Raw genomic sequence first — 144,179 nt, 5'->3', positions numbered from 1 at the left:
ACTCCTTTGCCCTAGGGAGAAGTTTCAGGAAGTGTATTGTGGCCTATACAAGATGGAGGACAGGAGTTCGGGTACCCACAACCCCCGTATAGCCGGATGCAGTAATTATGTCTGTAATCCTGGCATGTCTACAGAGCAGTGAGAGGCAGAAATGGGGGAATATCTAGAAGCTCATGGGACTGTTAGCCTGGTGCGCTCAGTGACTAACCACAAGACCTACTACTTCCAACAAGTTAGAAGAAAGAGTTGAAGCCCGAGGTTGTCCCCTGAATCTACATGTGAGTTGTGTGTTCATTCCCACCAACTCTGAATGACAGAGATGTCAGTCACATGGGATGCTGCCCAATGAAATTGGTGTAGGAAGTTGTATCCTCCCTGCTTCTGAAAGCCTTGAGTTCGAATCATGACCTCCTCATTATGGGAGCATAGCAAAGTTGCTGGGGTTGGGGGGTGTTGTTTGTTTCTAATTAACAGCTACCATCTACAGAGTGCTTAAAATATGAAGTGTGCTCTGTTTTAAATAGCCGACTATCTCTGAATAGAGAGATGGCTCAACAGTTAAGAGCAATTACTGTTCTTGGAGAGGGTTTGATTCCTGGCACCAAGATCAGATGGCTTACACCTGCCAGTAACTCCAGTTTCTGGAAATCTGATGGTCTCTGGCCTCCCAAGGCACCTGCACATGTGATACATATGAATTGATGAAAACACCACGCACATACATGCACACGCACTGCAATCCAACTAACCACAAAAGTCAGGTACTACTAAGGGGCCAGAGAGGATCTCCCAAGGGATAACAGAATACGGTATATTATGGACAGATGAAGGGGAAACTAGAATAGGAACATTAAATAGGAGGGAGAAGGAGAAAAGGGTAAAAGAGAGAACTGGGTAGGGACAACTAACACTAAAGGCCAGTTAACCTACTATTGTAGAAACTTCCTAACATAAACGAAATGAATCCAAATGGCGTCACCAAATAATAGTGGAGACAATGCCCCAACTAGATATCTCAAACCACCAAGTAAAGTCTACAGTGCCAGGAATGAGTTATATCTTGTTGAGCCATTGGCCAAAAGGACCCTATGGAACTGCCCAAACACCATAGGCTATTGTCAAAGCTATTGGCTTCTTTCTACAGCCTGGCAGTAAGACCCCATTGCTGAAAACACTTATGTGCTTCCGAGGTAAAAAAGAGAGAGAGAGAGAGAGAGAGAGAGAGAGAGAGAGAGAGAGAGAGAGAGTTCAGGTGGTGCCCTGCTAGAAGCTTCATCTACTGACTAGCAGTCCTGGAACTAGAAGGCACTCTGCATGTTCCCCGAGGAGAATCAATCATCAATGTCACCCTGCAACTGAAAGCTTGTAAGATACACTGGTGTGACAGCGGCACAAATGTTACAGGGGCTGCCAACCACTTTCTGCTGGGATTTAAGGCCCAGTCCATGAAACAGATCCCATACTTGATACTGCTGAATAATCAAGAACCAGAGACTAGCTAGGCCATGGGTCTAGTGGAAAACCTACTACTCTTATTCTACTAAAGGAACATAGCACTAAAATAACTCCCAGTGACAAGCATAGTGCTTCACCCACAGATCATTGCCTCACTCAGCCCTGAAGAAGCTTCTTGCTTCTTGGTAATTAACATAGAAATCCACAACCAGATACCATGTGAGCCAGATTGAGCACTCAGTCTTAAATGGGATGCTTTAATCACACCTCTTCCCTCAAGGCTGAGGAATCAATGTGGAAGGGAAGGTTGAACTAGAGTAACAGCCAGAGAAGGTGGATAACTCCAAAGAAATAGTGTCTGAACCAAAGAAACAGTGTCTGAACCAACGGAACAGTTTCTGAGACACAAGTCAGGTGCTTGTATAACCTCACAAAGTCTCTAGAAGCATGTGTGAGACTTGCACAGGTTCAAAACACGTGGGTCCCTGGACACAGATGAGAACCCAGAGTCCCACCCCTCACTGAGAAGCTATCTGCAATTGATACAGGTAAAGGAAAAGGAACTCTTTCCAATGGAGTCTCTTTGATATATAACCACACTTCAGGGTAAGCCCGATGCTCTGGCGTGGTCAGCCAACACAGAAGGAACTCAGTGGTACTTTTTTTGTGAATGTTTTGTTTCATTTTGCTTTGTTGATTTTTCAAAATATCTTTGTCTTTTCCTTGTTGTAATTTTTGTTTTTGTGCTTTTGTATGTGTGTTGGGGAGAGAGGGTGTTTCTTTTGGTGGTTATTGTTTTGTTCCTTTATTTATTTATTGGAAAAAGAGAAAAAGAACATACATTTGGGAGAGTAGAGATCATGGGAGAATCGTGGAGTAATTGGGGAAGAGAGAAACATGGCCAAAAGATTTTGTATGGAAAATGTTTTCAACAAATGTATCTATAGCCCAAGCACTGGCTACACACAGACAGACTTGGAGCTCATTGTCCCAGTCTAACCAGACTGGGGATCTCCGGGTTTTGTGAGAAACCCTGTTTTTAAAAGTAGAGAGTAATTGAGGAATAGCTAGTGTTAGCTTTTCCCTTTAAAAATACATAAATGCATGTGAACCTGCATGTTCAGACATGAACATACCTCTCTCTAAAAGAGGGAGAGAGAGACAGACTGAGGGAGAGAGAAGACTGACTGCATAGCTGATAAATAGTAAAGCTAGAATTTGAGTACAAATCTTTCAATTAAGTGGTTATGTCAAGAAAGCAAATGTCTGCATACTTATTTGTGAAGATGTTCTCTCTAGTAAGTAGTAGATAATTTATCCTAAACTGTATGGTCTCGCGTCAAGAACACAGAATGACATTCATTACAATTACAACTCCAGCTTTTGTATCTTAGGTAAGAACAATAAGCAAACTGAGTCTTAGGGTAGATATCACACCACCCGGAACCCTGTTCTAGCTAGTTTGTAATCTGTCTCCCTTCCTCTCCATCCCCGAGTAGCATCACACCCACCGAACAAGGTGCTGCTTCTCCTCCTGACTCACATGCTCTCCTTCAATGCGGGTTGCCCCGGTGTTTTTAATATCCCTTTATCACCAACCCAAGTTCACTTTCCAATCACTGTAGCTCCTCAGCAGTAGACGGAGTACTTTAGAACAAAACCCTAGTCCAAATTCTTCCCTCTGGCTGCTGACATTTATGTTTAAAACACTGGCTACTAACTATTGTTACAATTTTGTAACTATTAGGTCAGATAAGAGCAATAAGGGGAGGCAGGAGAGACCCTGCAGTTAAGAATAAATGTAACGTTTCCCAAGGGCCTGAGTTCGGTTCCCAGTACCCAGGTCAGTCAGGCAGCTTACAACTACCTGCAACTCCAGCACCTTGGGACGAGATTCTCACTTCCAGTCTCCATGCCCACATACATGTGTGATTTGCTTACACACACACACACACACACACACACGTAAATAAAATAATTGTTTCTAAAAAGTAAGAGTGTATCTCATCTCCTTCTTTACTTTCCTCTGAACTTCTGACCCATATCATCCTTGCTTTCTGGAGAACTTTTTAATGGCATTTACTAGGCATGACTATTGATGTTTTGTAGCAATCGCCTATCTTGCCGTCAAGGAAGACGCACCACAACAGGATCCTTCTACAGGCGTTTATTGCGGGTTTGATTGCAGTGGCGAGAGACCCCGAGCCCAGAAACCAGCCCTCCTTATATATGCTTAGGAGGACTGTGTCGCCACCTGATTGGTGCATTCTGTGCGCCCTAATTAACATACTCGGAGTCAGCAAAACAGGCATGTATGCATGCGCACTTAGGTTGTTTATCTCAAAAAACTGGCCACCCTCCCTTCGGGCTGGGCACCATCTTGTAATGGCGAATGCGGTAGCTTCCCACAATGTTTTGTTTTGTTTTTTTACAAAGTCTTTATTTCTCTATTTTTTTTCTTTAAACAAGGTCACAAGTAGCTCAGACTTGCCTTGAACCTCATGACTGAGGCTGAGCTTGAACTCTTGACTCTCCTGCCTCAACTCCTTTCACTCTCTGTTTTGCTTGGTCTTTGTTGTTCATGTATCCCAAGTTGGTCCTCAAACTCACTGTGTAACTGAGGACGACCTTTAGCTTGCACTCTGTCTGCTTGTACTGCCTAAGTGTTGGGCCTATGAGCATGTACCTCCACACCTGTGTGTGGGAAGCCACCGCATTCGCCATTACAAGATGGCGCTCAGCCCGAAGGGAGGTTGGCCAGTTTTGAGATAAACAACCTAAGTGCGCATGCACATATGCCTGTTTTGCTGACTCATGCTGACTTGTTCTCTAGGCCCGAGTATGCTAATTAGGGCGCACAGAATGCACCAATCAAGTAGCGACACATTCCTCCTAAGCATATATGAGGAGAGTTGATTTCTGGGCTCGGGTCTTTCGCAGCTGCAATCAAACCCGCAATAAACGCCTGTAGAAGGATCCTGTTGTGGCGAGTCTTCCTTGCTGGCGAGATAGGCGATCGCTACACCGGGAATTAGAGCTTCCTGCGTGCTGGGCTAGCTCTCTCCATCTGGCTACCTGTCCAGCCTACCTCTGTCCACTTTAGAAGGATACTTTCACAAAGTACAGAATTTCGGGTTCATGGTTTTTTCCTCTCCACACTTTAAGGACTTGGCTCTGCTTTCTGCTTGCTTAGTTTCTGAGTTGGCTGCAGTTTTTTTCTTTGCTCTTCTGTGGGTGAGATGCTTTCGTCTACACCTTTCTTTCAAGATTTCTTGTTCATTACTTTTGGATGATAGTTCAATATGGCTGCTTTGGCTCCCTTCCTTCTAGAAGTCCCAAGGGATTTTTCCGATGTAGGCACCATGAAAACCCGATAACATTCCTGGAAATAAAATTCATAGTCATGGTGACTGGGTCTCCATGACTGGGTCCCTCCTGGAGTTGTTACTGTTGGGATTCTGTAAACCCCACCCCTCAGATACCTAGCAACAGCCAGGTATACCCCATCCCTCAATTACCCAGCAGTAGCCAGGTATGCTCCGCCCCAGTGACCTGACACTATAAAAGGGGCTGCTTGCCCCCTCCTCTCTCTCTTGGCCTCTCTTGCTCTTGTGCTCTTGCAGCCTTGCTCTCCCACTCCTACCCCTCCACTTCCCTTTCCCTTCCTCCTCTCTCCCATGTGCTCATGGCCAGCCTCTACTCCCCCCCCCCCCCCGCCTCTACCACCCTCTTAACTCTCCCATGACCTGAATAAACTCTATTCCGTACTATACCGTTGTGTGGCTGGTCCCTCAGGGAAGGGATTCCCAACATGGACTCCCCCCCCCCAGAGGCATCTCCCTTGCCCCCAGGCCTCGCCGCACCTCCATGGGCCATATGCCCCCCACTCTCTTCATCCTTCCCCTAACATTGGTGCCGTGACTCGGATCGTCATCCTTTCACAACATTGGTGCCCTGTGACTTTTCCTTTCAGTGACTTTTCCTTTCACTGGTGCCCCGTCATCTTTTCCTTACAGTTACCTCTCAGATGTGTCCACACAATCTCAGCAATTCCTCAATTATACCTCATGTTTTTCATGTCAAAAACCATTTCCCTCAAAGGTGGTCTTTTGTCTTGCTTTTGATTGTTTGTTTAGTTTGAGACCGGGTCTCCTGTATCCCACGTTGGCCTGGAATTCCTGATTCTCCTGCTTCAACCCCAGGAAGTGTTAGCATGACCCAGAGGGGCACTGCCTGTTAAAAGTCAAGGTGAGCAGGGGGGTAAGAGAGTCAGGGAGGTGGGGATGGTGGAAGGGGGAGGAGACAGAGTCACAATAAGGTACCCCAAATGTTCAGGATATGTAAAAAGAACTATCCAAGAATCAGGAAAACAATGTTTAAAAAAGATAAACCAACATATGTTAAGTTGTGAGGTGAAATGAATGTTAAATTACCTAAAAGAGATACTAAAATATGTATCATGAAAGGCTTCAGCAATAATTTGAAAATCCTTAATCCAAGGTTTAAAATTTATCAGAGGGTTGATGGATGGCTTAGTGGATAATGCCTTCCACATGCTCACATTCTTCCTTCACACACACATACAAATAAATAGATAATAAATAAATAAATAGTAGACACATAAATTGTTAAGCCTCAGTAAAGAAGCAGAAACTACCAAATGAACTAACTGAAGGTAATAGACCTAAAAAGCAGAGGAGGAACACATAGAAACGTGCTGTACAGACTCAGTAATGAGTGGCAAGGCTGGATTAGTGACGGACCTGGGGAACACACTCAGTCTGAACAGAGGACAGCAGAGTCCCAGAGATCCACGAGACACTCGACATATTCAGGAAGGCAACCTAAAATGTTTCCTCATTTTGGCAAAAGATGTGAACCTACAAATTAAAGATGCTGAACTGAATAAGTCGAATCCGTGCCATGACACACATTCACTGCTGAAAGCTCTAGCTGAAGAAGGGAGGCAGAAATAAATGCGACTTATAGGAAATGAGCGGTGAGCCACAGCAGGTTTGTTTGCTTTTGTTTGTTTCGTTTTGTTTGTTTGTATTTTTTTTCTCTCTGAAACTTTGGGGATAGAGGAAGTAGTGTACATTTTTCCCCCAGAGAAGGTCTAACACTGACCCGACATAGCCTCAGACGAGGCAGTCCTCTTACCTCAGCCACCAGATCATTGGGATTACAGACAGGCTTTACCATGTCCAGCTCCCATAACATTTTTAAGTACTTAGACACACACACACACACACACACACAGAGAGAGAGAGAGAGAGAGAGAGAGAGAGAGAGAGAGAGAGAGAATCACCATACTAGAATCCGATGTCCAAATAAAGTTTTTTTTCCCCCCAGTGATGAAACAGAAATCAAACCATCTCAGCTAAGAGAAATCAGCCTCCAAAAAACTGTCCAGAAAGTGACTAAACAAGAGCCCGAGGCGGAGAGGAAATGAGAAAGGGTGGAACTTTGAGACAGTAGGAAGGAAAGCCCTGCTGGGAAGAACCGCAGCAGACTACAGCGCCAGGGGTGTGGCTTGGTTGGTAGATCACTTGCCTAAATGCACCAAGCCCTGGATTCAATCCCAAGCACTGAGTGAGCCTGGAGTGTGGTTGTACAATGGAGATAGAAGGACCAGACGTTCAAGGTTGTCTTTGGCTTCATTAAGGTTTCAAAGCCAGTCTGGGATACATGAGCGCATTCCAAGAGGTTTTAAAACAATCAACCAAAGGTCATCAAAATAGAACCAAAGATTTATTATAGGTGCTAGGACAGAGATAAAGTATTGATTGGGTTTATCTATACAGAACTTCACTAATAACTTAGTTACGGTTTTCAACCTTCAGTGAACCTGTGGAGCTGGGACTGGTGATGGATGTTTAGCCAGATAATTACTCCTAATGGATATGCATGTAAACATTCTCTGTTGTAAACTTCCATTTCCGTTTATGGTTTGATTCTGTGCATGAAGTTGTGATGAACTTTTTACCATGTGATCGTGTATTCTGAAAGATTGTAAAAGCACAGGGGACAAAGAGCAATCAGGGGAACTGAGCTGAGGAGGAGTTTTTAGACAGACTTGAACTCAAGAAGAACTTAGAAGTAGAGGCACAGCATTGGGAGGAAAGGCACTGAGAGTAAGAGCATTGTTGCAACATCAGAACATGAGGAGAGAGCAGGGTTAGAAGGACAATGTAGACTGGAATAAGTTAGAAACTATAGGTAACATTCAAAAAAAACTAAGAGAAATGTGCAGAACACAGAGGAAAAAGAAGAAGCTGCAGAGAGAGAGAGAGAGAGAGAGAGAGAGAGAGAGAGAGAGAGAGAGAGAGAGCAGAAGAACCAGGCAAGCTTCTTACCATAGGACAGAACAGGTCTTTCCTTTTGTTTTCTTCTCTTTTCTTTTCTTTTTATTGGATATTTTCTTTAATTACATTTCAAACGTTATCCCTTTTCTTTGTTTTCCCTCCAGAACCTCCTGATCCCATCTTCCCTCTCCCTGCTTCTATGAATGTGCTCCCACACCTACCCACCCACTCCCCCCCTCCTCCCCGCCCTGACAGTCCCCTACACTGGGACATCAAGCCTTCACAGAACCAAGGGCCTCTCCTCCCATTGATGCCTGAGAAGGCCATCCTCTGCTTCATATGTGGCTAGAGTCATGGGTTGCTCTATGTCTACTTGTTGGTTGGTGTTTTAATCCCTGGGAGCTCTAGGTTGTCTGGTTAGTTGATGTTGTTGTTCTTCCTTGGGGTTGCAAACCCATTCAGCCCCTTCAGCCCTTTCTCTAACTCCTCCATTGGAGACCCCATTCTCAGTCCAATGGTTGGCTGTGAGCATCTGCCTCTGTATTTGTCAGGCTCTTGCAGACCCTTTCAGGAGAAGCTATATCAGGCTCCTCTCAGCATGCACTTCTTGGCATCAGCAATAGTGTCTGGGTTTGGTGACTGTATATATGATGGATTCCCAGGTGGGACAGCCTCTGGATGGCCTTTCCTTCAATCTTTACTCTATACTTTGTCTCCGTATTTCATCCTGGGAGTGTTTTGCTCCCCATTCTAATAAGGATCAAAGCACCCACACTTTGGCCTTCCTTCTTCTTGAACTTCATGTTGTCTGAAAATTGTATCTTGGGTAATTCCAAGCTTTTGGACTAATATCCACTTATCAGTGAACATACCATGTGTGTCCTTTTGTAATTGGGTTACCTTACTCAGGATATTTTCTTATTCCCGGCAGGCTAGTTTTATTAAAGGAACAAAGCTTTCTTCTTACAAACTTGGGTTTAATTCATTTAGCACTAAAAGGGTAGAAGCTTTTTCTTTCTCTATGCAATAAAGATTGGAGCTCATTTTTTCATCCAGAAAGAGTGAGTTCTTTCTGCACTGGTTGCTTGGTCTTTTGCTCTATATGCACATGTAAGTATGGAAGTGTGTGTGTGTGTGTGTGTGTGTGTGTGTGTGTATGTGAATGTATGCATGTGTGTTTGTGAATATGTAATTGTAAGCCCAACTAGTTTGAATGGAAACGTATGAATGTGCATGCATGACTCTGTATATGAATTTATGTCAGTTTATGCATATTTACTTACGTAAAAGTTTTTCTTTCTGTCAGCATTATTCTCTTCTCTTGGTTCAGTAGAAGTTTTTTGCTCCAAACTTCCCCCTAGCCCTTCTGGACAAAAGGGAAAAGGCTCTAGCAATTAATTCTTTACTTTATCTCCTGCTGCTTTAGAATGAGGTGCTAAGTGCCAGAGACAGCAGTTTCTGGCCTCAGAGGAACACAGAAGGCAGGTCAGCTACAGTCGCATAGCAGCTTAGACTTAGATAAGTGAACTTTTTATTATTATACAGCAACCCACTACTGAAAGCCCTTCCCACTTCACTGCTTCAAGAAGAACTGACAAGAAAGAAGACACCCGCTTGGGGCTGCCCTGTTCTGTTTTGTTTAATTTTCTCTAGACAGGCTCTCTCTGTGAAGCCCTGACTGTCTTGGAACTCACTTAGTAGACCAGGCTAGCCTGGAACTCAGAGATCCATCTGCCTCTGCTCTCTGAGTGCCAGGATAAGGTGCATGCATCACCATACTCAGCTCTTTTTGAGTCTTTTAAGTTTGTCAAATGTTAATTATTTTAACATTGATGTCATTCTGGGCTGTGTAGTAGTGATAAAAACAGTTATGTTGTAAACAGAATGAACCATAATTCAGTGAGGTGTATTAGATAATTTTGACTGCCAACTTGATTGCCTGTGTGTGTTGGTGTCCCCAGAGGCCAAAAGGCGGTGTCAGATTCTCCTGGAGCTAGAATTACAGGCAATTGTGAGCCATCCAACGTGGATACTGGCAACCAAACTTCAGTCCTCTGCATAAGCTGTAAGTGATCTTAACCACTGAACCATTTTTTCCAGTCCCAAACACTTTCCCTTTAACTTGCTTCTTATTAGGTGTTTAGTTGTACAAACAAGAAAAACAATTAGTACAGAAGGAGGTTTCTAATTTTGTCTTGAACTAGTAAAATGATGACATCGGTGGACCATGATAGAATCACATAATGTGAACCTAGCAACCCCAGTTAACAATAACAAGACCGCAAAGAGATACTTTAATAATTACTGCTGAAGGGGAAGGAGAAGGTTATTTTTAATGGGTACAAAGTTGCTATTTGGCTGACATAAAGATTCTAGAAATAGATCCTAGTTACAGTTGCATAAGTAACTCACAAGGATGGTACAAAAAAGAAACGAAATGACAAAAATATAGAACACAGAAAACAAAACAAAAAATGTCATATTTAAGCTGAATGCATTAAGAATTACATTAAATATAAATGTTCATTATAAATAGTGCAATTCGAAAATTAAACTGGCAAAATGAATTTAAAATTGCAACCCACCTACATGAGGGACTACATGCTTATTGTATACATGGTAAGGGCATATTAAATGTAAAAGCATGTAAAAGGCTGTCATGCAAACATTGGTTGATACAACATGAAGAAACTTCAGAGCCAAGAAAAATACTAGAGACATAGGTGGGCTCTTAATTAGGAAAAGATCAAGCAACTGAGAAGCACAGGAATTTAAACAGTTAAGTGCTGGAGAGATGGCTCAGTGGTTAAGAGCACTGACTGATCTTCCAGAGGTCCTGAGTTCAATTCCCAGCAACCACATGGTGGCTCACAACCATCTGTAACAGGGTTGGATGCCCTCTTCTGGTGTGTCTGGAGACAACTACAATGTACTTATATATAACAAATAAACCTTAAAAAATAATAAAACAGACAAGTACTAGATGTAAGCATAAAATGAAAACACTACACACTACTAGAACTAAGAAGAAAGATCAATTACATTTAGAATTTTCAATCGGTCAGTAATTTATAGAACAACTAGATAGAAACTCATAGAGGTCAAAATCATGGGCAAGGAGATGGTAGGAAACATGCCTGTCACCTAAGCACACAATCCAAGTTTGCATCCTCAGGACCCAGGTAAAAAGCAAGGGGTGACAATACGTTACTCTGACTCCAGCCCTGAGGGAAGGGATGGAGCAGGGCACCCTGGAAAACCACTGAGCTTCAGGTTCATTGAAAGATCATGTCTCAAAAAAAAAAAAAAAAAAAAAAAAGAGCAATCGGTGAAGTACTGGAAAGATAACTCAGTGCTTAAGAGCATATGTTGCCACATATAAGAACCTAGGTTCAATTCCCAGCACCCACATCTTAACTCATAACCATCCATTAGTCCAGTTCCAGAGGATCTAATGCCTTCTTCTGACTTCTGGCATGCATGCAGCACACAGACATACATTCAGGCCAAACACTTTTACATATAAAATAGAAATAAATAAATCGAAAATAAATAATCAAATGTGGAGAGCAATTGAGGAAGGACACTCAACACTGGCTTCTATGCCTCTACACACATGTCGACAAAACACGTGTGCACCCCACATGTGCACCCCACATGTGCATGCATTTATAATAACGATCTCCAAAATGCATGAAAGCGGGGCTGCAAAGATGGCTCAGTGGGCCTGTCTCTGAGCTTGATGTTCAGTCCCTCAACCCACAGGTAAAAGGGAAATTTACCCAAAAGGCAAATGGGGTTCCTCAAGTTGTTCTACAACCTCCACATGTATACATTCCTCAAATTAATGCACAAAAATATGCCAATATTTTAAACCAGTTTTCAGTTTAATTTTATTTTAAATTGAGTGTGTGTGTGTGTGTGTGTGTGTGTGTGTGTGTGTGTGTGTGTAGGTTTGTGTACCTGAGTGTAGGTGTCCCCAAAAGCCAGACGAGGGCATCAGATTCCCTGGAGTTGTAGTTACAAGTGTTTGTGAGTCCCCTGATATGGGTAATGGAAACTGAACTCAGGTCCTCTGTAAAAGAAGTATGTATTCTAAACTTCAGAAACATCACTCTAGTCCTCAAACTGTTTTTTAAAATGGGCTAAGGAGTACACAGAAGGAAGAGAAGAACGACCACTCTTTATGTCCCTTACTGTTGCATCAAAAGCCTCTTACTTGTGTTTTCAGTGTTGTCTGGTTTAATTGTTCCAGGGATTGAGTGTATGCTACAGTTTCTTCACCTCCTCTCCCCTTCCCCATTTTCCTATCAGATAGTCAATGGCATATTTGATGCAAGAGTATTTAAGTACAACGATTTGATTGTTGTTCTCCAGCTCAAGGCTGACCTTCCCAAGGGCAATGCGTAGTTACTTATTTGTCGCAGGGATAAAACACCACAGCCGTAGGCGACTTCAGGAAAAGAGAGTTTCATTTGGCTTATGGTTCCAGAGGGATAAGAGTTCACCGTCCCGTCGGGGTAGGAGGCATAGCAGCAAGCAGCAGGAATGGCAGCAGGAACAGGAAGCAGACAGAATGCATCTTTCACAGCAAGCAAGAAGCAGAGAGAAATGAAAGACAGGTGCCTGCCCCAATGACATACTTCCTCCGACGAGGCTGCACCGCCTCCCCGAACTGGGTCATTTCCCCAGCCTGATGGCGTAGATTGTTTGTCGCATTAAGTCATTCCAAAGTTATCACACAAGCTGACGCCTTAACGAACACCCTCTCATTTTCTGTGGCTTAGGAATCTGGGAGCACTTGGATGGGTATAATTATCAGTGCTCACTGGGCTGTGCATCAGCTGGGGTAGAGTCTGTTGGTGAGGTCACTCACATGGTTAAGCTTACCCTCAGTTCCTTCAGAGGCCACCCTTTCTTCTGCACCACAGAAAAGGTCTTCTCTGTAGGGCACTTGAGATTGGCAGCCGGCTTCCCTGGGGATGAGCAAACAGGAAGGGGTGAGCAAGACAGACAAACCGGCTGTTTTTACCACCTCATCTCAGAAGTGACTCACCCGCTGGAATGTCAGTTGTTGGAAGCCAGTGCTAGGTCCAGACCACACTGCAGGTGAGAGACTAGCACAAGGGCAAGAATGAGGTCACTGCGCACCTTCCTGGACGAAGTCTGCCTTCTGACCCCAAGGCTTCACATTGCAGTCACCTGCAGAGCATACAAGCCTTCCAAAGTCTCCCAAAGTCTTACTGGATCGTACGCGAGTAACTGAACCCTATTCATAGTTGGAACTGTGTTCATTTTTTATTTTCACTGATTTGAACAAGAAGAAAAGGGTAAAATGGTCTTCACTATGAAAGAAAGCAATAGGAGTTCACACCAATAAAGCCGGTTATATGAGTACGTCTCTAGAAATAAAAAGATAATCAAGGATCCTTCCGGCTTTTATTTTGAATAGCCTGATACTTTTTGGAGAATTCAATAACCAGACTTTACATATTCTCCTTCAGTTTCATTTCCATATTTGATTTGGATGTCAAGTACCAGGAGATGGAAAAAAAAAAAAAAACTTATGCAACTTAAATGTCAATCAGCTAACCCGCGTCATTCTGCTTACAGCTCGGGTGGTGGCACCAAGTAATGTGGGTCATTTGTATTTCCTGACACAACTCAACTCCTGACCGCACTCATCCAATGAGACACCATCAACAAAAACACATTGTTGCGTGGCAGGAGAAGTCTCCTCCAACCACCTACAGAGCATTGGTCTAATTGCTGTGTACAGTGAAAGAAAGGTGGCAGGAACTGCCACAGCTTGAGTCCTCTTGCTCTCTAAGCCGCCTCATTGTGACTCACATTTTCTTAGACACAACAAATACCATATGGTCAATGCCTGCGCCACTGAGCTGGGCCAAGAGTCTCCAACATCCATTTCTCTTTACTTAAAGACTTATCTGATTTTTACACATGCATATATGAGTTTGTGGTGTGTGTGCACACGCATGTGTACATGCATGCTTCTGCATGCCCATGGATGCAGGTGTCCAGAGAAGCCAGAAGAGGGCGCTGGATACACTGGAGCTGGAGCTACAGATGGTTGTGAGCAGCCTGCTATGGGAGCTTTGGAAGGAAACCCTGGTCCCCTGGGACAGCTGTGCATGCTCTTCACAGATTGTTAAGACATCTCTACAGACCCTTCAACAGCTGTTTCCTTGAGAAGTTAGAGCACCTTGGCACAAACCAGAGGAACTGAACCTAAATCAACAGGTCCCACAGCATCCATTGGGCATCGGCTTCAGGACACACGAGGATACCAATGCGTGTGATGCTCGGGCCCTTTATACAAAATGCATTAGTATTTGCATATGACCTCACAATTTTACCCCATACTTTATATCATCTCTCAAGATTGCTAATGCAACGTTAATAGTATGTAACTGGACTGTACTGTTTAGGGGAAAATGTCTGTACCTATTCAGTACCGATGTTTTCTTCAAACATTTCCCATATTGAATTCCTGAATAGAACCCACATTTATAGAGGACTGACTATATTTTGATCATATGGTTATCAAAAATCTATCTTTCCTGTTCCCATCTTATTTATTAGAGATAAAGATTCATTCTTACTTTTTGGGAAAGCTAAGAAAAGAAAATCCTTCAATGGGCCTAATAGGCATTTTTGAGATAAGTGCTATTTAAAAAAAATACTGTGTGTGTATGTATGCGTGTGATGAGTTGTACATGCATGTGAATAGGCAGGTGTGTACACTCTTGTGTATTCATGTGTGAGCCAACAGGACCTTGGGTAGCTCCCTTTATCAATCTCTGCCTTATTGCCTTGAGACAGAGTCTCGATGAACTGGAAACTTTCCGTTTTAAGATGGGCTGGTTGGTCAGTGAGCTCCTGGGATGCTGCCTTTGCCCCTCAGATCTGGGCTTACAAGTGCACATGCTTCACTTCTTGTGTGGGTTCTGGGGACTTGAGCCCAGGTCCTCATGTTACAATGGCCAGTGCTCTTACCCACTGAGTGGTTTTTTGTTTTGTTTTCACAAGACACTATGAAGGGAACAAGTCACAAATAGTCAAAAGGCATATTATAAACAATAAGTAGATATCTTCCAAAATCCGCCTTTTAGGGGTCAGCGTTCACTGCCTACTCATTACAGTCAATGGCCTTCCTGTCTCTCCCTTCACTGACCCATTGTTCTGGAAAAGGCATCTCAGCTTTCGGTTCTAATTTAAATCCGCCCCATCATACTCTTTGCTCACAGTCTTTATCTTGCTCTGTTTCCCACCCCTTTGAAACCCTCTTGAATCCGGCTTGGTCCTCAAAGATGCCCCATTTCACAAGAACCCACTGATTGATGAATTGCTCTTGTATATGGTTGCTAATTATTCTCTTAAAAAGATTTCTTCTTATTGTGTGTGTCTCTCTCTCTCTCTGTGTGTGTGTGTGTGTGTGTGTGAGCTGCATGTCTGTACATGCATTGTGTGTGCAAGTGACCACAGAGATGAACAAGGGCGTCTGATACCCTGGAACTGGAGTTACAGACTGCTGTGAGCTGCCATGTGAATTCTGGGAATGGGACCTGGGTACTTTGCAAGAGCAGCCTAACCTCTGCTCCTAACCCTGAGCCGTCTCCCCAGCCTGTTTGGATTCTTAACCTACTCACCAGTTTACCAGTTTAGTTATAACCTTTCTGTGTCTAACACCTCAGTTCAGACTGATCCAGCGATCAGAGGGTTCATGTGAAATGGGGCATCTTCGAGAACCAAGGATTCAAGGGGGTTTCCAAGGGGTGGGAAACAGAGCAAGATCAAGAAGACTGTGAGCAAAGAGCACCTTTGGAGGTGAGGCAGTGGGGGTCAGTACTGGGAATGTCACTACGTGGTGGTAAGAGGTGTTGCACATCCTAGAAATTTACAGGTGTGGGAGCAGGGGAATGACCTTAAATAGAGGTTTCTGCCTGCCTTAAAGCAAAATTAAAATTCCAGAATACAATCAAGAAGTATTTGGTTCACGTGCAACTTAACACTCACCTACAATTGATGTTTCACAGCATCTTGCTAGAAACGGTATGTGTCTCAAGTATTATATAATGTGACACGCGTGTGTATGTTTTCAATGACATATGGATTTGTTTCATTTTTGTTTCCAATATCTTATACCTTTTTAAAATGTCCTGAATTTTTACTTAAGCAAAGTCGTTTGGTGAGCAGTTTTCTTGTTACCTACCTTTTCTAGTACCATTTATTTATTTTAGATATATGTATGTGTGCCTGTCCGTGTAGGGCAGGCACATGTGAGCACAGTTGCCTAGGGAAGCCAGAAAAGCCTATCACATCACCTAGAGTTACAGTTACACGTAGTTTTGAGACACAGAATGGGTGCTGGCAACTAAATTCAGGAACTCTGTAAGAGTGGTAAGTGCTCTCAACTGCTGAACCATCTCTAGCCCACACTGACACCTGTTTTATATGAATGTCCTGAAGCCCAGAAGTAAACTGTCTACACATTTCCTGATACAGCCCTTTTCTGTAGTCATTTCTTCAAATAAAATATACAGCTTTCAGCTGGGTGTGGTGATGCATGCCTTTAATCCCAACACTCGGGAAGCAGAGGCAGGCAGATTGCAGATCTGGAGTTCACAGATAGATCTGTGAGTTCGAGGACAGCCTGCTCTACTAAGTGAGTCCAGGTCAGCCAGGGCTACACAGAGAAACCCTGTCTCAAAAAAAAAAAAAAAAAAAAAAAAAAAAAACAAAACAAAAAAAAAAACCAAACAAACAAAAAAACCAAAAACAAAAACAAAAAACCCTAAGAAACAGTAAACAAAACAAGCAAACAAAAACACTAATAAAAAGCAAAACAAAATCCAAACCACTATAATCAACCAGAACCCATAGATTTTTTTCCACCAAATAGAAGATTACATCGAACTACTTAGAAAATTTCAACTTAAATTTACTATCCCATTGCTATTTATGGTAGAAGCCAGTCTGGCTATTTTCATTTGCTGAGTATCTTAGGGTTACTTTAATGTGAAGAAACACCATGACCAAGGAATAACATTTATTTGAAAAACATTTATTTGAAAAAAAATGTATTTAAGGGTTTTCTTACACTTTAAAAAGGTTAGTTCTTGATTGTCAAAGTAGGGACCGTGGTGAGAGGCAGGCAGGCACCGTGCTGTAGCCGAGAGCATACATTCTGATTTGCAGGTTGCAGGCAGAGAGGGAAGGCCAACTGGGTCTGGTGTGGGCTTTTGAAATTTTAAAGTCCACCCCTTGGTAAGACACAGGCTCCAGCAAGACCACTCCTCCCAATCCTTCCTGAATAATTCCACTAACTGGGAAGCAAGCATTCAAACAGAGTCCATGAGCATCATTTTCATCCAAAGCACCATATAGACCTATGGTATTAATATTTATCTCTTTCACTAGTTTTTCCCTGGCATATCACTGGGGTGTGTGTGTGTGTGTGTGTGTGTGTGTGTATGTGTGTGTGTCTGTGTGTATTTAACTTCACAACATCACTTTAGCAATATTACCTTAGCTGCAGCTTACTCAATTAATTTTTTTGTCAAAGATGATTTTTTTAAAGTCTTTATTTCTTTATTTCATGTATGTGAGCACACTCTGTCTTCAGACACACCAGAAGAGGTTATTGTATCCCCATTACAGATGGTTGTGAGCCACCATGGGGTTGCTGGGAATTGAACTCAGGACCTCTGGTAGAGCAGTCAGTGCTCTTAATCACTGAGCCATCTCTCCAGCCCCAGAGATGATTTTTTAAATGAATGCATCTTTGCTTTGATTTTTATTATTTCCTTCCTGCTTTAAGTTTGATCTTTTTCTAGTGCTTTGAGAAAGACTTTGATGTCCCTGGCTCTAGAGCTTTGCTCTGCTCTAACCCAAGTGTTTGTGTTATTAAATTATCCCAAGGTGCTGCTGGGAACATGCCCCAGACATTGTAATGACTGTGCTTTCATTTTCCTCAGTTCAAAAATACTTTGCAACCTCCACTTTGATTTCTTCTTGACTCATTTTGTTCCTGAGTCTCTGGCATCTTTCCAGCAAATTTTCATCAAGCATTGGTACAAGATATACTTTATAAAATATGAGTTCATTTTACTTTGTTGACACTTGTTTTATGGACCAGAATATATTATATTTTGATAACTGTTACCATGGACACATAAAAAGAATGCATAGTCTGGTACTGTTGGATGGAAACACTTATTAATGCCAATATATGAGGTTGATTGACCGGAGTTTCAGCTGTGGAATTTCTGACTACAATTGTAGCTCCCAGAGTGGGTACATATACTCCTGAAGGTATACAAAAATGTTTATTAGACATATACCAAAAATAATTTACTAAAATGACATATGTATATAAATGTCCTTAAGACAAATAAGGAACTAAGTTTAGTAATGTTTACAGACTGATAATGTCATAAACATTTTTTTGTTATTTATTTTATACATTGTAACATTTGGGTTGGTGTCCAAAATGGCTGGTACTGGAAGTGTTTAACTTTGGAATATACAGGTTAGATGTGCATCTATGGAACAAAATACCTGAGGATAATTTGTTGAAAGGGAAGAGAAGTTTTTGGCTCATAGCTTCTAAGATTTCAGTCTACGGATAGGTACTTGACCCCAGGCCTCATTGTCCTTGAGAAAGTGTGTAGTGAGAGAGAAAGACAGGAAGTAGTCACAGTCTTAATAATCTCTTCAAGGACACGTTTCCAAGCCTTGGAGGTAATTCTAGATCCAAACTGTAGCCGATTTTCAAATTTTGGAATATTTACATGTTCATTTATCTTGGAGATGAAACTCAAATCTGAACACAAGGTTCATTTATGTCTCAAACATACCTTCTAGACATGGGTAATTTTATATATTCTTAATGGTCTCATGTTTGAAGCAAAGTTTGGATGTTGCACCTTTAGGAGCTGAGTTCCCTGCCAGGGCAGGGAAGGTATGCTGCAGAAACTGTTCTGTGCAACTGTCTTAAACATAGTCCATCACATGGGGATGTGGAATCTTCCGGTTTCACGTTCGTGCCTGAAACATTCTGGCTTTGAACTATCGGGCAGGTATTTTCCGAACAGTGATGCTCAACCTCTCCAACAATGCCTTACACAGGACTCATGAACATGGCTGAATTTATTTTTGTAAGGGCATAGCTGGGCATGGTGGTACTTTGGAAACCGTAGGAAGAAGGATCAGGAGTCCGAGGTCGCCCTCAGCCACACAGTGTGAGGTACTTGAAACCCTTTCTCCAAAATTAAAGAAGGGCCGGAAGTGGCGGATCTTACACACTACTTGGTCTTGAGGTGGGGTGACACCATGCCATCTCCAGTCTTTCTCTGGAGATCCCCTGAAATAATTTCCATGTCTTGGGAAAACTTTAACTGGGAATCATTAAGTTGTAAATGTGGCCACCTGATAATAATTGCCAATTTTCTTTCGAATAGGTGATGGTGTATTCTTCTGAAGAGCTTTTATTTTGGTTATCTTCTTAGCTGACGTTTTTTGAACAGTTCCTCCTCCCTACCATGCTTTTTTTTTTTTTTTTTTTAACCTTGTGCTTACAGATCCAAGCATCCCAAATCCCTGCCGGTGAGGCTCTGACAAGCCTGATACTCTGTGCATGGGTGCAGCTGTAGCTCTCTTCCTCATTTAAAATTCAAATGTCTCCGAACCATCTGTTATTTAGTTAAAATTAGCTTACCTTTCTTGAAATGAACGTCCTTAGTGCCTTTTTGTCAAATGTGAAAACTCTGGAGAGAGGGGGAAAAAAAGAAAAGAAAAGAAAGAGAAAACAGACATTTTTGTTCAATTACTTGCTGAAGACAAAATGAAATTTGACTTTCTGAAAATGGGAGAAGCAGACTGGGTTTTATAGCTCATCACTCGTTTTCCATTAATGATATTGACAATATGAAAATTGGTCAGCGATTTTGTTAGAAGGAAACCTATTAAAACCATCAACAAAATAAGATGGTGGGTTAAAAAAGGATGAAAACTGCTGATTTGTGGGTTACTTCTTAGATTATTTTATTTTATGTGGATGAGAGTTTTGCCTGCATATATGTATATGTGCTACTTGTGTGGCTAGTGCCTACAGAAGTCAGAAGAGGCTATCAGATCCCCTCGAACAAGAGTTACAGTGGTTATGAACTAACATGTGGGTGCTGGGAACTGAACTCGGGTCCTCTGTAAGCGCAACAAGTGCTGTCAATGGAGACATCTCTTTATCCCCAAAACTGTTATTTTGGAACTAAATTTGAGAGAGAGAGAGAGAGAGAGAGAGAGAGAGAGAGAGAGAGAGAGAGAGAGAGAGAGAGAGAGGGAGAGAGAGAGAGAGAGGGAAGAGAGAGAGAGAGAGAGAGAGAGAGAGAGAGAGAGAGAGAGAGAGAGAGAGAGAGAAAGGAAGAATCTGTCTCTTAATTAAAGCTTGCTTTTGCTGGTCCAACACAAATTTTATTTTTAACTAAAGTAAGGTAATTTCTTCCTTTTAAAATTTATTTTTATTTTAGTGGGGGGCAGAGTCTTTCTACATAGCCCTGGCTGTCCTGGAGCCCACTATGTAGACCAGGATGTCCTGGAACTCAGAAATCCACCTGCCTCAGAAGTGCTGGTTTTAAAGGTGAGTGCTGCACCTTCCGTCTCTTCTTAAACAAAATATGTTAGTTACACATTTATAAAGCCAAAATCACCAGCCAAATGTCCATTTCTTTCCCACAAATAGCTTTTTTTTATTTCCATAAAATTCTAGAACTTACAGAGAGGCAGAGCAGTAAAGCTCAGCTCAGGTATAATGTGGTCACCAACGTCCTCCCCTCCGAGTCACCTCCTCAGGTTGAGCAGACATTTTGATGAGCCTTCGCACAGTCCTTCTGTTTCCCTGCACATGGTTCCCAAAGACTGGAGGACCTCTCCTCGCCTTCAGATCCATAGAGGTCCTGATGTAGACAAACATCAAGACCGCCTTTGGAATGAACAGGCATAGTGACGTATGCCACTCAGCCCAGTAAATGGGAGGCAGATGCAGTTGAAGTCCTGTGAGTTTGAGGCCAGCCTTGTCTATATAGGGAATGGACTCCAGTGTTCAATTGCATTATTGGGGCTTTTTATGAGAAGGTAAAAAAAAAAAATTTGCTATTGCTTAAAATGTAGAAAAACTAGAAATTATCTTTTTGATCAACAGAAAGAGAATCCAAGAGTCAAAATACATCTGGTTGTAGAAGCGTGTAGGGCAAACCATACCACCCACCACAGCATGGCCTCCACAGGCTGAGAGTGTCTGTGTTCTGGTAGGGTCTTCATGTCTTTCCTCTTGCTGAGATGGCCTCCCACCTGCCACCTCTCCATCTTTACACACCATCCTCACAGTCTGCTTGCAAGTCCAGAAATCAATTCCACCTGCTCCCTTCCTCTCGTACCTGCCCAATGTCTTGTTTTCTACTTAGGCAGGTTCATGTCTCTGTAACTTAAATAAGGGAGCAAAAACATTCATCTTGATGCTGATATATTTCTGTCTTTGGTGATATTTTTATTTATATGCATGGGTGTGTCTATGTACTTATCTGCCTTTCCGTCCATCCATCTGTCTGCCTGTCTGTCAGTACGTGTGTGTATGAGTGTCTTCAGAGGTCAGAGGCCTCAGACACCTTGGAGCTGGAGTTCTAGGCAATGTGAGTCATCCATCCTGGGTCCCATGAACTGAACTCAGGTTCTCTACATAAGCAATCTGTGCTCATCACTGAGCTGTTTCCAGCCTGTCACTGATGTGTCTTAAAAGCAGAATCTAATAACCTGTCTCCATGTCTTCAACTCTCTGCAATCTGGCTTTCCTCCCCATTTTGAAATTTTATCTCTTTGAAACCCACATCTTCCCTGTGAACCCCTGAGTTCGCTTTTATCAGCTTCTTCTTTGGCTCTTCTCATAAGCCATCCAACCCTTGTCAGTGACGACTGAACTAACTGTAACCACCTTTTGGGTGTTTCTATCTATATGCCAACAAACCCCGAAACCTCTGTTCCAGTCATCCCCACTCTCCAGAACTCAGAACTAACTGTGGAGCAGTGAGTCCTCTCTACCTGGGCATGCCACTGACACCTTGAGTTGAGAATCTCCAAAGTGACTTTGTTGTCTTTCCTATGATTCCATCTTCTGCTCCCCACTCCTAGGCCTAGTGTTAGTCAGACAATTAGTCAGTTAGTCAGTCAGGTAGATAGGTAAGTAGGTAGGTAGGTAGATAGGTAGATAGGTAATCAGTAACTTAGCTACCCAACTACCATCTGTCTCAACCACAGTCTCTAGGACTCATTGTGACCCCAGCTCATTTCTTATTGTGCTATCACCATAATCTGCCTTCTTCTCAAACCACCTCAGTCAGATGGAAGAACCTAAGCCTTCCTATCTGGATAGGTACTGAGTCCTGTTAAAGTCAATTTTATGATAGATATTGGTTACAAATGCTATCAGTGTTTTCCCCTCTCCTTTAAAAACAAATTTACTTATTTTTATGTGTGTGAGTGTTTTGTTTGCCGGGTTCATGTTTGGTGTCCAGGGAGGTCAGAAGAAGACACCAGGTCCCTTGGAACTGGAGTTACAAATGGTTATAAGCCACCATCTGGGTTCTAGGAGCCAAACCCAGGTCCCTGTGATACAACCAGTACTCTCAACTGTTGAGCCATCTCTCTAGTAGTCGGGGTCCAGCCTCGACACAGGATCTGGGGTTTTCAACTAGACACAGGGATGTGTAAAAAGCACATAATAAACACGCACAGACAACTTTTCCAGTACAAACTGACAGGCAATTTTTTAAGGTTGAAAGTTATTCTCTCTCTCTCTCTCTCTCTCTCTCTCTCTCTCCTTCCCCACCCCACCTCCTCCAGCTGGAAGTTGTATTCTCTTGTTGGTTCTTTCTCTTTCTCACACACTCCTCTGTGTTTTTTTTTCTACACACACACTCCACACATACTCTCTCCTCATACTCTTTCTCACTCACTTTCTCGCCCCCCTTTTTTTTTGTCTCAATCTTTTATTGAGAATCCAAAGCGGGAATCGAAAAGACATTGTATAATCATTATCAAGTCAAATTCAAAACCACATCCCTAAAAGAAACGGGAATTACAATCCCCCCCCCCCCAAGTTTCAAGCTTCCCCTATTCCCAGGCCTGTGGCCAAAATAATTTCAAACTTATCACTACTTAATCTTTAACTTTTGACTTATTATACTTCAGAGCTCAGAGACCCGAGGTCAACTACTTGCATTTTCTTATAAAGCTCTAATGATAAATCACAAGGACGAAGCTGCCAGGCAGTGGCTAGAAAAAGTCAGGTTAACCCTTAACTCAAGATTCCCGCTAGCTTTCCGTTTCTATATTTAACACACAATGACTCTCCTGAGTCCCAGTGTTTTGACTTAGTTTTACTAATGTATAATTTTATGTATTTTATCCCTTGATATACATCTAAAAGAGACAAAGAGCTACTCTCAAATGTTGTGCAAAACTCATTTCATATCTTTAATGTTTTTTCCTTTCTAAATTAAAGCATCTCAGGTTTGTGTTTCCTTATTCCATGATTGTGTCTCTTGTACTAATGTTTTTTTTTTTCATGAGTTCAATAAATTTCTTCACTTTCTGGTAATAGATTCTATATGACTCTAACATTACATGGCTCTGTTTCACTTTCTAATATTTTTAAACATAATTTCTTTAAATTTTCTTATAAAATTTCTTCGTAAGGCAAACATTATTCTAGAACTACCATTGTGTAGTTATTACATTGTTTCCGAGATGAGAACACACAGCCTGCACCTGGGCCATTAGGACAATGTTTTGCTGTGCCCTTGTGTCTCAATTTTTAAATTGTTTTAAGAATCACTACATCAAGAAACATCTAGTTTCACAAAATTCACCAGAACAAAAAGCAAAGGGAGTAGAAAAGTCAGATACAATAAAACAATTATACATACCAAGGCCAACTGGAAAATAGTCACACACCAATGAAAACTACACGGCCATTGTCCAGGGCTAAGGTTAGGAGAAATGAGAACTCAACATCTTGTCACGACTCAAGAAGTTCTGATGTAGCCACAGATGTCGGAGAAGACTTCCAACCAGGTATTGAAGCATTCTTTTCTGTCATTGCTGCCACCCCTGTGACACTTTGCCTCAGGAGGCTTCACTTCCACCATGACAGTTTCAGGTCATCCTTAGCAGACCCCCATCTAGAGCCATGTGCAGATGCGGTCCTTACTCTGAGTGGGTATCAGCACCTCTGAAGCTCCTGAGAGCTAGTCTCCATGCACAACAGGATTACACAGGCTGCTGACTGGCTCCCTCTCCTCACATCTTCTTCCTGTGCATTGCCTCACTATGTGCTGTAGCTCAGGCCTCCATAAACGACATCCTATTGTTTACCGACTATTTCCAGTCTTTACCATAAAGTGATGATTAGCTTTAATTGCTTAGAATCGCCTGGGAAGAGAGTCTCAGTGAGGAACTGTCTATTGCGTTGGCCTGTGGGCCTGTCTGTGGAAGGAAGGTTGTCTTAATTACATTTACTGGAGTGTGAAGACCTATCCCACAGTGGGCAGAGTCATTCCCTACATAGGGAGTGCTGACCTGCAGAAGAGTGGAGGAATGAAGCTGAGTGCAAGCAAGGCAGCAAGCAAGCATGTGCGCATGCACTTCTCTCTGCTCTTGACCACTGGTGTGGTGTGACCAGTTGTCTCAAGCTTCTGAAACTGTGATGTCACCACACGGATGAACTGTAATACGGAATAGCAACCCACACAAACCACTTCTCCCCTACGATGCTTTTTGTTGGGCAGTAGCTGAAATGAAACTAAGACACATGGGTAGAACAGACGGGACTGATGATGTGAAGAGCAAATATTTTCTGGGGCTCTGGTCAGTAGTGGTCAGAGGACAGCTGAAGAGTTCCAGAGAGCAGCCAAGAATGAAGATTGCAAAGAGATGAGTTGGCAGAGCTTGCTGCTGGCACTCAAGGCCTAAAACCTGAAGCCTCTGGCTTAAAAATCCAGAGCAATGGGGCTCCCTAATAAGAGCCTTCCTATTAAAATTAGGCCAAGTGGCTAGAGAGATGGCCCAGCCTTTAAGAACTTCCTGCTCTTGCATAGGACCCAGGTACCTACTTCAGGCAGTTCACAATCCCCTGTAGCTCCAGTTCCAGGGAATTCATTCGACACTGCAACGTGTGTTTGGGCAGTTACACAAACATGATATATTTAGACTCAAACAGGTGTGCTTGTGTGTTCGATACACCCCCAACCCAGCCCAACACACACACACACACAATCTTTATAGAACAATGAAGACAGACCAAGGCAGAGGCAATTAGCATAACCTCTATGTAAGAACAATATGTAAATCCATGAGTTATCCCATTTTAAAAAAGAAAAGAACTGACTAGCTTGTCAGAGGTAGATAAGCCAGTGGCCTAATGCTATTTCAAGTATTGGAGCTGCAGCTTATCATTTTGAACATTAAACATATTTTCCCAGCTGTTAGAAGCAATCACTTTATGAAATTCCTAGACAAATGGATAGAACTAGAAGCTATTATCCTGAGTGAGGTAACCTAGTCACAAATACCATGCGAACACTCATGGTATGCAGTCACGGAGAAGCAGATACAAGCCCCCAAAAGCTCTGAATACCCAGGAAACAATTCACAGACCTTATGAAGCTCAAAAAGAAGGAAGGCCAGAATGTGGATGCCTCAATCCTTCTTAGAAGGGAGAATAAAACACTCACGGGAGGAAATACAAGGTCAAATAGAGGAGCAGAGATTGAAGAAAAGGTCAATCAAAGACTGCCTTACCTGGGAATCCATCCTATATGTAGCCACCAAACTCAAGTACTATTGCTGATGCCAAGTTATGCTTACTGGCAGGAACCAGATATGGATGCCTCCTCAGAGGCTCTGCCAGAGTCATACTGATACAGTTGAGGATGCTTGCAGCTAACCATTGGTCTGAACACAGGGACCCCAATGAAGGTGCCAAAGAAAGGACTGAAGGAGCTGAAAGGGTTTGCAACCTCCTGGGAAGAACAACATTATCAATCACCCAAACCCTCCAGAACTCCCATAAAATAAAACACCAACCATTGAACAAACATGGAAAGACCCATGGCTCCAGTTGCATATGTAGCAGAGGATAGCATTGTCTGACATCAATGGGAGAAGAGGCCTTTGGTCCATGAAGGTGCAGTTCCCCAGTGTAGGGGAATGCCAAGACACTGAGGTAGAGAGGGTGATTGGGAGAGGGAGCACCTTCATGGAAGCAAGTGGAGGAGGTGGGGAGAATGGGAGGGGGAGGGAAGGGGATAACATTTGAAATGTAAATACAGAGAATACCCAATAAAAAATTAAATAAAAAAAACTCACTAGCTTGTCAGAGATAGATAAGCCAGTGGCCTAATGCTGTTCCAAGTACAGACAGTGTATTGGGACTGCAGCTTATCCATCTGAACATCAAGCACATTTTTCCTCTTTCTCTTTTGAACATATTTGTAAACTTACAGCTAACCGATCCAACTGGACCTTCTCAAGTCTGAAGCTGAGTTGACTCCTCCCTCCCTCTCTGTTGTTCCCCTTCTCTTTCTGAAGGCAACAGCACACAACCTAATGGTTTCATTTTGTTTTTAATCCATAAATCTGAATAAGAAACTTCACGCCACATCTTATTTTCTTTTATTTTTGCAAGACTTACCACCTTCTTAATATAATGCCTCCGTACTTTCAAACTATGTTTCCTCTTACGATTTTGAAAAATTGTAAAGGCTGTTAACCTCTGCCACTCAAAGCTCATAAAAGCTAAGAGGAGGAAGTTGCACTTCGAATATTCATGACTTTATCTATATGAATAAGACAGCAATAGAACCCTTGGCCAACTGATAACACAGTACTCTGTTCCCAGTCTCTCCTGTCATTCCATCAATGGTGGAAGGTCCTCCTCTTGGTCAAGACCTCTCTGCAGCTGCCTCCTCTGCGCAGCCATGCATGCCAAGTTCTTCTGCATGACTATCATAGCTTTTCCCCTCTGGTCCCTGCCTCTCAGTCCCCTTCTTTTGCCTCTTTCTCAGCAGTACTTGACAGTATTAAAACATCTCTAAGGTACCAGCAGCACATTTGTTCAGCTACTGAAACGAGTTTTAAAAACATTGCTTAATAGCATCAAAACACAAAGCACCTAAATTCCAACCATGGATAAATAAATCGTACTCACTTAGTGGAATAACATTCAGTGATTTTTTTAAAAGGGTATACACCAGCAACATAGATGGATTTCACAGATATAATGACAAGCCAAAGAAGGCAGGTGAACATTTTCAGTTCCGTGGCATTCAAGATTAGACAAAATTGTTTGATAGTAAATAGTAATTGGCTACATATGGTGCAGTGGTACTGCCTAGAAAAAGATGAAAGAGAAACTTCTGTGGAGCAAGAAACATGCAGTTTTCTGTCTCTGTCTCTGCTTTTGTCTTTGTCTCAGCGTCTCTCTTTGTCTCCATGTCTCTGTGTCTGTCTTTCTCAGTCACTGTCACTGTCAGTCTGTCTGTCTGTCTCTCCTCTGTAAGCCCCTTTAAATACCATTCACAGGGCTCTAGCGTATCACTTCCCAAAGGCTTCATCTTCTAATACAGTTCTCAACCTTCCTAATGTTGTGAACCTTTAATGCAGTTCCTTGTGTTGTGCATTATATAAAATTATTTTATATAATATAAACTATAAAATTATTTTGTTGTTGCTTCTTAACTGTCATTTTACTACTGTTATGAATACAAATACCTGATATGCAGGAGATCTGATCTATGACCCCTATGAAAGGGGTTGCGACCCATAGGTTGAGAACCACTGGCTGTCCTAATACTGTACGGGTCACAATTTTCAGCATACAAATGGGAAGGCACAAAGCTTGTGCTGTCAGAATGCTCAGTTGCTTGATGTAAACAGGCTGCTGGCCCCAGGTGGCTATGGGGGATGTATACATTGACTGAAGCACATTGGCAACGAGGAGCGGCTGTGGATACAGCTCCAGGAAGTATCTGCGAGGCTTCAGGCTCAGTCCCCAGCACTGCAATAAATGCTACATAAATGTATAGAAACATAATTTTCTTTTCCTTCCTTTTTTTCTTTTTATAATGATTTATTTTTATTTTATGCCTGCATGTATGTCTGTGAGAGAACGCCAGATCCCCTAGAACTGAAGTTACAGACGGTTGTGAGCTGCCTTGTGGATGCCAGGAATTGAACCTGGGTCCTCTGGAAGAGCAACCAGTGCTCTTAATTGCTTAGTTGTCTCTCCAGTCCCCATACACGATTTTGATTAAACCAAAAACCAAAACCAAGGGGCTGGAGAGATGGCTCAGTGGTTAAGAGCACTGACTGTTCTTCCAGAGGTCCTGAGGTCAATTCCCAGCAACCACATGGTGATTCACAACCATCTGTAATGAGATCTGATGCCCTCTTCTGGTGTCTCGGAAGACAGTGACAGTGTACATTAAATACATCAAATAAATAGGTAAATACATTAAATAAGCAAATAAATCTTTTTTTAAAACAAAAACAAGCAAAAGTTTGTAAACCATTTATAAGAAGATATTTCAAACAATATTTTTCACAAAGCTAAAAACTACATCCAAACCTAATATACCATTATTGGGAAAAGTTTAAGTAAACTCTAGTAAAATAACATAGTCCTTTAAAAATCATCTTTCAGCTTTTCAAATGCTGAAATCATGAAATGATATCAGAAGAGAGGTTAATTCCAAAACAAATAGTAGGTACCAAATTGTATCAGTTAATCTATATTACACATAATCTTCTTAAAACCTAGTGACTTGAAACAACCACCACTTAATTTAATCACAGTTCTGTGGCTCATCAATTTGTCCTGGTGCTCAATGCTAGTTTTTATCTCACCTGACCCGAGGCTGCTCACTAAACTGCTCTCCTCTATCTTGTGGTCATTGATTCTCATCTGGTGGCATAAGGAAGTTCTGTTTGCATGTCTATTGTTAAGATGGCCCCAGAGCAGTATGAGAAAGCTTTGCTTGAATACCTGTGTCTGACATTGTCTGGAGGACCAGCCTGTCTCCTTCTAAACATGTCCAACATGGAGAGGAGGCTAAGCTGCTGATACAATTGTTGTTCTCTTCCTCCGTTTTTGTAACAGTATCATTTTCATCCCAAGCTGACCTCAATCAAGTTCTCCAGGTGGCAGAGGAACTTCTGAGGTGAGTGCAGAGATGCTAAGCGTGTCCATGACACCTCATTTATGCAGTACTGGGCTGGAACCCAGAGCTTCGTGGACGCTAGGGAAACCCTCTGCCATCCAAGCCACATTCCCAGCCAAACTCTAAGCTTCCTTACTTGGCGTTAGTGGCACAGAAGCAAAGCAAACACAGAAACCGCTGCTACCCAAAGCCAGTCACGGGCCAACAGAGAGGCAAGAGGAGAGGCGATGGATCCCACCTTTAGATGGAAGGTACGTCTAAGCCACATTGCAAAGAGGGAGTTGGCCCTGATCACACGGTGGTTGACTCCCAGTCTCAGATTGAACATGTAAAGCAAGCTAGCTATGCCCAGCACAATGGTGCGTACATATACTCAGATGCTTGGGAAACTAAGGCAAGAGGGTTGCTTAAGTCCAGGAGTTCTGGGCTATCATGTGCTATCCTAATCAGACAGCCATATGAAGGTCAGCATTGATATAGTAACCACCTGGGAGCAAAGAATCATCGGCTTGCCCAAGAGCTGATTGAGTCCAGGCCAGAAAACATACCAGACTCGTGCATTAGATCCGATGTTTGTATAAAGACTTACTTGTCCCATAGGGTACAGCCCATCGTGGCAGAGAAGCTTGAGCAAAGTTGTCACATTACATCATTTCCAGCAGCTGAGACAGAGGCAATAGATGCAGTAAAGTCTCCCAGGGCTCCTAAGCCCAGGCAGAACAGGGAGACAGCTGTTCTTTTGTAGATCTACAACTCAAAGATTTTTCCAGTTTGCTACAGAAGCAAACATTTGCGTCTGTTTATGAGCACACACTTTGTGTTTCATCTAGAATGTCAGGCCTCTCCACACCCATCGGTTTAGGCTTCTCCCACTCAATAGACATCCATCCTTTCGTTCTTTCTGACGGTGTCACCACCCCAGAACTCACTGGATTCTCACCAACTTCTTTTGGTGTTTAGTTTTGAACTTTAAACCTAGCACGACTAAAATGGTATTCACTGGCCCCCACTAACTGCCTCTCTCTGCTCCCTTAGTTACCAACCCCTCATCATTGTAGGCATACCAGTGTCAACATTAGGGAGTTCTCTAGATGTGGTGTCACAGACAGACCTGTAATTCACTCATCAGAGGCAAAAGGTTGTTAAGTTTGGGAATAGCCTAGGCTACACAAAACCAAAACCACAATGATCTAGAGTTCATTTAATGTCTCTCTCTCTTTCCTGATGCTGGTCTCCTCAGCCAGCTGAGTCCCCCCCCACACCCATCCACTTTCCGTTTCACCTCAAGCCGCACTCCACTTTTGTGGATAATTTGATGACATTCTCATCACTCCGGCTTTTCTCCATGCTTCATGCTACCAAATGCATTATTCACAAGACAAACCCAACAGATTTAGCTGATGGGAAAACAGAGTTCCGTGTCTCCTCTAGGTTCCGTAACATCCAGGGCTCTGGGCACTGCAAGGCTGGCAAACATTTTGGAAGCCCTGGGAAGACAGAATAGGCTGAGGTTGAGGTCCAGCTGTAGCCAGAAGTCTGGTCCAGAGCTATGGAACCAAGTACCATATCTTAGCAACATCCTTGTGTGATTCCCAATGGGACCTAGGAAATATTGGACAGGCTATTGCTCATGCACACTTATAGTCTTATGTGCAACCTTACCCTCCACTAAGAGTGGCTTGCAGCAGCTGTGAGCAATGGCCGCATCTCTTACACACTCATACACAGCAGTTTCCCTTTCCTTCCTTTACCCCCTTGTTTCTCATTCTTTAGTTTTGCACCTCACCCAGTGAAACCAACTATATTGCTGATTCTGATAAGTGGACACTGGAGTGCATGTGGCTTTTTTTTTTTTTTTTTTTTTTTGCACTTCAGCACTGTGGAGAAAATTCTTCTGCCTTCCCTGAAGACGGTATCAGTCTGATACTGACATTCCATCCTGGCTTTCTGCTACTAAGAAGCCAAGGGGCAAGCTTCGTAACACAAAACTCAAGGCTCCACAAGTTCCAGCACCGCTCCAGTCCTGCTGACCACTGAATCCTTGAATCCTGCCCTGGCTGCCCTCAGTGGTGAAGCTGTACACTGAGATTAACCCCTTCCTCCTCCGATTGCTTCAAGTCATCATGTTTTCTCACAGCACTAGGAAGCAAAGAGGAGTAATTCCACACTACTCTGAACAGCTAAGCATGGCTATTAATCAATTCTAAGCATCCAGAACTTTCTGAAGTTTATATGTGTCCTTTTTTTTTTTTTCACTTCTGTTTTCTTTTTTTTTCATTTAAACAACTTTATTTTTAAAAAACAGAAATAAATGTACAGATTTTCTAAAGCATTTTTGCATAAAACTATATGAACATATTTTTGTCAGTACTTGATTTTTTTTAAAGGTTTGATAGTATGTATTGAAATCTTACTAGTTACACTGAGCATAAAGTACATGTAGAACAAAATGTAACATGGAAATAGTCAAAGTTTTCTTGGTGTGTAAAGATTAAACATAATGATTTTTAAATACCAAGAATTGCCACAAGGCTATATTCTTAGCTCTTGAATTATAATTTAAGGTCTAGGGGTACCACACTCTGAGAGGGTGCTATACACTTTTTTTTCCTAAGAAGGACTGAGGCTTCCACTTTTTGACTTTTTTTTTTTTTTTTTTTTTTTTTTTTTGAGCTTCATATGCTCTGTGAGTTGTTTTTTGGGTGTTCAGAGCTTTCTGGGGGTAGTATCCAATTATCAGTGACTGCATATTATGTCTGTTCTTTTGTGACCAGGTTACCTCATTCATATATGTGCCTTATTTTGCTTTCTATTGCTTTAATGACTACCATAACCAAAAGCAACGTAGGGAGGGAAGGGTTTATTTCAGCTCATAGTTTTTAGTTCATCATGAAGAGAAGTCAAGGGAGACATTAAACTAAAGCTAGGAAACTCGAGGCAGTAACTGAAGTGGGGCCCAGGGAGGAACAGTGCTCACCGGCTTGCTTCTCTTGGCTTGCTCAGCCTGTTTTCTTCTACAATCCCTGGCCACCTGCCCAGGGATGGCACCAACCATAGTGTGCTAGGCCCTCCCCCATCAATCACTAATCAAAACAATTGTCTCCACAGTTCCAATCTGAGGGAAACATTTTCTCAGTTGAGAGTCCCTTCTCCAAGATATGTCTAGGCTTGTGTTAAGTTGACCAAACCGACCAGCACATCAAATGTATGGTTCACGGTTCATTCCCCTTCCTAATGCGAATAGCCTCATGCTGTTCTGTGATCTCAGCCTTTGATTGCTCTTGAACCCTTGACCTGGGATACTTTTCAATTCTTATCACTAATTCCTTCCATCAGTAGCCCCCAGTCCTCTAAACTCATTGCAAATATCTCTCCCCGAAGTGCTTCCCTAGTGTAGTTAAATACTGTCTGGTGATTAGCCATTGAAAGGCTTTTTGAAAAGTGTTTCACTTTCTTCTGACATAAAACAGTCTGGATAGACAGGAGAAGACAAGGGAAAAAAGCTACTATTTAGTCACAGCAACACAAGTAAGCAATATAAGTATCGTGTTTGAAGGCTTGGAGACTCAACTGGTTAGGAGTACTTCCTAAGCAAGTATGAGGACCCAAGTTCAAATCCTCAGGGCCTACATAAAAAGCAAGGCATGGCTAGACATGCCAATAACCTCAGCACTGGGGAACAGAGACAGATTCTTAGAGCCCACTGCTCAGCCAGCCTTGCCAAAATGGTAAGCTTCCAGTTCAGCGAGAGGCTATGTGGTGGTTTGAATATGCTTAGCCCAGGAATGGCCCCATTAGGTGGTGTTGGAAGAAGTGTGTCACTGTGGGGCTGGGCTTTGAGAGGCCCTTCTCCTAGCTGCCTAGGGATGCCAGTTTTCTCCCATCTGCCTTAGGATCAAGATATAAAACTCTCAGTTCCTTCTACATCAGGCCTTCTTGGATGCTGCCGTGCTCCCCCCTTGATGATAATGGGTTGAACCTCTAAACCTGTAAGCCAGCTCCAATGAAATGTTGTTCTTTATAAGAGTTGCCCTAGTCATGGTGTCTCTTCACAACAATGGAAGCCCTAACTAAGACTGTTTCAAGGCCATAAGGTGGGGAGTGGCCGTGACATTTGACATCTTTCTCTGCCTCTTCATCCATGAGAATGCACATATACTCTCTCTCACCTGGATGCACCACCCACACATATATCACACACTTACAATACACATTTCACACACACACTACGTTTGTATGGATAATAGACTGGAAAAAAAAAGATTAAGAGAAAGATTTCTCTTGGCTTATAATTTCTACCAGCTGGACCCATGTCTCTGGCCTATGTCACCGGAGTAGCAGGTAAGACTTTGAGGCAGGAAGAAGTCAAGGAGCCGGGCAGCTCACTTCATGGCATCCAGGAAGCAGAGAGAGAGAGAGAGAGAGAGAGAGAGAGAGAGAGAGAGAGAGAGAGAGAGAGATTGAGAGATGGAAGTGAATGAAGACCTTTCCCTGACCTAAATAAAATCTTTGTTAAGATGATTCCTTTTCTAACCAGAAGCACAAAGTTTACTGAACTGACTTTTGTATTTTCTATAATTTCCTATCGTTTTGTACTAACTAAGCCCAAGTCTTCCTAGATTTCTCATTGGCTTTCATCTGTGCCTCCGGAGTGATGACTTGGCCACCTTTGTCTCTAGTGCACCCTGTACACATTCCTATCAGCCTCATTACTCAGTGCTTTGGCAAACAAAGCATGAAGTCACTCAGTGCAGCTGGGGCTGCTCCTCTGTCTGCCTCATGCTCTATTAACCTGGTTCAGGGTGTGCTTATAACAACAGAAACTGGTGTATCATGTATATTACATTTTCTAACTAACCAATCACCTGTAACTAATTCTTGTGACAAAAACTTGTGCTAAAGGCTTTGTACTGTAGATACTCTCCATTAGTAGGGAAGATGCCCTCAAAGCTTGAGGACCCACAGTCAAAATAGTCGATGGCCAACAGGGAAGAAAAGACCAGTCCAGTAAGGAAATGGTCAGATAACAAGTCTGATTGTCTTGGCTGGTATTATATATCTACCCTCAGTCTAGTGCATATGGCCAAAGAGATGGAATAATATCACTGACTAAATCTAGATCATGGCTTACCTTCTAAACAAGAACCAGGCTATCAATAAAAGAATCTGTGGAAACATAAGCATCTAAGGGATAAGAACACTAATTACTTGAGTGAAATGTAATATTGTATCCCATAAAATGTTTAATTTTGTCAATTAGAATAAATATTTATGTGTATTGTATGTCATGAACACTAAAGGTTGATGTTGAGTGTCTTTCTCTTAATCTCAACCATTTTAGTTTTGAGGCAGGATCTTGATTGGCCTAAAACCCACTATGTAGACCCAGGTTGGGCCCCAACTCACAAAGATCTACCTGCCTCTACTTCCTGGATGCTGAGACTAAAGGCATGTTCTACCATGTCCAGTAACCTCACCTTTTGAGAGACATCTTTTCACTGAAATTGGAGCTCACCAGTTGACTAGCCTGACTCACAAGCGAGCTCCTGGATCCTTCTGTTTCTCCCTCTCAGTACCTAGATTGGGACTCATACTGTGGCTGTCCTTTTATACTTGGGAATCCTGGAACCCCAACTCAGGGTCTTTTGCTTGAGGAGAAAATACTTTTCCCAGTGAGTCTTTTCTCAAGATCCTGAAAAATATCAGCTGGGCAGTGGTGACACCTCTCTCTCTCTCCCTCTCTCCCTCCCCCCCCTCTCTTCCTTCTTTCCTCCCTCCCTCCTTTCCTCCTTCCCTCCCTCTCCCCTCTCTCCCAGCCCTCTTTGCCCTTCCTGGGGTGACCCCCACCACCCACTGCTTTATCACTCCATTTGTCAACACTCCCACACTTTCATACTCTGCCCTTTCCCAGAGAGGACTAATCTGTTCTAGTTCCATAAAATTTAACTATGCCCTCGGGAATCTTAAAACTCTTTTGAGCTGGGCATAGTGACATACACCTTAAATCCCAGCACTTGGGATATAGAGGGAGGCTGATCCCCCAGACTTTGAGGGTAGCCTGGTCCATAAAGTGAGCCCAAGATAGACGGGGCTCTGTTATACAGTGAAGTCCTGTCTCAAAAAAAGCAAGCAACCAACCAACCTCTTTCATATTCTTTATAAATTAGACTCATATTTATATGGTTGTAAAAAGCAATTAATTCATGACACTGCTTAAAAATGGTGTGTGTGGCTGGGTGCATACCTTTAATCCCAGCCCTCCAGAGGTACAGGCAGGCAGATCTTTTGTAGACAGCCTGGTCTACAAAACAGGTTTCAGGATAGCCAAGGCTGTTGCACAGAGAAACACTAACTCCAAAAAGCAAATACCAACAGCCCTACTAACCCACAAAAGCAAAGACAAAGCCAAAAACATAAACAGTGAATCCAAGAAGCTGGATCTCTGTAGTGTGGTTTTGGCATTTTGGTTTCTTTAAAAAAAAAAAACAACAAACAAAGAAACAAAACCCAGAAATGAATCTCAGGTGTGGCATATGTAGCTGCTTCAGGTGGTCCAGGGCAGCTGACTATGATGCTCTCTTGCCCTAGCGGCAGATAGCTTCTGTGATTGGAATTCTGGGGAGTTTTCAGAGGGTAGACATGCTGAGGCATGTGTACATGAGGGGCAGGGTGGGTTGCTGACTGGTAGCTGGTTGCTTTGGGTTGTTGTTGGTTGTCAAGTAGTTGTCCATTAAGAAACAGCAAGAGGAAGTTAGATGTCCTGGCAATGAAGATCAAACTTGCCTGTAACCAGCAAGCAGTAGTCTAATGATAACATGGTCCCTTTCCTCTTTATCCTTATTTCTCTCTTATCTAGGGTTAGGGGGTTGAAAGGGTGGGAAAAGGGTGGAAGAAAGAAGAACCCACAAAGCACCCACATATGGAACTAGACAAATTGGGAAATTTGATTTTAGATACCATTGAGGAAATGGCAAGGGACCAAGGAATGTTTTATTATTATTATTATTATTATTACTATTACTACTACTACTACTACTACTATTATTATTATTTTCTTTTCAAGACTCCAGCAAAACAGCTACAAAACAGGCTCCAGGCCAGCCAGGGCTACCAAGTGAGACCCTATTTTGACAAGCAAGCAAAGGAAATTGGAGACTTCTTAGTCAAAGGAAGCTCAGGGTTGATTCATATGATGACAGAACAAAAACCCCCATACCTTCCGGCAATGACCTGCTACTTGTCCTTTTACACCATAAAAAGATCAGATAAAGGGCTATAAAATCATGAGCTGCAATAATGTTCATTCTATTGGTAAATGCCCCTCTGTCCCTAGTTGAAAGCAAACCCTGAGTGGAGAGCCTTCCTTGTTGCCACAACTCCTTCCCCAGAGGCAGGCTGGCTACTAAGGCCACAGCAAAGAGAAAGGAAAACAAGCAAGTGTAAGTACCAAAAACATCAAGTCATAGAGAACAGCTAGAAAGTGAGCAGTTCCTAACCAAGGTTCTATTTTCACCCTGTCATATTAAAATGCCTACGGGGACATAAAGCTTGGGAAGCTTATCCGTGACAAGAGGACAAAAAGGACTCTCTGCCCCAACCTCTCTCAGTCAGGACCGCCACCCCTGAGGACTGGCCTGCTGACAACCTCAGCTCCCACAGTCGGTCCATCTCTACTGGATGCTGTGAGCGCCCGACCTGATAATGTTAATTGGTGGCTGCTTCTCTCCATCGGTGTACGCTATTTATTTTCTTACCTTTCGCTTACTATAGACTTGATGTAAACCTGATCATTCAAGAAATCTACAGCCATCACGGATCATTCTCCGGACAGAACGCTCGGTTACACTTTATTCTTAGACATCCCGCAGACCTCCCAGGGCCTTCTCTTCCACTGACTTTGCCCCTTCAAGCCTCCTCCTGGGACTGTCATCATCCAGCTTTGGAATGACCCTTTACTCCTTTTGTTAAAAAAAAAAATGTATTGAGAAAAGCAATTTTACAAGACTAGAAAAAACTGGTATATTATTGACTGCCTCCTATTTCCTCATGAAGGCTTTTTATTTCTTCTATGTTTATACAGAGGTGGATGTCTTCTGTCCCCTAGTTCTGTGGAAGCCTATCTGCTCCACTGCAGTTATTTTGGGCTGGGTATCCTAACTCCAATTTAGATGCAGAAAAACAACCTCATTTGCATTCCATTTGCCTACTCACAGATAGAAAGGGGGCACAGAATACACGTTTCGTGTTCCTATGGGCCTGATGGTGAGGGGTGTATAACTTCTTTGAGAGGTAAAAGGAGAATATGCCAAAAATATTTGAAATGTCCCTGCCCTTTGGTTAAAAAATATCTTTTAAAGAATTTCTCCTAAGAAAATGATCAGTTGTGATAACGCGAGGGATCATGTAGTAGAATCAAAAATGGTTGGCAATGACCATTGGAATTCCAAATGTTGAAAATGTCCTATGAGGCAGCTATACACGGATGAGCGATGTTACAGAAATGAAAGAGCAGGAAACATTTCTAAGTGAAGAAAGCAATTTATAAGATGTATGTATGTTTGTGTGCTACTGTCCCATATGTGTGTGTGTACGTCTATGTGCATTTTCATGTGTGTAACTGGGTTCGTGCATCACACAGAATGTCCACATAATGGTGTGTGAGGGGAGGTTAGACAACAGCTTTGGGTATTGGTCCTTGCTTCTGCATTTGAGACAGATCTCTTTGTTTTCCGTTTCTGTGCATCCCAGACTGGCCCACAAGCTTCTAGGAATTCTCCCACCTCCCATCTTGTCTTAGTTGACAGGGATTACAGATACTGCTGTACTGACCTTTAATGAGCTCTGGAGATTCAAATTCAGGTCCCCCTGCTTATGTTCTTTACCCACTGAGCCATCTCCCCAGCCCTTGTTTATCACATTAAATTACCTTTTTTTTTTTTTACAATAAATCTGAAGTTGCCCTTATAAAGGAGCCTCTGCATGTAATGTACCTCTTTCTTCTGACTACTGTCCAGCTTTGTTTCATGATTGTTTTTCAGATGCTAAGATTGGATGAGTATCTTCCAAAGGTCTGTATGTTAAAGGCTTAGGCCCAGGGTGATGCTGTTTGGACATGGTGGATCATTTAACAGAGCAGGTCCCGTGAGGGGGTGTCTTTAGGTCAGTGAGGGTGTGCCCTCAAAAGAGATTATGACTCCAACAAACAATAAGGTAGAGAGGGACAGAGGGGGACACCAACCTTGACCTCTGGCCTCCTTTCTTCCTAGCCAGGAGCTTTTTTCTGCCACATGTCACATGTTGAACTACTTCATCATCATAGGCTCAAAGCCAACTATCCTTGAGCCAAGTAATTTTTTTTCTTTGTAAGATTATTTCAGATTTATCTGTTGCAGTGATAAAGGGCTAATAAACAAACTAACAAACTAGCTACTAGTGACTGTTACTTGGAAACAGAGAGACTTTGGACCTCGCCTGTCATGATCTGTCTGGTGAGAGCAGACCAGTGCAGACTTTAAAGCTCGTTATTCTCCCAGTGAGTCGATACCTTGTGTGCTAGCCAAGGTCTTACAAATAATAAGCTTTTCACCCTAGCCTGTGGGGGAAAGCCTTATTCTCAGGGCTGCATGAATTCCAGTTACTGGCATCTCTATTCCTTTTAGTGGCTCTTCACCTGACTTGGAAAATTCTTTCTCATGCACACACATTGATCAATATCTGGCCAACTACTCCAGAGAGAGCCTCTGAACATCTCTGGAATAGTGTTTCCATAAAACTGTCTGCTCTGTGGGCTGGAGAGATGACTCAGCAGTTATAGAGCACTTGCTGTTGTTCCAGAGGAACGTCAGTTCTCAGCACCCATGCCAGGCTGCAACTGCCTGGAAGTCCAGCTCCAGGGGTTCCAGTGCCCCTCTGGCTTCCATGGACATTTTTATATACCAGATGCACGCATGCACATGTGCACACAAAAAATAGAAATAAATATTTAAAAAAAAAAACTTTCCTTGGTGAGTCAGTAGCGCATGCCTTTAATCCCAGCACTCAGGAGGCAGAGGCAGGTGTATCTCTGAGTTCAAGGTCATTGTAGTCTACAAAGTGAGTTTCAGGTCAGGCAGGGAGAAACTCTGACTTGGAAATCCAAGTAGATAGATGATAGATAGATAGATAGATAGATAGATAGATAGATAGATAGATAGATAGATAGATGATAGATAAATAGATGATAGATAAATAGATAGATAGATAGATAGATAGATAGATAGATAGATGATTGATAGATAGATAGATAGGCAGGCAGGCAGGCAGGCAGGCAGGCAGACAGACAGACAGATAGATAGATAGGTAGATAGATAGAAAAACCGCTGGCATTCCATTCTGTAAACTTTGATGTTTGATGTTTACAGATTTTAAGCTTCATCTCTTTAGTTTAAGGAGACTCCTGTTCTGACTGGGCTCCCTGTCCCTACACTATGTCATCCAAACTGTCTCCATACACACAGTACAAAGACAAGAATTCTTGTACTATAGCCAGGATCGTATAACTACATGGTTAAGACTTTGCTGGTGGCTTTTAGGCATGCAGTGAAACAAGGTGGATTTTCAGAAAAGGGAATGTCACAGGTTGAGGCAGCTGCTGGTGGGTTAGCTCTAGAGAAAGAAGAAGGGCATCCTGGGTGTGCTGTGAGCTGAGATGCAAAAGGGAGAACTAAATGAACAGGGAACTGCAATCTATAGCTTCAGGAAGCAGAGAGGGAGGAGGAGCTGAAATGCAGGATGGCTCCGAACTAGACACACAGAGGGCAGAGGGGAGGTGCTTACAAAATAGTTGGAAGAGATGCTAAGGTATGACAACCCAAGAGGTCACTGAGAGCCATTAAAATGGCTCAGGGGGTGAAGACACAGCTGCCAAGCCTGATGACCTCAGCTTGATCCCCAGGACCCACGTGGTGGAGGGCAAGCACAGGGCTCCTGGATGCTGTCTTCTGACCTCCACCTGTGTGCCACGTGTGCACACACACACATATACACACAAAATAAAGATCCCAGAAAAGAAAGAGATGAATGGAAGGGGGAGGTCATGTGGGAGATGTTTCCAGGGAACTCGGTGCTGTGTTTGATACAGCCGTAGAGGAGAACGGAAAACCAGTGTGAGCGTGATGCTCTGTCTTCACTAGGGAAGCTTTTGCAATTGCCCCAGTGGTGTTTTGTTCCTCATGGTAGATGGTAGTCGGTTAAACGGTTCAGGAAAAGAGAGCCAGGGCTAGCTGGCTGACCCTTTATCTCAGCAGTGCTCTCAGACTATTGAGTGGCACTGCCCACACTCAGGGAAGACCCCTTGTCCCAGCTGCTCTCTAGAAATGTCCAGTGACCTGCTCGCAAGTGAATTTTACTAGTATAGGCACCTCTCCATCCAAAGTTGACAGCTAAGTTAACTATCATACTATTTGATGTTCAAACCAACCATGGACATAGATGTAAATATTCCCTGCTTCAGAGACCCAGATTTTAAAAATTCTGCATTCCTGAAAGCAAAACTCAAGAAAAATACTTCAAGTACTTATTTCTATCTATCTATCTATCTATCTTTCTTTCTTTCTTTCTTTCTTTCTTTCTTTCTTTCTTTCTTTCTTTCTATCTATCTATCTATCTAGCTAGCTAGCTAGCTTAACTTAAGGTCACCCTTAAGCTCCAGGGTGACCTTAAACCCACATAGACTTCCTTCCCTGCCTCTGCCTCCCCTGAGTTAGGATTAAAGATTTACATGACAATGCCTGGTTTGAATAAGGTTTTTAATTGGAAAAAAATATCCCAAGGGAAAAGTGTGGAAAAATGACAGAGGGGGTAAGAGGAAAGAAACAATACCAACAGAAGGCAGCATTTTGAGATCGACCAGCACTATAGAAGGCTGGTTGTTTCATCTCATGCAACCTTCTGAATATAATTCATCCAAGGATGACAGATTTATCCATCACCTACTCGAGGCCACACCCCATAGGTGAAGGTTCACTGCACAAGTTGACAGCTGAGTAGGGTCCTACGGACAGCACAAAGCGAAAAGGTCCCAGGCGCAAAGCAAGGGCTTGTGGTACAGTTGCTGTCAGAATACCCCACATAGATGTATGGGGCTGGTCTCCACTTCAGTCACCATAATGAGAGGCAGTGCCAAGAGCTTTTGAGGTGCTGAGGATGACATCACAAGCTGGCATATAAACAGAAAGCTTGTGGGAGCCCTGGTCAGTAATGTGTATCCTTGTTAGGTTTTTGGGGTTTTTGGTTTTGTTTTGTTTTGAACAGAGCTGGTTTTAATACCTTGAGGTGTGGAGAAATACTGAACACAACACAAGGGTATATTAGGGTTCTCTAGAGAAACAGATCTGACAGTGTGTGTGTGTGTGTGTGTGTGTGTGTGTGTGTGTGTGTGTGTGTGATTAGATTGCATACACAATACAGTCCAGGGAGTCCTCATACTGGAGAAGCTGAGAACCCTGTAGCTGCTAAGTCCTTGAGACCAGAGTCCTCAGCAGTCCCCGGGTGACATTGGAGCCTGGAGATTTCCTGGAAAGCCACTGATCTTCAGTCTACATGGGAAGGCCAAAGCAGCTGAGTTCTGATGTCTGCGAAGAGTAGCTGAGGTAGATTAACTTGCCTGCATGACAAGGAGGCAAGCAGGCAAAACTCAAAAGCTTTTCTTTCTCTGACTTCCTTTGTATCTGGGTTGTGTGTGAGGGGGGGTAGCAGGAAGGGATGGAGGACTGCTTCATGGTGGGGCAGGGATCTTCCTACTTCATTGAAAACAATCAAGAAATTCCCTCACTGGTATGCTGAAAGACTTACTACCATTAGTTGATTCCAGATCCATTCAAACTGACAACCAAGATAACCATCACAAAGGGTCAGTTCCAGAAGTGGTCAGAGGGTAGAGAGGAAAGAAGAACAAGAGAGACTTACTGCAAACCTGGAACAAAGGGAATGCTATGAGGCTTGGCCCCAGGTGCACTACCTTAGACAGAGAGGGCCAGCCCCTGGCACTGGGCAACAAGGTTGCTGATACCAAGCCACAAGCCTGCTGGGGTCCCTCCTTCTGGTCTATCTTTCTCTGCTTGTGTTACCTGATCTTTGACTCCCTCTGTGGGTTGCAGCAGAAAGCCCATCTCCAAGCATGACCTTAGTGGCTCTGCCTTTTCCTGTTCTCAGGGAAGCAGGTTCAGACTGGTTTCTCAGGTCATGGTCAAGGCACCAGGTTTCATCTGCCTCTTTTGCCACTAGGTAACTACAACTCTTAAAGTTTCTAAGGAGACTAAGGAAGAGGGGCAAGTTGGGCAGCAATAGTGGGATAACCAACCATTTTGTCAAGCATGCTACAGTTTGTAACCCCTCCCAAAGCACTGTCTTCTCTTCCCCTCTTTCTCTTCCTCCTTCTCCTCCTGAGTCTTGTACATAAGCAAACGTCCTGCCATTCACCACAGTAGCTTAGATTGGCCTTTAACTCACTTACAATCCTCCTGCCTGCCACCTACACACATTACATCTTAAGTCAGGGCCATGGGATCTGCAAAACTCACAGAAATCTGCCACAGAGCCACAGTCACATGGGAGGTCAGATGTCTCTGCACAGCTCCTTGGGGTGGGGGTTGGTAGATGCATCAGCATAGTTGGAGGTTCTTCTGTTAATGCTTTTAATCTTGCCAGTTTGGTACATGTATACACTATCTTGTGTGCACTGCCACTAACTTCCCTTATGGCCAGGTCCCAAAGAAACGCAGGACAAATGTCTAATTGCCTATTAAGAAACTTTAATGGCCACTGGCTGCCAGGCACACACAGTACAGTCGGCTCCCCTCAACTCTTCTTGCCTGCACCCTACCCTAAACCTCTCCAGCTCAGGGGCTTCACCTCCCTTCCCCCAGTTTCTGATTTCTATAAAAACTGGTTGTTTTGGCCACACATCCTCTTATTCCTCTTGTTTCTTTTGGCTCTCTCTCTTGATCCCTTCTCCTTTGCTCTCACCCTCTCCTCTCCTTTGTTTTTATAAAGTATTTATTATTGTGATTATTATTATTATTATGTGTGGGAGTCAGAGGAAGCATGCTATACTTTGCCTGTGGAGACCAGAGGACAGTTTCTTAGAGATATTTAGCCTTTACATTGACCCCAGAGATCAAACTCTGGTTGCCAGGACTTTGTGACAAGCATCCTCACCTGCTGAGCCATCTCATTAGCTTGTGTGTCTTCCTCATGTGTGGCAGTTTTGTGCAGGCTGTCCCGCTGCTGCCATGGGTTCACGATTGCAATGGCCATGCCCAGGAGACCACCTTTCACAGTGCTTCTCTCCCTTTTTTACACCCCCCAGCACTGATTGATGATTGATTGCCTTTTCAGACACGTTCTCTCTGTGTAGCCCTGGCTGTCCTGGAACCCGCTCTATAAACCAGGCAGGTCTCAAACTCTCAGAGATCTACCTGCCTCTGCCTTCCAAGTGCTGAGATAAAAGGCATTCGCTACCACCACCTGGCTATTTTTCTTCTTCCTCCAGTGTTTGTAATTTTCACTCACCATATTTACTGGCCCTCGAATGTCTGTGTGTGTGTCTGTGGCAGGGGAGGGGTGATATAGATGTAGGGGGCTGAGCACCCGACACTGTGGGATCACACCTCTTTGGCCATTTGGGAGCCTTCTCATTAATTACCTACTCAAAATGAAGCTTTGCCCACCCAGATGTTTTTCCCATATTCAGTGCTAGTCTACGGGTTGCTGTTTAGGAAGCTGTTTGACACCATGGCCCATAGCACACTCTTGCCTACAGATTGACACCTCCCATGACACCCTTCTTACTCTCAGATGACTGCCCCCACTTTAGATCCTCTCTAAGCAGCCCAAGGCCCCAGAGCACCTTCCTCTTCCCTTCCCCAGACTAGTTCACCATTTTCCTTCTCCTCCTTCTCCTCCTCCTCCTCCCCCAGCTCCTTGATAAATGTCTCTTGCCTAATACGTGGTTTTTACACCTTTATCGTTTCTGACAACATGAGTTCATTGAACACAGACACAGACCTTCTTTGAATCTGACTTCTTTCCGCCAATCACAGCTCTGGGTCTCTGGCAGGTTACTGGCCTGTCCCATTACCAGAGAGTAGGCCTAGTTCTGGAGCTTGCAAACAGCCCGAGGACATTTTGGTTGTCACGGTGCCTATCACAGTACAGCTTATCCTTTGTTTGAGGGAGCGGTTTCAGCTAGCACGGGGATATTTCTGGGTGAATAATTCGGATCCGTTGTTTCATTTCCTTTACTTCTGTCAATGAGCCTTTGAGGTGTGTTATTGTAGGTGTGGGTCAGTGAGGCATTCAGGTGACAGCTGCCAGACAGTTCACACACGGTAAGTGAGTTTTAATTACAGTTGATAAGTTCTGCAGAATAAATAACTTGAAACATCATATAAAAAAGTGGCCTGGAAATGAGGCAGCTCAAGGGAAAAGAAATCCTTAAGTCAGAGAGGGGAAGAGGATCTAGAGGAGGTGAGAGAGCCGAGTATGAAAGAGCTTTTTTCTTTCTTTCTTTTTTAAGATTTATTTTATGTATATGAGTACACTGTAGCTGTCCTCATGCACACCAGGAGAGGGCGTCGGATCCCATTACAGATGGTTGTGAGCCACCATGTGGTTGCTGGGATTTGAACTCAGGACCTCTGGAAGGGCAGTCAGTGCTCCTAATCTCTGAGCCATCTTTCCAGCCCTCAGTTTTACTTTCTTCATCTAGCCTTCTCCTCTCTTTCCTGGATCAGGACACCCTGCCTAGGGACTGGTGCCAACCACAGTGAACTGGGTTTTTTTTATGTCAATCACCAACTAAGACAATCCCTCAAGGTCATGTCCACAGACCAACAAAGTGTGGATCAGTGGTTCTCAACCTGTGGGTCTCGACTCTTTTGGGGGGGGTCAAACACCCTTTCACAGGGCTCACATACAAAATATCCTGCATATCATATATTCATACCATACATCATTAGAGTAGCAAAATTATAGTTATGAAGTAGCAATGTGATCATTTTATGGTTGGGAGCACCACACACAAACTGTATGAAGGGATTGTGTAGCCTTAGGAAATTTGAGGACCACTGGTGTAGATATTCCTCTTAAAGATATCTTCCTGTGGGTTGATATTAAAGGTGATACATGATTGGACAGTGGCGAGGTAGGCTGGGAAAAGGCAAGGAAAACAGAAGAGGAGGAGAGAAAGGAGATTCCAGGAGGAATCAAGATGGAGCTGGAGAAGGATACAGATCCAAGTGGACTTAATTGGCGTTAGGTAGATGTGAAAATTTTTAAGGGATTCTATACGTCTTTTTTATCTCATATAGAAGGGCAGTTGGTATCTTTGTCCATTGGATGTAATTTTATTGTGTAGAGGGTTTGTGGATTGAGAATGTAATGTATAAACCTGCTTGATAAGCTACTGGGCTTTGGAGTCATGTTTGTACAAGGCAGTGGAGGAACAGAACATGCTGGGGCAGTCATATCTACCCAGGACAGAGGCAACAGGGCGGGTGGAGTGAACCACCGGGGAAGGGAACCGTGTAGAGAGTGCAGCTTGCTGACCGAGTGACAGAGTCCATGTGCTCAGCATATATATATATATATATATACATATATATACATATATATATACATGTATATGTATATATATGTATATATATATATATATACAAGATATTATTTTTATGAATATGCTATAGTTCATTCACCTGTTAATAGGTAATGAAATTATTTTTACTTTCAGGCTATTACAGTTAAAGTTTGGGAGAACATTTATACACAAGTCTTCATGCAGTCATGAATTAATGTGAGTAAACATCTAGAAGTGGATTGGTTTCATTCAAATTGTGGATGTAAACCACCAAGCTATTTTCCAAGTTGGTTGGGTTATCTATGTTATCTAGAAGGTTCACAGGTGTACTGGATATTTTGTGTATCAACTTGACAGAGTCACAAGAGAGGAAGGAGCTTTGGTTGAGAAAATTGCTCCATGAGATCCAGATGTAAGACATTTAGTGATCAATGGGGGAGGGCCCAGTCCATTGTGGGTGGTGCCAATCCTGGGTTAGTGGTCCCAAGTTCTATAAGAAAACAGGCTGAACAAGCTACAGGGAGCAAGCATCCCTCCATGGGTTCTACATCAGCTCCTGCCTACAGGTGCCAGCTCTGCTTGAGTTCCTATGCTGACATCCTCCAGTGATGGGCTGTGATCTGAAAGTGTCAGCCAGATAAATCCTTTCCTCCTCAACTTGGTTTTGGGGCATGGTGTTTTGTTGCAGCAATAGGAACTCTAACTGAGAACAGTTATCTTGCCCCCTCCATATCCTCACCAACATTTAGTGTGGCCAATCTTTCCAGTTTCATTTGTTCTAGTAGATACATCATGTCCAGTCATTGAGGGCTAAAGGTCATGATCAGTTTTGGTATGTTTACTTGTCAACCATGTATTAAGTATTCAATTGTTATTATAATATTATCATATATAATACATATAATATATGTACTATATTGCATATTATATATAAATAATATAATATATAGTATATGTGATATATTATTATATAATTAAATACATTATATATTTTAATTATTTCTATGTTATATATTTATATATCATTATATTATATATTTTATATATAAATTTATATATTTATATATTACTTATATTTATAAATTATATATTATAGTTATATTATAATAAGTTATAATATTATAAATATTACATTATATACTATATAATTATAATATAACTTATTATATAAAATAGTTTAAAGAGGTGTGCCATTTTGATATGTTTACTTGCCAACCACATATTAGATAATTTAAAATTAAAACTAATTGAACAACCCTTTTGCAGATGCTGCCTAAGACTATCAGATAAACAATGTTTATATTATGATTCATGACAGTAGCAAAATTATAGTTATGAAGTAGCAACAAAAATAATTTTATGCCTGGGAGTCCCCACAACATGAGGATATTAAAGGGTTGAATCATTAGAGCACCACTGAGCTATAAAATATGCTAGCCAGATTGGCCCTTAGGGAGAGGAAAGGCTTTGTGACTCCCGTGGGCTGTGTTGGCTCTGATGGAAAGTACCAGCTACACAACCACCCTGACCTTCAGTGTGCTTGTGGCTTTCGGTAGAAGAAGGAGGAGTCCGCTTGTCTCGGTAGGAGGTCTCTGTAGGGGAGCATTTTCAGGTTGTAATAATCCTGGAGAAAAAGGCTGCCTTTCCCAGTTCCCCACAAACTGGCCAGGCCTTGGTAGACACTCATGTTTGCACACCCTGCCAGCATTTGCACTGGGACCAAAGGAAGGCTTTGGCCTGCTCAGTTTGCTTTCTTAGGAAAGCTAAGACCACCTTCTCAGGGTGGCAAAACCCAGTGGGCTGGACCCTTCCACACCAATTATCAACCAAGAAAGTTCTCTTTAGACATGCGCACAGGCCAACCTGATGGAGGCAGTTCCTCAGTTGAGGTTTCCTCTTCTTAAGTAATTAGGGTTTGGGTCAAGTTGACAAAAACTAACCAGCACAGCTACCCAAAGAGGAACGCTGCTTAGTAGAAGAGCTCTCCCCTATATGACTCCATGGGTTCTACACATGCATACATGCCCCAGAAGTGAGAGATCGTATGTATGCTAGTGGTCTGGCCTATACGCTAGATGCAGACTTAAAATTGACCCCTTGTCCGTGTCAAACCTGTGCTGCCAGACATACGATCGTAACATCCAGACAATCTAAGTAGAGCTCTGACTTCTCTCTGTCTGTCACTTTCCATATCTCCCCTAGAAGGCAAAATTGTGTTTTCTTTCTTTCTTTGTTTTTAAGATTTATTTATTATGTGAGTACACTGTAGCTGTCTTCAGACACACCAGAAGAGGGCATCAGATCTCATTACAGACGGTTGTGAGCCACCATGTGGTTGCTGGGATTTGAACTCAGGACCTATGGAAGAGCAGTCAGTGCTCTTAACCACCTGAGTCATCTCTCCAGCCCCTCCTGTTTTCTTTTATCTTATGTCAGGAGACATGCTCTCAACATATTGTCAAGCTGGCCTCATAGTCATAGCTGCACTCCTGCTTCTGCTTCCTGGAATTGCATCTGCACACCAACGGAATGGCTGGGATTCTTCTTCTATTTGCTGCCTCCAATTCTCAAGTTGCTATGGACCCCATTCTTGCGCCACGACTCTCTGAGATTTAATGTGTCTTAACTACAGAGAGAATTAAAATAATAGAAAACACAACAACTCTTCCACAAAAAAAAAAAAAAAAAAGTTGCATGGGCAGTCAAGCTGGGTGAGCCAGTTGATGAGGCTCTTTCCAGCAAGCCCGATGACCTCTGTTTGATCCCAGGAGCCACGTGGGAGAAATAGAGAAGCAATTCTTGCAAGGTGATCGATCTCTGGCCTCTGCATGGGAACCATGGTACACACATCTACACACAATAATTAAATAAGAATGTAATATTTTAATGACTTCAAAGAAAAATAGCCATAGAAGCTGAAAACAAACCTCAGGGTTTCAGAGCCTCATTCTTTAACACTTGTCTAGTACAATGCAAGGTTTGGGCTGCTGTGAGTCCACTCCCTTTTCTGGCCACAGAGTCTGGAGAAGGATAGGGACAGACCTGAATGAAATGCACATCCCTTCTACTCTCTCCCACTGGCCACAGTTCAGTCACTTTCCCAACCTAACAGCCAGAAAGGGCACAGTCTGTCTAGGCTCCTGGGCAGAGACGATGGCATAGGGGACCCTCTGCCACAGCACTTCATTGATGTCACAGAACCCAAGTTCCAAATTTGGGGCCACAACACTTTGAAAACCCAAGGTGGAATGTGGGGCTGAAAACCAGGGGTTTGCTCAAAGTCTTGTGAACTGGGTGCATTGTTTAGTTTTCTCATTGATGGGACAAAATGCTGGACAAAACAAGTCCAGGAGGAAACAGATTTGTTGTGGCTCACAGTTCGAAGGTATAGCTCATCGCAGCGGAGATCTCATCTCGTGCACCACTAGGAAGCAGAGAGAAATGAATCATAGAGCTCAGCCAACTTTCCTCTTTTTATTCATCCCAGGACCCCAGGCCAGTGGTGGTGGAGTGAGTCTACTATGTCATTTAACCTAATCTAGCACCCTGCCCCCAACACACACACCCAGAGTCTTGGGAGATTTAGAACTTATCAAGCTGACAATATTAACTGCTTTGGGCTGTGTACAGCTGGGCACGTGCCTTCTTCAACCAAAAAGGCAGATGTGATGTTTATCCTCTACAATGAACAGACTAGCTGTGGACTAGGAGAATTTAATCTATCTCATAGCTCAGAGTCGATAACTCATCCCTAAAAATGGTGGGAAAGGAGGCACGCTGTTCTGGATTGTTTTATGTCAATGTGACACCAAGCTAAAGTCACCTCAGAGGAGGTTAACCTCACTTAAGAAAATGCCTCTATAAGATGGGGCTATATTTTCTTAATTAGCGATTGATGGGAGAAGGCCCAGCCAAATGTGGGTGGTGCCATCCCTGGGCTGGTGGTCCTGGGTTCTATAAGCAGGGTCTGCAAGCCATTTGGAGCAAGCCAGTAAGCAGAGTTCTTCTATGTCCCCTGCATTGGCTCCTGCCTTCAGCTTCCAGCCCTGACTTCCTCTGAAGTGTATGACGTGGAAGTATAAGTCTAATAAACCCTTTCCTTCCAAACTTGCTTCTCTGGTCATGGTGCTTCATTGCAGCAATAGAAACCCTAACACATCCTGTAGGAATCCCAAGTACTGAGTACAAGCCAAATAGCTGAGACGTGCTGTGCCCCACCTCTTCCTCTCAGTCCCAGACTGCTAGTGACCATATTTGAAGACCCTTGGTAGGATTCTTCTTTGGGGAAAGCAAGCAGATTGGAGAAAGTGAGGTGGCTCAGTTCTTCTTTGCTCTCCACCCACTCTCAGACAACTAACTGCCAAAGAGTTGTTTGGCGTTTCACGTTTATGATTCTATGAACAGAGAACCAAGATGCTCTTAAAAAAAATTTAAAACAAATATCTAACAGGAGAAACAAAAGCCAAAAATAAGCAAATAGGAAATGATCACAAGTGGTCCCAACGCTTACGAGTCAGGACTCTTTGAAAGGGTGGTTCCCAGGAATCCAAGATAACTCAGTAAATTCAAGGTCACATAGCAAACTCACACAGCCAAGGTACAGAGTGATACCTCGTCTCACAAAACCAAAACAGAGCAAACAAACAAGCCCCCGTAGAGGGGAAACTCAGTCCAAGAGAGTGCAAAGATAAAAGATACTCTATAATTAACATTTTCAGGGTGATCACTCAAAAAGAACAGAAAGGGCATGTCCCAGGTGTACTAGCACACAGAAAGTAGAAACAGAAGGATCAGAAGTGCAAGGTTGTGTACACAGCGAGTTGGAGGTCAGCCTGGGACACAGGAGAGCCATATCACCTTAAAGGGCAGCCATCAAAATTGCACCAGCTTCCCAACAGAAACAGCGGCAGATCAGTGGTGTTAATTTTTTGGTTGCTAGGGAGGGGAATGATTCTATACTTGGTAGTAACAATATAATTCAGACAAGAGAGGAGCTTTAGCTAACTTGTAAACGGTTCAAGAAAAAAAATTATGTGTATATAATCTAGAGCAAAGATGTGTTTCCTACCTGCTTGTGGGCTCAGGTAAAGAGTACACACAAGCTGTGATAGGGAAATTAGGGCAAAACTTTAATCATTAGTTCTTCTTTTTAAAAAGTCAGGAAAGATAAAACCGATTTTTGTTTGTATGTTTTTCAAGATAGAGACTTTGTATCCCTGGCTGTCCAGGAATTTGCTCTGTTGACCAGGCTGGCCTTAAGCCTGGAGATCCACCTGTCTCTAGCCTCTGACTCCCAAATGCTGGGACCAAAGCCTTGGGCCACTAGGTCTGAACTTCTTCAGAGTTTGATTCTGTGCTGGCTTCCTGAGGGGCCTCTCAGCCTCTGTGGAAGCAGTCATGGTTCCTGTACACAAGGAAATGAAAGAAGTAAGTACATCCAAAGGGATAAAGAAAAAGGGGATCCTTTAAAATGGAGCAGGGACAAAAAAAATCCTACAGAATACAGAAGGATCCTGGGTAACATCAATGCAGCCTGGCCCAGTCTGGAACAAAGAGGCTAAAGACAAAAGGGTTATTTCTGACACAGGGTAGGAACTGTAGCATTTGAAATACTTTTATAGTGTTGGGAGTTTGGGGATGAGTAAGTGAATAACCACAGAAAATGAAAAAAAAAGAACAAACTATAAGTTAATAATTTTGTTTTTGTTTTGTGAGACAGGGTTTCTCTGTGTGGCCTTGGCTACCCTGGAACTTGTTCTGTAGACTAGGTTGGACTTGCACATCTGCCTGCCTCTGCCTCCCAGGTGGTAGGATTAAGGGTGTGAGCCACCAAGCCAGACCGTGAGTTAATTATTAACTCCAGAGGAAACGGATACTTACACTAGAAAGAAAATATAAATTTTGTGGTTCAACCATTAATAAGATTTATATAATGTAATATTGAGATTGAAGGGAGGGAAATGGTGTAAGTAAGAAAGAAGATAGGAAAAATGGCAAAAAAAAAGGAATTTTTTTAAATGGAAAAAATCAAAAAAGCAATAGAAAAATAGTCTTTTGAAAATATAGAGGTAGATTAAAAACCACCAAAAATAGGAATGAGGAGCTCAGAAAATAAAATGTTTGCAGTTAAAGACAGAAGACTTGAGTTCAGTCCCCAGCACCAGTAATTCCAGAGGCAGGAGGATCCCTGTGACTTGTTACTAGTCTAGCTCAGTCCGTGAGCTCCTGGCACAGTGAGAGACTCTGTCTCAACAGAGATCTTAGTGAGTGACGGAGAAACACTCCAACATCGACCTCTGACCTACACACACACACACACACACACACACACACACACACATACATGCCACACACACACACCACACACACACACCACATACACACACACACCACACACACACACACCACACACACACACACATACCACATATACACATACATACCACATACACACACACCACATACACACACACAAACACCACACACACCACACACACACATGCCACACACACACACCACATACACACACACACACCACACACACAGACACAAACACCACACACCACACACACACACACACACACACACACACACATACACACACACACACACACACACACACACACACACACGGAAGCAAGCAAGAAAGTGGGGAAATGAGGTAGGTAGACAAGCTGGCTGGTTAGATTGAAGGGAGTAGTTTCTGAGAAAAGAGGGCTAGCGGGATAAGTATGTATGTATAATAGGGTTTGTCTTGGGGAGTTCGGCTGAAATGTGCCAGTTGGTGCCTCTCTCAGCACTACCTTCACTCTCAGAATTGTCCCAGTTGGAATGAAATGTTGACGTGCTTCCTGCCTTTGTTAATTGTGCGCTACCTCTGTGAGGGTAAAGGAAAAGAATTGTTGGACTCTAAATAGAGTCACCCTGTTTCATCGAGCTCAGTCTGGTGTTTTCTTTCTCTCTTTTGCCCCACAGTTTTCATGACCCCTCATGTTGAGACCAGGTCTCATTTTGTAGCCCAAGTGTTCCTCCCAACGTAGCTTCCCCAGTGCTGGGGCTGCAGATGTGGGTTGGCACACCCTTAAACTTAGTTCAATTAATACAAGTAATGTGTCAGAAACACTAGTGATGTCTGCCTCTGAACATTGCTTTTTTACTCTCTCACTTCATCCTCTCTCTCTCTCTCTCCTTTTTTAACACTGTGTTTCTCTGTGTTTCTCTTGGTTGTCCTGAACTCACTCTGTAGACCAGGCTGGCTGGGCTGAGATCTGACTGCCTGTGCCTCCAAGTGCTGAGTTTAAAGACCTGCACCATCATTGCCTGGCTTTCTCATTTAACTTTTTCAGCAACTAGAGTAGACATTCTGCCTCATTTTGTGGGTGGTACAAATGAGGTCAAGGCAGAGCTCCACAGCTTCAAAATGGTTATTCTCCCTTTCAGCAGGCCACGGGGTGTATAAACTCTGTCTGGTTAATTCTGCTGTGTGGTTTTTTTCCAAGTCCTTTATAAGAAAGGTTTAATAAATCAAGAAAAGATAAAGGACAAAAATGACAAAAAATTTGAATCCCAGTATTGTTTAAACCATTGATACAATTGCATTTTAGGGAATGCTTTTTACTTTTGTGTGTGTGTGTGTGTGTGTGTTTTTGTGTGTGTGTTTTTTTTTTTGTGCGTGTGTGTGTGTGTGTGTGTGTGTGTATTATCTGGAGGCCAGAGTCTAACTGAGGGTGTTTTCCTTTATCTTTCTTTATTTTATTATTTCTTACTGTTGTTTTTATGTTTTTTCAGCAGACTCTCACTATATAGTCCTGGCTTACCTGAAACTCACTATGTATAAGATCAGACAGACCTTAACCCTATAGAGATCCACCTGCTTCTGCCTCCCAAATACTAGAATTACAAGTGTGTGCCAACATGTCTGGCTTTATATTTTGAGATCAGGTCTGTCCCTGGGCCTGGAGCTCACTAATTGAATAGACTGGCTGTTTGTAGCTCAAGGCCTCCACCCGTCTCCACCTTCAGCATCAGAATCGCAGGTACATACTTTTTACGTGGATTCTGGGGCTCCAAACTCAGGTTCTTGTGCCTGTGCAGCAAACACTTTACCCACTGAGCCCCCTCCCCAGCCCTTTTCTAATACAAATCTAAAATTAGAAGCACCATGTAAAAGTATGAGTTATCTACTCTTTTGTTTTTTTTTTTTATTCTTTACTAAATATTTTTTGGACAAAATAATTATTTACTAAATAATTATTTACTAAATAATTTACAAAATAATTATTTACTAAATAATTATTTTGGACAGAAGTTTATGTCTGTAACCATTTGACTATCTTTCCCTTTTACTAGCTGAGTAATACTAAATCATCTGTGTTATTTTATTTGATTAGTTCTCATGTTCTGTTAGTTGTTTTGTTTTTTAATTGCTGTGACAAAAGCAACTCAAGACAGAAGGGCAGAAGGGTGTTTTGTTTTGATTTTGTGTGTGTGTGTGTGTGTGTGTGTGGCTCACAGTTGGAGGAGGTACAGTCTATCATGGTGGGGAAAACATGGGGGCAGAAGCTTGAGGTGGCGGCTTACCTTATGTCCACAGCCAGGAAGCAGAGTGATGGATGCTGGTACTCAAGTGGCTATTGCTGTTCCTCCTCCTCCTCTTTCTCCTCCTTCATCTTTTCCTGCGTATTCCATTCAAAACTCCAGCCCACAGAATGGAAACACAGTCAAGTTGTTTTTTTTTTTTTTTTTCCCAGTTAAACCTCTTTGGAATCTCCCTTACAGCTATACTCACTACTATGGTTTCTAGGTGATTCCAGACTTAGTAATGAAGACTAACCATCACCTGTGCGTTTTTCTTTCTACTAACTCTACCCTTAAGGCAAAATGTTATACACATTTTCGCATCTGTGTCCAATAATTTCCTCAAGATAAATTCCCTGAAGAAAGCTTCCTGCACCAAAGGTCACATGTGTGTGGGGATCTTCTAACTCACATCATAGATTACCCTCCTGGATAGGTGTTCGGATCTACCAATAGAGGACATGTGTCCATATACCACCCTTATCCAGCATGTCTACTTTCACTGCTGTGTCTGTCTTTCCCTAAGCGTTAAACCATGAGGGAACAAGGGAAAGGGTTGGGAATTGAGGCAATGGAAACAAACAAGTGAAGTCAAAATTGTTTTTTAATTCCACGCCCCCTTCTTTTCTAGCCTCTCTCGTGATTTAATTTTCTATGCTTAAACTCTGGCCTGTCTGGCTCCATCCCCAGCTCATCCTCCCAACTTTCCCTACCTGTTCTTTTTCTGTTATCGACTCTGTGTATTCACAGAGTCTATCATTACTAAAATGCATTCCTCCAAGGCAAGGCGTATCATTTATGTGTTTAGACTTGAATAGCAATGCCACCATATAATAGTGCTATACCATGAAACCAAGGATGCTGAAATTACAGAGCCAAGCCTGTTAGCACGAACTGTTTAATACAGTTTCCACATGGTCTGCTGCCCTGGAAACCAAACCACACTGAAGCGAATAAGACAGAAGAGTGACACTGTATCCTCCTGACACCCTGCTCCTGGGCTTGTTCCCTCATAGCTCCTTCACTAGCTGGACACTGAGATGCCTTTGTTGACTACATTTTAAAGGGGTACTATTCTTTGTCTACATTTTATGATACATTCTTTGTTTCCCAATAGCTCATTTGCTCCCGGATTGAGGGTCACACGCTCTTCCTAAAAATTTCACCCTGGCTTAGGGTTCTTCTTGCTGTTGCTTGCTGGCTAACATTTCTCCTGAAATTCCTGCTTGTTCAAAGGCTCATGGAAGCCTTGTTCAGTTCATGAATCCAACTGTAACCTCCCTGAAGACTAGCACAGTTATTTAAATAAAGAGTATAATCCCGCTAGAGTTAAATAAACACGGAACCAGGCTTGCCTGTCAAACTAACTTATTTTATATATGAGCTCCTCTGGCTGGCTAAAACACACAGACCTTTGTACCTGGACTTACCCACACCTAACAACTTTTGTCCAGAGAACTCAGGGTTTCATTGTCTAATTTTTAACCCCCCTAGGACACTAGGCACAACTGGATCACATACTAACATTCTTTTTGGACAAACCTCTTCCAACACATATGCGTGAAAACCACATTCTAAAGCAAAGGTAGAAAGAAAAATCTGTTTTCGGAGTTTCACCTCAAGCACCTTAAGCCAGCTGTGCCCAAAACAAACAAACAAACGAACAACCCCAAAACATGCACAGTTCACAGGGACTGGACCTACAACACAGTCTCCGATTTTTGCAGATCTTGATGATCTGGGTGGGTGTGGTGGTGCACGGCTTTAATCCCAGCATTTTCATGCCAGACAAGGCAATCTCTTGAGTTCTGAGGCCAGCTTGGTCTACAAAGTGGTTCCAGGCGGCCCGGACTACGTAATAAGGCAGTGTCTCAAAACAAAACAAATCCCACAAACAGAACCGAACATCTCTCGCAGCCTTTTATTTTCACGCTCGGCACAAGCGTGCACAATGTCGCAGGGTCCAACGTCCAATCCTGAGACTGAAATCGGTGACCAAACCCGAGCGCAGAAGAGGGCCGGGACCGCGAGAGCACAGTAACTCAGGAGGCGTGCCCAGCCCAGCCTTTGGCAGCCCCTCTGTCCCCTTGCACCCTGCGGCTTCTAACCCCGCCCCTCCCGAGACCCCGCCCCGATGCCGACGTCAGTTGTTATGTCTTGACTGAGGCCGCGGCTGCAGCGGGTCCAGTTCTCCGGGGGCGACGGCCGCGGCCTGCGGAGGCGGCAGGGACGGTGGCCGCGGTTGGCGCCGCGCGGCTACGCAGCTGACAGGAAGCCGCCCGGGAGAGCCGCGTAGGGGCCTAGCGTTATTTGCTTCTCGCGTTTTTTTTTTCTCCTTCCTCCCTTCACGACTGTCGTCTCGCGCTCCTCCTCAGCGGGAGCCGCCGCGACGCCCCCTCGCGGGCCGCGGGCCTAAGAGGCGCCGCCCGCGGGAACCTGGAGCCGCCACCGGGCCTGGGCGGCCGCCGTGGCCTAAAGCCTGGGCGTTCGGCGCGGCGCTGCGGCGACCGCTCCGACCCGCGCTGGGCGCGCCGGGCCCCGGGCCTGCCCCGGCCGAATACCGCGCCCTCCGGACTGCGGCCACGCAGTCCGGCCCCAACCGCCCTCCGCTGGCCCGCAGTCTGTCGGAGCTGCCTCCGGGGTCACCCCTGGTGGGCTCTTGCCCCCTTCCAGCCGTCCGCTGCTCGATGGGTGGGGTGCTTTTGAACGTCCCTCCTCCCGTCCTCAGCTCTTGACCGCAAGGCCGGAGCCGGCGCCCTCGTCCGCTCGCACGGCCGCGATCCACCTGCCTCCCCGCGGGGATGGCTCGCCGGTGACCGCCACGGCCGCGCGCGCCCTCTCTGCCTTCGCTGCCCTCGCCCAGGCTGCGCTCCGTCGCCCCGCGCTCGACCCCCTCCCCTTGTCCACGGCGTCCCGGCTCCCGGCGACGCCAAGAGGGCGAAGATGTGGCTGAAGCTGTTTTTCTTGCTCCTGTATTTCCTGATCCTGTTCGTCCTGGCCAGGTTTTTTGAGGCCATTGTGTGGTACGAGACTGGCATCTTTGCTACTCAGCTGGTGGATCCGGTGGCATTGAGCTTCAAGAAGCTGAAGACCATTCTGGAGTGTCGAGGGCTGGGCTACTCTGGACTGCCTGAGAAGAAAGATGTTCGGGAGCTGGTGGAGAAGTCAGGCAAGTGTTGGGTTCCTGGAGGTCGCCTTCACTGTCCTCGCTCTCCCTCCACCCCACCCCACCCCCCGGAACGAGGCGGTCCGGGGAATAGCTTTGCAGGCTACTCCAGGGAGCTACCCAGGTCGTCTTTGTCCACGTTTTAAAAATGAATGTGTAAATCTCGGCTTTGAAAAGGAAACTGTAAGGTGTGTCGGTGTGTTCCAAAGGCTCTTTGGAAATGGCAGTTTGAAAGTGTAGCTTTAAAAAAAAAAATCATTGAATTGAATCATTTGTCCCAGAATTCAGGAACGTCAGTTGAAATTGATTTATAGGAAAAGGAAAAAACTCCAAAACATAGCCTGTAAATAGCAGCATCTGCCCATAGTGAAAACAAACTACCGGGATGGTAAAACATCATTAAAATAATAACAAAAGGCACGTGGACCTAAGATTTACGTGTAAATTACGCGTTTAATTATAGACAAGGTGTACACTGCAATATTTTCTTTCTATACTTTTAAATTTACTGAACATTTTTTGTGCTTGTCGGCCTTGTTTGGAGTTCATATTTTCTTGTAGGATTATAATTTTTATTTTTGAATCTTGAATGTACACCTCTCTTGTCATGTGTCACAGGCATCTGTGAGAAGAAGGACTTGCAATAGTGCTGAAAGGGTATTTATGTAGCCATTGATTTGGGGTAGGTTGGGTGGGGAAATACAGTTAACTTTAAAGTGTCTTCTTGTTTAGACAGTCTTCCTGAAAAAGGAATGTAAATTGAGAAAGGCATTCTGAGTCGGTGTAGGAAGCATTTGAAACTGATGGTTATCTTGTTTTGTCCTTTCAAGTATGTCAGCAGGGCCTTTTACAGGATCTTTCTTTCCTTATGTATTACTATCTAGACAAATAGAGTGATAGGCAAGATTACAACATAAAGCAGTCTAACACTTGTTAGTTATAGCATAAAGGTTACAGAATTCATCTCACAGTGGGGTAGAAGGAAGGAATCCTTGCATAAGGGATACACTTTTCAACTGTGAATTATTATTGCTTTTGATTGCTGTTGGTTTGTGCTGACATTGGTCGTTGGGGGAGGGAAGTGGATTAGCTATCTCATACAGTTATTTGATCACACAGCTTTTCCCCTTTGAACTGTATGTTAGATATTTTGCTGCCATTTGAGCCTAAAATTGTTGTCATATGGAATGCACAAGGAATCCACATATAGCCTAAAGAATGTACAACCAAAGTCTGATTCAGATCACACATTTTACAGCATAACAACCAAAACCAGTCTTGGTATGACAATTTCACTTAAAACCTAAATGTTTGCTGTAGATGGGTTTGCTGTTTGGAATGGAACTCAAGTATCACTATGTAATATTTAAGGCAAAGGTTAGATAATGTGATGTGGATGGTTTGGTTTTTTTATATTTGATTATACAAGATCTAAGTTTACAGTGTAAACTTGTGTATGAATATAGGGTTTGTTATTCTGATAGGTAACACTCTATCTCTCCCATTCACATAAAAACCTTGTTGCCATTTAAACAGGCTGATGGCAAATTCTATGAACCCTCTTCTAAATCTTTTGAGTCACAACACATAAACCAAGCTTTGAAAAATCATGTGGGGGCTGGAGAGATGGCTAAGCAGTTAAGAGCACTGCTGCTCTTCCAGAGATCCTGAGTTCAAATCCCAGCAACCACATGATGGCTCACAACTGTCTATAATGAGATCTGATGCCCTCTTCTAGTATGTCTGAAGACAGCTACAGTGTACTTATATAGTATAAATAAATCATTAAAAAATTATGTGAACCCTGCACAAGCTTTATGTAAAATTAAATGATTACTAGTTTGAGGGGATTTACTAACAAGCTATATGATGACCCCCCATTAGAATACATGCTTTACTATAAGAGATGAATTATTGTCTTTTTTTCATTTTTTGCTGATGTATGAATCTTGTATCCAGGAGCTATTCTATTTTGTAGAATGAAAAATATAATAGTGTATTTATTCATGATATAAAGTGGAATTAATCATTGAAGTTGGGAACATGGGATTTTTGAAAGCTTCACAGGGTTTTTATTTCTTCCTTTAGGTGACTTGATGGAAGGTGAACTCTATTCTGCTCTCAAGGAAGAAGAGGCATCTGAGTCTGTCTCTAGTACCAATTTCAGTGGTGAAATGCATTTCTATGAGCTCGTGGAAGACACAAAAGATGGCATCTGGCTGGTTCAGGTAGAAAGGATGATAATACTTGAGAACCTTCTTTATATCAAAATAGTATTTACCACCGAGTAACTCTTCTGTTGAATCATTCTTCCTAGAAAAACTCAGTTCCCATAGGGTTTTTCAAACCACTGATAATGAAAATTAGGTCAGGAGATGGCAGCTCAGTTGGTAGAGTATGACTATACATGAAATCTTGCCTAAACCAGGTTGTGGTACACATCAAAAATCCCAGCACTTAGGAGGCAGAAGCAGGGGCTCAGAGGTTCAAGGTCTTCCTCAGCTGCATAACGAGTTCAAAACCAGCCTAGGTAGGATACATGAGGCCCTGTCTTTTAAATAAATAAATAAAAACTAAAGAATAGAAAAGGAAGATTGAGGGAGGAGGATTGTCTTGAGAATCAGCAGATAGAAATGTCTAGAAACATACACATTCCTTTTATTTAACAGTGTGCACTATTTTGCTTTTTTAACTCTGATTGGTCCACGTAGTAAGAACACTAAAAGTAAAGAAGTCTCTGCATTATCGAAGCAGCCAGCCTTGAGTGGCGGCTGTGCTAACTGCTATAGAAACAACTCAGCAAAGTAGTCAGCTTAGCTGTACTGAGGGACCTGTGGAACATACTTTTTCTTTTTTCTTTTGCTTATGGTGATTAGATTTTATGATATCAAAACTGTGAGATTTAATTAGTATATTAGGAATTTCAAGCTGTAAAGGTCCTTAAAGATTATCTTTAATGATTTTCATGGTGTGGTTTATGGTAAGTGGATACACATTAACATTAATATAACCATGTATATTGGAATAATTTTGGTATATTGAGCATGTAATATAGTTCCTAAATATTACTTAGGGAAAGGCAAGGTTTAGTTTTTAAAATCTATATTCACTTGCAGTAATGTAACAAGTAAACTTGAAGTCTGAATGTGGCCAAATTTAAAAATGTAGTGTGTGGATGGCTGAGACTCAGAAGTCCTGTCAGACTGTTGCTGAAGCCCTAAGGTGAGAAGTAGGTTGTTGAAGTCCTGGGACTGCTCAGCAGTATTTCTCTAGGATCAGAACCGAGGCCTTCCGGTTCTTTCTCCTCTCAGACTGAGTTCTGTGTAGTCATTGACCATTTCCTCCGCCCTCCCATTTCCTCAGTGCTTTTGACCTTCCACTTCACTCTTGACCAGGTTCGACTTAGGGTTTGAAAATTAAAATAAAAGCTTCACATTACTTTATGAAAACAAAGGCTACACATATCATTTAAAGAGGATGGAATGATGCTGTCATCTACAGTGCTGAAAGAGTGAGCTTTCGTAATTCTGTGGAGATTTCATTGAATACCCTGGCCTTCCCTTTTTTTGCCTTTTTTTTTTTAAGCCTTTTCTTTTAGAGTATTTGCCTGGCATGCATGAAGCAAGCCCTCGATGTGATTTCAGTCATTTCTCTAAAGCTTTACAAAATTGTTATTCTATTTCTTGCTCCTACTTATTTCTAATCTGGCCAAGGAAGATTTATTGGTTTTGATACTTTTAGATTTATTGACAGGATAGAATTGAATAGTCAGTCCCATTGCTGTGGCCTAAATGTTTATTGTTCACATGAATGGTTTTCTCTAAGTGGATGGTGGAAAAGGCAATAGGTATGGCTCAAATGCAGAAGAACCATGTCAAAGGCCTGGGAATTGCTTGGAAATACTGGATCCTGCCTGTAAATGCTAGGTATATCTAATTGACTAGTTAGCCATATGTGCTTCACTTTTAAGTTATCTTTTTTATGTATATCGAGTTTTGCCTCATGTCTGTCTGTGTGTGTACTGTGTGCTCACCTGGTGCCCACAGAGACAAGAAAATGGTGCGAGATCTCCTAGAACTAGACTTACAGATGGTTGTTAACTGCCATGTGGGTACTGAGAATCAAAAACAGATCCTCTGGAAGAGCAGCCAGTATTCTTTATTCCTGAGCCATCTTTCCAGCCCCAGTTACCTATTTTCTTGATGTCTCACTAAAGATATGTATGGAATAAATCCTTAATATGTGATAAAATTAACTCATTTATTTAGCATAAATAACTATGCCAGGCCTTGTTCTAGGAGCTAGGGCTATATGATCAGTCAGCTCACTCTAGTTGTGAGAGTCAGACACCATATAAATTTATATTTAATATAATAACAATCAGTTGGAAGTTCTGAGAAAAAGAAGCAGACTAAAGAGGGAACTTTGTTACAAAGTGGCCACTAAACAAAGTTAGTAATAAGTAATGGTGTAAATGTTAACATATAGCCACTATGGATTTTAGTCTCTCCACTACTTTCTCCCAAAGTATTTTAAAAGTCGTTTATTAACAGTTGAAAAGTACTTCCTAAGAAAAACAGAATGTGTTTATATGGGAAACAGTACAATAGGGCTCACTTAGTTTTTCCAGTAATGTGCAATGTTTGCACTGATTTCCAGTGTATGGCTTGTGTTCTTTGTGGCCAGTTACTTAGATCTGTCAAAATGGCTAATCTGGTCAGCAAGAACAATGTCTATTAAGATAGTTGAGAAAAATAAGCCTGAGACCCTGCTTTTCGTACTGTGAGCTAACCAGACCAGGTAAACTCATTTGACCAGGTATCTCTTTTTAAGCTTCATAGTTATATTTGGGTTTCGGTTTGTTTAGTTAGTTTCTAAAATTATACTTTAGAAACTTTAAATATTTGCTGTAAACAGAAGGGGAGTGTTCTCTTGGCTGTCATTCTTCAGCCAGACTACAGTAGTCTGTCTCTCAAGAATACAGTTCTGTACAGTTGGACTGCTGGGTCTCTTCTTCTGTTTTGTTTTCTGTTGTTTGCTTAGAGGCAGGGTCTCACTGTGTACCCTCTTCCTGCTCATCTTTCTGACTGCCGAGACAGCAGGTGTCAGCCTTCATGCCATTCTGCTCTAAGGGTATGTTGAAAGGAGCTAACTAGTTTGCTTGCTCTTTTCTAATTTTTAAAGTGTCTGTGAGGAGAATTTTCAAACACTGTACTGCATACAATTTGGCCATTTCTGTCTTCAGCTTGTCAAACTTGACCCCATGTGTTTCCTGTGTGCTTGAGCATGTGTGATGACCAGAACTGTAGGAGTTATCTTCCCTATTGCTGTGACAAAGGAGGGTTTATTTTGGCTTCCTGTTTGGAAGGAAAATTGTGCAGCAATAGTGTAGGTGGCTAGTTACACCTCATCCATGTCAGTCAAGAGAGATGAATGCGGTGTTCCACTCACCTTCTCCTTTATAAAACACATCATCATCATCTTCTTCTTCATCTTTATTCTTCTGTGTGTGCATGGATAATGTGTGTGGAAGGGGTGTGCCTGCTGTGGTACATATGTGACAGCCAAAGAACAACCTTGTAGAGTTGATTTTCTCCTACCTTCATGTGGATTCTAGGGATCAAACTCAGGTCAGGAGTCTTGTCAGACAAGTGCTTTTACCCACCAACCTAGCTCATCCTCTTCCTTCCTCAATTTTTAAAAATTACATCTACTTTTTTTGTGGTGAGAAGTACTTGTGGAGATCAGAGGACAGCTTGTAGTAGTTGGTTCTCTCCACCAACCAGTGCAAGAACTAATTTTTTTTTTAAAGGTAACAAAATCCATATGACATCTTTACCAATAATATACACCATGTATTTCACACAGAACCAAGTCCTTTCTTTGTGATACAGTTGTAACACAGAATTACAATGTTGTACTTCCTCCCTAGCTTATACTCCTGCCTCTCATTAGCCATTTGTTTCCCAATTTTGTGGATCTTTGACTCTGCTCCCACCAGTCTCCTTGGCACCAAAAGTCAGGGATTATTTTGTTTCAAAAGATTGCTGGTGGGCCAGAGACTGACTGCTCTTCCACAGGTCCTGAGTTCAAATCCCAGTAACATAGTGGCTCACAACCATCTGTAATAAGATCTGATGCCCTCTTCTGGTGTGTCTGAGGACAGCTACAGTGTACTTATATATAATAAATAAATAATTCTTACAAAAAAAAAAGACAATTGGCAAAGTGGATAGGCTTTTGAAATGGAAAAGTTGCATAGAGTACAACTTTTTCTTTTGGATTTGTCCTTTTAATGTTTTTTTTTTTTAATTTATTTGTTTTGACTTTTGTCATAATTTTAAAAGGATATAGCTGTTCGTTCCCTATGAGCTGTGCCATTTATTAGGATTAAAGTCCTTGGAGTTGCACAGCACTGACAAACACTTCATGACTTAAATACTGGAAAGCTTTGGTCAGTGTTTATTGAAGTATTATGCTAATGCAGTTCCTGCTTGCCTGGAAGCATTAATAGCTGATTTTAAACTTGTTTATTTGCTTTTAAGACAAGAGGTTTATTTAGGGAAATTCCAATTATTTATCCCTTTAATGCGCTACTACAGAGCAAAATATACAGCAAGCCACTGTGCTTTATGTTGGTGAAAATCTTTTGAATTTACCCATAAAGTAAGCCAGTGAGAATAGTACACTTGATTTTAATCAGAAGTTAGAAACAATAACAGGGTGAATACTTAAAGTTAGCTAATTAGAATGCTATTTAGTTTTACCTTTTGTCCATTACTGACCCTTGTTTTTGATGATTTTATACAGGTGATATACATATATTTTACACTTGTGAAACTATATCCCTGTTAATATACTGAGAATGTAGAAAATGTCAACTTTCTTATAAAGAATTATATTATTTAATTATGACTCCTCTGTGGGATTAACAAGGATGCATTAAATGTTCTGATAGAAGTACACTTCTCTTTTAAAAAAAGGCAAAAGTCTATTTGCAAATATAATAAATTAGCTATCTTTTATATGAAGGTGACTGAGACAGTTACTGTGCAGTTGCATAGCGAGATGCCATTTATACTGTCTATTCAGAAAACATTCAGGATGACAGGTTGTTGGGAAGGAACATTTGGTTATAATAGAAATTGCTTTAGAGATTCTTTATAAAAAGAAGTATAAGCTAGGTGCTACTGGTGGCAATGATGGCTATCTTTAATCCTACTCTGGAGGCCGAGGCAGGCAGATCTCTCTGAGTTTGAGGCCAGCTTGGTCTACAGGGCCAATTCCAAGACAGCCAAGGCTAAATAGAGAAATCCTGTCTTGAAAACAGAAGTGGGGATTGTGTAGAACAAGGTGTAAAAAGCTTGAAAAAATTCAGTTCTGATCAAATGTTTCATTAGCAGCACCCAGATCATTTAGGCACAGCAGTGAATGGAAAGATTGTCCTACATTTAGCCTGCGCTGCTAGGTCTCTTTCAGGCTGGAAACTCACCTGTACTTTGGTTCAGATTTTTTCTTATATCGGAAAACATTCTCCATACAGAATTTCTGAGCAGTATCTCTTCTCATGTTAAGCCAGCAGTGGGACGCCACAGCAGATCATGCACACCTTGTAGGACATAAGCTGTGAACCAGAGCAGTTCCTGCTAATGTGACACAGTTTAACAGGCTAAGAAGATTTTGTTTTGCCATTAACTGAGCCAGATGAGTTAATTGTGAAAACACTACAATTTTTATAGTAAACATTTAATTCAGCCTCCTTCAAAGTTACTGTGTGTAGAACCTTTAGTTGACTAACTGCATAGGATTGTAACAAAGCAATTTCTAATTGTGTAGCAACAGTGACAGAATCAGAAGATGGTTTCATTAGATGTTTAGATGATTTCTCATTTTTGTACAGCTCTCAGTAGGGTAACCTTAATCTCTTCCAGAACAGATGCTAGAACAGATTGCTGAGTAAATAAGGAAGGCCCAGAGTTGAAATTGTCATGTAGCTCCTCAGCTGTGCTCACAACTCTCCTTACTCACTCCTGCTGTCCCTGCCGGAACCAGGGTGTGCCTGGGAGCAGCCCTCTCTCATTCCTAACACAGAAATGCTTGTCATAAGGCTGCGAGGTACTTGTACAGTCAGCAATTAGGTCTTCACTCAAAGATGCCCTGAGACTTAGGGCTGTGTGCATGTTGACAGAGGTAACTTCTTAGCTCCTTGAAGCAGCGTCATTGCCAACACAGGCCTAAAGTATCTGGGTTATTTTACAGCTTTAGTCAAGAAATGAAAGAATTTTGGGAAAGAGAGTTATTTTTAAAGAGTGAGAAAGGAAGAGACAGAGGAAGAAGAGACTACAAAGAACAGAGTCTAGTATTTAATTACACAGAGACTGATCTGAGAAGTCTGAAGGTTATGTTCAGGTTCCTTGGCTCCATGATCAAGAGAATTACTAATGATTCTCGAGAAGTAACAGAAAAGAACACCTACTTTGCCGCTGGGTATGTAACTGAGTGGTGGAGCACATGCCTAGTGTCCACTTAGTGTCCTGTGTTCCACTTCAGAACCACCATTACTTCCACTATATAGGGAGAGGGAAAGGGAGGAAGAGACAAATGGGGGGGGGGGTCAGGGAGAAAGATGGGGGAGGAGAAAAGGAAAAGGACCAGGAAGTAGTAAGCAGACCATGCTTGACAGCTCCTGATTCCCTAGGTTAACCTTTACGATATACTTTTAGACAACAAAAAGGGGGTAAATAATATCTTGAGTAATGTGATCAGTATCACCTTTCTAAAAAGCTTCTATCTAAAACCATGTCCTCAGTCATCTGAGAATGCAAATGTGAACTCATGTCTCCCTCAGCAAGACCATGCATTTTCACTAAAAGCACTGTCAAAACCATTTCCTTAATTCTATAATAAATCTCAAATGTGTGCACATATTGAGTATCCAGTGTATGTTACGATGTGTTACATGTACATGTGTGTCTCCATAAGTGTTTAGAACAGCAGTATCCATGACGTATTGTAGGAGTTTCTAGAGCAATCTGGTGGCACAGAAAGGAAACTTCATTTTTCAGGACCATGCGCTCTCAGCCTGTGATGCCCCTGACATTTGCTAGGCTTCCCAGGAGAAAGGCCACCATGAGGTAGCTCTTCTACCCTTGCCACTCCTGGGGAGCTGACTGCTGGCACTCAGTTCATACACATGCCTGGAGCTTTACTTCCTGAAGGCTTTTTGAGGGTGAAAATGGTTCTTCCTGCCAAGAAGACTAGATGCCCCAGAGTATTGTGTTTGTAATCTTAAATTGAATAATGCCAGTAAAGATGGCATTTGTGAAAATGGCTTAGGTCTAAATATGCTGGACTTAAGTAAGATGGCTTCATGATAACTTTAGACATTTGGTTTTCCATTGAATTGTATTCTATTGTGATTGCATTTTTAAAAATTATACTATTAAGTGAAACTCGTTTCCATTAAGTCAGAAGACTGGGGAGAAAGAGAAGAGGTATTTAACTGCTGATTGTCTTAAACAGAGAAGCTAATACCATTTTGAAAGTCAGTTTAATTTTTTCCCTTTCTTTAAGATATAATCTCTTCCTCTCAGTCCAGGTTGTGTGTAAGGGCTGTTTGCACACTTGAAGTGAAGTGTGCGGTGTATAAGGGCTGTTTGCACACTTGAAGTGAAGTGTGAGGTGTATAAGGGCTGTTTGCACACTTGAAGTGGAAGTGTAAGGTTGTCATGTTCATTATGGCTGCTCCTTTTTCCAAAGTCTTTCAAGGTTGCTCGGGAGAAAGTCCTATGAGTAGCACTGACTTAGACAAAGCTTAGCTTAACAGGAAACATGTTTTTGATTCTTGGCTACAAATCTGAACATTGAAGAACATGACATCTGAATGTCTTAAATCCACATGATAATTTTTATAAGCTTTATTTGGATTTTTTAAAATTTATTTTTAAAGAGAAATTGGCTGCAGGGCCTTTTTCTGACCGTGTGATGTAATCACAGAGAATAGGTACGCAGAAGAGAACATGGCCAGATTCTTCAAAGGCTTTTGACTCCTATTCTGAGTTACTGATAAAGCATGGAGTTTAGCATACTGCACTTGTGTTTCTTTTCTAGCTGGACAGATGTAACTTCTGTAGGAATAGCAGCGAGGGCCAGTAAGGTGGCTCAGCAGGTACAAGTGTGTGCTGCACAAGCCTGGGGACTGTTGAAGCCCCAGTGCCCAGAGGGCAGGAGAGAACTGACTGCCATGAGTCCCTCTGCTCTCCACAAGGATGCTGTACACACACGTGCATTTAATTAGTAATAATAAATTAGAATTTCATAAGAAGTGCAGTATAATGAGATGATCCAGTTAAACCAGAACTGGAAGCAGAATTCCTTAACAAGACAAGGGTTTATACTATAGATAAGAATGGTTGGGTTTAGGTAATTTAAGTTTAACTTTTTCCTCAACTCTCTCTTTTGGGAAATAGGTCATAGCAAATGACAGAAGTCCTTTGGTGGGTAAAATCCACTGGGAGAAAATGGTAAAGAAAGTGTCAAGATTTGGAATACGGACAGGCACTTTCAACTGCTCCAGTGACCCCAGGTAAGTGTGTTAAATTCTGAGTTAGAACCCTGGCCAGAATCTTTTTTTGCTTAATGAAGACAACACTACAAGAAGCTTGCCTGAACTGAGAACTAATCATTTGTTTAGTGTACTGCTGGTTACCCAGATGTTTGTAGCTTGTGTAAACTGGTGTTTTTGACTTTCTATGAGATCCCTTAAAATCATCTGTAGTCCTTTGTTTCAGTATTCTTTTCCAGACGGCTGTGGATGACATCACTGTTCTCATCTGTAGCTCAAACTAGATTTATAACCTTCCCTCAGTCAAGGGCTTGGGTTATAGGTATATACAACCACTTTCATACTTCTGACCTTTCCATCTGCTCCCCATGTGTCCCTAGGTATGCCCTTCTCCCTAATAGCAAAGTCAGATTTATCATTGTATTTAATCAGGCATATCCTCTCTACCTTTTCTACCCTTTACTATTTTGTTTCTTTTCACATTTTTTTTAGGTGTGGTGGTTTGGTTTGTCATTGACTTCAGAATTATATTAATTCTTGTCTTGTTACTTAATTTTTAGTTACATTTAAATTACATATATATGTGTGTATAGAGGAGTATATATGCACATCTGAGCACAGGTGCTGTGTAGATGGTGTAAGAACTCTTGGATCTGGAGTCATAGGCAGCTGTGATTTTAAAAAAAAAGTCAACATTTTTATATAGCCAAATGAACTGATGAAAAAGCTGGGTAAAGTGGTACATGCCTGTATGCCCAGTGGGAGGCAGAATGGGAGGATCTCAGATTCTAAGCCAACCTATATAATGAAACACTGGCACAAAACCCTGAAAAATGTTTTTTGATATTATCATTGAATTCAATCTGACCTTTAAAATGTTCTTTTTGAACTGGCAGTAAAAGATTTTATGTTGATACATGGTAATATAAAATTCTTAAAAACAATATATGCATGTAGTCTTGTCTTCATTGAGGACACCTTTAATTAATATTTAGAGAAATATATATTAGTAGCCCAGTGTTTAATAAGCATTAGAGATTTTCCCCCCAAACATGGAAAACATGATTTAATTTATAGTTATAACAGGAAATTTTCTTTTGGATGGTCTCAAGTATTTTAGAATGGCAAAGTTTAAAAATACCAGTTCTGAACTAAACAGAAAACCTAAAAGGAGGAAATGAGAGCATTAAAAGCTTGCCTGTTTACAAAGCAAGATGTTGTCATAAAGATGTCATTTGATTTATAACATAACCCAGAAGCTAGTGTAGTTATAAGAGAGAAGAGAAAAAGAATGACCAAGAGTAGAAACTGAGGAGATGTTTCAGCAATTAAGAACATTTTCTGATCTTGTAGAGGCCCTGGGTTTGGTTCCCAGCACTCATATATGGTTCACAACTGTCTGTCTCCAGCTCCAGGGGATCTGACATACTCTGTTCCGAGGCCACCTGCAAGCATGTGACACACAAAGTCACACAAGCATACACACTCTGCATAAAATAAATGCAAATTCTAATGAGTAGAGTGTGTCATCACCCGGTTCTTGGATCTCAGCCATTAAAACTTCTTAGATAAGAAGTGAAGGATCTACAGGCATTCACCCACTGTTTTTGGCAAGGGTAAGAGCAGGATTCGTATCACTGAATTATTTTTCTTTGTGTTGTTAAGGACTGAAATACTGCATTGTTAAGGCATGTCTCTTTTCAGACCACGTCATGTTAATAAAATATGTGCTATTGAGGTACTGAATCAACACAGGAAGAAGCTCAGAGTCAGGAGCTATGACTCAAAGTCACTGAGATAGCTTCCCAGAGTCCTCAACAACCTACTCTTTAAAAGATAACATACCATCTTCATTTTTCTTAAATTACACTACAGTATTTATACCTGAGATAAGTTAGTCATGCTACCATTGTAAAACATATGCCACATAACTAGACTTTGCTCTCTGGATCCTATGAATGTGTAACATACTCATCCAACCTCAATAAAATATGAAGTGTTCTTAGTAAATAAAATGTCACATCCCTTGTATCAGTATTCTGAAGCAACATAAGAAATCAAGTGGTGGGGGCTGGAGAGATGGCTCAGTGGTTAGAGCTCTGACTGCTCTTCCAGAGTTCAAATCCCAGCAACTACACGGTGGCTCACAACCATCTGTAATGGGATCTGATGCCCTCTCCTGGTGTGTCTGAAGACAGGGACAGTGTACTTATATATAATAAATAATTTTAAAATCTTAAAAAAAAAAGAGAAGAAAAGAAATCAGGTGGTATCCATTTTCCAAGTCTATAACAAAACATATCTACATGGTAGATTTTTTTTTTACTCTTTATCAAGATACATTTTATATATCATAAAGTTCTATATGGCACGTTTTAGGAAGAAAATGTCTTTAGTTATCATCTATCCATAAGTAACGTGATGGCTGTTTTAAGTTTTGGTATTTCTTATCACCTGCTTTTTCAGAGGGTGTCATATCAAGAACTTGCTGGATACCTAAAGAAGTAGAGTCACTCTCTTTGTTTCCTAAGTGTTAAATCCTTCTTTTCACGGTATTCATTAAAGAGAAGAGAAAACTAACTGTAACTTGAAGTCGCTGTCTTTTAGATTGGCTTATGTAAAGATCACTGTTCAGTAGTTAGAGCCTATTGCACTGTGTGTTAGGCCTTGTGGGGGTACTTAATTGAGAAGTGGTAAGGTAGGTGCCTATTGAAGAACTTAGAACTCAGCATGTAGGAACATACCTATCGCCCCCTGTTTCTCTCTAATTTCTAACCATCTTTTATTCTTTTCCAGCCCTTTCTTGAGCTATTCACCTGCTCAAATTCCTGGTGATATCTCTTCTTTGATCTATCTTTTATACTGGTTTCTCATCCATAACAGGATTTTTTAAATTCCATCTGAGCAGAAATAACTTCCCATTATCTTTGGATCTTAGTTTGTAATGCGGTGGCACATAAGAGATGCTAAAGTATTTTCTGATTCTTTGGCTTAGAAATGCTTTAGTTATTCCTCATACAAACTTTTTCCCTTTTCTTAAACACAATTCAAAGCAGAGTACAGTAAGCTTGCTTATTCTGGCACAGTTGCCAAGTGTTGGTTTCTCTTTGGTTATTTGGCAGTTGACTGTCTGAGAGAAGAGGGTTGTAAAAGGTACTTTTCAGGCCCTAAAGAAAACTGTTGGAATGTAAGCTGCTCAACAGCCTTGCTGTTCACTGAGTTTACTCTCTTACAGGTACTGCAGAAGGAGAGGCTGGGTACGTTCCACACTCATCATGTCTGTCCCACAAACAAGCACATCTAAAGGGAAAGTCATGCTTAAAGAGTACAGTGGACGCAAGATTGAAGTAGAACACATTTTTAAATGGATAACTGCACATGCCGCTTCTAGGATTAAAACTATATATAATGTTGAGCATTTGAAAGAAGAATGGAATAAAAGTGATCAGTACTGGGTGAAAATATACCTGTTTGCAAACCTTGACCAACCACCAGCTTTCTTCTCTGCATTAAGTATAAAATTTACTGGAAGAGTTGAGTTTATTTTTGTTAATGTGGAAAATTGGAACAACAAGAGTTATATGACAGATATTGGTATTTATAACATGCCGTCATACATACTTAGAACTCCTGAAGGAATTTACAGATACGGAAACCGCACAGGTGAATTTATATCCCTTCAGGCCATGGATTCATTTCTGCGCTCATTACAACCTGAAGTAAATGATCTGTTTGTTTTGAGTTTGGTTCTAGTTAATCTTATGGCTTGGATGGACTTATTTATTACACAAGGAGCAACCATCAAGCGATTTGTGGTTCTCATAAGCACTTTAGGGACATACAATTCCCTATTAATTATTTCTTGGCTACCTGTGTTGGGCTTTCTACAGCTCCCTTACTTAGATAGCTTTTATGAATATAGTTTAAGATTGCTGCGATATTCCAATACAACCACATTGGCTTCGTGGGTGAGGGCAGACTGGATGTTTTACTCTTCACATCCAGCCCTGTTTCTCAGCACATACCTTGGACATGGTTTGCTAGTTGATTACTTTGAGAAGAAGAGACGGCGCAGCGACAATGATGACGTGAATGGAAATACTTTAGAATGGCTATCAAGTCTGTGGGACTGGTGCACCAGCTCCCTCTCCCACCCAACGGCTTCTTTTCAGAACTTCCCCATACACTCTGACTGGGGTGAAGACCCTGACTTATTCTTGGAACGGTTAGCTTTCCCTGATCTTTGGCTTCACCCTCTGATACCAACTGATTATATTAAAAACTTACCAATGTGGCGATTTAAATGTCTTGGGGTGCAGTCTGAAGAAGAAATGTCAGAGACTTCTCAAGACACCGAAAATGACTCAGATAGTGACAACATGGACACTTTTAGTAGTAGTAAGGATGTATTTGAAGGTAAACAAAGCATTGTTCACAGTTCTCCAGGAAGAACAAGTCACTGCGATCCTGAGGCTTGTTCATGTGCCAACAAATGTCAGAGCAGCCCGTGTGAAAGGAAGAGGAGGTCATACGGATCACATAATACTAATGAAGATATGGAACCGGACTGGTTAACTTGGCCTGCTGGTACGCTGCACTGTACTGAATGTGTTGTTTGCCTTGAGAATTTTGAAAATGGATGTTTGCTGATGGGGTTGCCTTGTGGTCATGTATTTCACCAGAATTGCATTGTTATGTGGTTGGCTGGGGGCCGACACTGTTGCCCTGTTTGCCGTTGGCCTTCATATAAGAAAAAGCAGCCGTATGCACAACAGCAGCCATTGTCAAATGATGTCCCATCTTAACCATGTGCAGTTGTCCTTAATAAGCTTTGAGTATCTTACAGCTTGCCTTTTTAATGTTAGTCACAATGTTTTTGTGGTTTGAAGTTTAGTTTAATGTTAGTGCAGTGACAGGAAATACACATTATGCTGATGTTGATGACAGAATTTATTTGGTTGCCTTGTGTGTCAATTGAATGCATACTAAACTGTAAAAAAAAATTATTTACAGCATTGAAAATTCAAAAGTTAATGGTTTTTTTTTGTAAGCACAAAAGAAGTGTGGTAGAAATTTATCTTAGCAAGACTTTATGAGGCAGGATCAAATCCTAGTGGGCCTGAACTGGTTTCTTACCCTAAATGTTTTCTCCCTTTTTACAATCTCTGTCCAGCACCTCTTGGTTAAATAATGTATGCTCTGAGACATGAAATTAAAACAGATCTATAAAATAAATTATTTTAAAAGCAGAAAGTTTTAGGTTTTCTGATCTTAAGCTGTGATAAGGTGACTGTTTTTTGTAGGTGTTTTGCTGGATTACTGATTTTCCAGGTAACTGCAGCATGATTTTGAGACGGAGGGAGAAGATAGGAATCCTATTGCTAACACTGGCTCTGAGTAACGGTGGCCAGTCTCACAACCTGACAGCTTAGATAGGAAAGAATTTTATAGGGGCTTTGAAAATTAGTATTTAGCATATGCATCTAAGTAAAAATAACTTAGATTACCTTGTATGCTTAACTGTTTTTATTTTGAAAGTTTCAGTGCTAGAGGATAGCTGAGAATATAGTTAGTAGAAAAATATCTATTTCTTTCATGCACCATATTTGTATTTATTACAACTTAATATTTCTTCTCTTTTCCTCTCGGTCTATTGAAAGCAAACTTGAATTATGATGCTTTACCCATAAACAGTCACCACGTTTTCTATGAATGAGAGCTTGTTTTTACAGTCACCACCCCATTATCACATCCTTGAAATTTCATATTGATTCAGTAATACCTAATATATACTCCTTATTTTTCTCAATGTCTTTATATCTTTATGTCTGTGAATATAGAGAAGACTCTATATTTGCTTTTTGACCGAGCTTTCTTGTCATCCATTTCGTCAAAGTGCCCAAGCTTCATGATGGACACCTCTAAGATCCTTAGTTAACTGCACTCCAAAATGGAAATGGGAAAAAAACATAAATTATTTCCAGAATACTGTCAATTTTTTTGCATGATAAGTTGTGCCTTACTTTTAAATACTAGTAGAAAGTAGGTGATTTTTCACTTTTAGTGGGATTATGTCATAATAAATCCATCATAAATTCAAAATTTCACAAGTTAAAAATGCATTTACAAGCCTAAAGTACCAATGTAGTTCACTGTGAAAAACATCAGTTGTTTCCCCTCAAGGTCCTCTGGCAGTCCCAGCTTGATAGCCTTATCTAGAATACTGTACTTTCCTATGCTGGGAAGTGCTCAGAGTTTCAACTAACTGCCTCTAAAGAGACAGACGTCTCTCTCATCATCCTAAACATCCAGAGTTCATCAAACATCAGTAGAATGCTTGTCTTGGTGGAATTCATGAAGCTGAATGGGTCCCCAGATCCATGTAAACTGATGTGGTGGTACACACCTATCATCCCGGGCCCAGTTTATCCTCAGCTACACAGAGAGTTCAAGACTAGCCTGAGAGACATGAGACCTTGTCTTCAATAGGAAATCACCTAGTAGAAAGGACTAGGTGGGATTGTGTTTTTTGAATTTGAGAACTTAAAATAGCAGCAGCCACTGCTGCATATGCTTCTAAACAAACGCTGAAATCCTTCCCTTGTAGATGGGGTCCCAGCATTTCTCACCTCTCTTTCTCATGCTTGCAGCAGATGGTTCTCAAATCTATTCTTCAGTTTCATACACAGCTACTGACTAGACAGCTTCTTTCACTTGAAGTACTTAGGATTGAACTTAGGTCTTTGGGGACATGCTAGATAAGCCTTTGATTTTTGTGGGGAGGGTCTTGTAGAGCTTGGGATGGCCTTGAACTCATAATCATCCTGAGTTCAATTCTACCATACCCTGGCTCTGGGTGCTTTCAATTAACTACAGTGCTCTGTTGTCTCTCTTCATCACCAGTCTTCCTTTTAAGGTCCCAGTGGAGATGGGGGTGGGGGTGCATGTTACACAATGTACTCAAAAGTGTAGAAGGGTTTAGATAAAATTTCTCTAGCTTTCCAGAGCACACCACACATTGGATATTATTATCCTAAACAGACCATTTAAATCTTTTCTATTCATTCTCCCTTTCATTCAAGAAAGTGACTTGGAGGCATATAGGTATATAAAATTGCTATTCAAATCAGACATTTACTGGCAATAAAATTATAAATTCATTTAAAAGTCTCTTATGCATACAGCTGCTGTTCACTAAGGAGCAAGGCAGTTTTCCATACTAGTGAGATAGATGTACTTATTTTTATATAAAGAATTAAATCTTGGTGCTGGAGAGATGGCTCAGCAGTTAAGAGCACTGACTGCTCTTCCAGAGGTCCTGAGTTCAATTCCCAGCAACCACATGGTAGCTCACAACCATCTGTAATGAGATCCAGTGCCCTCTTCTGGTGTGTCTGACAGCTACAGTGTACTCATATATATAAATAAATTTTTTAAATTAAATTTTAGCAGAGCATGGTGGTGCATGCCTCTAATCCAAGCACTTGGGAGGCAGAGGCAGGTGGATCTCCCTAAGTTTGAGGCCAACCTGGTCTCCAAAAAAAAAAATCCCAGGACAGCCAGGATTGTTACATAGAGAGACCTTGTCTCAAAAAACCAACCCCCAAAATAATATTGGCTTGAAGCCCAGCACATCTTTGACATTATTTAAAACTGATCATCGTTTTGATTTTTATGGTTGTCAGTGCAGAAGATGACATTTTGTATAAATACGTAATATAAAATGAAAAGAGCACAAATATATGTAGATTCATTTCAGAAATTATTGGAAATTCTGCCTAATTCCATGTCAATATTCATTTAACAGTTTTTAGTGAAACTGAGCAATGGCAATTTTTAAACAATCTGATACAATCCAATCTAAACAGTTACTAACTATACTAATATGCTAATATGGTAGATACATGCTGAGAAATAATAAGGAAAACAGTTAGTCTTTGTTCTCTGTGATTAAACCATTATGTTTCTACTGTAAGAGCAAAAAGCTATATACACTAAAAACACTGCAGTTCACAATGTGATGGCCTTGAGTCTGAGCCAAGATGTTTCAGGCAGTTTGTGTTGGCACTGTAAGGTGTCGCTACACATCCAGTGCACCATGTGTTTTGTATGTTCAGAAACAAGGCTTTTGTGAAGCCATGCTGTGAAACACAGGTGAACATTACCAGAACCACCTTAGATTCATCATCTGTCTGATTTTCTATTACATTTTGTTCTTTTGCAAATTCAGGAACCTTTTACTATTACATTTATCCACACCCCCAAATTCAGTTACTGGACCCCATATGGGGTTACAACCCACAGTTTAAGAAGTTAGGGCCTAGACAACAAAGAACTCAGCATTGGCCGTCAGTGCCCCCACCCCGTTACACATCCCTGGCTTACTATTTAGGTTCATTTTCATTCCACATTTTACCAGGCTATAATTTTCCTCCTTCGCTGTCACCCCTCTACGTGGTTTATTGTTCCTTCCACTACTCTGGTTGGCTTACTGAATTTTCTCCCTAAATCCTGCACCTTCCCATCTTCTGCTTTCTTACTAGACTTAAAAGGGGAAAAGATCACTACAGATAGCGACAGGCAGGTGACAGACGACTTATTTAAGGGATTCAGCTTAATGTCATCAACAGCTGAGTGGACAGATGTGTGCACAATGTCTCAGGTACTTTGGACATTCCTGGCAGACACGTTGAACTAAACCTTGCACGTGCCTTTTTAGATCTTTTGTGGTAGGGCCTGTGTGTTATTAATCTAACTACCCATAGTGCAGGATACAAAATGGACAAAATACTTTTCTCAGTGTTACATGTGCAATACAACTCCCACAATGAAAAAGCAAACATCCTCCGAAGAGGCTAGAGGTACTGCCCGGCATTCAGGTCTTGGTAAACATGACTCCTCACTAGTTGTTTCACAAGGAGATTAACACTGCTCTCAGCAGATTTTCCCTGAGGCAGAGAGCTGAAGGAACTGCTGAAGGGTGATCGGTTTTATTTCAGCTTGTTTGTAAAGACAAGTTCTGTTCCTCTGAACAGCTTCTGGTATCTAAGGAACCCCAAGCATGTGGTCTTTACAGTTGCAGGATTCCCAGGCTAATGGTAGCAATATGACATACAGTTTGTTCTGCTTGGGAGATGTTTGAAATCTAAATTCCTTTGTGTGTGAAAGCTTTTCATTCTGTAAAGTTGATAAGCTCCCTGGGGGGTGGAATAATGTTATAATCACTTCATCTCAGTATGTGAGATCCAAAAGAGATAGTAAATAATTGCTGGCTTGAGTTTTAAGAATGTATTTTAGTTTTACCTCTTACCCATTGCGTGTAGGTAAGAAAGGTAAAAGACGCTATTTGCTCTTTAGCTCACTTGGAAGCCTGGCAAGTTATTTGTGTAATCTTTCCCATTGCTCACATGTGTTTTTCCATTTTACTATTCCTTAAGACTCAGTTGAAACAGGGGGCTGGAGAGATGGCGCAGAGGTTGAGTGCGCTCGCTGCTCTTACAGAGGTCCTGGGTTCAATTCCTCGCCCTACACAATGGCTCACATAAATCTGTAAGTCAGTTTCAGGGGAGCTGATTATGATTTCCGGCCTTCTTGGGGATCAGGCACAGATGTGGTACACAAATATACACGCAGGCAAAACATCCCCATACACATTCAAAATAAAACGAAACAAAAACACAACTATACCAAAAGGACATAAAAGCTGGTAAAATGCTGGGCTGATTTAAAATTAAGACAAGTCCTGAAAACTAATTGTTAAAGATGGTATTTTAAGAATCATTTGTAGGGTTTTTCTTAATTGTAAAACCTACATCTGTGTATTTCCTGGGAGGGGCAGGAAGCTTGCCCTGGCATTTGTGGAGGCTGTACTCCACAGGCGATGATGTGTGGGAGTCTGTTCTCTTCTCTCACTCTATGGGTCCCTGGGGTCCAGTGCAGGTTCTTGAGTGTCATGGCAGGCACCTGTGCTGAGCCTCCTCACCGCCCAATGTATGTGTTGTGATCATCCTGTTTCTGTTCTTTGTTGTCAGTAACTGTGTTGGTTCAGGTGATCTATTCAAGTGTGTAACTCTCTTCTGACCTAGGTTTATATTTCATGTGCGCTGGATCATTTCGGGCTAGGAATGTAATTCAGTAATAGGATGTACCAGACCCTGAATCCCAGCTGGAGTGAGGGACATTTTCCTTCATAACACCCTCTGCAGTGCTGGAATGGACAACACTCTGACTTAACAGACGACCACAAATTCAGGACAGTTGAGCTTAAGACTAGGACATAGCTTATAGACCTACATGTCCTCAGGGCTCAAGTACAGAGTGGTGCAGCTATGGTACGTATGTGCATTCTCCCTTTAAGTGTGATCAAAACAGTGTGTCAGCTGATCCGCTCTGACCTATAGCTTTTAGGTCAATTGTACCTTTCTAGCTTGCTCATGGATTTCTCTGTCATGTTCATTCTTGCGGAAATAAGCACATGCGTGCGTGCACATGCTCACGTGTATGTGCACATACTCTCTCTCTCTCACACACACAGCCTGCAGGAACTAGTTTTTCTATAAGCCAGTTGGCATCAAATTGACCTTCCCAACAGTGTCCATAGAGTATCACTGACAATTTGGGGACTGGTGACATTGCTGCATAGGTAGCTTACTTGGAGTTTTGTGATTTTTTTTTTTTTTCAGAAAGACCCACTGGTAGAATGTTCTACAACAAAGAGCATTTAGAATGCTGATATTTTGGGGAAGCTGGTATTTGTCTTCCAAGTGCTCCCGTTGGTTTAGTTCTTGAGCCAATTGGCCAAACAGTAGGTTTCTGAAACAAAATCCATCAAATCAATTCTTGCCTTTGTTGTCAGATACTTGACTAGGAGAAACCTCTTAAAATGCCAAATAGCAACATCCTATGCTTTAAAATTCATGTTCAAATGATCTCTTAGTTCTGAACATGGTACACTGTGACCCTTCTCAACGGGTGCTGCCTTATTTAGAATCCACCTAGTATTGTTTGACAAGGGGGAAAAGGATGTGACCCTTAACTGTTTTCCTACTTAAAATCATCAGAATCATATGTGATGGTCATTCAGTCCAGTCCTTCTGCCTCAGTTTATGTTACTGGTGGCCTTGTTATACCTGACACACTTGTCATCTAACAAAAGACATGGTACCTGTACAAGGTGTATAAACATTCCACCTGTCTGGATTCACAGAAAAGCACGAAGTTAGCAGGCAACACAGCAGTCTCCGGGGTCGAAGGTGGACACTTCATTTGGATATGTCTCATGACACCATCTTTGGGAAGGAAGAGTTCATCTTTTGAAAAATCCAGTCCTGTTCCAATCTATTCTAGAAACATGTTTTCCTCACATACCAACATAGTGATTTCACCTGGATCTTTATTTCACGAAAGCCCATAAGCTCATTTCTGTGCTTTCAGCACCAAATTCATCCCCTTACCCTGAACATCTCCAGAAGCAGGAACAAGCACGCACCCTGGGGCAGCTTCTCACTCCAGGCAAGCAGGCTCCTGCTGATACTGCACTTGGGCAGATTTACAGTGCCGGCTGTTTTCCTGGCAGTGGAAAGGATGGAGAGCAATCTGCCAAAGCAAAAAGCAAATCTTAGCAGAAAATGTACCACATGGAATTCTACAGAAATTGGAGAAAAGACATTACAGTTTCCTAAGGGGTAGAAAAACCCACAGGAACTCACTGACTTGCATTTTTATACCCTAAGAGGGGTTGGAGCAAATAAACCCATTCAGACACTTAGTGTCTGTTCAAATAGCTTGAGGTTTTTAGCAGAGGAGGTCACATTAAGTATAAGTCACACGCTTATCTGGGGGTCCACAATCTGAATGCAGCCCTAGTGTTTCCTGACGTCATATTTCTAGAGGAAGAATGCTAGGCAGGAAGGGCTTTTAGATGCCCTGTACCATATTGTCATCAGCTAGGAGGAGGGATGGGACAAGAAAAGGATGGAACAAAGTGACAATATTCTCCACATCTTTATTTAATGGCTTTCAGACAGCAAAGGGAAACAAACACTGGACCTGGAGGACAACTTGGTGGCTAAAAGCACTTGCAGGGTAAGCAAGACAAGCTGGGTTTGGATCCAGAGAACCCACATAAAAGCCTTAAATAAGGTAGAAAGTAACAATGACATCTGTGTTCCAGTTCCCAGCATGCACTATGAGGTGTGTCTTTGTTACTTCCCTATTGCTGTGAAGAGAGACACCATGGCCAGGGCAACATATAGAAGAAAGCATTTAATTGAGGGCTTGCTTACAGTTTTATTTATCATTAAAAATACAAAGAGGGAAGCAAGGTAATGGGGGAAGGCGATTCAACAGAAAATGGGGATGGGTATAAAAAGGCAATTTATTAAAGAGATTCAAGTGGTCAACACATAAGCAAAAAGACCAGTAAATAGGGAAAATTTAAATTGTAAATAATAGAGGCCATCTGCTACCAGGAACAGTGGAGATCCAGGGAACCAGGCCTGGTGAGACTGTGCTGCGAGTAGCCGGGGTACAGAGAGGTCTGGGCCGAGTATGCGGAAAGCACACCCCCACCCCTGCATTTGTTCAGGGGAGCAGGAACTCTGCCATAGGGACTCAGTTTCCACCTGGAGGGCCCATGCATGTGAACCAAATGCTCAGGCCATCTGCCACCGGGAACAGTGGAGATCCAGGGACACGGGCAAGGTACACGGGAGAGATGGGAACCAATCACTGACAACAAGACCATGTATAATCACAGACAACAAGATGGCAAGAAGAAAATGAAAGAACTTACCCAATGGAAACAAAGACAACCTGGCAACACCAGAACCCAGCTCTTCCATCACAGCAAACAGCAGAATGTCAAACACTCCAGAAAAAGAAGACTCAGACTGGAAATCATACCTCAAGATGATGATAGAGATTCTTAAACAAGAACGGGGGGGGGGGACATAAAGAAATAGAAGCTTTTAAAGAGGAAACAAGAAAAACACTCAAAGAAATCAAAGAACTAGAGGAAAACAGAACCAAAGAGATGAAGGAATTGAAGAAGGAATTTAAAATGGAAATGGAAACAATAAAGAAAACACTAAAGGAGACAACCCTAGAGGTAGAAAACCTAAAAAAGAAATCAGTAGTCACAGAAGCAAGCATCTCCAACAGACTACAAGAGATGGAAGAGGCCAAAGACAACATGGAAAACATAGACAAAACAGTCAGAGAAGATGCAAAAGCCAAAAAGCTCCTAACCCAAAATGTCCAGGAGATCCAGGACACAATGAGAAGACCAAACCTAAGGATAATAGGAATAGAAGAGGGCGAGGAATATCAACTAAGAGGAACAGCAAATATCTCCAACAAAATAATAGAAGAAAACTTCCTTACCCTTAAGAATGAGATGACCATGAGCATAAAAGAAGCCTACAGAACTCCAAATAGAATGGACCAGAAAAGAAATTCTTCCAGACACATAATAGTCAAAACACCAAGTGCCCAAAGCAACAAAAAGAATACTAAAAGCAGTAAGGGAAAAAGGTCATGTAACATATAAAGGCAGACCAATCAGAATCACACCCGACTTCTCAACAGAGACTATGAAAGCTAGAAGATCCTGGACAGACATCATGCAGACCCTAAGAGAACACAAGTGTCAGGTCAAGCTGCTATACCCAGCAAAACTCTCAGTCACCATAGATGGAGAGACCAAGATATTCCAGGACAAAACTATATTTACACAATATCTGACCACAAACCAAGTACTACAACAAATTATAGGTGGGAAATCCAATACAATGAGGGAAACTACATCCTAGTAAAAACAAGAAAATACCTAAGCAAGAAAACCAAAAGAAGAAAGACACATAGGCACAATTCTACCTCTCAAAGCAAAAATAGCAGGAAACAGCAACCACTATTCCTTGATATCTGTTAACATAAATGGACTCAATTCCCCAATAATAAGACATAGGCTATCAGACTGGATACATAAAAAGAATCCAGTATTTTGCAGCATACAGGAAACTCATCTCAGACAAAGACAAACACTATCTCAGAGTAAAAGGTTGGGAAAAAAACCTTCCAAGCAAACAGCCCCCAGAAGCAAGCTGGAGTGGCCATTCTAATATCGAATAAAGTAGGTTTTCAACCAAAAGTTATCAAAAAAGATAAGGAAGGACACTTTTTACTCATGACAGGGAAAATTTGTCAGGAGGAACTCTCAATCCTTAACATATATGCTCCAAATACAAGAGCACCCATATTAAAAAAAGAAACCCTAATAAAGCTCAAAAAATACATTGCACCCCACACAATAATAGTGGGAGACCTCAACACCCCACTCTCATCATGGAAACAGAAACTGAACAAGAACACAGTGAAACTAGCAGAGGTTATGAACCAATTGGAATTAATAGACCTCTACAGAACATTTCATCCTAAATCAAAAGAATACACCTTCTCAGCACCTCACAGTACCTTCTCCAAAATTGACCATATAATCGGTCACAAAACAAGCCTCAATAGATATAAGAAGATTGAAATACTCCCATGAATCCTATCAGATCACCATGGTCTAAGGCTGGTCTTTAATAACAACAAAGACAACAAAAAGCCCACATACACATGGAAACTAAACAATGCTTTATTAACGATAGCATGGTCAAAGAAAAAAATAAAGAAAGAAATTAAGGATTTTCTAGAATTTAATGAAAATGAAAACACAACATACCCAAACCTATGGGATGCAATGAAAGCAGCACTGAGAGGAAAACTCATAGCTCTGAGTGCTTCCAAAAAGAAACTGGAGAGAGCATACACTAGCAACTTGACAGCACAGTTGAAAGCTCTAGAACAAAAGGAAGCAGATACATGCAAGAGGAGTAGACAGCAAGAAAAAATCAAACTCAGAGCAGAAATTGGCCAAATAGAAACAAAAAGAACCATCCAAAGAATCAACAAAACCAAGAGCTGGTTCTTTGAGAAAATTAACAAGATTAATTAAATTAACCCTTAGCCAGACTAACTAGAGGGCAAAGAGAGAGTATACAAATTAACAAAATCAGAAAGGAAAGTGGGAACATAACTGAAACTGAGGAAATTCAAGAAATCATCAGATCCTACTACAAAAGCCTATACTCAACAAAGCTGGAAAATCTGGAGGAAATGGATGAATTCCTAGACAGATACCAGATACCAAAGTTCAACCAGGATCAGGTAAACCATCTAAATAATCCCATAACACCTAAAGAAATAGAACCAGTAATCAAAAGCCTCCTAACCAAAAAAAAAAGCCCAGGTCCAGATGGGTTCAGTGCAGAATTCTATCAGACATTTATTGACGACCTAATACCAATACTCTCCAAACTATTCCACAAAATAGAGTCAGATGGAACACGACCTAACTCATTTTTCGAGGCCACAATAACCCTCATTCCTAAACCACACAAAGACCCTACAAGGAAGGAGAACTTCAGACCAATCTCACTTATGAACATTGATGCAAAAATACTCAACAAAATCCTTGCAAACTGAATCTAAGAACACATCAAAACCGATCATTCACCATGATCAAGTAGGCTTCATCCTTGGGATGCAGGGATGGTTTAATATCCGGAAATCCATCAACGTAATCTACCATATAAACAAACTCAAGGAAAAAAACCACATGGTCATCTCACTAGATGCTGAGAAAGCATTTGACAAAATTCAACACCCCTTCATGTTACAAGTCTTGGAAAGAACAGGAATCCAAGCCTTCTCCCTGGCGGTTAGTGCAGAGAGTGTGGAGTGTGTGCTCCCGGCTCGGAACACACATTTATTATTAAAAAATCCAAAAAAAAAAAAAAAAAAAAAAAATCTAAAAAATCCTTTGAAACCCCCCCCCAAAAAAAATTTCAAAAAATCCCCGTCTCCCCCGCCGGAGACTTTTTTTTTCTTCCTCTTTTATAAAATAACCCGGTGAAGCAGCCGAGACGGACCCGCCCGCCCGCGGCCCCGCAGCTCCAAGCAGGAACCCAGAGACCGAGGCCTTCCTGCCGCCCCGACCCAGCACCGCCAGCCTCGATCCCCCGTTCCACGGCCGTTGACTACGCGTCGATTCCGGTTGAATTTTGTCCCTCTGCGCTCGCCCCCGCTCCCCCCCCCCCCCCCCCCCCGCTCCGTCCCCCGGCGCCGCACTCGCTCTCCTCCTCTCACGGGAAAGGTCGCGGCCTGCGGCCCCGGGGGCAGCCGTGCCGAGATGAACCCCAGCGCCCCCAGCTACCCCATGGCCTCTCTGTACGTGGGGGACCTGCACCCCGACGTGACCGAGGCGATGCTCTACGAGAAGTTCAGCCCGGCCGGGCCCATCCTCTCCATCCGGGTCTGCAGGGACAAGATCACCCGCCGCTCCTTGGGCTACGCGTAAGTGCAGCAGCCGGCGGACGTGCTTTGGACACCATGAATTTTGATGTTATAAAGGGCAAGCCAGTGCGCATCATGTGGTCTCAGCGTGATCCATCACTTCGCAAAAGTGGAGTAGGCAACATATTCATCAAAAATCTGGACAAATCCATCGATAATAAAGCACTGTATGATACGTTTTCTGCGTTTGGTAACATCCTTTCATGTAAGGTGGTTTGTGATGAAAACGGCCCCAAGGGCTATGGATTTGTGCATTTTGAAACACAGGAAGCAGCTGAAAGAGCTATTGAAAAAATGAACGGAATGCTTCTAAATGACCGTAAAGTGTTTGTTGGACGATTTAAATCTCGGAAGGAACGAGAAGCAGAGCTTGGAGCAAGAGCAAAGGAGTTCACCAATGTCTTCATTAAGAACTTCGGAGAAGACATGGATGATGAGCGCCTTAAGGAACTCTTCGGCAAGTTTGGGCCTGCCTTAAGTGTGAAAGTAATGACGGATGAAAGTGGAAAGTCCAAAGGATTTGGATTTGTAAGCTTTGAAAGGCATGAAGATGCGCAGAAGGCTGTGGGTGAGATGAATGGAAAGGAGCTCAACGGAAAACATTTATGTTGGTCGAGCTCAGAAAAAAGTGGAACGGAAGCAGGATCGATTACCAGATACCAGGGTGTCAACCTTTATGTGAAAAATCTTGATGACGGTATTGATGATGAGCGTCTCCGGAAAGAGTTTTCTCCATTTGGTACAATCACCAGTGCAAAAGTAATGATGGAGGGCGGTCGCGGCAAAGGGTTTGGCTTTGTATGCTTCTCGTCCCCTGAAGAAGCTACTAAAGCAGTTACAGAGATGAATGGTAGAATTGTGGCCACAAAGCCACTCTATGTAGCTTTAGCTCAGCGCAGAGAAGAGCGCCAGGCTCACCTCACTAACCAGTATATGCAAAGGATGGCAAGTGTTCGAGCTGTGCCCAACCCCGTGATCAACCCCTACCAGCCAGCACCTCCTTCAGGACACTTCATGGCAGCTATCCCACAGTCTCAGAACCGTGCTGCGTACTATCCTCCCAGCCAAATCGCTCAACTAAGACCAAGTCCCCGCTGGACTGCTCAGGGTGCCAGACCTCATCCATTCCAGAATATGCCCGGTGCTATCCGCCCAGCTGCTCCTAGACCACCATTTAGGTTCCACGAGTCATGTCAACACAGCGTGTTGCTAACACATCAACACAGACAATGGGTCCACGTCCTGCAGCTGCTGCTGCTGCTGCTGCAGCCACTCCTGCTGTCCGCGCCGTTCCCCAGTATAAATACGCCGCGGGAGTCCGCGATCCCCAGCAACATCTTAACGCACAGCCACAAGTTACCATGCAACAGTCTGCTGTTCATGTCCAAAGTCAAGAACCTTTAATTGCTTCCATGTTGGCATCTGCGCCCCCACAAGAGCAAAAGCAAATGTTGGGTGAACGGCTGTTTCCTCTCATCCAAGCCATGCACCCTTCTCTTGCTGGCAAAATCACTGGCATGCTGCTGGAGATTGACAACTCAGAGTTACTTCACATGCTCGAGTCTCCAGAGTCTCTCCGCTCTAAGGTCGATGAAGCTGTGGCTGTACTACAAGCCCACCAAGCAAAGGAGGCTGCTCAGAAAGCCGTGAACAGTGCCACTGGTGTTACAACTGTCTAAATTGATCGGGGACCACGAACAGAAACTCGTGCTTCACCGAAGAAAAATATCTTAAACATCGAAAAATTTAAATATTATGAAAAAAAATTGCAAAATATAAAATAAATAAAAAAAGGAAAGGAAACTTTGAACCTTATGTACCGAGCAAATGCCAGGTCTAGCAACCAGTGCTAGTCCTAGATTACTTGATTTAAAACAACAAAAAATACAAAAAAAAAAATAGTAAAATATAAAAACAAAATGTTTTATAGGCCCTGGGAAAAGAATTTTCAGCAAAGTACAAAAATTTAAAGCATTCCTTTCTTTAATTTTGTAATTCTTTACTGTGGAATAGCTTGGGACGTCAGTTCTGTTCTAAGGAGCAGAGCTGACGACTGAGCAAGGAAACATAATTTGGATTATAAAGTTCTTGCTTTAATAAAAATTCCTTAAACAGTAAAAAAACAAAAACAAAACAAAAAAAAAAACAAAACAAAAAAACAGGAATCCAAGGCCCATACCTAAACATAATAAAAGCAATATACAGCAAACCAATAGCCAACATCAAACTTAATGGTGAGGAACTTGAAGCAATCCCACTAAAATCAGGGACTCGACAAGGCTGCCCACTCTCCCCCTACCTATTCAACATAGTACTGGAAGTCCTTGGCCAGAGCAATTAGACAGCAAAAAGAAATCGAAGGGATACAAATTAGAAAGGAAGAAGTAAAAACATCACTGTTTGCAGATGACATGATAGTGTATGTAAATGACCCCAAAAATTCCACCAGAGAACTTCTACAGCTGATAAACAAGTTCAGCAAAGTGACTGGATATAAAATTAACTCAAACAAATCAATAGCCTTCCTCTACTCAAAGGACAAGCATGTGGAAAAAGTAATTAGGGAAAAGATATCCTTCACAATAGTCATAAAAATATGAAATACCTTGCTATGACTCTAACTAAGCAAGTGAAGGACGTGTTTGACAAGAACTTCAAACCTCTAAAGAAGGAAATCGAGGAAGATATCAGAAAATGGAAAAATCTCCCATGCTCATGGATTGGAAGGATCAACATTTTAAAAATGGCCATCCTACCAAAAGCAATCTACAGATTCAATGCAATCCCCATCAAAATTCCAACCCAATCCTTAAGAGTTGGAAAGAGCAATGTGCAATTTCATCTGGAATAACAAAAGACCTAAAATAGTGAAATCTATCCTCAACAACAAGAAAACATCTGCGGGAATCACCATCCCTGACCTCAAACTATATTACAAGGCTTTTGTGTTAAAAACTGCATGGTACTGGTACAGATATAGGCACGTGGATCAATGGAATAGAATAGAAGATCCAGAAATGAATATGGTCACTTGACTTTTGACAAAGGAGCTGTAAACATTCAGTGGAAAAAGGGCATCCTCTTCAACAAATGGTGTTGGTCCAACTGGCACTCAGCATGCAGAGAATGAAAATAGACCCTTTCTTATCTCCTTGTACAAAGCTCAAGTGCAAGTGGATCAAAGATCTCCACATTAAACCAGGTACACTGAAACTATTAGAAGAGAAAGTAGGGAAAACTTTAGAACACATAGGCACAGGAGAAAATTTCCTGAACAGAACACCAATGGCTCATGCTCTAAGGTCAAATATTGACAAATGGGACTTAATGAGATTGCAAAGTTTCTGTAAGGCTAAGGACACTGTCAAGAAAAAAACAGCAGCCAACAGATTGGGAAAAGATCTTTACCAACCCCACATCTGATAGAGGCCTAATATCCTAGGTATAAAAAGAACTCAAGAAGTTAGACACCAGAGGATCAAACAATCCTATTAAAAATGGGGTACAGAGCTAAACAAAAAGTTCTCAATCGAGGAATATCGAATGGTAGAGAAACATCTAAGGAAGTGCTCGACATCATTAGCCATCAGGGAAATGCAAATCAAAACAACCCTGAGATTCCACCTCACACCAGTCAGAATGACTAAGATCAAAAATTCAGATGACAGCAGATGCTGGCGAGGATGGGGAGAAAGAGGAACACTTCTCCACTGTTGCTGGGGTTGTAAACTGGTACAACCACTCTGGAAATCAGTCTAGCGATTCCTCAGGAAATTGGCCATAGTACTACCTAAAGACCCAGTTATTCCACTTCTGGGCATATACCCCAGAGACGCTCCCACATACAACAAAGACACATGCACCACAATGTTCATTGCAGCCCTATTCATAATAACCGGAAGCTGAAAAGAACCCAGATGTCCTTCAAGTACATGAATGGATACAAAAATTGTGGTATATTTACACAATGGAGTACTACTCAGCTATCAGAAACAATGACTTTATGTAATTCTTAATAAATTGGATGCATCTAGAGAATATCATCCTGATTGAGATAAGCTCGTCACAAAAGAACAGACATAATATGTAGTCACTGATAATTATATACCCCAGAAAGCTCTGAACACCCCAGAAACAACTTACAGACTATATGAAGTTCAAGGAAAACAAAGGCCAAAAGAAAAAGAAAAATGAAAATCATTATGCTTAATCTTTACACACAAAGAAAATTTTGACTATTTCAAAATCTTACTCATTGTAACTAGTAAGATTTTAAGGCATACTATCAAACCTTTAAAAATATCAAGTGCTGACAAAAATGTATACATACACTTTTACGCAAAAATGCTTGTTGAGGGCCGAAGGCTGCGCCCTTACAAGATGGTGCTGGTTTCAGGTGCCATGAATCAGCTAAAGTGTGGTAAATAACCACTGGGCACATGTGCAAAGAAAGAGTGGTGCGAGCCAAGTCACCGCCCATCTCGGGGCGTCACGATCAGACCACTGGCGGGCAGCCAGTCACTCAGCGACACACCACCCTTGGGGGGTATAAATTAGGGTGCCCTTTCCTGCCCGGTGTCTTCCTCTTCAACATACAATAAAGGTTGTTCGCAGAAGAATCCTGTTGTTGCACGCCTTTTCCTGCCGGCGGGAAGTGAGGCGCGCGACAAATGCTTTTAAAATCTGTACATTTAATTAAAAAAATAAATTCAGACAGGCAAAAAAAAATGTAAATAATACTTATAGATTCCTAGGATAAGATAGCAGATTAGAACCTACATCCCAGTGATTCTGTGAGTCAGAATCCTGGTAAGAAAGAACAAATTATTCCAAAAAGAAAGAGAAGAACATTGGCTATCAAGAAAAGGATGATAGGAAAGCATATAGAAACAGAAAGGCTACTGCAAAGCATAGGAAAATGCATCTGGATTCAGTGGTGGATTTAGCCTGAGCTTCTGTAAGTAAAAAGAAACTGAAGCTACAGCCAAAAGGTTGGCCAGGCACCCCTGGTTCTACCCTGTGGGGACTTGTGACAGTGAGTTCTTCTATGTGGCAGGCCAGATATCCTCTTTGTCTCTCTCAGTTTCCTTCTTGAAATGGGTCCTATTGTTTGAGGCTTACATTTTCCGAAGACCTGAGAACCAGGGACAATTATAAGGTAGAATCCTAGAGACACTGCTAGAGTGATTGAGGGGGAGCCAGCCACACAATGCAGCGAATAGAGGGAGAGGCAGACAGAGCTCTTAAATTCCAGGTCAGCTTTGTCCACATAGTGAGCCCTAGGACAGAATTGCACAGAGAGGCCCTGTCTCAACACACACACACACACACACACACACACACACACACACACACACACACACAGAGAGAGAGAGAGAGAGAGAGAGAGAGAGAATGCATGGTCTGGTGGTCCTGGCCCATTATCCCAGCAGATGAGAGGATCTCCACTTCAAGGTCATCTTGGCCTACAGAGTGAGACTGTCTTAAAATGAAGCCGGGAAAGCAGCTCACTGGTTGGTTCTTTTGGGATGTGGGGCTTTCAGGTATAATGCTCAGTAACCACATGAAACAAAATACAAGATAAAAGAAAAATGCCAGGGATAAGAACAGAGAAGCAATATTAAAACCTTCTGTGGGTGGTGTTGAAGACACCATCTCATCATGGTAAAGTCATTAGAATAATACCATATCTTTCAAAAGAAATTCTAAATGCCAGGAAAGCAATATGGAATATGATACATTTCAAGTTCATAAAAATAGCTGCCAACAAAGATTATTGCCTTTAGCGAAGTGATCTTTTTAAACGCATGGAGAAATAAAGACCTTCTAGGATGTCTTAGTCAGGGTTTCTATTGCTGTGATAAAACACCACAACCAAAAACAGTTTAAGGAGAAAGAGTTTGTTTCAGGTAACAATGCATTTCACCCAGGGAACTGAGGACAGGCACTCAAAGCAGAAACCTAGAGGTAGGAACCTGAAGGCAGGAGCTTGGAGGCAGGAACTGATGCAGAAGCCATTGCTAGCTTGATCCTCCTAGATTGTTACATTGGCCCAGGGCTGGCATTGCCCACAGTGAGCTGGGCTCTCTCACATTAATCATTAGTCTAAAAGATTGCCATACATGTCAATCCTGTGGAGGCACTTCTTCAGTTAAGACTCCTTCTTCTCAGATGACTCTCCCTGTGTCTAACAGACATAAAGCATAGACAGTTTAACAGGACAAAGGTTTTTCCATCTTGTCTCAGCTGAAGCATCTTTGGTTTTTACCCCATGTCTTGAAAAGATCCACGGGAAACACCCATACCTGCCTAAGAAATTTAGGGTTGAAATGTGCCAGGCAATGCATGAACTTGGCTCTTGTTAAACTGCTAGCTTGTTTCCCCTGCAACGGCCAACCAAGATGTAGTTTTTCCATTTCCTTTGTCTTTAACAAGGCAAATAGGTGGAACTTAAGAATATCATCCTGAGTGAGGTAACCTAGACTTGGGAAGGCGAGTATGGTATGTACTCATAAGTGGACATCAGCCAAAAATGCAGGGTAATCATGCTACAATCCACAGACCCAAAGAGAATAGGTAATAAGGAGGGACCATGGGAAGATGTGTGGATCTTACTCAGAAGGGGAAGCAAAATAGTCATCACAGGTGGATGGAGAAAGGGAACTGGGTGGAAAAGGAGGTGAAGAGGATGGAGATTAGGTATGAGAAGGGGGTTTGGGAGAAGGTTGGGAGAATGGAAATCAACAGAGGCGGCCATCTCTAGGACTAGCTAGAGGCCCAGGATGATGGGGGAGGAGTCCATGGAGGTGACCCTAGCTGAGATTCCTACCAGCAGAGATATGGATGCTGAATTGCCACCTCCTGCAGCCAAGTGGGACTTTCAGTGGTGGTCGGGGGACATCAACCCTCCCACAAAAACTTCAACGCAAAATGCACAGGGATAAAGATGGAGCAGAGGTCGAGGGATCTGCCAACCAATGACTGCCTTAACGTAAGACCCATCTGGTGAGAGATCCTGACACTATTAATGATGCTCTGCTATGCTTGCAGTCAGGGGTCTAGTGTAACTGTCTCCTGAGTGACCTTATCCATCAGTGGATGGAAAGAGATGCAGAGACCCACAGTCAAAAATCAGGCAGAGTTTGGAGAGTCTTGTGGAAGAGTGGGGAACAGGATTGATCAAGCTGGAATGGTCAAGGACAGCACAGGAAGACCTGCAGAGACTGAGACCATCAACCGGAATTCATGCACAGGCTGGACCTAGGCACCCTGCACATTTGTAGCAGATGTGCAGCTTGGTCTTCATGTGGGTCCCTAACAATTAGAGCAGGGCTGTCTCTGTGTTGCCTGACATTGTATCTCCTTCCCCTAAGCAGACTGGTCTCAGTAGGAGAGGATGTATTTAGTCCTACTGCAACTAGATATCCCAGGGGAGGATGGTACCCAAGAGGGGCTTCCCCTTCTCTGAGAAAAGGGGGGACTAGTGGAGGGAATTACTTGTAAGGGTGAAAATGAAGAAGAGGAAGAAAGAGTTTTGCTCAGGATGTAAAGTGAATAAATTATTGAAAAAAAAAAAAAAAGAATTCTTCAACTAAGATAAACCCAAGACCATATGGATCTACTTGGTCTTTAAAGAAGAATTAATTCATGCCCCTGCCTACTTCATAAAATAGAAGGAGAATGAATGACTATCACTGACTTCATTCTACACTGGATAACACAGATAAGAATAAAAGAAAACAAAAAACTATAGACCAGCTTCCATGATGAATGCAGAAGCAATATTTTCCCAGAAGATACTTGCCAACTGTCAGGCTTTGGTTCGTTGCTGTGTATATAAATGCTAAATTCTGAACCCCAAGATCTGGTTGCCATCCAGATGAGTGCATCCTCACTTACACCTTTGTTGTGTAAGCTTTACTTCCCAGTTTAATGCTGTTGGCTAATAAGGGGCTAGAGCCTGTGATTGGGCAGTAGAGAGAGAAAGGCGGGACCTGAAAATCCAGTGAGGGGTCCCAAGAGAGGCCACCAAGAAGAGAGAGAAGAAGAGAGAGCAGGAGGTCTCCATAGATTTGATGGACTGGATGCATGTGGCCAAGAGCATCCTAGGGAGTAAAAACTAATAGAGTAAAAACAGCCCACTGAGACTCAAACCACAAGTAACAAGGGTTTGGATATAGGTTAAAAACAGCATGGAACCTGACCAATCTAGGTTTACAGCTTATAATTAAAATATCAGGTGTTTGTGTCTTTTATACAGGCTACATATTCAATAACACATTAAAAAGTTCATGTGCCATGATCAAGTTGGTTTTATTCCAGAAATACAAGGATGTTTCAACCTATGCCAATCAGTCACTGTAATTGAGCACATAAAAAGCACGTACTCAGGGCTAGAGGTTACATGGTCATCTCAGTTGATGTAGAGAAAAGGTTAGTAGCATCCTTTCATAGTAAAAGTCCTGAGAAAATGAGGAATATAATGAAGGCTAAATATAAGAAGCTTGCAGCCAGCATTATACAAATGGAAGAAAGGCAAAAGAAAGCACACTAATCCCAGCAGCATGGAAAGTATTTTCTGTGTTCTTATTCCATGTGGTGCTTGAAGACTTAGGCAGAACAATAAGCAGGAGAAAGCAACAAGAGGGACAGAAGTAAGAAAAAGATCAAATTATCCCTATTTGCCGATGATAGCATTTTATACTTAAAAACTCTAAAGACTACCAGAAAGCCTTTATATCTGGTTAACATTTTTAGAAATGCAGAGGGATACAAAATTAACATCCACAAAAGTCAGTAGCTCTTCTGTACACCAGTAGTGATCATGCTGAGGGATATCTTAGGGGGAAAGTTTTAATTCACAATAGCTTAAGAAAAATAGAAGACTAATAATCCAAGAGCTAGGAATATAGCCTTGTGGTAATTTTTGGCATTCAAAGATCATTATGTATGATGTATACACACTAAGAAACCTCTGACTGTTTCCATGTTACATTCTGTTCTACATGTACTTTATGCTTATGCTAACTAGTGGGATTTCAATGCATGCTATCAAACCTCTAAAGAATTGCCAAAATGCTTTAAAAAATCTGTACATGTATCTCTCTTCTTTAAATAAAGTTGTAAGAAAAAGAAAAGACAAACACCCAGAAATAAACCTAACTGTGGTGGTTTGAATGAGAATGATCCCCATAGGCTCATAGGGTTGAATGCTTAAACCCCGGTTAGTGGAACTGTTTGGGAAGGATTAAGAGATGTGTTCTAGGTAGAGGAGGCGTGTCGCTGGGATACATTTTGAGGTTTCAAAAGTTCATAACATGTCCAATCTAGTTTTCTCTCTGTCTACAGCTTGCAGATTAGATGTGAGGTCTCAGGTACCACTCCAGCACCATGCCTGTCTGTGTGTTGCCATGCTCCCCACCATGATGGACATAGACTAACCCGAAACTGTAAGCAAACTCCCTCCTCCCCCAATCAAATGCTTTCTTCAAAAAGTTGCCTTAATCATAATGTCTTACTACAGTAATAGAAAAATAACTACGATACTATCCAAGGAGATGAAAGACCTCTGCAACAAAAAAATTAAAACCCTGAAAAGGGAATCAAAGGACAGTGAGAGGGGTCTAGCCAGCCTAAACATGGCAAGCATAGCTTGGGCAGACCTTGCCCTTCTCCCCAATTTCTCTGTCTTGCTAAAACTTGTCAGACTACATTCCTCAAGTTAGCCTCCAAGTTCTATTCCCTTATTTGGCCACTTCCTCCTCCTGAGGTTAAATACCAACCAAGGTCTAGCTATAAAAGTATTGAAATCCAGCAATCAAAAGTTCCATTTGGCTCAACTAGTTAATGTGCCCAATTAAAATAAAGCAATTCATCCTAACACAGGGGTTTCCCTTTATATACCGCCATTTTCCTATGTGTAACATCTGTCTCCTCTCTATCCAGAGGCAGTCCTTTGTCCTGAGACAAATACCCCTGACCCCTCTCCCTTGTTCCCTTTCCTTTCTCCCTCATCCTCTATCTCCTGTCTTTGTTGCTTATTCCACGCTGTTTGTCCTTCTGCGGCAAATAAATCTTTGTGCTGAGAACTTGGTCTTGGAGTATCTTGTGCTGTTATGGTCTTTTCAGAGAGATCAAAGATAGACTTTCATGCTCATGAGACCATGAAATTATTATTGTAAAAACAGCTGTTAGTTCAAATGATCATTTCAATTCCTAGCAAAATTACAATGATATTGCTCACAGAACTAGGGAAAAAGTCCTGAAATTTATGTTACGTGACAAAACTCTTCCTGGGGGAAACACATACATCTACTTACCTCAGATAGGATCCCTGCAACAGACCAAAGTACAAATACCACTGTGGTGATTTGAATATGCTTGATCCAGGGAGTGGTACTATTAGGAGGCTAGACCTTGTTGGAGGAAGTGTGTCACTGTGGGGATGGGCAATGAGACCCTTCTCCTAACCATATGGGAGCCAGTCTTCTAGTGGCCTTTAGATGAGGATGTAGAACCCTCAGCTCCTCCTGCACCATGCCTTCCTAGATGCTGCCATGCTTCTTCTGTGATAATGGACTGAACCTCTGAACCTGTAAGCCAGCCCCAATTAAATGTTGTCGTTGTAAGAGTTGCCTTGGTCATGGTATCTGTTCACAGTAGTAAAACCCTAACTAAGCCAACCACCAAAGTCCATCTTGTTAAACCAGAGTTTTATTGGAGCTACTTACAAGAGTATGGGTGAGATGTTACTTATAGGAACAGAAATAACTCAAAGCCTAGCCCAGCATTGGTTTCAGCTCACAAAGTTGGAACACACTGTGCTGATTGGACAGTGTTCTTTCCAGATGGCTGAGTTGGTCTAAACCTCTTCTTGTCTGTGTAAATGGTTTCTACTTCTTCCAGGCAGATAGTCTGGTCTGAGAATTTTCTCTGCAGCTTGGCTTGTCTGAAAGTCTTCTTTTCTGTTTTTACTGCTTTCTCTGGAAAGAAGGGGTTTAGTGAATCTGGTCAGTTTCAGAAACCTCCTGAAACTATTCAGTTTACCTTTCTGTTAACACAACATTTTATGGACATAGAATTAGTTATGGCTATTCTGAATAAAAATAGCAAAGCTAGAGATGTCTCCTACAAGATTTCAAATTACAATATAGATGCATAGCAATAAAAGCAGCTTCATGCTGGGACAAAAACAGACATATAGAGCAATGGGCTTCAATAGAAGACCCAGAAAGACACTCATACACACAACTACAGTTATCTGGAGCCCAGAGTATGCTTTGTTACAAGACTATGTCTTATCAAAAAATAGTGATAAGAAAAATGGAGAGCCACAAGCTGAAGAATAAAAATAGATCTTGATCTCTTGCCTTGTACAAAATTTATTTCAAAATGGATTAAGGACCTTATTAGAAGACCTGAAATGTCTAGAGAAAAATATAGAAAGAACACTTCAAGACATTGGAACATCTTTCAGAAAAGGAAATAATTGTGATAACCGACAAATAAAATTGCATGAATTGAAAACGTTTTTGTATAACATAGGAAATACAGACTGAAGACACAGTCTACATAATGGGAGAAAATCTTTGACATTTCTATACAATACTATAGGAAGATCTCAAGAAATTAGTTCAGGCAGTGTTTAATCCAAGAAATGAAAAGGCAGAGGCAGGCCAACCTCTGTGAGTTTCAGGCAAGCCAGGGTTATATAGTGAGACTCAAACTCAACAAACAAAAACAGGAATTCAAAAAATTAAATACACACACCAAACCAAGGAAAAACAAACCACAGCCAACTAACACATGGGCAAATGAACTGAACACAGAGTTCTCACATAGAAGAACAATGTCAACATCCTTGGACACTTCTGAACTGTAAATTGGAACTACACAGAGATCTCATCTCACAGCAGCTGGGGAGGCCTTCATCCAGCAAACACAGGAGATCCACAGTGACACTACTTTTAGGTAGATGTAGAGCAATCTAAGCCAGCCTACCATAGAGATGTGTGTAAGTCGATGCTTAGTGTAGCAATATTCAAACAGCTAGTTTACACAGTCAGTAGATGTCCACCACTAGACCAGTGGACAAAGAAAATGTGGCGTAGATGCTCAATATGGTGCTACCTATCCATAAATTAAAGCAAAGTTAAACCATCTGCCGGGAAAATGTATAGAACTGGAGAAACCTTATTCTAAACAAACACAGCCAAACAATCCAAATCAAACAACCCTCCCCCAAAGATCCAAAAACGAAAGAACCCTGATTATGAAGCACAAGTATCTCTCTCTCTCCTCTCCCCCTCCCCTCCACAGGGACAGGCAGACATGGCTCATAGAAAAATGGCAGTTTATAAAGGCACACGGGGAAGCCCTGTGCTTCAATACTTTGATATCTAGTAGTTTCAAGAGGAGGGAGTCACAAAATAAGGAAATAAACCTTGGTGGCTAACTTTAGGACTGCAGTCTAATAGTTTTTATGCAGAGGGAATGGCGGGGAAGGACAAGGCCTGTCAGAGCCACGCTCACCATGCTTAAGCTGGCCAGAGTCCCTTCAGTAGGAAGGTAACCATGTGAGAGAGGGGTGGGGTGGGGAGAGACAGACAGAGAGACAGAAAGACAGAGAGAGGACAACAGAAGACGATGGGGTGAATGTGAACAGTTCTTATGGTTCGTTCACATGAAAATATAATAGTGAAGTCCCCTATTTTGTAAAATGAGCATATACTCATTTAAACATGTGAAGGAACACAAAACAATACTTATGTTCACAGACTAGCAACATTAAAATGTTTTTTTGAGGTTTTATTTATTTGAATGTTATATGAATGGGTATTTTTGCTTGTATTTATGTCTGTGCAATACCTGCCTGCTTGGTACTCTGGAATCCAGAAGAGGGCATCAGAATCCCTAGGACTAGAATGACAGATGGTTGTGAGCCATCATGTGGGAGCTGAGAATTAAACCTGGGTTCTCTCGAAGAACAGCCAGCGTTCTGAACTGATGAGTCATCTCTCTAACCCCCAACACAATATAGTTTCTATTCATTGGTAGCAAGGACTGGGAAGGTGTAGGGAGAAGGCATTCCAAGGACTAGCTATAGAAGTTCATAATATTATAATGCATATGTTCAGGTGTGACAATTCCAAATAAATCTGTAATGGTGATACTATGTCAAGCCCTCAAAGGAGAGATAGTATATCTTAAAATTTCAGCAGTGTCTACATTTTGAACAGTATTTAGTCAGGTAAAAATGGAAATAATGTCATACAGCAGGGAAATAATTAAATCATTATACATTTTCTTATAAGAAAATTGCTCATATTGCTATAAATATTGACATAGATGAAAACTTATGTAAACAACTAAAGAAGACACAGAACACACACATGTACACGCATGCACACACACACACACACACACACACAGGCACTGCCCTCCTAAATACACATAAAATATTTAATGGCCTTAAAGTAGAATTTGGGGGGTAGGTAAGATTAAAACATTATTTTTCCAGTTTAGAAACTAGACTTAAACATTTCAATTACACCCAATAATGAGAAAATTGTGAAAGTAGCCAAAGGCTAAGAAAGTTTGACACAGTGTATACATTTTTCTCATTAACTTCTTGTCCTTTACTGGCTCTGCAATTTTGACAGCTTCCCAAAGCTCTGATATGAAGCTCTTACATCTAGGACCCTATTTTTTCCTTTCTTAGATGCTTCTAAACTTTAATGAGTGTAGTCTGTCTGCGTCTAGTTCTATTGCCTAGGACTTCTAGTTAAGAGTGAAATCAGGAGAGACTGTCACATGTTCTCTCATTCCTCGTTTTAAAAATGATTTAAATTGATGTAATACTCAAACACAAACATCTTAGAGTGCCAAATGGCAGCTTTTAACCAAATATTTCCTGTTCGATTTTCTTTGTTTCTCATTTTAGTGTATTTTTTCTTCCCTGAAAATTATGCTCCTTTATACTAGTTGGACAGGCCTGTATTTTCGATCAATTTCTGCATCAATTATAAAAATAGCTGAGGAGGGTCTCTCCCTAAGGTCCATTCTTTCAACAGTGGTTAGAAGTTAGATCTGGTTCTTCCCTACCACTCTAAGTGCTCAGAAATAAGACTCAGACTCAAACATATATCTGCACATATCTTGGCCATATAGCTAGACTCTTCTCTGACTAGATCATAACTTAAACTCAATTATTTTAACCTATATTCTGCCTACCATGAGTCAGTCTGGTCATATCTTCCCAGGTAAATCTCCCGTCTGGCTCTATCCCAGAATTCTTTCTGCCTCCAAGATTTCCCACGTACTATCCTACCCTTCAATAGGCCATAGGTTTTTTTAATTGACAGGTGATGTATCCATACAACACAAAAGACATTCTCTCAACGTGTCTCAGATTTATCCTGTAAACTTAATGGTACATAGAGGGGCTAAAGACAATGTGGTCATCCCCTATATGTATGTGTCTTCCCACCTGAGCTAATATGGTTCCTTTAAACCAGAGTTGGGACTTGGGCTTCTCTTTGAGGCTACTGGGTGTGCCGGGGAGATTCTTCTGACTCTCCCTTTGTTGTGCTAGAGTACCCAGATATGAGAACAAATACCAAATATCTGCAGTGTCTTTAAGATTAGGCAGTCATAGACTTTCTAAATTAAAAGAGGCAAGTTTGCCATAAGCAAGTAGAATGAGTTGTTGGAGTGGTAGGAGGAAACAGCTGAATCTGTAGCAAATCAACAAATGCCCTAAAAGCAAACAAATCCTGTGTCTGCATGAACTGAGAACAAAACAACAGGGTATCCAACCAGTTCAGAACAGACCAAGGGATCAATGACAAAACACAAGGAAGGTACAAGGTCAGAAAGAATTTAACATCCACCCGAAGAGGCAGCACAGCTGGGCACAGAAAGCTTCCTGTTGGTACCTGGTGCACATCCGGATGAAAGTAAAAATGGACAAAGTGGATCAGAGCTGGGGCCATAAACATGCCAGTTTAGTTCCTTAGTATTTTAAAAGAAATTAGGAAACAAAAATCAGTAAAGGCCAAGGAAGGAGTCAGAGGAATGCATGTGGATAACACATTATATTCATATATGAAATTCTCAAACTATATTTTTTTAATGATAAAAATGGGAGAAGGCTGATTTCCTTTCCATCCATCCAGTGGCCACATTACAATTTATAGAAAGTTATGATACAAAAGCCAGAACATATGTAGATTAACTGTAAGATACACTAACTGGTATCTTCCCAGAGGAAATAGACAGTGGTCCGAGGCTGCCTCTGTTCTGTTAGAGAATATTTATTTTTATTTATCATTTTCAGTGAAGAAAATAGGGTTTTAAAAACCGCCCCCCCCCCCCCTTAACGGTAAGATGAGGCTGTAGAAGCGGCTTCCTGTTTTTCTAGGAGCACAGTCCCTAGTCCATGAATCCATCTCTTTGATAGGTGCAGAATGGAAGCTTTGTTATCTCTCCTTTAAAAAGTTAGTTTCAGCTGATTAGTATAGGTCTGTTTAACCTTAATCTTACAAGTAAAACACATGTTATACCCTGTTGAATCAATCTTTTTCTTCTATGGCTTCAGCATAAGATCTCTGCTAGAACTTTTGAGACTTCCTAAAACGGAGAAGGAAAGTTTTTCCGAGTAGGTGCTAAGAGTATAGATTTGCCGTCTCTGAGGTGACTCCGGGACACAAAGAGAGCCCCATCCACAAATATCTGAGAAGGGGTTGTAAATATGCGTACCAGCGTTGAAATACATATTTCTGGACTAGCTGACGGGTTTGGGGCGTAGGCAATAAATATCTTAGAGCGACTTCTATACTTTACTCAACCGCCCACATCACGCTCAGCGTAGTCACCGCGACTGTAGAACCCCACCCAACTTAACTCTGCGCCTGCGCCACGCGCATGCGTACTACCCCTGCTGCCGCCGCGCCCTTCTCTGGGCGTCAGATTCCCTTCCTCGCAGCCCCGCCCAGGCGGCTGCCCGTGACCTGCCTGGGCGCAGGGAACGGAAAGTCGGAAGGGGGTAAGAGGCGTTCAGTTCATCATGGGGCTGTTTGGAAAAACCCAGGAGAAGCCTCCCAAAGAGCTGGTAAGGGCCAGCGACCGGGGAAGCTACGCGCTGGGCAGCGGAGGTGGGAACAGCCAGCTGCGCTCTCAGGCTGGCCCCCATTTCCGGGGCCTTCCACTCGGCCGAGGGGCCGAGGGAAGAGTTTAGGATTGGGCTGTGAGGAAGAGCGCGCCTTTGCTGCTCGGCGTTCGGCCCGGGTGCGTAGGGCCGGTTTCGGAGTACCTCGGCCTCGCCCCCAGGCGCTGGAGGCGCCATACAGCGGGGCCCCGAGGAAGCCTTCTCCCCTGCGCGCGGTGGTACGGGCCGCCCGGAACCTTTCTCGTGCTCAGGCCCCGCCCCCACGCCGCTCTGCGGACCACCCCGAGGACCTGCGGCGACCGGAAGGTTGTGCGCCCTGAGTTGGGTCGGATCCCCAAAAGGTCCAGGCACTTGCTGGGCAGGTCCGGTTCTCGTTTCCCCTCTTTGGGCAGGGAAGCCCGACTTTCTGGTTCCTCCAGCTCAGTAGTTCTGTCTGGACCTTACCCATAAGAACGCTACCGAAAATAGTTCTGCTCCTATTCTGAATTCTTAGGGCTGCCTTGCCTGTAAATTGAGATTTTTGGGGGACCAATAATCAGCCGCCTAAGTTTGAGTCCTACTTTCAGACGTCTTGGCTCTCTGATCTCTAGAAACAACTTGTCCGAGACTTCTCACATGTCAAATAAGAGGAGTGATACTTCAATAACTGACCACTAAAAGATGTGAAACTTGAGCTAGTAGTGGTGGTGAAGGTGCATTCTTTACACACCCAGCCTTATTACTGACTACCAGCAGTCGCACCAACAGAATGTACTTGCAGGGTCTCATTCCAGACGCACTGAATCAGATTTTAGATTAGGACTATCCCCAGTGGTTAGTATGTGACCCGATGTTTGAGAAGCACTGTTTCCACAGCACTCAAACTTGTCCTTCAGATCCTTTAATTTGGTTACGGAAGTGTAGCTGTCATTAACTGCCATTTTCTGGTGCGTATTCTGTTCTCTCTCTCTCTCTCTCTCTCTCATATATATATATATATATATATACACACAATTTTTTAAAGGTGGTTACTAGAGGAGAAATTGACATTCTTATGAATCATATTTATCATTTAAAATAATGGAAACGTTAAACAAGTAACTACATACAGGCATAAATTTAAATAGTCATAAAACTGCTTTCTTTAGACTCTATCTCAACTTATGGACAAAGCTAAGTCCACACACTAGTAACGTTTTCCTTATCGTCAGGAAGAAGAGTATATAAATACATAATGTTCTAAAGTGAAATTGTATGCTTGTCTCATTTAAGTTCCACACATTCAATATATACCAGAGAGCAAAATGTAACAGGTGAATGAATGTTCTTAATAAGAAAAGGTTTTTAAGAGACACACTGTGGCATGCAGTTCATCTATTTTGGTAGTCTGGGAAGGAATATTCCTGAAACCAAGAGCTCAAGGCCAGACTGGACAATGGCTCAGAAAGCAAGATTTTAGGGAAAAGTCTGGGTGTTGTAGAGTTTCTGGGACATTACTACGCACTCATCTTAAAAATTTAATCCCCACATTAAAAAAGAAAAGATTGTAAAAGTAAAGACTTTAGAGTTGGCTGTTCATCATCCTGCAAGGTCTGTGTCTTGCCCTTCACTTTTTCCTCTGTGTCATTTTATGTGAAATGGAAGTTGAATGTAAACTTGATGAAATCCAAGTTAAACAAATTTAGCAAGAATGTCTCACAAGGAAGCTTCGAACTTCTTACCACATACATGCTAAGAATTAGTTCTGGGTGAAAACAAAAGAGAGCACCACTCCAGCTCAATCTTGCCGAGTTTGTCAAGGCAGACTTCTATTATCAGTCCTGAAGGTGTGCTCAGAAGAGTCAACCCACAGAGACAGCAAGTGCACCTGGCTTTTGTTCTAACTCAGGTGGTGACTGTGTCGTTTACACAGTGGCTGGGGTCTAACTCTATAGTCTGATTCACTCAGTTTGTCTGAAAAGAATTGGCACACTGGAAATGAAGAAAGAAGGGGAAGGGGATTACTGCTCCACCTAATCCTGGAATGCAGTAGGAGGCCTTTGTGTAAACAAAGATTTTGGGATGGGAGTTTGAAACATTTGTGTGAGTCTTACAAGGTGAGGAAGACTAAAAGGTTTGAATTCCTTCTAGACACAAAATATTTCTTTAATATTATTACTAATATAACTAATTATAATAAAATTATAACTAATAAATTAAGACATTTAATACTACTAGCATATTCCATCAGAAGGCATATGAAGAATAGTTTCATTTTGTTTGTAGACAGGTTCTTTTTTTTTTTTTATTCCAGTGTGTTTATAGAGCACCGATTAGGCTAAGATTTCCACTTCCATAGTTCTTAGAGCCTTGTGGCCCCAAACATATCTTTGTTTTACAAAATGAGTCAGAAGAATCTGGGATCCAACAACGTTGAGCTCCTGCAACCAAGCAGCAGTTGTTCATTCTTAACTCAAAATACTCTTTAACCTGTCCTATTGAATTCCAGGATAAACGTGGTAAGCCCAGTTGGGCATAATGGCACGGGCAAGTAGATCCTAGTTCTCTGAAGATACAGGTAGGAAAAATCACTGCAAGGCCAGCCAGGATTACCCATCACCTCTTTCCCCACCGCTAGCTAGCAAGCACTTGAATACTTCTTCCCAGAGAACATCTAAAGCATTAGATGAAAGGCCATGAGCGCTTGCAGTTGAGGATTAAGCTTGGGACAGCTATACTGTCCATGTGTAGCTGGACATGTCTTGCTTGTAGGGCCTAAACAACAGTTGGGTGAGCAGGCAAGGAGAATCCAGAACCATGGCTGCATGCCGCAGACTTGCTTACTTACCCTACTCCAGGAATGACGGCAGTGTTACTTTCTGCCTCTTTTGTGCAGGACTTTTGATGGCTACAGAGTCGGAAGGACTTTAGGAAATAGCACAGCTGGGGATGAAGGCTCCTGGGAGCATGCGTAGACAGGTTCTTGCGGTGTGTGCTGTATTGTTTCTGTCAACTTCACACAAACCTAGACATATCTGGGTGGAGCGAATTGCAGTTTTGGTTTTGCCTTAGGCAAGTCTGTGCGGTATTGTAATGATGGATGTGGAAGGCCCTGCTCTCTGGACTATGCTACCCATGGACAGGTAGTCCTGGATGGTCCTCCATGGCCTCTGTTGCAGTTCCTGACTCCAGGTTTCTCGACTTCGGCTCCAGATACATCACAACTGTAAGCTGAAATGTACCCTTTTCCTCCCCAAGTTGCTTTAACTTTGGTCATCTGCTTTCAGGTCATGTCAGCCATACTAAATCTATGATGTAGTTTTTCTTTTGCTGCTATTCAATAAAATAGCACAGGGGGGCAGGGACTTGAATTGCGTTTCCTAAACCAGGCCCATTAGCGTCTACCGAACCAATATAATTTAGTCACAGTTTGATTAATTATAAGGGATACTGTAGCCAGTTAACTAGCAGAGTGGTGGCCAGTTGACTTTTTAAGGAAGCTGTAGTACCTGCATTGCTTTCTGGCTCTCCTCTGTTTCTCTGTAATGCCATCTGATCCTGTTGGTTTTTCAGAACTTGCTCTCTTTCTGGGAGTTGCCTTATTTGTGACTAAGTTTTGTTTTGGTTTACTTTAATAAACTCAGTTTTGATTGGTCTAAGGAGGTTTTTTCTTAGCAATAGAGAGTATCATGAGAGGTGCTACTTTGGCGCTACCTGGATTGGCTCTGCAGTTTCTCATGAACTTTTCCTTAAAATTCCTCAGCATCTATTTGTACCTCTTTTCTGAATTGAACTGTCTTTTTTTCTGATTGGTAATTTCTTTTCTAATTTCACCATTCCTTCAATAAAGATCTTCTTGTTAGTTAGGTTACCTGCACATACACTTTGTGCTGAAGAGGCAAGAGAAGTAAGTGTCTAGTTGCTTTTTCTTTAATCACTAATGTTTAGAATAAGGGACTGACATAATGGTTTCCAGAGATAGGAAATTCTTTTTCTCTCAGTGCTGTCTTAGTCTAGTAGATTTTAATATGTTTTATATGTCATAGTCGCTTTTCACCATTATTTTTTGTGATGTTGAAATACAAGTTTGGTCAGTGGTGCTAAAGAGTTTCTGTCACTTTTAAACATAGTCTTAATGGTCTCTGACTGCTTCCCTGCTTTCTAGTGCAATATATATCTTAGTGATTTGCGTGTTCACATCGTGGAACCCAAAATCCACTATTTCTCTTAAAGTGGCAGTGCTGTTTAGAACCCCAGGTTTGGGTGCATATATGTTTCTTGCTACTGGAATGTGTTCAATTCTAGGTCTTTTTATGAAACATGAGCAGGGTGTATATTAAATTAAAAAACTGTGATGGCAAATATAAATTATATCAAACCAACACTTTGCCAAAACCAGCAGAAGTAAACAAAAGGTACTGGGAGTGGAAGGCATTGAAAGCAGTGGGGTATCATCAAAGTCAGGGTCCTAAAACAACTGGGATGCTCACTTACAGGCGCTCTATTGCTTAGTGCATTGGCCAAGAAACCGAGAATCTGAGCACACCTGTGTCTAAAAGATTGAATTTTGTGATGAACCAAGGGTTAAGCATTCTGGCATATAGCTCTGAAAAGTAGACCCCATGAGTGACTGGAAACAGACTGACCTTCACAAATACTGAAGCCAGTTGCAGGCAGTCAGTGCCCTCAGCAGGTAACTGAGAACCAATTGCCAGCCCACTCAAGTTACAAATGTAAGAAGATGATGACTTACTTACATTATGTTCAGAGACTTAAATTATCCTGAAAATTCTTATATATCATGTTCAGAATTGAACTTTTAAAAGAAGACATTTATGTATAAGAGATCTTCATATATCCTGGATACAAATTCTTTATAAATTTTATTGGGGTATTATTCATCACACAGTTCTACATGGGATATCTCAAATCCCTCATCTCAAGCTCGGGGAACCTTGTGAAAGAGGAAGCAGAGGGCATGGAGGACACCAGGAGAACAAGGCCCTCTACATTGACTGGGCCAAGCTCATATGAGCTCACAGAGACTGAAGTAGCAGGCCCTCTGTGCATCTGTTACAGTTTTCCATTTAGTATTTTATGGGACTCCTGGGTGTGTGAGCAAGTGAACTGATTCTTGTGCCTTTCTTGGGGCCCATTTCCTTCTGTTAGTTTTCCTTGCCTAATTTCAATATGATGGTTTTTTTTGTTTGTTTTTGTTTTTGTTATCTCTTGGATACCCTGTTCTTTTCTAACGAGAGACAGAAAAGGAGTGGATCTGGATGGGAGAGGAGGTGGGGAAGAACTGGGAGAAGTAGAGGGAGGGGAAAGTGTAATTAGGATATAGTATATGAGAAAAAAATCTTATTTTTAGTAAAGTAAATTACATTGAAACTATATATTTATATTATATAATAATGCATTTGTTACACACAGATACATAGTACTTTGTTTGCTTCCCAACTTTCTCACATGATACCTACAACCATCCCTAACTCTGAATCCAGGGCATCTGATGTTCTTTTCTAAGCTCCTTGGGCACCTGGCATATATGGAGTACAAGACTTACAGACAAAACACTCATACACATAAATACATGTAAAATTTTTTCAAAAACTGAATGCTTTTTATTACTTATTGGTATGGTTATAAATATCTTTTTCCCATTTGTGGTATTTTTCTTTAATTACAGTCTTACACAAAATAAAAATTTATACTTTCAATTTTAATAAAAATGTCAGCCCTTTTCCTTTCTGGTTATTGCTTGTGTCTTGTAAAACTTAATTTTAAAGATTTATTTTTAGGTCAAGTGTGGGTGTCAGGGTGTGGGTTTATATATGTAAGTCAGGTCCCTGACACATTGGAACTACTACAATTTGGAGCTACCTGGGTGCTGGGAATCCCGGGGGCCGTGGCAAGAGCAGTATCTATTGTAACTACTGGGCCAACTCTCCAGCCCCGTTTTTTAGGCTTTTTATGTTTGTTTTGTTTGCTTTAAGAAATCCTCTAAATTGACATCATCAGTTCTTGGACCTCAGGCTTAAAGAGAGGCTTCCTGTTGTGTGGTAGGCAAGCCTTCTATCACTGAGCTGCAGCTCTAGCCTTCCACCTACTCTGGTGTAATGATTTTTATTTCATGATTGTGTTTTGAATCCCCCAGGAATTAGTTTCAGGGATTGGTGGAACCAGGATTTGGACAATTGGTTTCTGTGCATCATTGTCTCGCTCTGGTTGTAGGTGATGTCTTCTTGCTGGTTTCAGTTTCCTTCCTAGTTTGGGTCTGGTATATAATAGCCTCAGTGCACGAATTTGAATAAAGCACTTATCTTGATGGTCTCAACCTTTCTGTAGGTTCCTTCTGGTTTTCACAACATAGTCTAACTTACTAATTGATTTTAAAAACCTTATTACTGAATTCCTACCTATTTAAATACCTTTGATTTGTTAGTAAAATACTGTTGAAATGAACTAAATATTTGTTTAAATTTATTTTCATCTATTTTGAATTTTCTTTATGGTATCTTTATATTTAAGAAACACATTTTGTTGAGTTTCTGGTCTCAGACTGTGTTTCTTAACCCTTAAAAATTATTAGAGTCATCTGGAAACATGTAAAATGCTAAGGGTCATTTGGCTACCCCAGTCTAGTTAAATTGGTATTTTTTAATTTATGCATAAATATTAACAATAACAAAAGGTGGTGGAAACTCAGATGCCCATCAAGAGTTGAAGAGAGAACCAAGTTTGTGGTAGAGACATGTGGTGGGATGAAGGTGAAACATAAAAAGATGACTTCCGTGCCACAACATGTGTGAACCTTGACAACATGCCATGAAATGAAAGAATTGAAAACCAAAGGGCACACACTGTCTGAATATTTTATATGAAGTAATCAGAACAACCATTTCTATAAAGACAAAATAAAATACTGGCTGCCAAGGAGTTGGTAAATGAAGAGACAAGGGATCATTTAAGGTTCACTGTGTTCGTAGGTAATGAAAAGATCTTAAGGGTTGATAGCGAGTTGTACTGAATTTCACCATCAGTTGTATGCTTTAACATGGCTAGTTGCACATTATATAAATTTAACTTAGACTGTAAATAAATCTAGCCTGATTAATTACTTAAAAATTGTATTAACCTCCTGGTTTTGTGTGTATATAGATGTCATGTCTGAGCATATGTCAAAAGAGGATGTCAGGTATCACTTTCTGCCTTCTTCCCTTAAGACTAAACCTGAATGCTCAGTAAACTTGAAGCTCACCATTGTGACTAGGTTGGCTTGGACAGCGAACACCAGGGAGTCACTTGTCTCTGTCCCCAGCTTTGGGGTTATAAGTCATGCCAGGCTTTTAAGTGTGTAAGCATTTCTTTCAGCAACATCATTGTCTTTATAAAATTTTACAGAGTTTGGTAATTATTAAATGTTAAACTTGTAATTTAATAGAAACATATCTACTGATAGGAGTTTTTAAACACAGTTTAATTCATGTACTTGTGTGTGAATGTTACAGGGTTCCATGTTCTCTGTTCCTTTACAATTAATATAGAAGTTTTGATTAGATGTAACTACCGAAAGCCCTTTCAGTAAGTAGCTGGTGATGGAAGGGCATTGAAATAGTAATGCCACTCAGTTCTTATGAGACATGCACTGAAACACATACAGTGATTTAATATAAATTTTACTTCCAGTGATCCATCAGCTCAGATTTTTCTTGAGTATTTTTGAAAAAAAAAAAAAAAGAGTTGGAAAGCAGTTCTCTGGCATGAGAATGTGTTAGTTATTAGAGTCCTTATGCCCATGTGTCCAGTTGCCCACATTGAGTGCCTCAGAGCTAACCTGACAGGAAGAAGGTAACATATAAAAGATAAGTTCCCAGTATACAGGCAGAGTAGTTTAAAAAGTAATTCCATGTAAAAGATGAAAATCTTCTGATGCCCTAAGACTTTCTTTGCCCAGGTAACATGTGAAAAATTCTCGTGTCCCGCAGAGTCCTCTGTAAAGAGTTCTTCCCTGCCAGGCGTAAACAGTGTGGCATGCCTGTGAACTGTGACTAGAGCTAGTTTAAAAAAGAAAAAGAAAAGGAAAGAAAGGCAGAATGGCCCTAAAGATCTTTCTGCAGACCTTAAAAAGAAAAAAATTGTATGTACACTTAATGTAGAATTAATTTAGAATGTTTAAGAATGTGTAAGATTGACTAGGAATGTTTGCTTCTCTGATAATTCCCTACTTAAACGTTTCCCCAGGTTAATGAATGGTCACTGAAGATCAGAAAGGAGATGAGAGTTGTTGACAGGCAAATAAGAGGTAAATTGCTATTTTATGTTTTCTGTTATATATTCTTAATGCTCTATTTCATTTCAGCCCATAAAAGTCAACTCGCCTCTGCATCTAAGATAGTTTGTTCCCATAGCAGGTATGTGTAGATGTCCTCATTCTGTTTTCTTGTTCTGTACTCAGAGGAAGAAGAGAATGATTGACTTAGAAGAAACCAAAGAAAGCTCTGTGCTTGCACATAAATCAGTTGTGCATGAGAGAACAGTGCGATCCCATTATCTCTGCTCTCTGCAGATTTTAACTTTAAATTGGGACAATATATTTCTAAATAAAAGTTACTTTTTTTTAGTACCATTTAAAATTAAGGCAGGTGACCAAGAAATGGTCATGCTTAAACTAAGGCTTTTTCTGTTTTGTTTTAAGTTTTATTTATTTTTGACAACTTTCTACAGATAAGCAGTGTATCATGATCATACCCAACCCAGATCGCCCTCCCATTCCTCTCAGGCAGTTCAAGTCGTCTTCCCCCATTCCATATTTACGTCCACACCCTCCTGTGTAACCCATGGAGTCCAGCCAGTGCTGTTTGTTGGGATGCTGACTGGTTTTGTTGATTTATCTGTGCAGGTCTGCACTGGCATCAGTAGTCCTTTGTGCCATTCTTATACTAGTGAGTACATTTTCTCTGGCAGGTCAGTACTGGAGTGTGTAAGGTTTGCTGCTGAATAGTAATATTAATGGCTTCCTTCCCACCCCACAGTGGCCCACACAGCACTTCCCAGCACTGTGAAACTAGCCAGTAGGGAGGAAGTTTTCAGGTCAGTTCTACCTTAATCTGATGTCTTGTAGCCAAAATATGTCCTGCCCCAGCAATACGGTATCACCATCTAGTTCTGGTGGCAGCCACAGGTAAGGACAATGCTTGTGTTATTGTAGTGCTTTGGGGTCCCCTGTGCCACAAGTAAGCCTGGCACTGAAATTTTTATTTAATAATCCCATGTCTTCTGGGAGAAGAATTGTCGATCCATGCGCTTATCTTTCTTAGAAATTAACTTTTAATTAATTTATAAAGTAGTGAGTTTCCCTAAGAGTTTTTAGAGCCTTAGTTTTGGCTAATCACCTGCAGGTTGCTTCCCTGATCTGACTATCCTTTCTTAAACCTTTAACCTCCAGTATTCCCTTGCTTCTACTATTATACTATAGGGGCTCTACAATCCTCTTCCTCCTTAAAGGATTTTCTTATAAAACAACTTTTATGAACAGAAAAGACTGATACCAGAAAAGTGTCCCAGGATTACAGTATCAACGACTTTAAAAAAAGAATTAAAGATGAGAAATTCTATCCCTAGCTGTGTTAATTTTGGTTTTAACATTTCTACTTCAATTGTAATGAAAGTTTGAACATGGCAACTATGAAACAGCCTCTTTTTACACTGGACAGAGGACTATGAACACTGACAAAAGAAACAGAAAGAGAACCCTCATAGTCTATCTCTTTGCTAGAGATACTTTCTTGAATGAATGGGAGGGATTCCAGAAAGAACATGGTGGGCTCATTAAATTGAAGATTTGGAAATGAGGGTAAGGGAGGCTAAAATTTGTGGTACTGAATAATAGAGAAGAGGAAGATAACCAGGGAAAGAAGTTGGCTAACTCCACAGGGTATGAGTCTGTTGCTGAGTACTTACTTAGAGTAGTATTTGCAGAGACTGACAAAGAATACTTAGTGGGACAGAACAACTACCAGGAAGCTTAAGCTGAACAGTTCCCAACACTAACAAAGGGTTGGAAGATGGTTTATTTTGCAAACACAGTAAAGAGATTTCTTAATATCTGGGACACTGAATACAGAGTGGAAATGGGCCACATTTAGTATTAAGGTAAGAATAAAGGCATATTTATGAGGAAAGCTAATGAACAGGTCTTGAGGTTGATCTGCAAGTGGCTTAGCTGCCAGTCAAAATAAAACTTAGTGCTCTTTAAAGGACCACAAAATTATGACACCTAACAGTGAGTCATTTTCAGTGCCAGGTAAAAAGGCAGGGATATAGAAAAATGACCCAAGTAAATAAATTGGACAATAGAAATAGACCAAAATAAAACCTAATTAAGCTAAAAGGGATAAGAAATTTGAGGTTTTTTTCTCAGCCCTACTTTAAATAATGGCTTTTAAATGCTTTAACTTCTCTTTTAGCTCACTACCCACCAGAGGTAGTAGAAAAGAAAGGTTATTAGGATATGGGGGCAGTGGATCTGTTTATAAATTGTTCTTTGGAGCCAATCCCATCTGTGTTGTCTGGAAAGCAGAAGTTCAGTTAGTTCACTGGAATCAGCAGCAGCAGCTTCATCCACTTGAAAACCCTTCATGAATATACCAACAGTCCAATTTAGTAGTGTCAGTATAGCAAACATGAATCAGCAGCAATAGCATGACTTAGCAGAGACAGCTAGGCCTCAGCTGAATTGGCACGAGTCAGGAGGGACTAGGACCACCAGGGATGCCAGGAGTTCTTGACTGTGTCTCTCAAGTGAAGACTCAAGACCAAGAAGCACTGCAAAGCTAGCTATGCAAGCAAGCCCCGCCCCATTCACTGTCTGTTGGGTCCTATTTATACTACCTCCAAATGTATGTCCTCACCATATGTCATGTCTCAGCACATGAGTCTGTATCAGCTGACATCACTCTGACAATCAGCCCACGTCCACTGAAGCAGCAAGAAGCAGCAGGAACTTCTCGGGAAGTTTTTTTGGTGTGTTTCTCTCTGTGGATTCAAATGGAGCTCAGCAATAGTAATGTAAGGAGAATCAATACGTGTGTGTCATTAGTGAAGAGTTGTTTACCACAAGTCCTTTCACGTGCTTGCTTTAGCAGATTATTCTTTCACCTGTGTCTGCTTCAGCAAATTCCTTCATATGTCTACTTTAGTGAAACATCCTTTCACTGTGTTCACTTCAGGAAAACACTCCTTCATGTGTTTGCCCCAGCAAAATACCATCCAACACACTGATTTTCCAAAGAAACCAGAAGTTTCCACTTCAGAAATATGTTAAATAATTTAAAACAAAACAAAGTCATAAGCAAAAAAGAAAAAGAAAAGAAAAATTCTTAAGATAAAGGAAACGTCACTAGATGAACACAACAACAAATTAGACACTAGACACTATAAAAAAGATTAAAGACACTGAAGATGGTAACACAAGCTATGCTACTAAACAACCACAGAGCTACTGTGACCTGTGGATGATGTTAAGTGGTCTAATGTGTGTAATTTAAGTATCAAAAGAGTCAAAAGGTCAGATGAAATTATAGCTGAGTATTTTCAATAAGCCCATAGAGCCAAAAAAAAAAAAAAAAAAAAAAACTCCCAAAGCAGAATCAATTAGAGAAAACAACACTGAGGCACAACATGTTTATTTTACTGAGGCGTAGGGAAGACTACCTAAAAAGAAGCACCATGGTAGAGCGTCTGTTGCCTGAAGTGTGTGATGCCCTGGGTTCAATCTCAACACTGTTAAGTAGAAGAGAAGGTTTTATATTAAATTTCTCTGTATAAGCTGCTGCTGGTGGTGTATGCTTTAATCTCAGCACTTGGGATGCAGAGGCAGGTGGATCCCTGAGTTCGAGGACAGCCAGGGTTGCACAGAGAAACCTTGTCTGTCTTGGAAAAAAAGAAAAAAATACATATCCTGGGAGAATACTGTTCAGAGGTTAAAGTGAAGTTAAATATTTTTAAGCTAAAACCTGAGCCTCTTGTCAGCATTAGAAATGTTAGAGAAACTGTAGCCTGGGGCTATAGAGAAGGCTCAGAGACTAGAAGCACTTACTGCCCCTGCAGAAGACCTGGAATTGGTTCTCAGCATCTAAACTAGGCAGTAACTCCAACTCCAGGTATCTGATACCCTGTTCTTGCCTCCAAGGGTACCTTCACACAGGTAGTACACATAAACTCAGTAGGCAAATATGCATATGTTTAAATATAAAAAATCTTTAGAAACTGTGGGTCACAGGAAAAACCTAGATACACACAAAGTATGACACATTTTGGATTTAATTAGATACAAGTAAATAATGTTCTTTCATTATTTAAAAATGTTTATAATAATGTATTGTGGCATGTAATATACAGAAATAAAATGTATGATATTAGCACAAATAGTTCATTGTTATCATATACAGCCTATGCTGCTGTTGATTTTTTTAAAATTATATCCTTTTATTTTATGTACATTGGTGATTTGACTTCTTTTTGTCTGTGTGAGGATGTCAGATCCCCTGGAATAGGAGTTACAGACAGTTGTGAGTTGCCATGCGCTGGAAATTAAACCTAGGTCTTCTAGAAGAATGGCCAGTGTTCTAACCACTAAGCCATCTCTCCTTGTTGGAGTTGATTTTAATTATGTACATTCTCAACATGCATGAGAATTTTTTTCTGAAAGTTCACTCAGGAGACAGTTTACCTTACTATTATTTCAACCAAAACTAGTTCTGGACCCTACCCTCAGTGCCCAGCTATGTCCTGGAATATATTTGAATGGAAGTTGTTCACAAAGGGGAGTTATTAAAGGTTGCTATGGAGATGAGACTTATTCCATTGTTTGGAGCAGGGTGTTTATGCAGCTTGATGCAGATAAGGGTCCTGGGTTGCTAGGTGCTTTGTTAGGAGAGGCATATGTGCATAGCCCAAGCAAAAGATGCCCAGCTTGCTAAGTTTTCCATATGCTTGCCTGTCTGACTTCTGCCTCACACTCCAATGTATTGGCAATATAGGCATGAATCACAGTGTCTGTATTTAATTGATTTTTAAGTATAAATGAGCTGAACTATTTAGTCAAAAGAAATTCTCAGAAAGCATTAAAGAACTATATGTTGTCTATAGCAAACTCAGTTTAAATTCAAAACCACAAATAGATTGAGAACAGAAAGTTAGAAAAAGATACTTCATCACAGATTTAACCAAGAGAATAGGTGTAACTTTACATCATGGTAAACCAAACTCGAAAACATTAAACATTTCCTGAGAAAAAGGAAAATTATAAAGTTCTAATATAACCTAATATATACCTGACCATATACATTTTTTTTCATTTAACTAAATACCCTTAAAATATAAAAGGGAAAAATAAATAGAAGAATTAGTAGGATTTCAATAATAGGAGACTTCACTGTTCCAAATGGTTAAGTAAAGAAATGTATTAGAACAATGGACAAAACCAGCTATATCTATTTAGATTTATACAGAATTTCCAGCAACAGCAGAATATGCACTTTTTTTCAGGTGTGCATGGATCATCCTCCAAATAAATTTGCATGTTTACACCTAATTCAAGTCTCAAGTCTCAATCAGCCTTGATCATTGAATCAATGACAAAAAACAAAACCCCAACCTTTCAACCAAAATACAATCTTTGGACCTCTTGGTTTCACTGATGAATTTTACGGAACATTCATGGAAGTGTTAATACCAGTTTGTGAACTTATAAAAATGTACAGAGGACTTTTTGACTCATTCTATAAGTCAATATATCTTTAAATCAAAGCCAGAGATAGTTACAAGAAACCTGCCATCAGATACACCTTGTAAAATACTTAATACAGTACTAAGAAGTCAAATATAACACTATCTTGAAACGATTCTACCTCCTGGCCATGTTAGACTTATTTTAGATTTCCTGTTTCTCTCTGTATTTGTTAACAATCTCAGGAAACAGCAGTCAAAATAGTGCTTCTTGACCCATTTCAGGGTTTCAGGACAGAGTCTGATGATGGGGAATGTAGAGCTCCTTCACATACAACACACAAAACAACTACACATAGATTTTTCCAAGGAAATATTTTGGGAGTAAGTTAGCTCAAGTTGATTTAGAATTATGGTCCTTCTTTCTCTGTCTCTTCAGTGCTGGGATTATAGGTGTGTACCCCATACTTAAACCCTGCAAATGATTTGAATTTCCTCCAAGTCTTCTCTAGTGCTGTAGAGTAGAAAGTTGCCACTGAATAGTGCCCAGTGTAGGAGTTGCTTTCTTTTTCCAAATATAAAAATACGTGTTTTTGTGGTACTTCTTCCTCCAAAATGAAGGTGGATCTCCTTAGCTAACATTGATACAATCTTATAGTCTAGGGGTCTTGTTCAAGTTCATATTCTCTGCCAGTTAAATAATTAAAATGCAGAAAAAATCTGGTGTGTGGCAGGCAGCAGTGGAGAAATTACAAACATCGCACATAACAGCAGACAGACATGCGTATGTAGCAGATATAACAGAGAGAAAGACCTGCAAAGCTGAGGTGGGATTTGGGAAGCCAAAAAAATCCAGTCTCTTCTCAGGGTTAGAGTTTTTGAAGTCTCTCAAGAGTTTTTCTCCCCTGATTTAGAGTTGGTCAGTTTGAAGAAAGGATGGTTGGTTGGCCCACATCTGTGTAAAATGTCCTGATCTAGCCTTGCACTTACTCAGCCAGTTTATCATCAGGGAACCCACTGGAGGGAGATGGGGGCCCTTGCAGGAGCTTCCTGAGAAAGCAACTCTTCCCACCGCAGATAGGCTATGGTTATTAGTCCCAAGACCACTGCGCAGTCAGTCTGTAATGGTCCCTGTGCAACATTGTTTGATTAGTTTCTTGGTGACCTAGTCCTACTCTACTATAGCTCTGCTGACTGTTTAATTTTTCCCCTAAAAATAGTATATAAGATGCTGCACTTCTTAATAAACTTGCTTGGCATAAGACATAGCTTCTGCAAGACCTGGTCACAAATTTTATCGTCTCTGTCTTCTATCTTTATCTTCTGATCTCCTAATCTTTCTCCTCAGGACTCTGTCATGGAAGAATGACCTGCTGGTCCAGATCACTGGTTAATTGTAGAATTATGAATGGTTAAGATGGTAAATTGTGATACATTTATTTTGCCACAGTTTCTAAAATCCAAAGGTTTTTACTGGTTATAAAGCATATAGGAATACAGACATGTCTATACACTAGTTGTTGCTGATACAATGCTTTAATGTGTTCCGGTTCTCTTTCAGCTGTAGGTGTTTAACAATTACTGTTCAGAGATTGTGATCCCATGCTTGTAAGAAAGCTGCATACTGATGGTCAGAATAAGCTCTGAGATGCATGTGCAGTGCATTCTGAAGCTCCTTAGTACAGATAGGTAGCAAGCAGTGTGAGAGCAGGCTCACAAAGGTTTTTACAGTATAATATACTTCTGCTTATTGTCTGACTATGTTAGTCTTGTTTCAGGAAGTACTGAATACCCATATATCAATATTTTTATCCTCTGATAATTTTCTATTTACAGATACATTTAGATTATAATAAAAACAGTTGGAGTGCTACCAAGCCCAATTTGCCCTTCCCGTGTGTGTGTGTGTGTGTGTGTGTGTGTGTGTGTGTGTGTGTGTGTGTGTGTGTGTGTTCATATACAGGTATGAGGGTGGCCAAAGAGGCCATAAGAGAGTGTCGTACTCCTTGGAGCTGCAGTTAGGCAACTGGAGTGAGCCTCCTGTTGTGGGTTGTGACTTCTGAACTCTGGTCTCAAGATTGGGAAGCAAGTACTTAACTGCAGAAACATCTCTCCAGTTCCTACCCATGGCTTTTGATATTCTGTTCTAAATTTAGATATCCAAAGAGAAGAAGAGAAAGTCAAACGGTCTGTGAAAGATGCAGCCAAGAAGGGCCAAAAGGAAGTCTGTGTGGTTCTGGCCAAGGAGATGATCAGGTCAAGGAAGGCTGTGAGCAAGCTCTATGCATCCAAAGCACACATGAACTCTGTGCTCATGGGCATGAAGAACCAACTTGGTAAGGCCCAGGCACCTCACATCCCCAATAATGCTGCTGCCATTGTCACTGCCAACACTGGTTTTCTTTCATAGAAAGAAGAGGTTCAAATCTTTTTTTTTTTTTTTTTTTTTTTTTTAATTTTTCACATTGTCCTAACTAGGGTACTATACAAATGTAGAATATAATTGTTACTATTATCTTGTTACTCACTTTTTTGCCAATGGTTTTGAAATAATAAATCTATATAGAAGTCTTTGTTTAGACATTAGAATGTATTGAAAATATATGTCCAACTACAGTCCATACTCCAACAGATCCTTGAATGCTCTTTATAAAAACGAACATCTGCTTTTGAGTATTCTATTTAGATACTATGCCTTCTCATAGCATTTGATTAAATTTCAGATTCTGTTTGATCTTGGAAGTCCGGTGTCCTTTGACTTCATCTCTTCTGTCTCCTTTCTTCTCTACAATTCATCTGTACTGCTCTTTCTGTCCCGGGAACTGGATCAACATATGCTGATCTTAGAACTTTCATATTTGATGATCTCTCTGCAAGTACACGGTGCCCCCATCACTTGAAACAGTTGGTCCTTGTCCTACAGGTCTCAATTAAGATGTTAGGTACACAGCAAAGCCTTTTCTAAAGCTTCTGTCAACAACATAACTTTCTTTTCTTTTTTTAATAAGGCTTTTCTGTATAACAGTCCTGGCTGTTCCACAACTCACATTGTAGATCAATTTGGCCTGAAACTCACAGAGATCTGCCTGTCTCTGCCTCCCAGGTGCTGGGATTAATGACTTGTGCTGCCAAGCCTGGTTTCTAAGTATTTTATTTCTATTGAAATTAACTTGTTTGATTAGTTTTTTAAAACAGCTAGGAATTGAACATAGAACTTTGTATTGGCTAGGCAAGTGATAGACCACTGAGCTATATCCCCAGTCTTGTTTGTTTGTTTGTTTGTTTGTTTGTTTTGCGTCTTAGTGTCCTAGTTGGCCTGGAATTAAAAAAGATCCATTTGCCTCTGCTTTCTGAATGCTGGAATTAAAGTCATGGACCACTTTGCCCAGTATTGCCATTTTCTTAATGTATGCATTGTGTCCTACTGGAGCCAGATACCTGTCTGTCTAACCCATAGGTATATCTCTAGCTTAGAAAAGAGTGTGTGCTGTGTAACACCCAGAAGCAGGTTCAAATGCTAGTGACTGTTTCTCTGTAGTATGTAGTTTTCTGTATGTACTTTTAATGTTAAATGTGGAGCAGAATTTTTACTGCTCTAGAAAGTTTACTTTCTAGAAACTCTTATTATATATTTTAGAATTTTTATTTAGCTTTCCTTTCTGTATATGAATGTTTTGCCTGCATGTGTGTCTGTGCAGTATATGTGTGGAGTACCTGCACAAGAGGATGTTCTACCCAGTGGAACTGAAATTCTATACGACTTAGCTGTTATGTTGGTACTGAGAATCAAACCTAGGTCCTCTACAATTGCAGCCGGCGCTCTTAACCACTGAGCCATCTCTCCAGCTCCATTTATTAGTTCATTTTTACTCCAGCTAGTTTTTATGGCCTTTTTTTCTTTCATTTTTCTTCCTCTTTCCTGCCTCCCGGTTTCAATCTTAGGACTCTTGAATTTCAGCAAACCCCTCAGGATATACAGACTATGTGATATCTCAGTTTAGATCCCTTATCTACCAGGTGTCTAGGTCTACATGTTCTGTACTAATTCTGTTTCCAGGTGAGGCTTGCTTAAGTCAGCTGGGCTCAGGCACTTTCACTGCCTATTTTTATTGTAATTGTCTCTCATATACATTGTCTGCTTATTTCTTAGATAGTTGTAAGATTTCTCAGCAATAGAGTGATATTGCTGTATTAACTAAAGGCCAAAGTCTTGAATAGTGCCTTTGCACTTTGTGGTCTCTTTGACATGTCAAAACACATTAGGCTTAATTGTGTGTGTGTGTGTGGGGGGGTCTTGTTAATGATAGTTGTTTTTTGTTTTTAAAGATTTATTTATTTTGTATATATGAGTACACTGTAGCTGCCTTCAGACAGACCAGAAGAGGGCATCAGATCCCATTGCAGATGGTTGTGAGCCACCATGTGGTTAAACTTTGAAAGAACAATCAGCGTTTTTAACTGCTGAGCCATTTCTCCCAAAGATAGTTGTTTTTGAGACTAGGTCTTATTGTATACCTTACACAGGCTCGAAACTCATGTTTTTTCTGCCTCCTCCTTGACTACATTTTTTCTTTTTTAAAAAAAAATTTAGTATATTTGCTTCTGGTTTTCAAGTGTATTTTGGCTACTGTGCACATAAAGTGTTGTCATCCTAGAAATTCTAATATTTAGGCAGGTAAGAGACTCATATTCAGAAATAGCATATAACTTTGAATTTTGAGTTAGAAAATTAGGAAACTGTATTTTGCATTTAAATCTGCTTTAGGAATCTATGTTTTGCTAAAATAATCTGAATGGACCAAATATTGAAGATAAAAAATAAATTCACAAACATACTAGAAGAAAATATATTTAGTATTTATTAGAAGATAAATTTAAAAAATGTTTTCAGAGTCAAATATTAAATCTTTTAAAGGAAAATGTTTAAAGTTTCTGAACAAGTTCAAAATTATTCCTTACAAAGTCATGAGAAAAAGTGACTAAGCAATTGTAATAAGCAAAAGCTGATAATCAAAAGCCTTTGAAAACCATTTTAAAAATTACACCAAGACAAGAGGAGAGGAAATGAATGTATAAAAAGATTCTCAGTCCCAATAAAAAATGCAAGCTGTGCTGTTGGTTATAGGAGCTCATGTAGCCCAAGCTGGCCTCGAAACTCCTTATGTAGATGACTTTGTACCTCTGTTCCTGCTGTCTCTGTTTTTTTTTTTTTTAACGTGCTAGGGTCACAAAACGTGTCTCTGTGCCTGGTTTTATGTGAAGCTAGGGAATTGAACCAGGGTTTCTAATTATTTATTTATTTATTTATTTATTTATTTATTTTGGTGAGTTCTCAGCAAGTACCATATCAACTGAGCTACATCCCCAGCCCCCAGATATGCTTTGAAATGAGGTAAACACATTTCTGTCCAAGGTATGGGTCTCTGGGGGCTGGTGAGATGCTCTGACAGATAAAGGTGCTTACTGGCTGATGGCCAGACTTGATCCCAGGACTCACATGGTGGAAGGGGTCAACTGACTCCTAATGATTATCCTCCAACATCCACCACACACTAAAGTATAGCAACCCAAAGTAGAAGTATTTGAAACATGACTTTCCAAATCAAAATGAACAGAAATGTCTTGGAGTTTGTGTTTACTCATTTTAATGTAATTAATAATGGTTTCAAAAATTATGAAAATCATTTTGGCCGTATTAGAATTTAAATATATACCCTTTGTATCAAAATATGCTCTGAAGCATGAAAGTTATTTATAGGAATGGTTAGTTGGACAAGTTACCACAATGCCTGTAACCTCAGAACTTGGGAGGTAGAGACTAGTCAGTGAATTCACAGCCAACCCTTTCTTCTCTTCTTCTCCCTTCTCTTCTCCTTTCCTTTCTTTCATTTTCTTTTTCTCTTCCCTTCTCTTCTTTTACCTTTTTTACTTCTTTCCTTCCTATCCTGTCCCCTATCCTATCTCTGTCCTGTCCTGTCCTGTCCTGGAACTGACTGTGTAGACCAGGCTAGTCTAGAACTCAAAGAGACTCATCCGCCTCTCCATTTCAGTGCTAAGATCAAACACATGGGCTGCCACACCCAGTAAGGCCAGCCATGTTCATTCTGGCAGAATGATTTTAAGTCATCTTTAATTGTTGTTTATAAACTCGGCATACATGTCTATGGGTCATGTTAAAATCATTTACTTTCATGAGATTTTAACTTCCTTACTTGCATTTTTGACTTGGTACCAAATTTAATCACGGCAGTGTAACATGGAGAGAGCAAAGCCCTAGCGACGCATGAGGGTGCACATCTTAATCTCTGCACGTAGGAGGCAGAGGCAGGTGGATGTCAGTGAGTTGGAGGTGACCTGGTTTACATAGCCAGTTCTAGGGCTACCTAGTAAGATCCTCTTTCAAAACAATAACAATTAAGAGGAAAAAAGTAGAGTTGAACTATGTAAATGGTCTTGCCAAGTACTTACCATTGAATGCAAGAACTTTCAGTAGTCATAATAGAGAAAAAGTGTGGTCAAACATACAAGCCCTTGTGCACCATGGCTCTCCAGTGTTTACTCCCAATATCCCTCACTTAAAGTAATAGTTTCAGTGAAGTATCACATCACATAAAATTTTTGTCATTAATGTTTGTTTAACTTTGAAATTTTTTATGTTTCATTTGTTTTGCATTAATTTTGTAATTGTACAGGCTGGAGAGATGGCTCAGTGGTTAAGAGCACTGACTGCTCTTCCAGAGGTCCTGAGTTCAAATCCCAGCAACCACATGGTGGCTCACAACCATTTGTAATGGGATCTGACGCCCTCTTCTGGTATGTCTGAAGATGCAGTGTACTCATAAATAAAATGCATAAATCTTTTAAAAATTGTAATTGTACATATTTATAAACATAGAAAAATTACCCAGTTAGTAAAATGCAGATATTTAAAGCCAACACTGGAAAGACCTAGTGGAAATGATAGCATTTTATTTTTCTTCAGTGAGGGATTGGATCAATAACTTGTGGCCTATTCACGCTTGACCTGGCACTTGCCAGCAGGAGGATTCTAGGAATGCCATCTTCTAGGAAGCATGTTGGCTGCAAGTATAGCATGCACTCTGAGGGTAAATGTGCAAGTGTGTAAATATGTACAAATTGTCAGCACATACCAGAAAAGTGCTCCAAACTGAGGCTTGGGTTAAGGGAAGTCTTACTTGTTCTCGTGAGTACTTCTGTGTTGAGCCTTTCTGAATTGTTTTCTCCCTAGTCCTTACTATGGTAAAATGTAAGTTCACTGAACTAGAATACACAGCTGGATAGATAAGTATCTGTCACTAACTTAAAAGTGCGTTTCCTATCGCATTCCTTGACTCGTATCCTCACCTGGTTCCTGTGTTCCCTCTGGCAATCCAGATACCACCGCATCTGTTCTCCCATGGGTTTCTAAGGGGAGCTTGAACCTTTCAGGTTTTTCTGTATGTTTTCTTTTTACTGTCTTTTCTTCTAAAGCAAGTGATTTTAGTTATTTGTTGGATTTTTCAGACTAACGTTTTCATTTTCTTTCATATTATTTGCTTTGTTTTTGTTTTTGTTTTTTAAGACAGGGTTTCTCTGTGTAACAACCCTTGCCTGTCCCAGACCTCACTTTGCCGACCAGGCTGTCCTCAAACTCACAGAGATCCACCTGCCTCCACCTCCTTAAAATTTTGATGCTGGGATTAAGCCATGGACTACCTCTGTCCAGCTTCTCTCATATCTCTTTATTTTGAAGACAGTTATATTCAGATCCTTGGTGGTGCACACCTTTAATCCCAGCACTCAGGAGGCAGAGGCAGGATGATCTCTGTGAGTTCAAGGCCAGCCAGGACTACAGAGAGAACCTCAAATGAGTGAAGAAATGAGTGAATGAATGGACGAATAGAAAAGAACCAGGTGAGGAGTGGGAGGCAAAGGTGGGAGATGGATCAGACTGTCTAGGTGTAGGCTTCATGAGTCCCGCTCGGTCTTTTCATACAGATGAGCAGAAAAGCAAATTTCAGTCTTTCTTCCTTATTCTCTTTCTACATTCCTTCCTTTCCTTTCTTTTAAAGAGAGATTTTATTTAGTTATTTACTTATTAGATGCATGAATGTTTTACCTGCCTGTATATATGTGTGTGCACCATGGTATGCCTGATGCCATGAAGTCAGAGGAGGAACTAGAGTTAAGGCAACTGTGAGCTGCCATGTAGGTGGTGGGGACAGGTCTTCCTCAAGAGCAGTCAGTGCTTTTATCTGCTGAGACATCTGTCCAGTCCTCTTTCCTTAAACAATAACAGAAAGAGGTATTGCATTTACTATTTTATATATTTACTTGCTGTGCTTATGTTGGGGGAACATACGTGCCACAACATACAACTTTGGGAGTCAAATCTCCTGTCATGTGGATCTTTGGGATGAAATCAGGTCATCGGTGTGTTGGTAGGTGCTTTTGCACATGGGGCCATCTTGATGTCCCCTCTCCTTTTTTTATTGTGATTAAAATTCTGAAAGGTATAAGCCCAGTTATTTTAAGAATCAAATAGAAAACAAACAATTTGAGGAAATTTAGTAAAAATAGCCAATAAGCTTGATCAAATCTAAACATGTTTATAATTGCAAACTGCTAGGTACCAGAGGTCTGTAAAGGGGAAATAGAGAATCAAGGCAATGTCTTTCAGGCCCTGATGAAGTCTGAAGCAAGATGTGAGGATGAGTGTGTGTGTGTGTGTGTGTGTGTGTGTGTGTGTAGCAGGATGGAGCAGGAACTTCCTTTAGACTGAGAGGACTGTTGGTGTAGAGGCCCTGGGGTCAGAGAACAGGGTTTGCAATACTGACGGGAGACCTGGGAGTTTGGGATTCTGAGTGGGGCTGTAGAGGTGTCTGGGGAGGACGGGCAGTGAGGTGCAGAATATTGTTTTTATAGCTGCTCTGAGACTGATTTTTAAAGACAAGCTCAGAGTGAAGCACGTTGTCGTGACAGTACAGACAAAGGGCAGTGGGAGTTGAGTGGAGATATTCTGAGTGGAAGGAATAACTGCAGAGACAGCTGAGACGTTTCAGGCCGTGTTCAGGAGACAGTTTGACAAGAAAGTGGGGCTGTAAAGTGAGGTTGAAGTCAGAGTTCTCAGAGTTAGGTAAGGGATTAACCTCACACTGTGGGTGTGGAGAACTGACTCTGGGACATTGTGAACAAACTACAGGCGCAGGGCCTGGGAGGAAATGGAATGAATGGGTTTCTGAATCCATGTATGGAATGGAAGGTGAGTCTGATGCAGAATGAAAAGGCCTTAGTGATGACCAAGCAAGCTAGAGGGAGGGAGCCTGGCAGGACTGACGGACTCCTGAGTAGGAGAACGTGCTGCAACAGAGAGGTTCACTTGGGACTGACCAGGCTAGCTCCTTTAGATCAGTGAAATAGTTTATGTTGGGAGATTTAAAACAGCTGGGGCTAACAGTATTGAATCTGACAAGGAAGCAGAGGAAAGGCTCCATTAGAAGTGGGAAACGGCGTATAACCAGTTTCTAAGCACCATTTGCCAGCCTTGGCCCTAGAGTGCTGTGTCCAGCCTTAGCCTCTGCCTGCTCTGAAGGGATTTTTTTTTCTCCTTAAGATGTTCTCTTATTAAAATGTAGCTGTCCCCAGGTGGGTGACGTTACCCTTTGCCAGCTATTAATATATTGTTGTGATTAGATACTTGGCAAGTACAGCTTTCTGACAGCAGCTGCTTGCAGAAAAAGACAGATGATGAGCATGTTTTGACTGGGGGCAAGAGTTAAGGAAGGGGTTCAAAGGTGGGGCAGGAATAGAATTACCATATGAGCTTGCAGTTCTGCTTCTGGGTGTGTACTTGAGAATTGGAGGCAGAGGCGTAAACAAGTATGTACCATCACATATTCATATGTAATTTGTAGAAGCAGTGTGGATGCCCACTGGTGGATGGAGAGAGAAGTAGAATGTTGCACACATATTAGGGGTTGAAGGTGTTAAGAGACAGGCAGATCCCTGACCTGCCAGCCTAGTCAAAACAGCAAGCTTCACGTTTACTGAGAGACCCTGTCTCAAAATAGAAAGTGAATAGCAATAGAGAAAAACTCCAGTGTCAGGGCATACACAACATACATTTGTACACATACACCATGTGTAAACAAAATAACACTCATCCTTAAAAATGGAGAAAACTCTGACATACAGTGCATGAGCCTTAAACATATCTTCTAACAAACTTTAGAGAATACCTGCACATATAAGTACCTAGAGTATGGGCTTATTTTAAAAGACAACAGAAATACATAAAATGAAATGTTCATACTTTGTATGGGCATCAACCTTTCTTTGTCTGTATACAGAACCTGGCAATTGTTACAGAAGTGGAGGATAGTGTCACTCTGTCCAACTGGTTGACATTGTGGGGTAACACATAGTGTAGAGTTATGATGTCTTTGGCTCTGGGAAGGTGACTGTGTGAGTGGAAAATCACTGTCTCATTGGACCCCTACTTCTGGCATGGCTGTCCTAGAACGTTAGCTCCATTTCCTGTGTGATTTTGAACTAGATGCAGCTATTGTTGGCTTCCTGTAAGTGATCCCAGTTCTGTCAGCACACGTCAGGATGTAGTTCTCTGTCAGATGCAGTGTTTCTACCTTCCTGGCAGAGTCTAACCTGTGGGCCATAGTGCCTCCTTCATTATAACTCTTTTCAGGACACCATACACACACACACACACACACACACACACACACACACGAATATGTGTGTGATTACAGATCCTCAAATGAAATGCTTTCCCATGTACTTGGCATGCATATATTTTCTGATTGACAGCTCATAGTTACATTTCCAGGATACAATGTGGTTGTGAACTGCTAGGTCAGCTACTGTACTCTTCATCTCTCTTGCCTGGCTTTTTAACATTGTGACAGTGCTGAGGATTGTGCTCCAGGCTGTGTGTATGCTAAGTGAGCCCTCTGCCTCTGGGCTGTGCCCTTAGCCCCACGGCATGTTATTATTGACTTACTACCCTACGGTGCAATACATTTCAAAACTGATTCCTCCTGACTCTGTGACACTCAACTACCCTTTGGTCGGCAGTACTCCATTTATCCCTTCAAAAGTTCCTTCTACCTGGCATCTTCTGTAAACCATTCTTCTCTACTTCTGTGATGTCAGCTTTATTAGATTGCACAGGTAGGTGGTTCATGTGTCATCCGGTTTCCATGTCTGCCCTGTTCCACTGATGATTATGTTGTCCAGATTCATCATATTGTTATGAGTGACATGACTTCCACCCCTCTAAGGCTGAGGGTAATATTGTGCTTTGTTGTATTGGTTTGGTGTCACTGTGACCAAGATTCCTGACTTATTGATGACAAGTTTATTTTGATTCTCTAAAACATTCCAGTCCAGAAGGCAGAGAGGAAATGGCAGAACACATCAGAGTAAAGAGGTTGCAGAGAGTGAGACAGAAACCAGGGGCTGGATCTAACCTGCAAAAGGCTTCTCTTAATAACGCACTTCTGCCAGGCAGTTCCCAAAGTTAACAGATACTCCCAAATAGTGCCACTACTAGGCACCTAGCATTTAAAGCTGAGCTGAACATGGGTGCTGAGGGTGAGGGTCAAGGTGGGAGAAAGACATTTCAGATTCAAACCAAGTAAGCCTATAGTTTCTTTATCCATTTGTTTGTTGATAAGCATGCAAATATGTTCCCCTGTCTTGATTACTGTGAGGCTGCAATGAACATAGGAATTTACATATCCTTTGACCTTCTCATTTCACTAATTTCAATATATGCCTGGGAGTGGGCTTACTAGGCCACATGCTCTTAGTTGTTTTTTTAAAAGAATCTATATCATTTTGTTGTTTTGTTGTTGTTTGAGACTGAGTCTTTGTGCTGGCTGGTTTTATGTCAACCTGACACAAACTAAAGTTATCTGAGAGGAAGGAACCTCAGTTAAGAAAACGCCTCCATAAGATTGGACTGTATGCAAGCCTGTAGGGCATTCTCTGCATTAGTGACTGATTAGAGAGGGCCCAGCTCTTTGTGGGTGGGGCTGTCCCTGGGCTGGTGGTTCTGGGTTCTACAAGAAAGGAGGCTGAGCAAGCCCACTCACTGGCAGCATTCATCCATAATTTCTCTATCAGCTGCTGCCTCCAGGTTCCTGCTCTGATTGAGTTCCTGTGTTGGCTTCCCTCAGTGGACTATGACTCAGGATATATAAGCCAATTAAATCCTTTCCTCTCTGCTTTTTAAATTAAACCCTTTCCTCAAGTTTCTTTTCTTTTTGGTGTTTCCTGATAGCGATAGTATCTCTAACAAAGACAGACTTGTAGCCTAGTGGCCTAGGACTTCCTATGTGAGTGTAGGCTGTCCTCAAGCTTAGGGAGAGCCTCCTATTTCTGCCTCCCAGTTGTTGAAATTATAGTTATGTGTCAACAGGGACGGCCTTCATATCATTTTTCTTAATAGCTCTATTAATTTACATGCTTATGGTAAAAAAAAAGCCTAAATATTCAAAATTTCATGTTTGTGTTGTAAATGAGATTTTGTGTTGTAAATATCTTTTATTTGTAGAACCAAAATTGTCTTATTAGAATGCTTACTTTGATTTATGGATCTGGAGGTTTTTGTCCTTAGTTACTTGGCCCTGTTGCTATGAGCTTTAGGTGAGACAAAACATTGGCCATTAGCCAGGAAGCAAAAAGAAAGAACCGCTACAGATTTTTATGTTACTCTTTTTAATCCTGCAAGTTTACTGAATTTGTTAGTTTTAATAGTTTTCTAAGAATTTCTCAGTGTAAGATTGTGACATGAGGCTCATGCTTGTAACCCTAGCACCTGGGCGGCTAAGACAGAAGGCTTGCCACGAGTTGAAAGTGAGTTCTGGGCCAGTCTGAGAGATATAGTAAGACCTTGTCTATAAACAAAACCAAACTAAAACCAAGAGCCCCCCAGAAGAAGTGTTCATTGGGCTGAGCTATAGCTCAGGAGTACAGCCTGGCACAGGGAGCTCTGCTCAGCTGGAAGAGAAGGGAAATGGTGAGAGTACCCCTGCGTCTCTGGCCGGTCTTGCTCCTGTTTCTACAGATTGGTCACACATGCCTTTATCCTCCTACCTCATTTCTCCTGGGCTTTTGTTTGTTTGTTTTTACCATGGAAGGGAGTGCTTTTCTCCATCTGTTGAATTAAGTTCCTTTTTACCCTTTATTTAGTAATACATGCTGTCATACTGTTTTATGTATATTGAACCATCTTTGCATCCCAAGGATAAATTCTACTTGATCTGGGTGAATGATCTCGTAAGCAATCACTTCTGCTTCCGTTTTCTCCTCTTTCTTCCTCCTTTGATTTACAATATTTTGTTGAAAAGTCTTGTATTTCTCTTTACTGTTGAGTTTAGCTTACAGTTTTTGGGAAGTGCCCTAGTCTGACTTTGGTATCTAGATAATTCTAGCCTCATAAAGTGAATATACTTATTCACTTTAATTTTATGAAACTTTAAAAATAATTAACTCATCCAACTCTTTAGTAGAATTTAGGAGTTAAATTGTGTAGTTCTGTATGTTTCTATAGTGGAAGAAATTTTATTACTGATTGAATCTTCTTGGTAATTCATGTATGTCTAGGAATTTATCATTTTCCTGGTTCACATGATCTGAAAGTACACAGGTGGTTTTGATGCATACTTCTTATGAGTTTGTATGTCAGTGGTATGAGCTATTCAAGAGACAACACAGGGCTGGCGAGCATGTTCAATGCTTGCTGCACAAGTTTGGTGACCTGAGTTCATCTCCAGAACCATTGGAAGAAGAGACCCAGTTCCTGAGAGTTGATCTCTGACGTTTGCTGGAGATATAGGTCATTATTGATGCTCGTGTGGCATGTACAGGCTCTTCCCTAAGAGACATGGTGGGCAGTGGCCAGTAACGGTATGTAGGTCAGGCTGGCCTTGGACTCACACATCTCTGCCTCTGCTTCTTAGTGCTGGGTTTGGAATACTGATTTTTTTTTAAAGATTTATTCATTTTTTAAAAATGTATGTGAGTACACTGTCACTGTCTTCAGACACACTAGAAGAGGGATCCCATTACAGATGGCTGTGAGCCACCATGTGGTTGCCGGGAATTGAACTCAGGACCTCTGGAAGAACCACTGAGCCATCTCTCCAGCCCTGGAATAATGATTGTTAGCTACTACATGAGGTGCAGTGTGTGCATTGAGAACAAGCTAGTGAGTCTGCTCTAAATAAAAATGAAATTGAGCATTCTTCTGGGTGGCAACTCCAGCTTCAAGAGATATGATGTCCCTGTTCTGGCCTCCACAGATACCAGACACTACCACTCACATGCTCAGACACACATTTACACACACACAAATATAATTAAAAACAAGCAAAGAAAGCAACTTTTGCAATCTACTTTGGTTTTGAAGTTGCCTTTTTAATGTTTTATTTCTAAGCTCTTACTCCTTCCCTCCTTATCACATTAACTTTCTTCTTTTCCTTATAACCAAATGAGTATAACTTTCTCAAAAAATTATTCAGTGTTTAGTTCCTAATTATATAACTTAAAAGCTTATTATTACTTTGTGTATACATGAGTATGCATGTGTCATTGCACACATGTGGAGGTCAGAGGACAATTCGTGGGACTTTGTACTTTTCTTGGTCATGTAAGTCTCAAGGATCAGACTCAGTCCATTAGGCTTGGTTGCAAATGCCTTCACCTGCTGAACCATCTGGCCTCAGATTTTGTACCTTAGCCACACTATTTTATGTATGTCTTGTTTTCTGTTTCTGTAACAAAGTATCTTAGGTGAGTACTTCATGAAGAGGTTTATGTAGCTTGTACTTTTGGTGTTTGGAAACTTGGTCATTTTGTCCTTCGGGAAGGCCTCATGATGAGTGGGTTCATAAGAAGCAGTGCGTGTGAGAAAAGGTCCACGGGGAGGCTGAGGAGCCAGGACTGCTCTCTTTTAGAGCAGCTGATTCTTAGAACTAACGTGCTTTACACTGAAGTCCAGCACTGTCCCATTACAACATTTCTTATTACCCATACAGTAATGGGGCCTGAACCAGCACAGCTATTATCTTCCACTTTCTTACATACATTCCAACTCAGTCATTAACCGTAAGTGCTGTTGTACTCTGTGATGCAAAGGTAAAACACAGGCCACATACACACTTTTTATAATTCGCAGAACCACACGGGATTTGCCTTCTACTCTGAGCACACACACACATGCATGTTTGAACAATGATCTCTATCAGGTTTAGGATTTTTAAATTTTTTGTGTATTTGGGTATTTGTGTACATCTGTGCAGGCACACACACCTGCTCTGGGTGTGCAGAGGCCAGAGGAGGATCTTGGTTATCCTGATCTATCACCTTCCATTCATTCCTTTAAAACAGGGTTTCTGGTCAGAGTTTTTATTGCTGTGATGAAACACTATTGCCAAAAGGCAATTTGGGGAGTAAAGGGTTTTTCTGTTTACACTTCCACAGCAGTATTCATCGAAGGAAGTCAGGCCAAGAACTCAAACAGGGTAGGGTTGAGCTGATGCAGAAGCCATGGAGGGGTGCTGCTTACTGGCTTGCTTCCCCATATTTACTCAGTCTGCTTTCTTACAGAACCCAAGATCAACAACCCAGGCATGGCACCACACACAATGGGGCTACACCCTCCCTCACTGATCACTAATTAAGAAAATGCCTTTCAACTGGATCTCATAGAAGCATTTCTGAAACTGAGGCTTCTTCCTCTCAAATGAGCTCTAAGCTTACATCACTTTGACACAAAATCAACCAGTACATCCTTGGATCCTAGAGCTAGGGTGGTGTCCAGCAAGCCCTAGGGATCCTTCTGTCTCTACTCCTACAATACTCTTCACAGGATCTGGGAATTTAAACTCATGTTCGCAGGCTTGTAGGGCAAGCACATTTACCTGCTGAGCCGTCTCCCCAGCAACTTTAGTATTTTCATCCTCTTAACGGCATAGGCATAGGTGCCGTACTGCTTGTTTCAGCTGCAGGGATTCTTGAGTCCTCCTCTGATGCTACTTGCCATACATTAGCATTTGGCTTTCTTATTCTGGTGGTCAGAAAACGCTGGGAAAACACTCACTGCATGGTAGACAGGCATTTCCTCTTCACTCATGTTTTCTGTTAGAGAAGAACAATTCCTAGGGTCTTGATTGCTGAAGTTAAATGTTCAGTGCCTCCTGGCTTAACCAGACACTGCAGTGCAGGAAAGTGTGTGTAATTGTTCGTGAGCAATTTGTTTTATAGTGAGTGAATGACTCTAAGAACTCATGAAATTCCACAACACACTAGGGAGGTTGCTCACGTGTTACTTGACATGTTAGCAATGAACACAGAGAGGGAAGTGGTTATTTGCTTCTAGGACACTTTCTTGGAAAGATGTGTACTGTGTTAGATCACAGAAGGCTTTTCCCTAGCGAGGAACTGTAGCCCTGTGTTGACCCTTGGTTTTACTTCTGTTTATCTCATTTTTCTGAGGACCAGCAGCAGACACTATCACCTAGTGGGTGGAGAAGCTGCCTGGGTAACCTGGAAGCTTCTGTTTCCCACTGTGGTCCTAACCTTAGTCTTGAGCTCAGCCTTTCATTGTGACTTGTTTCCAGGTGTCATACTAAGTCTCCCTAATGGTTAGCGGCAGACTTTCAGGCCACTCTCCTCAGTGGCTCACACTATAATAGCCTAGTGCCTTAATTTGGGTTTCTATTGCTGTGATGAACTCCACAGCCAAAAGCAAGTTAGGGAAGAAAGGGTTATTAATTCAGTTTTTGCTTCCACATCACAATTCACCATCAAAGGAAGTCAGGACAGGAACTCAAGTGGGGAGGTACTTGGAGGTAGCACCTGATAGAGAAGCTGTGGAGGGGTTTTGTTTACAGGCTTGCTCATCATTGCTTGCTCAGCCTGCTTTCTTATAGAGCCCAGACCACCAGCCCAGGGATGGCACCACCCACAATGGGTAAATCTCCTATCAATCACTAATTAAAAAAATACTCTACAGGCTTGCATATAGCCCAGTCTCTTATTATTATTATTATTATTATTATTATTATTATTAATTTATTTCATGTATGTGATTACACTGTTGCTGTCCTCAGACACACCAGAAGAGGGCATCAGATCCCATTACAGATGGTTGTGAGCCACCATATGAGTGCTGGGAATTGAACTCAGGACCTGTGGAAGAGCAGTCAGTGCTCTTAACCGCTGAGCCATCTCTCCAGCTCATATAGCCCAATCATATTTTCTTATTTGAGAGTCTCTTCTCTCAGATGACTAGCTTGAGTCAAGATGACTTAAAACTGTCTAGCATACTTAGATAGGAGTCATTTTCAAAAAATGACCTCTTGGAGTCTAGCACAGTAACGCATCACAAAGGCATGGCGATAAGTTTGGCCGTCTGTTGTGCTCGAGCAGTCCTGAGCTGGGCTCTCGTTCTTTGCTCTGTCTTTGGACACTCGTGGGTGATAGAGCCTTTCCTTTTCAGCGGTCCTGAGAGTAGCTGGTTCTCTGCAGAAGAGCACGGAAGTGATGAAGGCAATGCAGAGTCTTGTGAAGATCCCAGAAATCCAGGCCACCATGCGGGAGCTGTCCAAAGAGATGATGAAGGTGACTGGGCGAGTTGTGCTTTCTCTACAAACCTCTCGGGTCCTGTGAGCTGAGGCTGTCTGGTTGTGAGACTGCTCCCAAAAGTGGTTTGAGAAGAGGAGCAAATGTTATCTGATTGAAAGCCTCTCAGAGGCTGGGTGGAATTGTTAACGTGGAGAAGAGGCTTAAGAATGCCTGGACCCTGAGACAGGAAACATCTAGCAATGGGGTCTGTGGGTTCCAACAGGAGAGAAGAGACAAAGAAATACTGACTTCACTGTCTGCTGTGAGAGTCTTGGTAAAGTTGGCAAGAAAGGTGGTTACGTTTTCTATAGTGCTAGATAGCACATTGTGTTATGCTTTTGATGTCCACTGTAGCCGCTCATCTCTGCCTCTCAGTGTAAAGCAGCCCTAGATAGCATTTCAGCAGAATAACTATGACCTTTGTATAGGAACTCTAGATCTGGCCTGCAGGCTGTAATTGCTGATGGAAGTAGTAGGTACCTGTCACCTTCAGATAAGGTGTGGCAGTAACTATCCTGCTGGCCTCCAGACAGGGCCAGGGATGAGAGGAGGGCACTTTGGCCTATCTTGATCTTCAGATACTCTGTTGGGGTAGCTGTTTCACACAGGGCATTGAATCTTGGAGCTGCCAGGCAACTCAGGGTCTCTTGGATTATAAGTAAGTCTGGAATTAGGGCACAGGTGTGTTTGCTCTTGTCATCTGAGCTGACATGACATTGTATAAGTGCTATTTTGTAGTTTAGACCTGTGGTCTGACAACCAAGAGTATACAACTCAAATTTTTGTATGTGGATCTCCACCTATCACCCAGTATATTTTATCTGTGACTGTGAACCACTGGACACTGAGGGTGGGCAGAGGGGGTGTGAAGGGGCTAGAGAACAGACAGGAAAATATAAAAGCCCAGGGTCTAGCTCTTCAGAAAGAAAATGTTTGGGCAATAGCAGTTGGCAGGGAATAGATCAGGAGAACATGTCCTCTATCTGTTTCACAAGCAGTGTGCCCCAAGCCTGGGGTCATTATGCTCAAAGAGGTGGACATTTTACCTTACATAGCCACCAAGGTATGAGGGAATGAGTTTATTAAAACAAATCTCTAAGCTCTTTCTCACAGTGGTTTGTGAACACTACAGTCTGGAGTAGAGGAAGCTTGTATTCTGTAGATTCTGGGACGGAGTGCTAACAGTGGTACACGACTGGGTGTCCCAGGGCCTGCTCTTAGACACTGTATTTGTCCCCAGTGCCTGCTTCTGTGGCATAGGGTGGGAGTTTGATGAATGGCTGCTATTAAGTGAATGGTAGATAAATGATAGCTTCTCTCTCCTGAATGAGAAGGGCTGTTGTAACTTGGATTCTTCCAAGTACTAGTAACCCATTAACAAGTAGTTAGTGGTCCTCTCTTTTTGTTTGGTTGAGTTTTTGGTTTTACTTATTCTGTGGAGTTTTGTTGTGTTAGGACAGAATCTCACTGTATCAGCTGAGAGAGTTCTGGAACTTGCTCTGTAGCCCAGGCTACAAATAATCTTCATGCTGCAGCCTCCTAAGTGTTATTTGTTGACCAGTAGAATTGATCATTGAAATAACTTTCAACAAGCTATGCTGTGGGGCTCTTCCTTTGTGACCATGAATATGAATTTGTTCATTTGGGTTAGGTAAGGGGCTATAATCGGGCTAGATACTAGCTAGATTCATGTCTGAGAGTCACCTCAGGGGTCAGGAGGCATATAGAAGGTAAGTGGATTGCTGGGACAGGGACAGAGCTCAGAGCCATCACTGCCATCAGCTCTAGAGTGTACAGACAAGAGCTATGCCTCTTGGTTTTGTAAGGTTCCCTCCTCTGACCACTTGCCTGGGCCCCTTTCTGATATAAGAGGATGCTTTCCTGACCCTTTGTTCTAACAGACTCAGAATGGCCTCAACTCACCCACCAGATTAACCTTACTCCAGTGGCTGTGACTGGACATGCTGGGATGTTTTTTGAGCATTTTCTGGATTCTGTTCCTGTTCATGCCTTTGTTATTCTGGTGGCTCTTGTAACTGCAACCAGTTCCATTCTGTGTTTTAACCCTTGCCCCCTTGGGTTGTAGCTGCAGTGTTAGGAAGTTGCTTTCAAAGAGGCTCAAGGGTCTTTGTTCATCTTAGCATGTTTCCAAGGACTGCTAAGTCAGGGTTAATGCAGGAACTACAATCAGTAGCTGCCCTCTCTGACCCTCCTGCAAATTTAGAGCACTGTATTCCTTTGGTCTTTGTCTTCAGAGAGGCCATCTTTCAACACTTTCTCTGCCGCCTGAGAAAGATGGAGCAGACAGAGAGACTAGCACTTCCTGTGGGTGTTATCCAGGGGTGTGGGTGGGAACAGACGTAACACTGAGGAAGGTGATATTTTGTTCTCTTTCAGGCTGGAATCATAGAGGAGATGTTAGAGGACACATTTGAAAGCATGGATGATCAAGAAGAAATGGAAGAAGCAGCAGAAATGGAGATCGACAGAATCCTCTTTGAAATCACAGCAGGTATGAGCAAGCGAGCCCTCCCAACTCTTTCCCCCACCCTTTCCTCCCCCAGTCACTCAACATAGCTGCGTCTGCAGTTGGCGTATGCAAGGTATTTCGTAAGGAATGCATACAGTAAAGCTATATAACTAGTTTTCAAGAAACAAATGATTTTTAGTTTCACATTTTCACAATGAAAAGAGCACTAGGAATTTAAGTTAATATTGACCTGACATTAGTGTAAGACATATGTGTCAAATATAGAAATAAATAAAAAGTTCTAACTTTTATTGCTAAGTTTTGGTTTTCTGAATTTCATGCACAAGAAAATAGTGGAATTTAATTTTTATTTGTTTTAAATTATTGGGAGAAAGAAGGTAATTGAAAAATATTTTGTTAAAATTTGCACATAGTTTAGGTTTTGTTTTGGTGTTTGAAATGTTTAGCTTTTTAGTCAACTATTGTGGTTTATAACTGTATTATAACCACTGTTGTGGATAATATTAATATTAATTAGGGGTTTCTAACCCACCTTATATCATTTAATTCCCAGATAAAGGATACAAAACTCATATTTATAATAAGCCTTAATAATACTAGATCTAGGCAGATTATCTACCCTATGCTATTTTGTCTGCTTCCTTGTCAATAACCCTGAGTCATGGATGTGGCATTTTCTGCCTGAGCCAATTTCATCTGAGCAGCCTTTATGGCCAGCTCGCATGATCCCTTACCTCATGGCATCTTCCCCTTTCTTTACTTTCTGCTCCTATTTTGCCCAAGATGGCCCCAAAATCCTGAAGTAAAGAAACCCTTCTTCCCCAAGTATATGAACTCAAGTACACACTACTATCTCCAATATTCTAGAAATGAAAAATGTTATGATTTGGGGGCATGGATGTGGGATTACTGTTGTGGTAGTAGCTGGTCGGAAGACTGAGGCAGGAGGATCACTCAGGGCAGCATAGCAAGTCCATATCCCCACCCCCACTTTTCTCTTTCTCTCAGCTGAGATGTGCATTGTCAGAGGCAGCGGGTTCCCACTCTGGACAGCAGCACCAGTGCCTTGTACAGGTGTGAATGGAGACTATGAAGCCAAGGACCTCACTCCTTATGCAGTGGGTTTTAAGCTGTTCACTTTCCCTTCAGGCGCTTTGGGCAAAGCACCCAGTAAAGTAACCGATGCCCTTCCTGAGCCTGAACCTGCAGGAGCGATGGCTGCCTCGGAAGAGGGAGAAGAGGAAGAGGATGAAGAGGACCTGGAGGCTATGCAGTCTCGGCTGGCCACACTCAGAAGCTAGAGCCACCTAGTTGGGGTCTCAGTTCTCCGGTCCTCCTCTAGGTGCGTATATGGCCTCTGAGGAGTCACCATTTCCTATATCTCTTGCACTACACCTCTGTTGTGAAGCATTACATTTGGAGAGGGTTCTATTCTAGTATATCTTCACTGTCTGCAGAGGACTTAAGGATTGTTTTTATGAAGGTGGCGTAATCAAATATATTATTTTCAGGAGCATAAATTGCTGAAGTATCTTCCGTGGGGGAGGGCAAAGAATCCCATTTTCTCATGAAGCAATTCTGAAAAAGAGTAGATTGAATGTTGAGGACTCTATATTTGGTGTGTATGTGTAAAGTACTATATAAGTGGATGTCAATAAACTTCTGATTTAGCTCTTGGTCTCATTGTAAATGTCACATGCAATGAACTCAAGGTATCGATCTCCCAAATTGTCTCAGTGTTGGCCCTGGAACGAGGAAGTGCTAGCTCCAGGCATCGGGACATGGGAGCTCAGCAGAAGTGCCTTCTGCCCAGGAGATGCTGGTCCTGGTCTTCACAGGCTGGTTGGGGTCACTCTTGTGCATGCTGTCATTTGTTTAACTAAGAGGTGTTGTTAAGGTGCCATGTGGCTGAATACCATACACACTGGTGTGCCCACGGGGTCCCTGCAGTGTTAGTCATCTCTTCCTCACATGCAGAGTAGTGGGCTAGCATCAGGACTCCTACATTCCATTCTTGCTCGGGGCTTGTGCCCTGTGCACAGGGATGTAGCCTTAACAATGAACACTAGGAGCTGACTAGGAAGAGGTTTGGATTTTGCATTGAAACATCCACACCAGGGCATGCTGTAGATGCACTGAGAAATAACCCACAGTAGCACTGTGCGTGACAGTTTGAAAATCTTTCTGGTAGGCATGGTCTCTGTCGTCTTGCCAGATGAGAACAGCTGTATCTGAAGTACAATAGCCAGTGTCCACCATTATTGCACAGAATGGCTTCGTTACCCAAAAGCAGCCCGTGTGCTGTTCATTGCTTCTCTCTAATCCCTTGGCATCCACTGGCCTGGCTACTGTCCATGGGTTTTCCTTTTCCAGCCCTTCAGTGTGTCTTCCCTCGTGTGGTGATAGGTGTTTGAGTGTCCTTCATGGATTCCTGACTTGTAGCTCTTCTCATCTGGGCTGCTTCTGAGTTTGGGAGTTTGCAGCAATGTCTGCAGCAGCTTTCCCCGTGTTCTTATTCCTCTGGATATCAGGGAGCTCAACCGTGGATTGTGTGGTCAGCACAAACCTGTGCTGAGAGGTAAACCAGCCACACAGAGCACACACTGTCCACCTGCCAGGAGGAAGAGTTCTGCCATTCCGTGTCCTTGGCAGAATTTCTCATGAGGGATTTCTGTGGAAGTACATGGGCATCTGTTTTTATACTTGCCTTCTCTGTATCTTGTTTGAAAATGTTGAAATAGTGGCCTTGAACTCATGACCTGTCTGCTCTACCACCACGCTGAGCTTGCCACCTGTATTTCTCAATTGTTGGTGTTTGTTCATTTTATAAACTAGATTGTTTAAGGTCCTCTTACATATTTTGGACCAGTCATCTATCAGATTTTATCCTATTCTCTGTTCTGTTTTCTCATTGTTGACAGTTTTTCAAAGCTGAAGTTTTTTTACTTTTAATAAAACCCTGCTTCTCAATTATTTTGTATATTATGTCTTTGGTGTTAAAAAAAAGTAGTGTTTAAAACAAAAAAAAGAATCGGGGGACTGGAGAAATGGCTCAGTGGTTAAGAGCACTAGGTGCTCCTCCAAAGGTCCTGAGTTCAATTCCCAGCAACCACATAACTGTAACACCAGTTTCAGGGAATCTGACACTCTCAAACATCAGTGCACATAAAATGAAAATTAGTAATTATGGAAGTATCACTGCTGGGATGTAGTTCAGTGTAGAATACTGGCCTGGCACATCCAGGGCCCTGGGTTCAGTTTTCAGGTACCAACACACACAGACAGGCATTGCGCATGTGTGTACACACATGCAGTGCATACTCCCAACCTAATCCAGGGTCATTAAAATCCGTTACATAGTAATCTGTTTAATTACATGTACTTATTGTGGTGAAATGTGTTTGGAGGTCAGAAGACAACTTGCAGGAGTCGGTTCTCTTTCCACTGTGTGGGCTCCAAGGTTTGGACTCACATGGTCAGGCTTGGAGGTAAGCATTTTGTTTTTTTTTTTTTTTTTTCTTCAGTGAGCCAACTTACTGGCCCTCGTGTTTCATTTTGAGGTCTATAATCCAGTTTCAGCTCATTTTTATGAAGGATGTTAAAGTCTGTGTGCAGATTTATTTTTTGTCTTTTTTTGTTTTCATGTGGATATCTGGTAGTTTAGGATCTTTCATTGAAAAGACTATCTTTCTGACAGCCTAATTTTGTGTGTGTGTGTGTCACATACTTGCAAATATGTATTTTTATATGGACATTTATGCTGTGGTCATCTTGTCTGTTTAGATTGAGAGACAGCATTGGATTATTTCCAGAGAGAAGTACCACGGTGTGAAGAGCCAACCTCTCATAGTGGGGCATAGGAGGAATGAAAGGAAAAGTTGAAAATGCCCACCAGCCCTGGGCTCAGCCAGAGCTAAGCAGTGTCTTTCCTCCTTTGAGTTGATTTTGTCAGGCGTTTAGTCTCAGATGATTAAAGTAACACATGCTGCATTTGGTTGTTTGTTTTTACCAACATTAATCAGTAGTGTGTTTGGATGTACTTCTGGGCTCCGTTCTCTTGTCCTTCCACTCCAAGTCGGATACGAGACACAGATGCCCACACACCACTCTGTCACTTGAAGCAAAGACAGGATTGCCTGGGCTACATAGTTAACCCTGGCTCAAACCAATCATCAAACCAAAAAGAAAACAAAAAAAGCTGCTGGTGTAGCTCGCTGGTGCAGCAGTTACCTAGTGTGGATTCAATTCCCAGCACCACAAAAGGAAAATGTTTCAATGGTGAAAGCAGGATGAGAGAAAGGACCAGTCAGGACATATCTATCACCCATCGACTTGAGATGGGGACTCATGTACTCCTGGCCAGCACAGAAATTGTTATGTAGCTCAGGCTGGTCCAGAGTAATAGAGGTCTGCCAGCGTCTGCCTTTGGAGTGCCTGGTATTTTTTTTAAAAAGTTGTGTTTCGGATTCTGGGTCTCTTGCCTCTTCATATAAACTTCAGAATTAATTTACTGAGTTTCAAAAGATAGTTTGATCCTTTCAGCTGGGAAGAGCTGATGTGCTGGAATGCCAGTGAGTCTCTTTACAGACACTGGCACTGGCTTGCCCCTGCCCCTGGGCACTGTGGTTTGTATGTTGGTAATCAGACTTTAGCTGGTATCAGACACTGACAGCCTTTCTCCCAGGCACTCAGTGAACAGGTCATGGTTTCACATCCCCGTGTTCATGCTAAGCATGAATCTGTCTGCATGTACTCCCTTTTCTCTCATGCTTTGGTGGTATCATCGGAAACAGTTTATATCTGCAACCTGTCCCTCTATTCCAACTGGTTAAACTAGGTGTGACAACAGAAGTACTGGCTTTTCTGTCACTCCATCAGGACCCACTTGCTGCCATTAAAATTGTCACTTAGTCCCAGGGCACTTAAACCATGGTACAGCCCCAACCCACTCCGTAAACTGCTGTCCAGCCCAAAATGCTCACACTGTCAACCTAGGAGATAGCCATGCCTTTCCCTGCACTCTTGCTATCCTGCTTTCTGTTCTCAAGTATTGACATGAAAGACAACAGTCTAGCGTGTGAACACATTGAGCTCAGCATTACAGATGGCAGTCTCAGAGTATTTGACTAATGCCGAAACCTTCCTACATGTGGAAAGGCTCATTCCAGTTGGAAAGGTAAGGTAGAGAAGACCAATTTTTACATAATGATTTCGTGGTGTATTGAGTGACTCACTGTCTGTACTGCCTCTTCCAAGCGGGACTCTCCTTGCTACCTGGCAGTTCTTGCATGCACACCCTACCTTGTGGTTTAGAGGATGAGAATTTAAATTGAACGCAGTACCAAGGCCTTTCAGGAGCTGTCCTGGCAGCTCCTTATGACATTTCATCTACTCTTAACTGGTATTGGAGTGCTTATCCCAAAATGATTCCCTCTGAGAGACTCATATTGGGACGTTTAACAGTAGAGGCCACATAAGAAAAAGAATCTTAAAAGCCAAAGAGAGGTGACTTAGGTAAAGGGATCTTCAGTAAACTTTAACACATTTTCTGATTACAGACCACTGTGGGGAAACCGTGATATTTAAGGCGACCATCTACCATGTCCAGGTAGCTGGCTCTTCTGAGCTTGGGGCAAAGTGGAAGATTCTCTTTACCAACAAGGGCTTCCTCTTGTCTGCCTGACCTTATCTGGGGAACCTAAGCCCTACACCCTCTATCTGAAGAAAGTCAAGTAGTCCTTGACAAACCTACAAGTTCAACCTCCTCCCCAAAAAAACCTGCCCAGCAAATGAGGAATTCCCAGTACTTTAAAAACTCCACCCAGTGACTTACAATCACCCTGAAAACTACTTCCCACTCTCCAAGGTTCACATACAGCCCTTGTCTACCCCCAAATAAAGTGTACACCACAGGCTGTTTCACTGAAGGCCATCTAAAAGATCTGTAACAGTAAAATCCTCAGAGAAGGGCCGCTTCCCCCACGCCCCCTCCCAGAAGGTCCTGCAGGTCCCATCTGTTCAGGGCTCCGAGCCATCCAGCTTGGCATTGAACAGTGTCTAGTCATCCTGACAGAAGAGGCAGATCACAGAACCACAGACTACTGTGGTCAAGAAACAGGTTAACATTTTTTTAAAGTGTTGACAAAAGTCTTTGCAGCAACAGTCCCTTTAGAATAAAGGGAAAACTAGACATTTGCTGGAAAACAAAATCCAAAGGTATTTGGTGATTCTGCATCTCTCCTGCAAAAAGATATCTAGTCCTCAAGGCTGACACAACACTACATAGTAACTTAGAGCTATGCCAATTAAGAGAAGGGGCGGGGGCGGGGTGAAAAGGAGTAGAGTAGGTCTGGGACGGCAGTGACATGACCTTTAATCCCACCAGCACTCCAGAAATAGGTGGCTCTGAATCCAAGGCCATTGTGGTCTACTCAGCAAGTTCCATGACAGCCAGAGCTACATAGAACATGTCTTAAGAGGACGAGGTATTGCTGGGCACAGACTTCTGTATGAAGTGATGAAAAATACATACTAGTGTTTCCTACCCAAAATGGATACATTTCTGCTTGCATGTATGTTTGTTCAAAGCAGCAAATTTTGTTGCTGATTTGGAGTTTAACATGAATTTTGTGTATGTGTGTGGGGACACATGCAGGTCAGGGGTTCTGGGAATTGAACTCGATTGTCAGGTTTGGTGGCAAGTGCCTTTTCCCACTGACCCATCTCTGCAGCTTCTCCAGTGTATGTGTGTACTCTTAAACAATACTGTATATTCATCTTGAACTGTAGGTTTGAAGATGTCTCAAAAAGAATACATAAAACTGGGCAGAGATGGCACATATCTTTAATCCCAGCACTTGGGAGGCAGAGGCAGTGGCAGGTGGATCTGAGTTTGAGGCCAGCCTGGTCTACAGAGCAAGCTCCTGGAATGGCCAGAGTCACACAGAGAAGCTCAGGATAAAATTTAACTGGTATATGTAGATATCCTTATATTAACCTGGCTGTACATGTTTAAATTTGTATCATCCCATTTTTAACATCTTGCTGTATTTGAACTTATTTCTCATCTATGACTTTTCCTATGTATATTCATAAGTTATACTGACTTGCAATTTTCTTTCTTTTTTTTTTTTCATTTTATGTGAGTACACTGTCGCTGTCTTCAGACACACGAAAAAAGGCATCAGATCCCATTACAGGTGGTTGTGAGCCACCATGTGGTTGCTGGGAATAGAACTCGGGACCTCTGGAAGAGCAGAGGCTCTTAACCTGAGCCATCTCTCCATCATCTAATACCTTGTGTGAGACTGACATTGAGTCCGTGAGGCTTTTTAAACGTTTACTGTTAGTGTCTTTTCTTGGCATTGGCTCTCACTGTTCCCTCCTTCATCATGCACTCCTGTCATGGCTGCCACCTCCCAACATAACCTATACCAGAGGCCAGGCATCCGTGGCTTCAGCCTCGAAAAGCCTTTTCATTTAAAGTATCCACCCACCTGGAGAATACAGCATTACCCAATAGAAATGAGCAGGTGTGATGGACCACGTTTAATCCTAGCAGAGGCAGAGGTGCATGGATTTGAGTTAGAGGCCAATCACGACCATTTTTGAAAAAGACATATTTTTGTGGCTTGTGAATCTTGAGATTCCCGTCAGTAGCACTAACTTCACTGACAAGACAGAAGCACGTGCCTGTTCTACTGGCTCACTGCTGTGGGTTGGGCCAGGAGAGAGCCACTGTACCGTAGGCTTCTGAACTGAGGGAAGGCCCGAGCCTCATGTAAGGCAAGAACACACTACAGGACGCCTCCAGCAGCTCTTAACTTTCATCTGAAGAACTGGAAGGTTGTCACTTCTTTAAGAAGTTCTTCCTTTTTGATCTTTTTACATTTTTTTTGGACACAGGATCTCACTACATAGCTCTGGCTGTTCTGGAACCCAAGAGATACACCTGCCTCTTCTTCCCAAGTGCTGGGATTAAAGGCATATACTACTACTTCCAGTGTATCAATAGCTTACTGATAAATATCCATTACTGTATCATTATTATTTTGTCAAGTTTGGTATATCTCATGTCTGTGGTGGCTAATCTTGGTGGTTAATTTGACTACAGTTTAAGTCGGCTAACACTCAAGTTGCTGGGCTGGCCTGTGAGGGATTTCCTTAATCAGATTGTTTGAAGCACAAAGGCCCACCCTTAAATCTGGGTCACACTTTCTGGTGGCAGCCCAAATAAAAGGATGTCAAAAGCAGCTTTGCTCTTCGTGTACTTGGCCTCACTGTTGTGCAAGTTCATTTTTTCTTTTGCTGAAGCCAGTATTGCATCCAACTTCTCCAGAATCCCAACAGACTAAAGACAGCAACTCTCCAGGAATTCTCTAGAACTTTAGCTTACAGAGGTATCCAGCCTTGTGGATGAACAACTGCTGGAATTCTCAGCCTTTACAGTACCACACAGCCTGTAAGCCATGCTAATAAATTCCTCTGGTCTATATATTGTTATGTTTCTGTGGAGAACCATGGCTAATTCATGTTATAAATTTGAGGTACTCTTAAAAACCGAATCACCGTTTCTCTTAACTTGTACTTTTATGTATCAGTTCCAAATACATTGCTTTTATTCGATTCGATTTTTCCCCCTTTAATTGATAGCTTTGGTCATACTACTCCATTAGCATTTGAGGCACAGATTCTACAGAATGGCTATTATTTTTGCAACATAAAAGTACTTTGGAGGTATCAACAGGGAACCATTTTTAGATTATACTTATTTTGGATAAAGTACATGTTCCTTGAAGTGTGAAAGCCATGTTAATGTTGGGTGCCTTCCTCAGTCATCCTCTTACTACTTTGTTTTTAGATCTAAAAACTGCTTAAAACACGATTTCATGTGCCTAAATGTTTTGTCTGCATGTGCACACTAGATGCTAGATGCCTGGGGAGGACAGAAATTAAGGGCACCACAGCGCCTGGAGCTCAGGTTGCAAGCAGCTCTGTGGGCTGTCTGCAACAAGTACTTCCTGTTTCCATCTATCTGGAGAATTCATATATCCAGTGTGTTGAATCACACTGTGTCCTGAGTATGACACTGAACTTGGGGCTTGGTGTTGGTTAGGCTGTTCTCAGGAAACTGGGGCTCCAGGAAGACTGCCATACCCAGGGTTCTGCTTGTGTTGGGGACCTGATCTCAGGTCAAGTACTTAAGTTTAGATTTATTATTACATTTTAGAAATATATCTTTACTGGTTTAGTTAGGTCTGCTCAATCTGATGGCATGTCTTCAATTGTTTTCTAATATTCAGTGTAAATTCCCCATTCCCACCCCCCCAGTGATCTAGTTCACAGAAGTTACTCTTGTATATTTCCATTATTACTGCTTTAATTGATACGGGACATGTGTGAGTCTCCTGTGAAAAAGTCAGAAAACAACTGTGTGGCGCTGTGTCCCTTCTCTAATGTGGGTTCTGAGGAACAGGTAACCAGAGCCAGTTTGCTTCTGACTGCAACCATCCTGCTTCATTTTAAGTTGCATGCAGACATTATTCCCCCAAACATGGCCATTTGACAATCTTTGACACATTTCCTACACTCTTCTTTGAACATACTAGAGATTTCAGAGTAAGAACTAGATCAGTCCAGAGTCTCTAACATCCTCATATATTCCTAAGTTAAAGTTCTTGCTGGCTCTTGCCTTTTGTAGCTCTTTGTCATTAAGGTAAGTTCAACTCTGAGCAACAGTCCTTATAATTCTATATGAAAATCTTTGACTTGAAGGCCGGTGGCTTCGTTATGGCAAAGCTGATTTCTAAGCA

General features: G+C 41.7%; 1 protein-coding gene and 1 pseudogene across 4 annotated transcripts; both read left to right on the top strand.

The window, feature by feature from the left end:
* Positions 1–57,185: 57,185 nt before the first annotated feature.
* On the top strand, positions 57,186–136,045 carry LOC308432512 (charged multivesicular body protein 3; the record flags this gene model as incomplete). Of its 3 annotated transcripts, XM_080932286.1 has the most annotated exons (7): positions 57,186–57,411; positions 59,497–59,636; positions 108,741–108,801; positions 116,384–116,563; positions 131,752–131,873; positions 134,274–134,388; positions 135,517–136,045. In XM_080932286.1, the coding sequence occupies 7 exons, from the start codon at positions 57,186–57,188 to the stop codon at positions 135,666–135,668; spliced, it is 996 nt and encodes a 331-aa protein (XP_080788412.1). In that variant the 3' UTR covers positions 135,669–136,045. The 3 variants fall into 3 exon arrangements, with proteins under 3 accessions (XP_080788412.1, XP_080788410.1, XP_080788411.1); XM_080932285.1 differs by lacking the exons at positions 57,186–57,411; positions 59,497–59,636 and adding an exon at positions 100,330–100,481; XM_080932284.1 differs by lacking the exons at positions 108,741–108,801; positions 116,384–116,563; positions 131,752–131,873; positions 134,274–134,388; positions 135,517–136,045 and adding exons at positions 67,878–67,993; positions 71,208–73,762.
* LOC308432516 (polyadenylate-binding protein 1-like) lies at positions 84,192–86,049 on the top strand (annotated as a pseudogene). Its single transcript has one exon. The product of its transcript is annotated as a polyadenylate-binding protein 1-like (transcript).
* Positions 136,046–144,179: the final 8,134 nt, after the last annotated feature.

The sequence above is a fragment of the Micromys minutus genome (assembly GCF_963924665.1).
Source record: "Micromys minutus genome assembly, chromosome: 18".
Lineage (NCBI taxonomy): Eukaryota > Metazoa > Chordata > Mammalia > Rodentia > Muridae > Micromys > Micromys minutus.
Note: the sequence above shows the minus strand (reverse complement) of the source record. Positions and strands in the feature narration are given on the sequence as shown.